Source organism: Eretmochelys imbricata, chromosome 4 (assembly GCF_965152235.1).
Source record: "Eretmochelys imbricata isolate rEreImb1 chromosome 4, rEreImb1.hap1, whole genome shotgun sequence".
Lineage (NCBI taxonomy): Eukaryota > Metazoa > Chordata > Testudines > Cheloniidae > Eretmochelys > Eretmochelys imbricata.
This window is the reverse complement of record NC_135575.1, coordinates 47,111,693-47,246,558: the sequence shown is the minus strand read 5'-3', so window position 1 is coordinate 47,246,558 and position 134,866 is coordinate 47,111,693. Positions and strand designations below refer to the sequence as shown.

General features: G+C 40.4%; 2 protein-coding genes across 3 annotated transcripts; both read right to left on the bottom strand.

Moving 5' to 3' along the window:
• Positions 1-8,884: 8,884 nt before the first annotated feature.
• On the bottom strand, positions 8,885-23,211 carry SLC25A31 (solute carrier family 25 member 31). The gene is made up of 6 exons (XM_077814433.1): positions 22,995-23,211; positions 19,302-19,429; positions 14,190-14,307; positions 11,539-11,693; positions 11,136-11,261; positions 8,885-9,085 (listed from the first exon to the last, which is right to left on the bottom strand). Exons 1-6 carry the CDS (start codon positions 23,209-23,211, stop codon positions 8,885-8,887), a joined length of 945 nt encoding a protein of 314 aa, XP_077670559.1.
• A 7,153-nt stretch (positions 23,212-30,364) lies between these two features.
• On the bottom strand, positions 30,365-131,268 carry INTU (inturned planar cell polarity protein). Of its 2 annotated transcripts, none has more exons than XM_077815202.1 (16): positions 131,082-131,268; positions 125,824-126,416; positions 102,316-102,401; positions 90,587-90,790; positions 84,492-84,610; positions 75,157-75,246; positions 73,561-73,638; positions 70,690-70,879; positions 51,742-51,795; positions 50,011-50,073; positions 48,217-48,438; positions 47,093-47,584; positions 45,691-45,788; positions 42,128-42,317; positions 33,282-33,439; positions 30,365-31,280 (listed from the first exon to the last, which is right to left on the bottom strand). In XM_077815202.1, exons 1-16 carry the CDS (start codon positions 131,210-131,212, stop codon positions 31,169-31,171), a joined length of 2,880 nt encoding a protein of 959 aa, XP_077671328.1. In that variant the 5' UTR covers positions 131,213-131,268; the 3' UTR covers positions 30,365-31,168. The 2 variants fall into 2 exon arrangements, with proteins under 2 accessions (XP_077671328.1, XP_077671329.1); XM_077815203.1 differs by having other exon boundaries at positions 47,162-47,584.
• Positions 131,269-134,866: the final 3,598 nt, after the last annotated feature.

Here is a 134,866-nt window from a genome sequence, read left to right as displayed (position 1 = left end):
TCATGATTGTCTTTTTAGTTGACTCATGATTTTTGAACACTTAGGGTTGGCCTATGTATTAATTGTTTAACATTATAATCTTATACACATGCTAGTCTAGGCTATTCTGTTATTATGTCTAATTTTATGCCCAGGATCCTCCAACTGACTGTGTGGGCACAAGCGTTGTTCATATGCCACAGTTGCAGAATTTATGTAAATATTTATGTATGCCAGAGAGTAAAACATAATTAAATTTAATGCTATGTTATAGTTAATAAAATAATGTATTGCAACATAATATATATAATTATAACAATCCAGTATAATTACTGTTAGATGAATAATGAAATATGATTAATAAAATTGTGTCATCATTATGATTAATATATAGGTTCACATTACATAGCTACCTTTTCATGTGAAGATCTCAAAGTGTATATCCAACGTCAATTCAGTTTCGATTCACAACACCTTTGCAAAGTATACAACTGCATTTGCTCCAACCCCTCAGACAGAGACAAACACCTACAAGATCTCTGTCAAGCTTTCTTACAACTACAATACCCACCTGCAGAAGTAAAGAAACAGATTGATAGAGCCAGAAGAGTTCCCAGAAGTTACCTACTACAGGACAGGCCTAACAAAGAAAATAACAGAACGCCACTAGCCGTCACCTTCAGCCCCCAACTAAAACCCCTCCAACGCATTATTAAGGATCTACAACCTATCCTAAAGGATGACCCAACACTCTCACAAATCTTGGGAGACAGGCCAGTCCTTGCCTACAGACAGCCCCGCAACCTGAAGCAAATACTCACCAACAACCACATACCACACAACAGAACCACTAACCCAGGAACTTATCCTTGCAACAAAGCCCGTTGCCAATTGTGCCCACATATCTATTCAGGGGACACCATCACAGGGCCTAATAACATCAGCCACACTATCAGAGGCTCGTTCACCTGCACATCCACCAATGTGATATATGCCATCATGTGCCAGCAATGCCCCTCTGTCATGTACATTGGTCAAACTGGACAGTCTCTACGTAAAAGAATAAATGGACACAAATCAGATGTCAAGAATTATAACATTCATAAACCAGTCGGAGAACACTTCAATCTCTCTGGTCACGCAATCACAGACATGAAGGTCGCTATCTTAAAACAAAAAAACTTCAAATCCAGACTCCAGCGAGAAACTGCTGAATTGGAATTCATTTGCAAATTGGATACTATTAATTTAGGCTTAAATAGAGACTGGGAGTGGCTAAGTCATTATGCAAGGTAGCCTATTTCCTCTTGTTTTCTCCTACCCCCCCCCCCCGATGTTCTGGTTTAACTTGGATTTAAACTTGGAGAGTGGTCAGTTTGGATGAGCTATTACCAGCAGGAGAGTGAGTTTGTGTGTGTATGGGGGTGGGTTTTTGGAGGGGGGTGAGGGAGTGAGAGAACCTGGATTTGTGCAGGAAATGGCCCAATTTGATTATCATGCACATTGTGTAAAGAGTTGTCACTTTGGATGGGCTATCACCAGCAGGAGAGTGAATTTGTGTGGGGGGGTGGAGGGTGAGAAAACCTGGATTTGTGCTGGAAATGGCCTAACCTGATGATCACTTTAGATAAGCTATTACCAGCAGGACAGTGGGGTGGGAGGAGGTATTGTTTCATATTCTCTGTGTATATATAAAGTCTGCTGCAGTTTCCACGGTATGCATCCGATGAAGTGAGCTGTAGCTCACGAAAGCTCATGCTCAAATAAATTAGTTAGTCTCTAAGGTGCCACAAGTACTCCTTTTCTTTTTGCAAATACAGACTAACACGGCTGTTACTCTGAAACCTACAGTAGGTATTCTACAGTAGGTATTTCATCACTACTTTACCAATTAGACACAGAGAGATTATGTGCCCAAACCTGTGCATCTCCTGTAAAATTTAGATCATTCTCATCTCCAACCAAAGACAATGAAACTTTAGGAATCTAAGCACATTTCACGATAGGGTGCTTTGGGATATAGCTCTCTCCGATTGAGAAAAGCACTTAAGCATGTCTGTAAATGTTTTGCTGAATCAGGGCCTAATTTCCGCTCACCTTACTCACATAAGTGACTCACTGTCTTTAGTTAATCTGTTTGTGAAAGAAAAGCAGGGAAGCCAACTTTAGCTCCAAGAGAGATAGGTATAAAAATAAAAGCAAAAATCTGAGCACTGTGCGGTCAGCAGCTGGAACCAATCTAAAATTCATATGCATTGGTTCATAGGTTGCATAAACCACCACTTCAGATAGCATATAGAAGCTCATCATGTATATGTGTATAACCATCATCACTGTATAGATATACATGTCCACTAATGTGCCTCAATGCTGTCTGCAGGAATTCTCATTCTCTAAGAGTGAGTGGGTTTCCATAAATATTTGTTTGGTTGTCCATTTTGTTGAGACTTCAAACAATTCACTCCATTTTAGTGATGGTTTTGTGATGCTGATAGCTGTGCCACTAAATCTTATGTTTGGCCACTAAATTTACTTGATCATTAAACTTGGTCCTATAACAATACATTTTGGTCACTGTGCGTGACAGTTATGGAAAGCTATTTGCAGTCTGGAAGCATTTCAATGCCAAAATTGTTATCTCCCTTCTTTGTTATTTGCCTTTTCTATATAGGGAGTGCGAGTCTGCATATCCATATAATGGGTACTCATTTATGTTTTTTCTGGGATTACTTCAATTGTGCAGGGCAATTCCACATCCTGCAAATTTTATTTATGGGATAGCAAAGTCCATAAATAGCTTTCAGGTCCTGAAAAATGTCACCTCATTCTGACATAAAAATATTATGATATTTTGACACAATGTGACACTATGATCCGTAAGTTTGTCCTACTGGAAAACCTCCAAATAAATGGAAACACAAGTTTGTGTCCCCATCAGTGATTTGATTATTCCCCCATCTTCCTCTGCTTTATATCCCATCAGTGTTCAGCACCACAACCTGCATCATCTTGGTCAAGAAGGACTGGATACCAATTCCTTTTGAACCCTTCAGTACCTCTCCATAAGCAATCAGACAACTCACTGTTAAGCAGTGACACCATACTAGTTTAAGCCCAAGTAAAACAAACTGCTGCTTTTGGTTAGCTTCAGCAATTCATGGCCCAATTTCCCTTTCTGACAACAGGATCAGACATCTCTAGCAGCTAGACTGAAAGGGGAGGCTATTCACACTTCAGTTTCTCCTTCTGACTGCTTTGGGCACCAGAAATCATAAGATTGGTCCTGAATGACTCAAGACACTGCTGCTGTGCATAAAACCTTTGCAGTACTCCCAGCTGGCTGCCTACACAAGGATTGGGAAGCTGAGGCCAGAATCAAACCCAAGTCTTCTGTGTAGCAATCCAGAGCCCCCTATTGGGCCAACTCCAGAAAGAACCGTGCAGCCTGGCAGAAGGGAGTCAGGCGTCACTGCAGAGGTGAAAGCACATCACACTTGCAGCTTCCTTTCTCCATGGATCCTCAGGGGAAAACTATCCCAATGTCTTCTGACCTGTCCAAAAACTACAGAGCACACTTTTGTTTCTCTCTCTCTCTATATATATATACACACACAAAATATTTAGATAATATAATTAATAACCTGACCCTCAACATGCCATCTAACACTGATGAAAGATGATCCTACTCGAGAGAAATTAGAAGGGTTTGGATAGACAATGAAAGTTGCTGTTTTTTAATTAATTAAACTTAATCGGCGGGCGCCCTCCGGCAGTCAAATCTGGAAGTAGGAGAGTTTCCAAAAAGCAAGAAAATGGAGCTATTGAGAAAAACCCAAGAACCCTGGAAAAGAGAAGACAAGCTCAATTGTCAGGCCCGCCCGCCCCTGGGCCTTGCGGCCCATCGGCTTGAGAGCGACTAACACTCAGGGAATCCTGAACCATGCAGGTCATAACCTCAGACAGGTAGTCAGCTGGTGAAAAGGAACATTTAGGAAAGTATATAATTACAGGAAAACTTAAATTACACCAATTTTGGGAGGAGTAGCTAAATCCGGGCTTATGAAACTGAGTCATTTCAACATACATGTGTACCTGGTTGGATGGTCTCTAAACTATGCTGTTTAAGACCCTCTTTCAAGACTTTCCAGGGCTTGGCCTTTATACCTGGGCAGAGGAAGAGTTCTGATCTTTGGTTGAAATAATCCTGGGAAATGTAGTTCCACAAGCAACTATAATAATTTTCATTTGCTGAATTGCAGCATTAAATCTGTGCTATTATCCTGAGCTACATTGTCTCCAACATTCTCTACTATAAAAAGATCCCACATTCCTTCTGCCTTTGAAATACATAATTAGGGCACTGACAAACACTTAGCATCAGATTTTCAAAAGACTAGAATATTGGGAGCTGGCAGGTAAGGCGAACTTTTGAAAGTCTGGCCACTTCACTAAAGCATCCAAATGGGAATTGAGATCTTGAAAATGTGGTAACAAGGGATCAATTTTGCTACAGCACTCACTTTTAGTATCTTATTAGTCAAGTTTCCCACTGAAATCAGGGGGATGACTCATGGAATGAAAGTAGTGCTCAGTGAAAGTAAAGGAGAGAGGAAGCCAGCCCTTAATGCACAGAATGTGCCTTTTCTAGTTTGGAGTTTATTTATTGTTCCAAGGCAGCACAATCTATGTAGAGAAAACAAACAAACAAACAAAAAAACCCCCACACACCACACAACCAAATTTGGGCTAGGCCAGGAGCTAAGTAAATTCAAATCTGAACAGTACAATGATTATATGACTTACCAGCAATATTTATCCCATCCAAAAAAGAAGTTTCAAGTGGGCAATCTTTGATTTCATTTTGTATGAAATTTGTTCCAAAGGACTTATGGAATATGGAAGTAAAGATTTTAAAATCAAATGCAACCTGGAGTGATTCTTCCCACCCCCTTAACCTTGTATCTGATATGGACATAGTAAATCACTTCATGTTAATTTGCTGCGGAAAGAATCCTTTCTGCAGATAGGGGTCTGGCAGCACACGTACTCACGCAATATAAAAGTGGCCAAGGACAGTCAGTCATTTACTGTTTGCCAAAGGTACTATCATCAGTGAGACTGACTTTGAAGGAAGAAGGAGCTGGATGTAGACTAAGGCTGAGATACAGTGGTTGACATGAGGTGTAGGAAAAGAGAGAGTGGACAAGGAAAACTACAAAAATATAGTTGTTTCAGACATGCTACAGTTAAAGTAATGTAAGAAAAAAGCATTGTAACAGGGTTTACTCACCACTCTGCACTTCCTCACAGCCAGGCATGGCATGACAGTGTCCTTGTCAGGTAGCAGCCCTTGTCAACAGTAACTCTGGGGCTGTGGTGGTTTCTTTCAGAGAACTCATATCCCTCCAGCCAGGGTACAGTCTTTAGCCCATTCCTTCCAGGGTCAGCTACCCAAACTAAAGTTCAAAACTATCTTAACAGAAATAAAAAGCTTCCATCCACTCCACAAATCTTCTTCAGCGAGGTCACATTCAGCCTGCAGCCCCCTCGCTAGGGTCAGCTATTTTTTTACACCACTTCCTTGGGGCTGGTAGGGGAATCCAGTCCCAACCTCAATTCTGGGTTACAGTCCAGGGCCCTGTACGCACAGCTAAATCAAATCCTCTACCCATAGTCCAGTTTTCTTTCATCCCACCCTTCCACAGCTGGGCCCACTCAGTAGTTAAACCTGGAATCACCTAATTTCTCTCAGGTGGGGCCCATTCTGTAATCAGGGTCGGCTTAGTCAGTCAATCACCCCACTAGATATAAAATTGTTCTTTTGTGAAAGGAGTTGTGCTGAAGGATTGCCATGTTGTCAGAAGTTCAGATGAATATATTGAATAGCACAAGTCCCAGTACAGATCCATGAGCGGACCCCACCATTTACTTCCGTCCACTGTGAAAAATGACCATTTATTCCTACCCTTTGTTTCGTATTTTTTAACCAGTAACTGATCCATGAGATCACCTTCCTTCTTATTTCATGACTGCTTACTTTGCTTTAAAGGCTTTGGTGAGGGACCTTGTCCAAGGCTTTCTGAAAATGCACACACACTATAGCCACTGGATCACTCTTGTCCACATGCTTGTTGACACTCTCAGAGAATTCTAATAGATTGGTAAGGCATGATTTCCCTTTACAAAATCCATCTTGACCCTTTCCCAACAGTATATGTTTGATTGGGTTATCCTTGTCATGTATTGAGGACTGACACTGAATTTATCTTTGTTGCTTGACTTGTGTTTTAAATTAGTGTTGAAAGCACGAAGTGCCTAGGATAAATGCCTTTTTACTTTTTTTGTACATCTAAATAAGTAAATAAAATAGATGACTATGCCACAAATTTTCAAGTTTCAGCATAAAAAAAGAGTACTTCTTAAAACTGTTGCTTTTCTCTTTTAGAAATGAGAAAAGCCATACAAAATCTTAGCAGATTGTAAGATTTGACTCTTGAAGTCTGAGATCTGAGTCTGTGTATGACCTATGAACCTTTTAAATGTATATTTTACAACAGCAGGATTTCAGCAGACACTCAGCTTTGTGTGAGATTATCATTATGTCAGTCTGGTTTATTTGATTTTGCCATTTCCAATAATTCACATGAGCAGTTTCTCGTCTTACTACTATGACAGTTCTTATTTCATCATCCCTGGATCAGTTTTCTTTGCCAGCAGCTCCACTAGTAAGAACTGGTTGTACCTTGTAATTCACAGCTATGGCATCATTTTACATATATTCTATTGTTTAAAATTCCAGTGGTATTTGGAACACGCCTTTTGTAACTATATTGCATCAAAAGCAAATCAACTTTGTCTGATTCACCTGTGCATAGGGTTCTGAAAGGAAAAGATAGAGGCAAAGCTCAGTAGAAAAGTGATGTGCTTGTGGCAACATTTGTCTGGGAGCAACCATGTTTTTCCAAAGACATTGCTGCAGTGATCACAGAAAGTAGAATAGTGCTGGTTTACTTACAAGCAACTGGAGTTTTCTGAATATATTATCTCCACAAATCCCCGCTTTCGGTCACATGCTGTATCATGTATATTCAAAACCACAAAAATTCATAAAACTTATTACTGGAGCAGATACAGTTCTACATATGTTTCCTTTCCTTTTAAAGAAAAAGTGGAATTCAGTGTAAAAAGCCATCTTGTTAATGCAGTGTTATAGATGAGTGAGATTCATCCCTACTGAGGCAGAAAGGTGCAATATAAGAGGACCTATAGTATTTCCAATAGACAAACTGAAGTCAATGGGATTATCCATCAACTTAAAGTTAGGCATGCACAGAAGTGCTTTGTGGCACCAGGCCATACAGTCAGACATTAATTATAATGCCATGCACAGTCGTACACAATAAAACCATGTGCAAGAGAGAGTTATAGTTGCAGAAATAATTATAACCTTCAATTTCTAGATTTCTTTGCATTCAAATTGTAAATCATAATATTGCATTCACATATTTTGCATTGACTCAGTTGTAGTGTGATCCTGCTGTTTCTTGCTGCTAAAGAAAGCCTAACAACTACATGGACATAATTCTTTTCATGAGCTGCAAAATAAACACTTTGGCCCAGATCACCTTCTGAAGATTCACATGCAGAGAGGTCATCTGGGTGAAACTTCCTCCTTTTCACATGGAAGAGGAGACTTCCCATTCCCTCCCTGGCCCTTCACAGACACTCCTACTCAGGAGCTCAAGGGATTTCTGGGGTCTGAGGGACTGGAGCAAGGGAGGAGGTGGTCTCCACAGCAAGCTCTATGCTCAGATTTCCATGTGGAAGTCACAGTCAGATTACCTATGAGATGAACCCCCTTCTCATTAGTCCTACATGAAGTTTCTATTGAGCAGCAATTGGACCTAGATCAATTGGAGATCTAGGCAATGGCAGAGTGGCTCCTGTTGGAGGAGGGAGCCAACAGAGCAGTAGCCATTTCTGCAGGACTTTTCCTGGTTCAGAGGAGAAAGAAGGATTTCTAATGGAAACATGGGGATGAGGAAAAGGAAAGTTTTCCCTCCCTGCCAGGTTTTCTGACAAGTATGGTTAGAGCGTTTTTGCTCAAATAACGTACTAGTTTATTTTTTCCTAATTTTTCTGATGTGATTATGCATAAAAAAGAGATTATTTTAAAAAAATTGAACAGTAAAAGAAATCCAACTTTTTAAAAAAGTTAATGGGCTCAATTTGTCCTCATCATCTCACAGATATCATTTGCATTCCCCTGCACCACTGGAGAAACGCACCCAGAAGAGAAGGGCAGATTTAAGAGCAACACTGCCCTTCACCAAGGGAGAGCAGATTTCAGTTCTTTCAGAAGCTGTACAAAAAGGTGCTGTAAACTGCCTAGGAGAATGAACAGACACATCTCCTGTATGTCTCTCCACAATCCATTCCAGACAGCCCTGCCCACTTTGTTAGCTGTGCCAGCCAGCTCTGACACACGGGAGAGTATCAGATATAGGGCTATTTGCACTGATGCAAACCCACTCCTCCCTTGGCAATCTTTCCTTTATTGGAGGCCTACAAGCTGAACCAGGGAGGCAACTAAGATCATTAAATGTAGCATTTAGTCTCAGTAATTATTCTTTGATGACAAAGGGGCATCCTGAAATATCTATATTTCATAGGTGATTATCTTTTTTGTGTATCATGCATGTTTTATTTCTCATTATAAAAATTGAAAGTTCAGTATTTTAAACAAAAGAGCACAATATGCACAATGATTTGGGGGAAAACAAATAACTCTTCAGTTTTTATTACAGCATTAACGGGACAATAGTGAACTACTAACATGTAATCCAAATGATGAGACTTGAATCATTATATATTATACAAGCAAAATAGATTCTTATCCATTAATTTAGTCAGATGATGAACTCTTCGAAACATCCAAATTGAAAAGTTCCTTAATTTTGTCATAAAGTACCAACACTAACGCACCTCCGGTTCCACGAAGGATATTGGAAAAGGCACCCCGAAAGAAAGCCTTAAGTCCCTCCTGTTTGTATATCTTGAAAAAGCAGTCAATGGTTCCTTTATATTGACGTTCAGCCTCTCCACTCTGCATGCAAATAATAAAAACAAAACATTCATGCAATACAGTGAGGAAAATGTTTATGCTTAGCACACTGCAAATGTGTTTTTTTCTTCCCTCAATAGTAATGAACGTTTAGGTATGATAGTTTGGGAACACCTTTTCCTCAGTTTGCTTCCTGTCAAATGCGAGAACTTGAATTACTAAATACTTCTTTGATGTAATGCTCATTTAGCTAGTTCTCCAAAGCTACATTTAGAAAGGCTGCAATCCTTCTTGTGATGCTTCATTTCAGGTTTAGTTGGCAAGTGGATAGTTTAGGAGTTAAATGAGCTCTCTCCTACCCTAAGGGTGCCTTGAACCACTCTGACACTATCAAAACTTCTGTATCACATCTTTTTTTCCTCCTTTAGTGCCACTGAATTCTTGTATAGCAAGAAGACCTCAATTCTCTATTAATTAACAGAGGTCATCCAGTGTATATATATTTACACAAAATTCCTTTAAAAGAGTGGTAAGGTTCTGACTCACATAAAAACCCAGAACCACAGGGTGGATGACGAGGAATGGAATCTCTGCTCCTGTGGCTCAGTCTGTCAAAAGGTGGAGGATTGAGTCAATATATGTTCATCCTCCAACCCTACAAAAATCCCTCTGCACAAACTCAGTATGAGCAGGCACCCATGAGTTTCAACGGGTGAGGGCATGGGTGGTGGAGCCAGAAAACAGCTGATTCAGTATCCCCTGAAAAGCCACAGGGATTTACTGGCCTAAGGGATAGACCCTATAGAGGGACAGTATTGGAAAAGTGTAATCTAAACATGAGTCATGCAGTACAGCTTCTTCTCTTCATAAAGGTGCTGTAACATATGAAAGTGAAGCAAAAAGGAAGACTTGTTAAAGGTTTGCAGAGGCCTCAGTACCACATTCATTGGGGATAGTTATAAGTGATTACAGCTGAAGGAGAAAGCCTCTGAGCAGTGAAAGATTACATAAATTTGTCCGACTGCTTGTCCACCTGTCAGTAGTGACAAGCATAACTCTCTCTGTATCTTCTCTAAGTGTCGTCATAATGGAAAATCATAGAAGTTTACTGATCAAGAAAGCATACCATGCAGATGTTGTGCTTCTCCATCTGATTGAAATGTTAATATAAGTTGTGGACTGGCTGCTATTGTAGACTTGTATATTGCAATATGCAATATAATAGATGTAGCAGGAGGCATAATAGAGTTGCAAACACTATTACCCTATCTGTACAGGATCTGAATCTACTTCAATATATTCAAAGGATACTGGTGGAGGATATTGATGTTGAGGTAAGAATTCTTCTCATTTTTAATAAAACAACTAACTTGCATTGGAAGCAGTAACAGTACAGTCCCCTAGTTACTCCAGGAAGTTGCCTTCAGAGCCAAATTTATTACTGGCTGGAGAAACAGAAAGTATTGTATCAAATGCTTGGCATTAGTGGGGTATTCTGAAGTGCCCGAGCAGGTTAGGTGCCTAACTCCCATTGACTTTTGATGCATCAAAATTTTCTTTGATGCTATGAGAAGAGCAAGTACTTTTTAAACTTTTTGGAACCGCCATCCTCTGTTCTAATACCAGATGGTCAAAGCCTCCCCAAAGATCTAGGGAAGGAGTTCCTGTTTTGTCAGGAGCATATTTAACATTTTTACTTTTTGGTTGAGGATAATTCCTGATAGTGAGGATTTGTTCTCGGAAGCATTCTTAAGAAGTTACTTCAATATCTTAAAATACCTGGGCTCCAAGGAGGAAAGAGAACGAAGTTCACTAGAAAAAATTTAAAACTATCTCGAATGATAATATATATTTGCCTGGATAATCACAAGTACTTTGAAGGAATCAATCACTACATATCAGGTAAGCTGTCAGTAAGAGGGAGTAGTCAGACTTTTTCTTCAGTTCTTTGGGAGCTGTCTCATTGACTGCAGCTGATGAGAGATTTTTTTACCTCAGATGAAGAGTGCGATAAAGTCATGTAATAGTGACATACCAGATTCTTTTAATCCAACATGATTTTCAAAAAAGAATAGCAAAATATATTGCTTACTTGCATCATCATACGCCTTCTGACAGTGTCAAAGGGATAAGACAGTATCCCAGAGAATGTAGTCACCGCTTGGGCAATGAGAAAGGACAATACGAATGGTGTTTGTTTTGGATTTGGCAATAGCCCCTATAAAGAAAGAGAAAACCAACAGATGACCATGTAATTTCTGATCATCTAAAGTTAATGTCAAAATCAGTAGGTGTAAAGTGTCATTTTCCTAGATTTCTTTTGTAATTACTGGAGAAAGATTATTTGAAATTTTATACATCCTTTGTAAATAAAAAATTAAATATAGTTTTGAGTATTTAAAATTAAAGACAAAGAAAAAAATTAACATTTTTATTAATTCCTGATGAATACTTAAAATATCTTATAAGCATGTGCTTTTATCCACAAGAGTTACCTTAATTGTGTCATAACATCCAAAATAGGAAGCTCGGTACACAATGATTCCCTGTACTGAAACACCAAACCCCTGGTACAGGCCAACAAGTCCGTCTGACTTTGCAATTTTAACAATACAGTCACCAAGGCCCTTGAACTGTCGCTCAGCAAGACCTAATATAAAATAAGTTTTCTATTAAACAACATGCATATTTGTGTCTTTGTCAGAACTGCTTTAAAAGAATAAAATTTTGCATCATTTTGGGCCAAAAGACATTGCTAGACAGGAGAATCCATTAAATTTCTCTTTCACACAGTAGAAAAACAGAGTGCTGACAGGGGAAGGAAAAAGTACTCCTCCTCTGCCGATATGCATTACTGTCCAGAAAATGGTACAATAATATCTTCAAATTATCCAAACTTCCCAATCATTAATTAAAGTTAGCTGATTCTAACTGTTTCTTCCACAAATTCAACATTTGATCAGGGCACACAGGAGAATGAAACACAGACCCAGGGATGGATTTAAAGCAGCAAGCAACAACTTTATTAACTTTTAAATTTAATGGAAAGAGGGCTATCCATCCTCTCCAAAAAAATCAGACATTGACTAGTGTACTGTGCAGTGTTAAATGGTCTTCATGCCAAATATCCAATATTCAAGGTTGGCCCCTTTCAAGCTAACCCTTGGATTCAGCCCACTCTGAATCCTCTTGCCCTTTCCCTGCAAAGGGGAATGAGGGTGTACCTGCAGGGTACCTCTCTTTGCAAAAACTTAAGGCTTCCTATTCTCCCTCCAGGCTAAAAGGGCCCAACAGTTATCTCCTGATAGTCATATTTATCCTCAGAGCTTATCCCTTTCAGCCTTTAGCCTGCACTGGGTTATTGGATGTAGGTGGTGACAAAATGACAAACTCCGCTTTTTAATTCCTTCCTTCCTCCTAAAACCAGGCTCCCAGAATTCTGTAGGGAAGGTGAAAAACCCACCAGACAGGCCCACCATTCTCTCCTTAAGGAGGAAATTCCTTCCTGATCCCCAAAAACTCTCAATCTGGTCAGACCAACAGCTTCCTGATAACATACCTCAACTATGGGCAGGGAGGGCACAGCAGCAATCGGGGCAAGATGGCTGCTGCATGCCCAAGAACCCAGCACACAGCACGGGGATGGGGAGGAGGGGCGGGGGGCACAAAAACCCAGGTTCCTCTGTCCTCCACAGCTTGGTCAATGGACAACAGAGAAACGTCTTTTCCTCTTATGTCCCCCAGACCAGACACAATTTCCATATATGTTATGAGCAGGGAGGGCCCCCTAGAGTGGCTGAGCCTGCTCTCTCTTTCTCTGGACGCCAGTACTTGCCTATTCCATGATGATACAATCAAACATTCCTCCCATTCACCCCACTGAGACATGGAGAGGCATTTTCAGCAAGTATAGAAACATGAAGCTATTTTACGATATAATATGCCTAGGCCCTTCTTTAACATAACTCTATTGTGTTTGTCAATCATTTTCCAGCCTTCAGGGTACCGAATCCTCAGACAATTAAAAATAGCAGTTTGGACATTACTGATGTTTATTCTTAGAAATCTTGTTCTTTTTCCAGCTTAAATGGGAGCTGCAACCATTTAGCTCTCCACCAAACTGTAACATTTCACACAGGCTGTCTACGCTGCCTTGCAGTTTGGACTCTATGGGGGTGTGAATAGCAGTGAACTCCCCCCTGTGGATGCGGCAGGTGTGAATTAAAAGATTCCTTGTTCACATTAAGGTAATACTCTTTAATGAGAATGAGGAACCTTTTAGTTCTCGCCCACAGAGTCCACACGGAGGAGTTACAACTGTGCAGCACTTTTGGTGCGCACTGCTACTCACACTCCTGTAGTCATAACTGTGGAGCTTGGTAGACAAGCACATGGTCAGAACACCACTGCAGTCAATGGAGTGATGCTGATTTACATAAATTGTGAATCTGACCCTCTGATTCTAAGGGAACATTCTTGGTATTCTGTTGACCGTAGCCACATTACTGAAGAAAAGTAGCAATTTGGGACATAGTGATATGGCACCCCAGTGTCAGTTGTCCACTTTTCTTCTGGAGAATAAAATCTAAAGGGGTATGTGAGTATACATCAGAGCAGAACTTAAACATCTTTAATTTAGTCTTTTGAGAGACTTCTAAGACACATATCTAGGGACACATGCTACCTTTAAAGGGAAGAGGGTACAAAATTCCCATTGATATTCTTTGTGTGGACCAGAGGTGCCCTGTGAAGTCTATGTCATTAGAGTTATAGGATTACAAAAATAAGATCCTACAATTGTTGACATTTATATCTGGCAAAATCCAGTGGAGTAGCTTAATGTGAATGTGAAAAATTAAGCAATATATAAAGGCAAAACTGTTGAAATTTAAGAATTATGCTCTGTAGTTGTCTCCAAAGATTTCCCCCTCCACACACTTTCTCTCCCTCATTTTCAATAAAGACCATACTACCCTTAAATATATTTTTATGACTTTTTAACTGTTTGGGGCATTTTTCTAAGTAATGCAAAAAACTGTAATGCACACAGCTGAATAATGATTTGGTTGTAATATACGGATATATATAAATAATCTGAAACACATCTAGGGAAGAATTAGAAGGGTAATTTAAGAGAATTCACTACCTTTCCCAATGTCAGCAGCTAATCGAGTTCGTGCAAAGTCTAGTGGATATACTACACACAAAGATGTTGCTCCAGCCGCTCCACCAGAAGCTAGGTTTGCAAAAAACCATTTCCAGAACTGAAATACAAAAATTACTGCATACAGTTATGAAAATATAGAATTACAACCCCAGCATAGTGATCTCCCCTATAGCTATTTAAAGAATTAATGAAAATTATTAGGGCTGTCTGTGATGTTGCACTCCATATGAAAATGGAAGCTTTATGAAAACATGCTTGTAATGTGAATATAATGTAACTGGAATATACTTTATGCAAAAGGTCTCTTGTAAGGTATCATTACAAATCTTATAATCTACTGAGTGTGTTCATCCTGTTTGTATGAATGTATCATTCTTGTATCTAAAACTAGAAATAAGAAGTGTTACTCTGAAGTCCTATTGTAATTATGCAAAGTGTGGGCCATTAATAGTGGTTTAGAATCTTGATGGCTCCCATTAACCAGGACAATTGGTTGTAAATGGCTCTGTTTACTTGTAAGCCTTCCTGTGTTCATGTGAGTCAGGCCAGAAAGAATGGAGGCTTAGGATCTCACAGGACATGTGACTGTGTCACTGGGTACTGGAATCCATCTCAAACCTGGTGCTTTTCCATTTAGAAGGAGGGGTGGGGACCCAGAGACAAAAGATTCCCGCCTTGTGTCAAAGCTATAAAAGGGGTTGGAACAGAACAAAGGGGGCTGCCTGTCATGAGAAATCCCCTAGTTACCACCTGAGCTGACACAAGGACTGTACCAGGGGAAAGGATTGGGCCCAGACTAAGAAGGAGTCTAGTCTGTGAAAGAAGCTTACTGGAACATCTCTGAGGGTGAGATTTACCTGTATTCAGTTTCTTAAATCTATTAGGCTTAGACTTACGTGCTTTGTTTTATTTTGCTTGGTAACTTACTTTGTCATGGGATAAGAGGGAAGATCCTTTCATGGATTGAGAACTGGTTAAAAGACAGGGAACAAAGGGTAGGAATAAATGGTAAATTTTCAGAATGGAGAGGGGTAACTAGTGGTGTTCCCCAAGGGTCAGTCCTAGGACCAGTCCTATTCAACTTATTCATAAATGATCTGGAGAAAGGGGTAAACAGTGAGGTGGCAAAGTTTGTAGATGATAGTAAACTGCTCAAGATAGTCAAGACCAAAGCAGACTGTGAAGAACTTCAAAAAGATCTCACAAAACTAACTGATTGGGCAACAAAATGGAAAATTAAATTTAATGTGGATAAATGTAAAGTAATGCACACTGGAAAAAATAACCCCAACTATACATACAATATGATGGGGGTTAATTTAGCTACAACTAATCAGGAGAAAGATGTTGGAGTCATCGTGGATAGGTCTCTGAAGATGTCCATGCAATGTGCAGCGGCAGTCAAAAAAGCAAACGGGATGTTAGGAATCATTAAAAAAAGGATAGAGAAAAAGATGGGGAATATCTTATTGCCCTTATATAAATCCATGGTACGCCCACATCTTGAATACTACGTACAGATGTGGTCCCCTCATCTCAAAAAAGATATAATGGCATTGGAAAAGGTTTAGAGAAGGGCAACTAAAAGGATTAGGGGTTTGGAATGGGTTCCATATGAGGAGAGATTAAAGAGGATAGGTCTTTTCAGCTTGGAAAAGAGGAGACTAAAGGGGGATATGATAGAGGTATATAAAATCAGGAATGGTGTGGAGAAAGTGAATAAGGAAAAGTTATTTACTTGTTCCCATAATATAAGAACTAGGGGGCCACCAAATGAAATTAATGGGTAGCAAGCAGGTTTAAAACAACTAAAAGGAAGTACTTCTTCACTCAGCGCACAGTCAACCTGTGGAACTCCTTGCCTGAGGAGGTTGTGAAGGCTAGGACTATAACAGGGTTTAAAAGAGAACTGGATAAATTCATGGAGGTTAAATCCATTAATGGCTATTAGCCAGGATGGGCAAGGAATGGTATCCCTAGCCTCTGTTTGTCAGAGGGTGGACATGGATGACAGGAGAAAGATCATTTGATCATTACCTGTTAGGTTCACTCCCTCTGAGGCACCTGGCATTGGCCACTGTCGGTAGACAGGATACTGGGCTGGATGGACCTTTGGTCTGACCCAGTATGGCCATTCTCATGTTCTTATGTTCTGTCTGTTATTACTTGAAACCACTTAAATCTTACTTTTTATACTTAATAAAATCACTTTTGTTTATTAATTAACCCAGAGTAAGTGATTAATACCTGGGGGAGCAAACAGCTGTGCATATCTCTATATCAGTGTTGTAGAGGGCAGACAACTCATGAGTTTACCCTGTATAAGCTTTATATGGCATAAAACAGATTTATTTGGGGTTTGGATCCCATTGAGAACTGGGTGTCTGGGTGGTGAAGATAGGTAACCCGCTGAGTGGTTTTTGGTTAAAGTCTTTAGTTTTGGGGGCGTCGGCCAAACCTGGGTCTGTGTTGCAGCAGGCTAGTATGCCTGGCTCAACAAGGCAGGGTTCTGGAGTCCCAAGATGGCAGGGAAAATGGGCTCAGAGGCAATTCCAGAACGTCAGGTGACAGTCCCAAGGGCATCTCTGTGACCAAACCCAGTTAATGAAAATTATTAGGGCTGTCAATTAATCACAGTTAACTCATGTGATTAACTCAAAAAAATTAATCGCAATTAAAAAAATTAACCATGATTAATCACACTTATAACAATAGAATACCAATTGAAATTTATTAAATATTTTTGGATGTTTTTCTACATTTTCAATATTGATTTCAATTACAACACAGAATACAAAGTGCACAGTGCTCACTTTATATTATGATATTTGATTACAAATATATGCACTGTAAAAATGATAAACAAAAGAAATAGTATTTTTTCAATTCACCTCATATAAGTACTGAAGTGCAATCTCTTTATCGTGAAAGTGTAACTTACAAATGCAGATCTTTTTTGGTTACATAACTGTTCTCAAAAACAAAACGGTGTAAAACTTTAGAGCCTACAAGTCCACTCAATCCTACTTCTTATTCTGCCAATCGCTAAGACAAACAAGTTTGTTTACACTGACGAGAGATACTGCTGCCTGCTTCTTATTTACCATGTCACCTGAAAGTGAAAACAGGCATTCACATGGCACTTTTTTGCAGCTGGCGTTGCAAGGTATTTACATGCCAGATATGCCAAACATTCGTATATCCCTTCCATGCTTCGGCCACCATTCCAGATGACATGCTTCCATGCTGATGATACTCGTTAAAAAATAATGCGTCAATTAAATTTGTGACACTACTATTAAATTTGGGGGGAGAATTGTATGTCTCTTGCTCTGTTTTACCTGAATTCTGCATATATTTCATGTTATAGCAGTCTCGGATAATGACCCAGCACATGTTGTTTGATTTAAGAACACTTTCACAGCAGATTTGACAAAACGCAAAGAAGGTACTGATGTGAGGTTTCTAAAAATAGTTACAGCACCTGACCCAAGGTTTAAAAATCTGAAGTCCCGTCCAAAATCTGAGAGGGATGAGGTGTGGAGAATGCTTTTAGAAGCTTTAAAAGAGCAACGCTCTGATGCGGAAACTACTGAACCCAAACCACCAAAAAAGAAAATGAACCTTCTGCTGGTGGCATCTGACTCAGATGATGAAAATGAAAATGCGTCAGTCCGCACTGATTTTGATCATTATCAAATAGAACCCATCATTAGCATGGAAGCCCTAAAAATTATCTAAAGAATCAGATAATGTTACAAATTAACATATAATAAATGTTCATGCAAGGCTCAGAGAGTATGTGTAGTAGTATTTCATCCGTATCAATTTGACAAGATTCCATTTCTGTCCTCCCATTCACTACAAAATATTTATCAGGTCTTCCCATGATTTATTTTTAAATTTTGAAGAGCTTTTGTAATTCTCAAGAGCAAGCAAAAAAACACTTTATAATATATTAGAATACAGTTCTGGTCAATGATTCTCCAAACCCACATTACTGCTGGCCTGATGAGACTTTCTGATGACGGTACAACTGTGCACCAACTCCACTGGTGCTCAGTTGGTACCACAACAGAAAAAAAATCCCTATATCTCATGGGCCAAATTGAAGTCAATGGACTTACATCAATTTGGTTCAGAAAGTTTAAGAGGTGCAAGGAAAAAACTAACAGGCGGGGAACAGATTAAAACATTTTGAGTCAGATTGGTGAAAATTGGCTTAATTCCATTGATTTCTATGGAGCTACAGCTAACGATCTAGCACTTTAATTCCCACAACCTCTTTTATTGCTTTCAATAGATATATACATATTTTAACAGGTTTTAGCTCGCAAGGGAACTATAGCTTTTAGTTCCTCTTTAGGTTTTCCCACAACACAAAACATATACAAGGGCATCCCAATGGACTGAGCTTCAAAAAAAGAACACACTGATTGTTTAAAAATGTGCTAATTTTTAGAGAACTGAATCCTGAGCATTGTTTCATTTATAGAAATGTTTGTAAAATTTGAGTCCCAAAAACATGAAAATGCATCCCAGCTGGGTACATTTTTATGAGAAGGAAAAGAGATTTAAAGAATTGTGAATTCAATGTAATTTACACCAAGCATAGCTCAGATTTTTTCCATTGTAAAAAAGTGAACTTGCAAATTGAAATTTCTTATATATTTATTCATTTTGAACAAAAGGGACCAGATTAAGCATTACCATGCAATACAAAGAGACGAATCAGAGAATAGTGCATGTCCAGAGTTCTTTCAGGTCAGTACCAACAGGAAAGCCTGAAGCTGGAATTGTTGCTGGCACTGAAGAAAAAGCTGCCAGGAAGAGAAGCAGAGAACACCATATTTTTTTGAAATTACAGAAACCCACTACAGAAATCCTAAAAAGATAATGTAAGACAGATACAGATAAAAGGGATGTTTGAGCTATTTTTTTCACATGAAACAAATTAGATAACTAATTTCCTGTCAAACATTTAGATTTAATCAAATCAGCATTTTCCATTGGAAAATTTTCAATCCACTCTAGGCCATACCAAAACAGGTTTACTTATTAAAGTGATCAAATCTGCTAGAGCACATTCACCTGTTTGTCTTTATCCACTCCAGATATGAAAATCTGTTTGTATTTGTCTTTAAAAGCAAAGTTTAGAGCCTGTGTTGGAAAATATCGGATAACATTTGCCAAATTGCCACGCCAGAAGCTCAAAAATCCTGTAGAAGAAAACAGATTATTAAATTACATTTACAAAGTTTGTATTATATCACCCTGAATAGATTATATTACATTACTGTTGTTTCTAGTTTATGATGAGTTGTAAAAGTGGCCAAAAAAATTCCGATGGCACTGGAAATCTGATTTTTTTTCTAACATTAACCAACAGATGTCTGTTTTAGTAGGCAACAATGAGAAATCTCAACTCTTGAGACCATAAGAGAAATGACAGTAACGCTCAGAAATGCTGAAGGTTCCTAACTTCCTTACCTCATAAATAAAATTTGGGATACATATTTTTAATGTATTTAAAAAAAATCTCATAACTCTTTACTGGGATATACATACCAATCATGTTCTTTATCTCATTTAAGTGTGGCTGCATGTGTATTTTAATCACCACAGAAGGAGCTCAGGCTCCATGTACATGGAATGGTGAAATGTTTATGAAACATAGTGGGAACTCAGCATGTACAATGACCTTTTATCATTAGATTCCTGAAAACATTAAAAAAATTATCCCTTTGGACAATATAATTAAGTTGTTAAGGAGACAGGCAAGTGTGTCAACTTACAGCACTACCAAGGTGCAAATCCTGTCGGATGTGTGTAATTCTATTTGACATGTGGAGAAATTTGCACGCAGTCCATTTGCACAACGAGTGCCTCTAACCAATGCTGTTAGTTTTCTCAGGGCAATGCTGCCAAAATGACCCCCACAATACCAAGATAGTGTCCAGCAGAATGAAGCTTAACGCTTTCCAGGAGGGATGGGGGAGGAGCGGGGAGCTGCGTGCTCAGGGGAGGAGGTGGAGAAGAGGCGGGGCAGGGGTGGGGATTTGGGGAAGGGGTTGGAATAGGGGCAGCTAGGGGACGGAGTTGGGGTGGGGACTTTGGGGAAGGGGTTGGAATGGGGGCAGGGGAAGGGGTGGAAAGAGGCTGGATGAGGTGGGGCCTCATGGAAGGGGTAGAGTGGGGGCGGGGCCGGGGGCAGCAGGGGCAGGTGGTGTCAGCGATGCGGCCCTCGGGCCAACGTACTAGTCCTCATGTGGCCCTCCTGGTGATTTGAGTTTGAGATCCCTGTTTTAAGTTTCTAACCTTCCAACGGTGAACTAAATGTCATTATTGTCTTGCTGGCAATCTGGATTACTCCTGACTGTTGCAGTTCCACAAAAAACTTTAGGGTGGAATGGGACAAGCCATCACAGTATTGCCAGCTTCAAGCATTCAAAAATCATGAGTCAGGACCCAAAATTTCATGAGATTGGCTTAAAAATCATGAGAATTTAAAAAATAGTAAGTTTGGGATTCTTTTTATTAGCCTTTTCAAGTCTTTAGATTTCATGCTTTTGTGCTTCTCTCTCCAACGAGCAGGGTCAGGGACTTCCTTTTCAAATGAAAGTTGAGACTCACATAATTACATGACTCCAGGAGACACGGTTTCAAGAAAAAAAACAACAACAACATGAGAGTTGATGATCAGTTGGTCTCAATATGAAGTCAAAGGGACTACATACATATTTAAAAGTTAATCGTGTTCTTAAGTATTTTGTTGGACTGGAGCAAGAGTGCTCAGCACAGAAATGAGCCATAAAATTGAAAGCAATATGGATATAGGGACTGACAAATTTATCAGAGATCTGCCTGCTAGAATCTGCTCGGAAATATGAGGAGGTTGTGAGAAGGCCACTAACAAGAATCAGGTAAAACCTTCAGTGCTTTAGCTGTTGCTCCTGGCTTTCTTAATCACCAGCTGAACAGTGAAACTGAGGCTACGTTTACAGTGCGCAATTTACAACAGCATGGTTGTGCCCCTCCAGGTCTCCTGGCAACAAAAAAATCCTACCCCCAATGAAGGGTGGTAGTTCGTCGATGGGACAGCAGCTCCCACAGCCAAAACGCTGTCCACTCCGGTGCTCTTTGTCATTAAAAATGTTCTCATTCAGGGGTGTGTATTTTTCACACCCCTGAATGACAAAAGTTTTAACGACGAAAGTGCAGTGTAGACAAAGTCTGACATGCATCAATTCAGACTTGCCTCACTCATCTAGGTTGGTTTGGGATGGGTATGAAAGTCCATTCACAAAGGGGAACCCTCAAAGCTTTAGGCTTCCCAAATCCCTTTTTTTAAACGTTGTTTTTATGGGTATTAAGATTAGCATGCCAAATAGTTGCAACTATTGATAAGGGAAGAATATTAAAAATACCACCCAAACCTAAGATGTCTTATGCAACCCATATTTACGAACACACACTTTTGCTATCACACCATGTAAAGATGTGTCTGTAGATTAAATGAAGTGTCACTTCTGATTTTTTTATTACTTTTTTGATTTATAAAATACACTCAATTAAAATTGCTGAGCGTATGTACCTAATGTTATTGAAACACAACAGTGTTTCCTCAGAAAAATACAATAACAGTGATCAATTGAAAAAGAAGAGTCAGTTAGGGAATCCTCAACTTCATTCCAGCAAGAAAAACAAAAGTTAGGGTAGGACACGGTGAACTGAGGCCTGGTGGACAAGGAAGTGGGAGGGGGCGGCAACAAAATGGGGGTGGGTTTGGTGAAGAAGTGCTTGGAGTGGGGGGATTGGTGGTGAAGTGGGTGAGGCGGACCCTGGAGCAGCAGGGAAGGACTGTCAGTGCTCTCTTCTTACCTTGTATTGTGGCTGCTGCCTGCTCCACTCCTGCTAGCTGCAAGCCAGCAGGGGAGCAGAGGGAGAGAAGGCAGCCTGCACACCAGGCGTCACATCATCATCTAGTGACAGGAGGCTGAGCTACAAGGGAAACCTTGCCAAATGTCTTCAACTATGCTGGATGCATGAAATGCCAGTAATAGCATGATATGAGTGATAAATGCAGGAGTGTAATGCAGAAATAATAGCATAATATGAGTGATAAAAGCAGGAGTGTAATGCGAGATGCATAACTCCTGCAAACCCTAGAACTGGAGGAGGGTGTGGATCGAACAAGATTGGGTGTGGGGAATCCAGACAGTGCTCCATGTAGAATCACACAAAGTAGAGCACTATGGGGGCAGAGGGGTGTACATACCCTGCTCATTGGGGAGGCGCACAAAACGGGGGGGGGAAGGGTTGCTGGGGGTCCATACCCCGCTCCTTGGGGATGCGCACGAAGCAGGGGGCAGGGGTTGCTGGGGGTCCATACCCAGCTCCTTGGGGATGCGCACGAAGCAGGGGGCAGGGGTTGCTGGGGGTCCATACCCCGCTCCTTGGGGATGCGCACGAAGCAGGGGGCAGGGGTTGCTGGGGGTCCATACCCCGCTCCTTGGGGATGCGCACGAAGCAGGGGGCAGGGGTTGCTGGGGGTCCATACCCTGCTCCTTGGGGATGCACACGAAGCAGGGGGCAGGGGTTGCTGGGGGTCCATACCCTGCTCCTTGGGGATGCGCACGAAGCAGGGGGCAGGGGTTGCTGGGGGTCCATACCCTGCTCCTTGGGGATGCACACGAAGCAGGGGGCAGGGGTTGCTGGGGGTCCATACCCCACTCCTTGGGGATGCGCACGAAGCAGGGGGCAGGGGTTGCTGGGGGTCCATACCCTGCTCCTTGGGGATGCGCACGAAGCAGTCTATCATGCCCTTGTACTGCTGGTCAGCGCGGATCTGCTTGGATGAGGCCTGCACCTGCAGCAGCAGCTTCACCCGCTCGATGGGCGCAACCGTGGTCTTCGAGACTGCGGCTGCGATGCCCCCAGCCATCAGGTCTGCCACGAAGGAGATGGGGTCGAAGAGCTGCTGGTTCTCCGAGGCCTGCATGGTGCAGAGAGGAGGGGGCAGCAGCACTGGCTGGGATGGGGCAGGAGCTCCAGACAGCAGGCTCCTCCCAGCAGGCCAAGGCCAACTGCCACAGCTCAGAACCCACCCCTGCAGGTCACATGAGCTAACCACACGGCAGCCAAGGGCTAGAGGCACAAAGGGAGGAGCCACGGAGAGGGGCTGGAGCTAGGTGGCTGGGCCTGAGACCTGGAGCCTGGAAGTGAGGAATTGGAGCTGGGTTGGCCACAGGCTGGACTAGGCAACAAGGACTGACTAAGGAACCAGGGTTGGGGAGCTCCTGAAATCATCATAGTCGTGCCGGGAAAACCTTTTCCTGCCCAGCAGAGAAAGCTTCAACCAATGATCAAAGGTTCCCTGGACAGCACAATGCTTCTCATGTGAAGCTGCAGGAGCCAGGCATCATGTTAACTTGGAGATTTACAAAGATCAAGCACCCAAGGAACCTTAACTCTGCTCCTGAATTCGTGTTTCTGTTTTAGTGCCTGATCCAATTCCCATTAAAATCAATGACTTTGACTTTACACTGCAGCAGTGTTTTTGTGGGGCACTCTGGAGCCTGCTGTGATAGTACAGTGACCTCACCAGTACCTAGATTAATAGAAAAACTCAGAAATAGATAGAGTGTAGGGAATTTGTCACCATTTTAAAAAGTTCTTAAATGCAGCAGAAGTGGAATGTGAAGCAGATTAAAGGGCAATTTGGGTGCCTATCTAGGCGCTCAAGTGGAAGTTGAACACACAGGAATTTTCAAAGCTGGTGTTTGTCTGCATCCATGTTGCCTGAGCAGAAGGGGCCAGATTTTTAAAGGTCCCTAAAGGTGCTGCTTTTGAAAACCCCATTAGGCACCTGTGTGCATTTTTAGGCACCTACATACCTTTTACAAATCTAGCCCCTTGTGCTCAGTGGGCGTTTCAGAAGCACCCATGCAAATTTCCTGGATGCTCTGAGCTGAGGAGCAATGCCAATTAAATGCATTTTAGCATAGGTAAAATAGCACTTTTCATATGCTAATTAGACGTAGGTGCCCCGTAGTGAAAGGTGTAAAAGCAGGATATATTCGGACACTATTGGGAGGTGAGCAAAGTCACCCTGTGAATATCAAGCATAACAATAATAATAATAATTGGCTGCTGTTGGAGCCAGGGTACTAGACAAGCTGGTCAGAATCCACGTTTGTATCACATGCTATTCTGAAAACTCAAGATCACTTTCTTAATGATCCCTAGGTTTTAGGCTTTTCAGATGTGATATTGTCACTATACCCACATGAAACCATAGTCCTTTTGTAGTGTTATAATTTTGCTCCTGAAAGGGCACCTATTTGTAAGGTACTTTCCTTGTGTTTCAAATGATAATTGGTTGGCTGCATTTTCATTGCAAGTCTCTGAATATAAGGGGCAGTTTGGGAGGCTTTATATAATTCCTGACGTGTATGATCAATTTCTATTTTGCTATCAGTTGGTTATAACTATGAAACTTCTTAGGCTTATGTGTACTATCATCATTTGCACAGCTTGTGTAATAGTAACTAAGCAACATTCTTAATGTTCTGAGGCTTTTCATGGAGGTATCCATAAGAGCTTTGAAGTTTATGACTGGATTAGAAAAATTCTAATTCTAATTCATCATACATCCTAATTCACTGATTAAAATTTGCATTAACTGGATCCACCCATGTTATGAATTGTCACTTTCCATAGCTTAGCATTGGCATACCACTATATTATTCAATGAGCTTTAATTAACTAAGCCTTATGTTCTTGCTTTCAACAGTCTCAAATAGCATTAACATATACTTAGATGCCTTCATATTTATACCTTTCAATAGCATATCCTTCATTAGTTCTATGAAATATTTCAGGTGCAGAACTGACACCAAATGATAGTCTGTGGGAGGAAAAAACGTAATCAAATGGTATTTTGAATGTGTAAATCTTGACCCTTTGATTATTGAGCTTCAACTGCTAAAGCCACACAATGTCTCTCTTTCAGAAGTAACAAGCACCTGCCATTCCATTCACGGGCAGTATGTCTACAGCATGGCATGCTTTACAGACAAAGAAGGCAGAGCTGTACCCCAAGCAATTTGCAGTCCAAAAGCAACTCCTGCAAGGAATCGAAATGTGGAAGTTGCACAGTAGTCAGTGAGAGTTCCTGTGTGGAAGCTTTGCAGAAGCAGGCATCCCATCAGACAGCAAGGACTACCTCAGTAAAAAACTCTTATGTGTCATGCTCCTGTTACTAATACACCTTGATATCTTGTGTGTGTTTAAATAATATGTGGTAGTCTGAAATGTTAATATGTTTGTAGAAGGATTAGAGTCCAGCAAGAGGGTGAGAATGGGAGACAGGGCAGCAATGGAAAGTGAGCCTTGTGGATGGTGGAGAGTGAGGTTATACGATACATAGGATGAGGATATGGTTAGTCCTGCACCTTAGGACCTTGGGTATGTACCTGAGCAGCTGTCATGGCTTCACTGCTATTGTTACTCACTCTAGCTTTGATCTAGCTAGATCAAAGATAGATCCGGTATGTCTATACAGGCTGCAATCACCCCCCTTGATTGCTGTGTAGACATACTCTATCTCTGCTCTTCTCCCTGCTGCTCCTATGTGCTGATAATGTGACAGAAGACAAAGAAAATGGGCTCTCTCTCCCATCATGCCTCTGACCTGCTTGAAGTGAGGGTGGGGATGTAAGTAAATCCATTTATTCATGTCTGAACATTGGTGACATTATAACAGAATTTAACACTTTGCCTCTGTTCTGCCATATTTCTCATGGGAGAAAAGTACAGAGGGTGGTTTCCCATTGCCTTCCTCCGGTTGGTGGCTGCTGTGCGTTAGATCCATTATTTAATTCTTTTGCCTTTTGATAGCATTTCCTCCATCAAGAGTTCCACTACCCTTCTCATCTGCCCAAAGCCATTGGCACTTCCTGAGGTTTGCTATGTTACTTGAACACCACGCAGTCAGTTGCAGGTGGTACTCTCTACTACCATTACGGTAGCAAGCTTCAATGTAGCCTACCCTGATATGGAGAAAGAGGATGCCAAATCCTCTGCTTGGTGGGAGAGAGAGAAGACAGGGACATACTACTGCATTTCCTCTCTCTCCTTCCTTGTAGTAGCACAAAAGGGTTGGCAGTGATGAGAGTAGAGGTAGATAGGCAGTCTTGGCAACAGGGTCAAGGGAACTAGAAAACCAGTACTTGGTGGCCCACTGATCTCTGCCGCAGATCTCTGCCCTATGAAGCATGAAAGAGAGACTGCAGTTGGGAACCTAAAGTTATAATTGAACAGGGAACAATGCAATGCTATGTGTATTGATCCACTAACAAATAATGCTGTGCTGAATAACGTGGAAGAAAGGCTGTTAAATCTCTCCCCCTATTCTTGGCTAGTCTATAATCATTTTAATCAGCAAGTGGACTTACCAGAAAGCAGGGAGTAACAGCCCAAAAAACGAATGTTGCTGTCTGAGCTGTTTCTCAGGTTCTTTCACAACAAGCTGCTCATATAAACATTGCTTCAATTATGTCTATTTCATTTACAAGCCAGACATATCTATTCCTCTTAGGTTTACTACTAGTAAAGCAAGATTTTTAAAAGTGATTTTTACTACCTTTTCCCCAAGTTCCTGAAACTATTCTGGCTGATGAAGGTATCAACCAAAGAGGAACCACCATGTTTTTTTTACAGTCAAACATTTTGCTTGTTTATGGATTTAAATACTATTTCTAAATGCTGACAATTTCTTTTCTACTTCCTATAATTTCTTGAAATCTAATCATTTAGACCCTGGCACTTCACCAAATATGTTGCATACCTGCTCCCCTGTAAAGTTTTCTATAAGAAATTGTATAAAGGCAATGAGGGAGGATCACATTTCTATTGTGGCATGAAACTTGAGTTCTGACTCCTTTAGTAGCTACTTTCCATTTCTTTTCCTTTTGTCATCAACTTCATGTACCCTGATTCATATCTATAAATTTCCCCAAAGTTACAAAAGACAAGAGCTGCACTGAACATATCTGATAAAGATCTTCCCTGCTGTGTTCTATATTATATCCTCCCCTCCTTTAGGGCCCTCCTTAAAACATGCTTCTAAAAAAATCTACAAAACCTAGTTCTGTACTTTGAGCAGTATTATCAAACAAGCAATAAAAACCCTCTAACAAAAATGGAGAATTTAACAAGTTCCATACTAATTTCAGCACTCAATCACATAATTGCTGTTGCTACTCACCCCCCTTGTCTACGCAAGGTCTGTTTAGATTGTGCAGTCTTTAGAGCAGAAACTTTGTCGGAGTCTTGTTGAACACCTAGCATGCCTTGGGTACTATGAAATTATAAACGCCATCCTTCATAAGGGAGAGATATGATTAAATATCAGCTACAATTCCCTTGTTTAACTGCCATTTTCAGCTTCTTCTGAGTGTGCGGATGACTGAAAATGCCTTTTGACTTGTGATTGTACACAGGATGCTGGTTTTAATTTGTCAGATTCTTCACTGGTCCTGGAATAGGTAGAGATTTACTATCTGGTTCCAGTATGTTACCTAGGTAACTATACTATTATCACCCTTACTTCTTTGCTGCAGAGACAAAGCTGAGTATTATCTACTGCAACATAGGAAGCACATCTATTCTTTAACTGGAATGTTGTAGCTAGGATTTATCCATACTATTTCTTTTTGAATTTGTCTAAATGAGGTTGTAGGAAATGCCTATAACTAACTGGTATTTTCAAGAGGATAGACATTTTACATCAACAGTTTACACCAACAGCTTAGGGGTATCATAGTGCAGTTAATTATTATGCAATTATTAACACAGTTCAGAGCTCCATATGGCTTTCACTTCCATCTCCAACAGATACCAAAAGGCAATACATACCCCAACTTAAGCAAATTTTAGTATTAAAGCATTAAAGTAAAGCATTAAGTATTAAAGCAAAGTAATTTCCAAAATGCATGGAATGTGAAAAGCATATGAGGTCACAGTTAACGTTTCGCATTACAGTGCTCGGTTGTTGACGCTGGGGTATCTACTGCCTAGAAGTATCTGTTGGGGATGGAAGTGAAAGCCTTATGGAACACTGGAGTTCGGTATTGACAGTGCTGTAGCTAATACGAAGGTGGAAGGAATGCAGTAGTCTTTCCCCTTAACTTCTTATTTCCATGCTTCTAAAGTATGGGTAGATGGGGTGTGTCCTGTTGAAGTCTTAACCTTAAATGTAGTTTTTGTTTGGTAATATGACATGGAACACACCACAAACGTGAACAGCAGTTTAAAAAGTTATTACACAGGCAGCCATCTAAAGGTAGCTCATTGTGTTGTTAAATGGAGATCAGATTGTGCTGTAAACCTGGCTCTCTGTGCCTGGGCTAGCAGGGATTAGAAAGCAGCATGGCTAGCCTGAGGGTTTTTTCAGGAGTGACTTGCTTCATTTGTACAACTCTAACTATTATCCAAGTAATGGATTCCAAAGAGCTTTATGTCTAGTCTATGGCTGGACTGGGGGGGGATCCCCATGACATGGGTGGGGCTGGGTATATGGGGGGAACATCCCACACAGTAACTAAAAGGATAAGGCAAATGGAAACTGAGCTAATAGTTAAAAGGAGACCTTTTCTGTTTACATAAGTTTTATATGCAGCTACTGTTTGCAATAATCAACCAGATACTGAAGACTAATAAACATTTTATGCACCTCTACAAAATGCTGAGATATGTATTATGAAGAATGTTTTATAGAAAAACACTGTTCCGTTTTCCAGCAGGACCCACAATATCAGCACATTTGAAAGAGTATGGATTATCATCATACCAGATGAAGAATTATATTTTAACTTTTATTTAGCTCAGGCACAGTCTTGTATACCAGCAAATAATTATGGAACTATTTGTCTTACTGAGCTAAAACTTGAATTTTCCCTCTGTTTCCGTAGAGAGTATGTTTAAATTTATTCAGTACAACAAATGCAGCCAGATTTTAAAATGTATTTAGGTGCCTTTCTCCCATTGGTTTGGGAGTTAGGCACCTAAATACCTTTAAAAATTTTATGGATGGTCATCAACTGGGCTTCTTCAGCTGGAAGTAGTGCAGTAAAGATTGTTTTCCTTTTTTCTAAGCTCCTTCTTCCATGTGCAAAACAATCCCTCCAGTTTAACACTAAGTAGTTTTAAAGTAGTGTTGAAGCATTTTGCCTTTCCAAAATGCTGTACACACATCAGTAATAGGACTATATGTACTTTATAAACAATAAAGTAGACCACAGATCACGTCTGTGGCTATCATCATTCTGCAAATGGGGAACACAAATGCAGAGAGATTAAGACCAACATTTTCAAGATGGCCACTTTCATAAGTATCACCTGACTCTAACAAAGACATGCTTCTGTTTGTATCCCTCCTTTTATTTCAGCATACAAGTGCCTTATCTTGCCTAATATGAATCCATTTAGTTAAATTGGTACAATTTTCTCACGCAGACAAGACCCAAGAAATATATTTGATAGTGATAGCCAACTGAAATTACCTTTGATTTCTTCAACATTTTTCTTCAGCTTGAGTTATCCAACTGTACTGCTTAAAATGCAACTTTAAGTTTAATCATACACTTTAATAGCTTGCATTCTCATGCTGGGCAAACCATGAAAAGCAACCAGCGATGACAGAACCAGAAAGAACAGTTCAACTGTTGACATGGAATGTGATGAGATGCTCCCCAAGAAGCCAGCACCAAGTGTTAGGGTTGGGGGGAAAAAAAAAAAAGAGAAAAGGGGACTAAAAATATACATTCTAAATAAAACCAGCTTTTAAGAAAGCTGTTGAAAATAGCAGGCCTGTGGATTACAAAACTTCCAACAGTTTGTAGGAAATATGGGCTTTGTAGAAGACATCTTGATTTTGCAAGAGTTTTGTTTCCATTTGCCTCATAGAAGCTTTTTTATAGGCTAGCCAATAGGTATATGAAGAAAAATATCCTACTGTAAACCATAACAAGGCTAACCAAACTAATATTGCCTAATGTGACAAACCAGAAAATGGATGAGTGTGTACAAGAAATATAGAAGGCACACTGTTTTCCCCCTACAAATATACAAATTTCTTTATTATAAAAGCATCAACATCATATAAAAATAGCTATGTTCGTGCCTAGCTTTCAGAAACAAAATTGCCAGTTAAAGCCTTTTTTCACATACTTTCGTACCTATTATACTTTCATAAGGATCAAAATTACTCTATAACAAATGTAGCACTTTGTTATTTACAATGCCATTCATGAAATCTATTAAAATATCAATATTATTATAGCCCTTGGCTGTATGAAAGATCACAATGGATAAAAAAGATAACATGCTAATTTTGTGTTTTGTAGTCCCTAATCCAGATGCTATTGGTTTCCCCTTCATTTTGATTAACAGAGGAGTACTAAAACCATCCAGCAATTGTTCATGCCATCAGAGCTTCATGTGCTTAATTACCAGGGAAAGTTATGTTTTTTCTACTGCTGACTGCCAAATATCTAGACAGTATATCAAGTGTAATATCTTGCAGTTGATATTAAACATTGGACATTACTGGAATGTACATGTTATGCTAATATTTTATGTAGTAAAGCTACACTCAGGATAAGTAATTCCATCTTTTTATTCATCATGATCCATTTGACTGTATCTAAAATTAATGTTTTTTGCTTCTCCCAAAAACATCGTCTCCCGTAGGTTGCTGCTGATGTAGTAAATCAGCAGTAACGTGTTACTTCAGTGTTTAACAGAGCTAGTCCACAAGGCAGATTTATTTTTTTAAAGCACTTCAAAAGAACACACAGAAGGACATCATGATTTACTCAGTTTCTGTTTATATTTAAGTGCTTTAGATGGATTCCAGCAACTGTTCAGGACTGCTGCTCAGTCAGGAAGCACATCTATGTAGCTAAGCCAAAGGACAGTTTAAAAGCCAGTTCAACAGCAACTTCTGTGACTGAATCATGAAAACAGACATAAAACTCCTGAGGTTTTGGATGTAGGAAGAGTCTCCTGGAGAAAAACAAAAATCCAGTGTCAGAGGGAGGTGGTCACTGTTCTAGAAATTCTATTTGTGTTTGACAAGGTTTCAATAGCAAGTTGAAAGTAATTGCAAACCAAGACTAATAGCAGATTTCCACAGTTCTCCTGGAAATCTTTTAGTTCCCATTTATTAGATATTTAAAACAATTTAAATTTCACCTCTACACAGTTTTCTTCGAGACTCTGTCGGGCAAAAGTTCTTCATGTTCTCAATATTCATTCCCACGATACTGGGTTCTCTGCAGTATTTCAAATCTCAGTGCTCTCCAGCTACACTCACAAGAGTGCTTGAGAAGAAAACTATAGTATTCACGTCCTTTTAAATTTAATATTGTTTTAATATTCCTACATGTCAGCTCTCTGGTTGCCTACCATGTGGGAACCAAAACCATGAAATTATTAATATGTGAGCACAGTAGTTTTCTCCACAAGTGGTACTGAGTTTCACTTGATGTCACACATTGAGCATGCTGAGACTGGAAAACTGAAGCTTTTCTTAACAGGGACAGCAACAGTTTAAACAGTACCCAGGATTTTAACCTGTTAAATCTTAATAGCATTACAGCTGCTCACACACTGTAGTTACATACACTTATTTGTCTTCAGTAGTATATAGGAGTTTTTCTTTTTTTTAAATATTTGAGTTGAAGGAAAATTGGCAGTACCATAAATTGACATACTTTGTAATAAAGATGAGAGTGGTTCAGGAGATATAAAGAATTTCTAAAATTATGATTCCAGACCAAATCCATTATTTATTAATTATTATTAATTATTATTATTTGGTTACATTCACCATAAATGCTTATAAACAAGAGTTTGTGCCACATACTGAAATGCGGTGTTGGGAAGATTATTCAATGGTAAGTTGGTTTGTGGTTGTCTTCTCCCAAGCTAGCTGGACAAAAGTCTTTACTATTGGCTTTATAGCTCCACAATTGAGGACACAAATTCAATGAGTCAATCAACTACAGTAAATAAACTCCAAGCCAGCCCCTTGCCCTTAATAATTAGCTGCTGGCATGCTGAAAGTATGGCTCAATGGGAACCTCAGTCTTCCTTCTTCTTCTTCTTCTTTTTCTATCCTTCTAACAAGGACACCAAAGAAAAAATGAAAGAGACAAAGAAGGAAAATTACTGTTGTTGATTAACAGATCGTGATCGTACTTTCTGAGTACTGAAGCTATAATGCTGACAAGTAAAGGCTGTGGCCTGCTAGGGTGGGAGAAGGAGGATATAGACAAGTGGTGGTTATAGAATATGGCCAAATGCCGAGGACCTAAACAATTATAAGATTTGCTATATTCATAACTCTTTCAAGTTACACTATAATTATCTTCCCACTATAAAGTAGGTTTGATGTTTAATATTTACTTCACAAACTCTAGCACTGTGTGGTGCCAGGCTATACAAATAAGCATGAGACAGTTGCGCAATAAGGACCATACCCACCAGAACTCAATTGGGGATCAATCTGAAAGATCACTTAAGAAAAAATAATTAACACTTAATATAACCAACAACAGAAAAGTAATTATAATCCATTTATAATGATAATGGCAGAGTTTAATTTCACGTGTTTGTATTTGAAAGCACATTGAAATAAAGACTGCTTTACAAAATGTTGCAAGTGGATTGGTAGTTTAATATCTCAAATATGTTCTCCCCAGTAATAGTTAAATTTGTTCACTTCTCTTTTCATCCCCTCTGAATTTTGTGCATTTCCATCGTTCGTTCCCCCACACCACTGAATAAGAGTTGTGTGCTGGAATAGGAGCACAGGTATGATTCACTTGCAAAGTGGGGACAGTGCACAGGTCTGAGAGGTTAGGAAGAGAACAAAGAAAACACAAGATAGAGCAAGATACCAGAATATCAATACATAGCTACAATGGTGGTGGCTGCCATAGAAAACTCTACTATAGATAGATACATCTGAATTTAAACCTGAGTAAGTTTCTTTCTACTTACCCTACAACCCAGTAAGTCATAGTTGGTGGTGGTTTCTTCTGGTCAGTCCAGTTATCAGGAGAACACTCAAACAAAACCCCATGTTCTCTCACTAGATTGAGGTCAGAACTTGCCTTTCTGGAATCTGAATTGCTCCCACTGTCTGCATTTTTCTTTTTCTGTAAAATAGCAGTTTAAATGTTAATATAGTGTGAAATATTTTTTCTGCATAAACAGAAGGATAATGAACTGCAGTGTGATTCATTTGGGAGGAACAGGTAAGTTGCTGGTTCTGTGTAGGATGATCTTGATATCACAATTACTATATCCTGTAAAACAAGATTTGGAAGGTAAAATTAATTTCCTAATGTGTAATTTTATTTTCTCCAAGTGGCTACACACAGTTCTGTTAGTTTGACAGTGATAGTCTTTCAGACTTTGTTTCACATAGTGAGAAGGAATACAAGCTCTGTTTTGTGATCGTTTTTCCTCTCAAAACTGAATGCTCACTCTCCCTGCTAGCGCATATGAGGTAATACAGCCACACTGAGAAGCAAGGCATGCTGCCAAAGCTAAGGAGAAGCAAGAATAACAACAAAAATGTGACAAAACAAATAATAAAACTAAACACTGCACCAGAAAAGGACATTTGAATGAACTTGCTTAGACAGGAGTTTCTTTTTTAAATAAACAATTGAAATAGGCAGCAGATTTAAAAGGCAGCAGGTTTAAAACAAACAGGAAGTATTTTTTCACACAATGCACAGTCAACCTGTGGAACTCCTTGCCAGAGGATGTTGTGAAGGCCAAGACTATAATAGGGTTAAAAAAAGAACTAGATAAATTCATGGAGGATAGGTCCATCAATGGCTATTAGCCAGGATGGGCAGGGATTGTGTCCCTAGCCTCTGTTTGCCGGAAGCTAGGAATGAGCGACAGGGGATGGATCACTTGACGATTACCTGTTCTGTTCATTCCCTGTGGGGCACCTGGCATTGGCCACTGTCAGAAGACAAGATACTGGGCTAGATGGATCTTTGGTCTGACCCAGTATGGCCATTCTTATGTTCTTAATACCTTGCTAAAAGCACTTTTTCTCTCTTGTTCCAAACATTCCATCAAAAAAGGGTATTCCTGTGCTCTGCCAAGTCAGTAAGGATAAGAAAACCTTTGTAGAAGTGCAGTATGTTTTCTCATTGAACAGCTGGCACCCACATGGAGAAGATAAAATTATATGCAAGGAAACTAATTTTCTCTTTCTCCTGAGAGAAAGTACCCATTGTCCTGTTATTCCAGTATAGATGATGGCTTCCCTCTCACAAAGGGGAGGCAAAACAGATCCCAGTGGGGATAAAACATTCAGGGTGGGAGTTTCAAAAGTGCTTAAAATGGCCTAACCCTGCTTCTGCTGAGGTTCCTGGGAGTTTTTAATAAGTAAAACTAGTGCTTAGTAAAGGAGTGCCCAAGGAGTGACTGAAGATCAAATTGTTACATGGCAGATCTCACTGTAAGATGCTCTGAGCTGCAATGCCCTTGAGGTAGACAAGAATCTGGTGAGTGGGCCCTTACTGTTGCAAAGAGTTTTAACTAGACCAGGAATAGGCAACCTATGGCACACATGCCAAAGGCGGCACGCGAGCTGATTTTCAGTGGCATTCACACTGCCTGGGTCCTGGCCACTGGTCCCAGGGGCCCCGCTGCTGTCCTGGGGTACCTGCTGCCAGCCCGCTGCCGGCCGCGGGTTCTGGCCACCGGTCTGGAGGGCTCTGCTGCCCGCCTGGGGTCCTGGCCACCGCCCCGGGGCTCTGCAGCTGCCCCCAGCTGTGGCCCACTGGCCCCAGCCTGGGGCAGTGAGGAGTGCAGACAGGGGCAAGAGGGGTCACAGCTCAGCACCCCCACCTTAAAAATTGTTCCAGCGCCACTGTACTGGGATATTTTTAAGTCCTGATTTGCTGCTTACATCACTATCACGCCACGTGGAACAGCGCACTGCGTATGACGTTGAGATTAGAAATGTACATGAAAGAACTGGAATCAGAATTTTCTGACAGATTTCAAGATTTCCAGTGATTTGGCCCAATGCTTCCTTTTCTAATTAAACCTGAAAAGTTAAACGAAAATGACTTGGATTTGTCTGTATTTCAGTGGATGGGTGTTGAAGATTTTGAAATGCAGCTCACTTAGTTAAAAAGCTCAGAATTGTGAACATCAAAGTTTGGAGATCTGCGGAGTGCACTTGAAGCTACCGAGAGAGATCATGGGGCCTCTATTCTGACCTGCTGGATGTGCCTGCCAGTGAAATTTAAGTGTGAAGAAAATTACGTTTGCAATGCTTTCAGCATTTGGATCCACATACCTGTGTGAACAGGTATTTTCACACATGAAATCTGTCCTCTGTCCCTCTCGGAGATCAGTTAACAACTGGGGATCAGTTAACAACTGATCACTCAGAAGCCTGTGTGCAGCATAAGTATCCAAATACTTGCCAGACATTGGAAAACTCAGCAAGGAAAAGCAAGGGTAAGGATCACACTAAACTGATAAGATCTGCACTTTAATTTAATTTTAAATGAAGCTTCTTAAACATTTTAAAAACCTTATTTACTTTACATACAACAATAGTTTAGTTATATATTATAGACTTATAGAAAGATACCCTCTAAAAATGTTAAAATGTATTACGGGCACTCAAAACCTTAAATTAGAGTGAACAAATGAAGACTTGGCACACCACTTCTGAAAGGTTGCCGACCCCTGAACTAGACAATCTGTAGGTCTTAAAATAAAAGTATAATGACATGAGGAGAAACTGAAGTGCATATTCCTCTGAACTGGGTTCTGCTTCAACAAGCAAGTAGTGTGGAGGAAATGCTAAGGTGGGGGGAATTCCCCAGTTCCCCTGGAATCTTGCAAAGACCCCTTCTCCTTCAGAGCTGTTGCTATGTTGAAGGCAGAGGAAAAGAGGCCTCCCTGGAAAGGAAAATATACAGAGGAAGCCCTGAGGAACTTCTGTTTATCTTAGGCAGAAATAGATGACAGGACTTTCAACTTGGCTGTAGTACTGCAAGTCTGCCAACAGGGGTGGAAGACATTTAACTTGCTGGGTGGGGCGGGGCTGGGGGGAAAAAGATTGCTGATGGAAAATATCAGAAGAGGAACCTCATATCTACCAGCAAAGGGAGGGACAAAGATGTAAAGTCCATCAGTACTGGATTAACAGAACAGTGGGTACCCATGTGGTCGAAAGGTTTTTAACTGCTCAAACTGTGCTGCTTTTCAAAGTTGATACAGTAAACTTCTGAAGCACTGCTCACTAATGCAATAGTGGAGAATGAAACAAAGAGTATGGGACGTCAGACGCAGCCCCTCCCTAGAGTGTCTACCATTACTGCAGAGAAGAGCTGCCTCTCACAGTCTGGTCATGCTGATGTGCCATGTCGAAGACCTAAGGTCACTAAACAAGCTATAAATATATGTCATCTAGCATTCCAAATGCTTCTCGCAAACAAAAATGTGTAGTTGTCTTATCCAATTTTCCTTTTGACATTTGTCCACCATCCATAATTTAGCATCATTTACACTACTCATTCAGAAACTAACAAGGACAGGAAGAGCAGGGAACTTGTAAATCAGGAATAAGGCGCACTGGCAGAGCTATGTAGGCTATTAGTCCTGTACTTTCATGAGCATTAAAATTCCTTCCCCTTCACATTTATACACAGATCAGAACTGTGACACGCTATACCTCAAAGTAACACCCTAGAACCCCCATATTCAACACTGTGATATGATTATGATATGTTTTGTACAAAGTATGCCTTGTGAACCATCATTTAAGAAGTCTTGATTTGCTGAACATTAATACCCTGTTGGATTGTATGTACCATCATTGTATGTGAAGTTATGAAGTGTTGCTATATGTATTACTGAAATATGTTGTGAGGTTGGAAAACACCCAGAGCTGGTCTTTCAATTGCAACAAAGGAGCAGCTATCACTGGCCAGACAGACATTAATGGCCCATCAAGAAGAATCCACTCTCCCAGAGGCTCCTTAGAGGGGGCACTTATGCAACAGAGACTGCCTGACCAATGGGGACTGCCTGACCCCCACATCACAGCAAGGATCTTTCTAGCAGCTGGAAGAAGGCATAAAGAGGGACAGTGACATCATCACCTGGCCTCTCTCCCCTCCCATCTCAACACCTGGAAGACTGACTCTAGAAGACAAAGATTTTGAGCTAGGGAGATTGGTCCAGGCGTAGAAAGGAGTCCAGTCTGTGTATTGAGGAACTGTGAGCTGCCTGTAATGTGTCTGTTAGGGTTAAGAGACTGCTTGATCCAAATCTTGCTTAGGGCAGGTCCACACTACAGCCTAAGTTGATATAACTTGCGTCGTTCAGGGGTGTGAAAAAGCTCCCCCCACAAAGCAATGCAAATTTCACACTGTCCACACCAGCGCTATGTTGGCGGGGGACACTCTCCTGACAACACAGCTTCCGCTTCTCACTGAGGTGGAGTAATTATGACGACAGGAGAGCACTCTCCCGTTGGCATAGCATGTCTTCACCAGACGTGCAACAGCGGCGCAGCCTGTGCCGCTGTAGTGTAGACTTGCCCTAAGTCTGTTGAAGTCAGAATTTAGACTGCATTTCTATTTTACTTCTTAGGTAACCAATTTTGATCACTATGCCTGCTGCTTATAATCACTTAAAATCTATCTTTCTGTAGTTAATAAATCTGTTTTATACTTTACCTAAAAGTGTGTTTTTAGTTGAAGTGCTTGTGGAATCTCAGCTCAGGTTAACAAGGGCTGTTTCACATCCATTACCCTTTCGTCAGAGTGGCAAACTAGTTAATGAGTTTGTATTGCACAAGGGAGTCTTGAGCAGTGTAAGACAGTATATTTCTGGGGTGCAAGGCTGGGGTGATTGACTGGTGCCTATCTCTCTATGATTCATGAATGGCTCAGGGAGCATTCATGCAATTTTGCTGGGTGTGAGACAGCCCAGGCTGGAGAGTTAAGGGAGCACAGCGGTCCCCCAGTTCCAGGTTGTACCCCAGGGATCCTGTACAAGAACACATTCATTTCAGATGCTGAAGAAAAACACCAGAATCTAAGTTGCCTGTCACCTACTGTACAGTATGTAGGGTTTCTAGTTTTCTGTGTTTATTTTTCCCCATTCCAGTGTTTATTTTGAATTTTTGCACACATTTAAAATAGTAAAAATCAGTGATTTTTCAGTGTTTAGAAAATGGCCCAAAATTCATTATTAATCAATTTTATTACCATCATTTTGGTCCAATATTGTGCATCTCTATAAAATTCCAAACACACAGCAATATTTTGTTGATCTAAAAATCATACAACGTGAATACATATTTCTGTGTATCTTAGTTATCCATTTATCATTCACTGTAAACTAAAAAGTCACAGCTTCCAAATGCCAAGCAGACAGCTACAGCGTATGTTGCTGGACCAAATGCACAAAAACTGTCTGTAAATTTTCTCACAGGAATAGTCCAGTCCCAAAATGTTATAAAACTGGGTTACACGTGTGCCTGATTCTCCTCAACAAGAAAATCTTTGTTCTCCATAGCATATTCATCAGTTCTTTTTGACCTACAGGGCGTTGGGAGCTCAGCTGGTGTCCACTGTAATGACATGTGGCTGAAACAGGCAGGAAGGGTGCATGCTGATGTGGCTGTGGCCATAACAGATGTTTTCACTTTCAGACGCGTGTATCCAATTTTTATTGGTTACACCTGGAAATGCCTACGCATGTGTCAGTGGTTTCTTTATCCAGGTATTTTTGGTGTAAACTAAAAATTGGAAACCTCATGTACTTGTTAGTTGTGACCAAAGGCAATCTGAACTTAAAAGAAAAGGTTTTTCAACTTGTGTTATTTTAACTACTTATATGCAAAACCAACATTCTCCTTTTTTCAGCTGCATTTTCTGCTTGCTTTTGGATTTCTGTACCTCCCTATAGAAGTGTCAAAGGTATAAACTAATTTGCAGCCAAGATTCCAGTCAACAGAGCATCAATTTATGTACAGTTGATGAAAAAATTCTCACTATTCAGGTATTTTTCTAAGTATTAAGCAATCCTAACAGATTTATGTCTGGGTAACAGTCCAATCTGAAAAGACCTCTTAAGTACACACACCTCACACCTCCAAACTACAAACAAACTTGAAGGAAGACTTCACTGCTGTTTGCAAACTGCATTCATTCACTCTGTACAAGTGCTTTCCATTCCTCACCATTTGTGAGAATTAAAGTACAGTTTTGCCTACAGGCAGCATGGTGAGGAAATGCCACCTGGTCAATAGCTTGGGATTACTTCTTTCTCACTAACTGCTCTGTCTGCTACTTCTAAGAGCTTAAAAAAATGGTACACAACATCCATGTATATTTATGTCAAAATGTAAAGTTTTTGCCCCCAAAGGAGCTGGAGAGTTCAAGGAATTAGTCGTGGATTATCAGCTATTTGGTTCAAATCAGTAATGACTGACAGTTGCTACAAACAAACCAGGACTGTAGAAAAAAATTGTACTGCACACACATCAGTGGATCTATTTATAATCCAAGTCTCTAAAGATGTGACATTCATTTATTTAGTTTTTTTGTGTGTGCATCGACTATTATCTTGCATCTAGGTGAATTATATACAAAGTAAAACTAGGACTGTCAAGCGACTAAAAATATTAATCATAATTGTGCGATTAATCTTATTAAAGAATAACAGAATACCATTTATTTTAAATATTTTTGGATGTTTACTATATTTTCAAATATATTAATTTCAATTAAAACACAAAATACAAAGTGTACAGTGCTCACTTTATATTTATTTATTACAAATATTTGCACTGTAAAAAACAAAAGAAATAGTATTTTTCAATTTACCTCATACAAGTACTGTATATCAGTCACAAATTTAATTAATGCATTATTTTTGTAACGAGCGTCATCAGCATGGAAGCATGTCCTCTGGAATGGTGGCCAAAGCATGAAGGGGCACACAAATGTTTAGTTTCAGAGTAACAGCCGTGTTAGTCTGTATTCGCAAAAAGAAAAGGAGTATTTGTGACACCTTAGAGACTAACCAATTTATTTGAGCATAAGCTTTTGTGAGCTACAGCTCACTTCATCGAATGCAACATGATGCATCCGATGAAGTGAGCTGTAGCTCACGAAAGCTTATGCTCAAATAAATTGGTTAGTCTGTAAGGTGTCACAAGTACTCCTTTTCTTTTTACAAATGTTTAGGATATCTGGCATGTAAATACCTTGCAATGCTGGCTAAAATAATGCCATGCAAACGCCTGTTCCCACTTTCAGGTGACATTGTAAATAAGATGCAGGCAGCAGTATGTCCCATAAATGTAAACAAACTTGTTTGTCTTAGCGATTGGCTGAAAAAGAAGTAGGACTGAGTGGACTTGTAGGCTCTAAAGTTTTACTCTGTTTTATTTTTTAATACAGTTATGTAATAAAAAAATCTACATTTGTAAGTTGCACTTTCACGATAAAGAGATTGCAGTTGAGTACTTGTATTAGGTGAACTGAAAAATACTATTTCTTTGTTTATCATGTTTACAGTGCAAATATTTGTAATAAAAATAATAATATAAAGTGAGCACTGTACCCTTTGTATGCTGTGTTGTAATTGAAATCAGTATATTTGAAATTTTAAAAAAATTCCACAAATATTTAATAAATTGCAATTGGTATTCTATTGTTTAACAGTGCAATTAGAAGTGCGATTAATCGATACATTTTTTTAATCACGATTAATTTTTTTGAGTTAATTGTGTGAGTTAACTGCAAATAATTGACAGCCCTAAGTAAAACAAATAATCTGGCACCAGATTCCACCCAGATAAAGCTTGCAGTGACTCAGATAATCACAACTGCCACGATTTCACAGGGCAGAGAGACAATGTCTCAAGTGGACGAGGCCCATATGCACACAATATGATCAATGACAGTTGGTGCAATGATATATAAATCTCTAGGAGTGTGTTAAAAAGTCTCATGAAGGGGAAAAAAAATCCTATTAGAGTCGTAATAAATGCTGCTTGCAAGAAATTGGAAGAGCGTACACCTTGTGTGTCTGTCTCACACCTAGAAGAGATTACTTGGCAACATGCCTGAAAGGAATTGGTAGCGGCAATGTGTTTTTTACTGGACAGATGTCCACATTAAAAACTCACCATAACAAACATTAGTGGCTGGCCAATTTGTTGGCAGTTTTAACAGGAAGGCCAAAGAGACTGAGAATGAGCTACCCTCTCACCTTCAGAGATAGTCTCTTCAGATGAGGGTTGAAACACAGTGGCGGGGGGGGGGGGGGGGGGGAGCGAGCTTAAACTGTCACTGCACATGCCATACACTTTCTGTGAAGAAACAGAGAACTTAAATCTCCCGTGTTGTCAAGCTAGCATCCTTCAAAAGCACTACATTAACAACAAAAAAACCTGTTTTTGTAGAAGGCAGGAGAGGGTAAATGATTTTAGTTCCTCTCTTGCCATTCTCTCCTAGAGGCCTTCTGTGAAACTCTTTGCTAAATTATGGACAGTACAGGGGTCATAACACCACATCCCACGGAGCAATCTAATTCTCTGATTCTCAGAGCACTGTCTTGCGGAGGTGAAGCCCTTTTGATATGTATGATTGGTTGGACAGTCTGCCCATATAAGTAAAACACTTAGTAAATTAAAAAGAAAGCTCACAAAGAATCTTCTACTGGGGGACTACTTAAATGCTGAAGTGATAGTAGTCTTGAAAATATTAAGTAGGAGATTAAGTAAAGAAAAAAGTAGAAGAAAACAATTCCGTTAGGAAGACAAAGTTTCTTACTTCTTTCATCATGGTCTGCTGGAAAATGGAGCGAATTGAAAGACAGCAACGATGAAAATTCTTGATTAGCTGAGGGTGGATGGAGCCACTAAGCTGTTGTACTTCTTTATGCGTTGGAGTAATAAAGATTCCTTGCATTGTTTCTAAAGAAATATAGTGGAAGAGGGTGTTCTCAGGACCAGACGTCAACCTTCAAAAATTAGAATAAGTGATTTTGAATTAAACCTTGTCTAGACAACACACTCTCTTACACTTGATTGCTTTCTGCTGGTGGTAACATGGTATGAGAATGGAAACAGACATTGTCAAGATTTTCCTATTTCTACACAAGATACGTTTCCTTCTAATTAAAACTGTTAACACTGATTATTTAAAAAAAACAGTGATCATGGAAGTAAACTGGGGGTTACTGCCCTACTCCAAAGAGGTAGTATTATCCAAAACAAAAAAGAAAGCATAAATAAGTAGCTCACTCAAAATAGAAAAGACGTTTAAGAAGGACATATTAGTCACAAAGTCACCTCTGTGCTGTGGGTTATAAAGAACAAAGCTGTTCTTTAAACCAAACTACTGTTCTTGTTCTGTTTTTAAAGCTTGAAGACAACTGCACTTCTAATGTTATTCTCTAATATCACTTCTAATGTTATTTTCCATTAAGTATTTTCCCCACTAATACCCTGGGCTAGCACCCATTTTATTTTCATATACAAGTTTCAGTTTTGGTAAGCGAGACCATAGTCATACTTTCCTTGTCATACTATATTGACTGAAAACAGTGAGTTACTAGTATATATCCAGCCATCTTAATTAAAAGAAATTGAGTGTGATATGTTTATATAAAATAATATTTATATATAAATGTGTACATTTGATGTTACAGTGATTTTTTTAGTCATACAGAATAAAGGAGATGAATAGAATGCTGCAAACAGCCAGGAGGTTTCCAAGAACAAGTGAAAATGAATGAGGGAGCTGGGTGGATAGGATGGTAACATTTGCAAATAATCTGTTGACAGCGGTTATATTAAGCCTGAGGTAACATGAGAGACTAACAGAATAGGAGTTAAGAAACAAGACAGTGGTTACAAAGGAAAAATGTAATAGTTCCTCTGTCAGTCAGAACTTCTAACTCCTCAAGAGAGTCATCAGGAAGTGCCTTAATGGAAAAAATAAAATAAGATAAAAAAACCCTCCAAAACCCGGAGGCTGAGGCTGGATTTCCAGACAGAAGGCCAGATCTTCAGTTGACATAAACTGATGTAAGTCCACTAACGTGAATAAGAGCTACATTGATTTATGCCAACAGGGAATATGATGCAGAGATTCAGTTATAGTTACATTGTTAATTAGTAAAAGTACACACACAATTTAAATTATTAAATACACTTGGTCAAATTCTCTAAGCACAGACACAAAATTGAAAATATTGTGTTAAACATACTGTTTCATATTTACATTAAAATTGAAGATTATTTTAGATGCAAAACATCACTTATGACTTTTTTGTTTTTTAAAGACTACATTTTCCTGATCTCCCCTTTTCACCAGGACACTCTTAGGCCAAAAGCATAGCACTAATGATATAGCATGGATTAAAAAATCATTGGAAGATGAGTAAATGGAATGTACACACTTCCTTGCAATTTTACAGTTTACTGATGGACCTTCTTAACTAGAGTGGCAGAAGAGAGACGCTACCTGCAGTTTGGAGTTTGGACTCACCTATGGGATGGAATAATCATCACAGGAGAAATTAGTCTCTATGGAAAAGGCCAGCACAAAGCCAGTGCACCACTTATGTTTTATTTTTGAGGGTGAGACTTAAGTGGGATACTGGCATTGTGCTTGGCCTCTGCACAGAGGTGAAATTCACTCTAACAAAGGCTAGTATTCAGACTGTAAAAAATTAATGTAAGAGGTGTGGCTAAATCCCCTGCACTGCTTTGAAAACTGGGGAGGGCTGTGATGAAATACACAAAAATTCAGAGATTCACAGAGTTTAAGGCCAGAGGGGACACTAGTCTGGTCTCCTGCATATCACAGGTCATTTAATTTAATCCAGTAACCCCTGCATTGAGCCCAGTAATTTGTGTGAACTCAGGCTTGTTTGTTCCACAGGCTTGATTTTTTTTGAGAAACTGTGCCAAACACTGGCATACAATAAGTAGCCCACTATTAATTTTGAAACATTCCTCTAGTGTGACAACTTGATTAGTTGACTCCAAAATCCCTCACAATAAGAATGCCCTCCTCACTTCTGCAGCTTCAGAGGTGGGGAGGCTTTGTCTGGGCCAGAAGGGAAAAGAAAACCTTGAGGTCTCTTTAAGGATTGTCCCCCTCTAGTGAGAACTCCGTTTCCTCATCAGTTTGAGGAGCAAGAGTGTGGAGGGAGAAGGGGAGCTTCCTAGCTCAGTGGCTGGAAAGAAGGGTGCAGCAGGATTAGGGGAGGTTATCACCTAAAGAAGGTAGGGAGCTGGGCTGCAGCGCCTAATGTCTGGTAGAGGCCAACACCTCTCCCCCCATACCCTTAACCCTCAGATGAGGCGAGGGAAGTGGGGTCACAGCAGTGGTGTTGGGACCAGTGTAAAGGTGTGGAAGGAAGTGGTTAGGGCAGCCTTCCCCCAGATGGCAGGAATTACAGAAGGAAGAACAACCAGCACTAGATAAGTTATTGCCAGGTAATTTCTCAGAAATGTTAATAAAGTTGCAGCCTAGTTAAAATACATTCCTAATGTCTTATCCCTCTATGTGTGGGGTTCAGAATAATGCATTATGGGAGAGGTAGTGTTCATCACTAAGCATATTTAGATATATTGTAGGAAGTAAGGAAAACTGGTTACACAGTAATGTAAAAAAACCCCCCAAACCTTGGCTCTTACTTCAACTGTTCTCCTGCTTGACCACAGTGACTGTGTGTCCTCTACGTCTACGAATATGTCACAGAGGTCGCGGAAGTCATGGATTCTGTGACTTTCTGCAATCTCCATGACATTGGGGCTCTGCAGCAGCCCGGCCGCCACAGCAGCAGAGGATCTCCATAGCTCCAAGCCACTGTGGTGCCCGCCACCCCCACCCCCCAGTTCCCAGCCCTGCAGGGCAGCGGGGGATCCCCGAGAGCTTCCCAGCTGGCAGCGGCAGCAGGGACCCTGCAGATCCCAGCCCTACTGGTGGCAGGAGATTCACAGTTCCCAGTCATTTCAGGTGGTGGGGGGACCCTTTCCCCAGCTCCCAGCCCTGCTAGGCGGCAGGGGATCCCTCGCAGGTCCTAGCCTTGCGGTCAGGGGTCCCTCTCAACTCCTGCCACTGCATGCAGTGGGGCAGGGTGCTGGACCCTCCTTTCTCTCCACTTTGTCAGGGATCTTTTCAGTAAAAGTTAGGGATAGGTCACGGCTTCTGTGAATTTTTGGTCATTGCCCATGACCTGTCCATGACTTTTACTAAAAATATCCATGACAAAATTGTAGCCTTACATAGAACCTTTGGTGATTTGCATATGTCTTTGGACAAAAATGGTGAATGTGGTCTGAAAAATAAAATATTTAATAAAACCAATAGTCTCTTACTTGACAGCATTATAGAGTTCCATATCTTTCTCTGAAAGATTCTTTTTCAGGTTTCCTAAATGAAAAGGATTTGGAAGGGTATGTTTCTTTTTAGTGACCTAAAAAAAAAAAAAAATGGCACAGTAAACTAACATAATAAGGACATCTAATCAAGGACCAAAATCCAGCCAATGATATCATTTATTTAAAATGGAAGTATTAAAAAAAATTAAATAGTTTCAGCAATTTGTAGAATGTACTTTATAGGGTAAAGTCTATTTCAGGCTAAAACCAATTGGTAGCATTTGTTCAATGTATAACAAGTTTCCTTGGTCAATATTGCTTATGCTTTTATAATCTTTGGAAAAATTCTCCAATTACTTTTGTAGTTTTCAACACAGCTGTGCCCAATTTAGTCATCAGAAGGCCAAATATTTAGAAGAGATGATGATCCAGATGAAAGAAACAGGTGCTAATTGTGGTCCTAATCCAAAGCTCACTGAAGTCAAGGAGAATCTTTCAACTGACTTCAGCATGCTTTGGATCAGGCCCTTACACCCCCAATTAAGCAAGCTGCTTAAGCGGCTGCCTAACTTTAAACATCTGAGTAGTCTCATTGATAATTTTAGTTCTAGTTTTAGTTAAGAACTGAAACTATCCTAATGAAACTCAGGAAAACCAACACTGACTTCTTAAGCACCAGGAGTTGCATTATATAAATCCAAAACAAATAAATACATAATTAGAGCACTAAACTAACTTTAAAGTAATCAAGCATAATTTATAAAAAAATATAAAGAATTATCCTGTTTCCATTTATACAGAAAAAATAATTCCCAGTGAATGAGTGAAATGCGTCAGTTTTTGTTCATTTTTTCATAGCTGTCTCCACGGTCACAGAATGCAACTAGAATCCGCAACCTTACCGTACATTTCTTAGGCTATTTCTACACTATGCACCTTTTAGTGACACAGCTCTGCCACTACAGCCATGCCGTTAAAAGGCACGCAGTGTAACTGCTGTTTGTCAGCAGGAGAGAGCTCTCCCACCTACAAAATACTTCCACCTCCAATGAGCGGCGGTAGCTTTGTCGGCAGGACAGCTCTCCTGCTGACAAAGCGCTGTTCACACTGGTGCTTTTAGTCGGCAAAACTTTTGTCATTCGGGGTGTGTGTGTGTATGTTTTTTTTCACACCCCTGAATGACAAAAGTTTTGTGATTCAGGTTCCAGTATAGAAAAAGCCTTATTAATAACTCTTTTTTCCTCGGTGAATATCAGTCCGCCTCACATTTATTAAAACATTTACCATAAGAGGCAAACATCCAGAATAGCATTGGTTAATTTCTGAACATTCCGTTGGCTGTACCTACCTTCAAAAGTTAAACAGTTTAATACATAACACATTGTAATAACAATAATACCTTGAACAAGCTACCACTTCCCTCAGACCCGCCAAAACCTTGGGATTCTTTTCGTTCGTGCTTTCGGACCTGATCTAGTGTAGCAAGTGGGTTAAGGCCTCCACCTTCTTCAGGACCTTCACTGCCATTGTCAGATCCTCCGCTGCTCCTTGAGGGACTGGGCTTACGTGTCCTTAAGGAGGAGTCAGTGAAGAGTGTTCTCTTGCTTGTTGTAGAGGTCGCGGATTTGGAAGTATTTTGCAGTTTACTAAGGATGGGTGGGGTTGTAAAGCTTTCCAGTTTGTCACGTGATGCAGGAAGGAACCAGTCAGCACAAGATAGACATGGAATGGAAGGAGATTCTAATCTTTCCTCTATGCTAGAATCTATGCCTTCCAACTGAAGTATAGTTGCTTTGATCTGATCAACGTATATACAATCTGGTCCTGGATTCCCAATGGCTTTGGAAGTGCAACCCCCTGTCTCCAGCAAAACACACAGCATAAAATGTCTCTGTAAAACAAATGGGTATAAAAAATTAATCTTTGATTTAAAATACTGCATACTGTAGAATCCATTCTATATTACACTCCTTATCAAATCTAATATGGTATCTCAGCAAATTACAAAGATTTGCAAAACTGGACAGGTCCCCTGCCCTCCAACAAGAGCCACTTTATGTCAAAATCATTCCTTAGGGCTTTTTTTCCCGCGCATTACAATCCTCATGCAAATGAATGTTTATTTAATCACAAGTTATGAAAATTAAATTACTGTGCATATGAGAAACTGCCTCTTAAATAGTTATTTGCTGGTTATTTTTAAAATAATTTCTGCTCAAAATGGATGAAGTATCTGAAAAAATCAGATTATAAAAGCAAAAATTTCAACTTAAGTGAACAAAAGAGCATCAAAACCATGACAATTTTATTTATGCTTAATTTTATAAGCTTTATGAATATTAATAATAATTGTATTCCCCAGCTGAAAAATTCTACATCAATTCACAGCTGCAATAAGGATGTTTTTTAAATGATGAAATCAGTGCATGCTTAGTACTGGAAATATGTAATAACATTTTACAATGTAAAGGCAACAGCAGAACAGACAATCAAACCATGGGTGCTCTGGAAATTGTAACTTACCAAACCAACTATTAGTAAAAAGTATCTTGCTTCAGGCTCTCTGTATGCTGTAACACCTGAAGCTTCACTTGGTTGGAGGTGATTGTGTGGAAATACTTCTCGCCATATCACTAACTGACCAATCCTCTGTTCTGCTGCCAAGGGTAACAGGCAATAGTGTCGACTATATAAAGCTATATCAATAAGATCCTCCTTTGGTAAGTGATTGCCAATCAAATAGCCCTTAATTAAATCACAAAAAAGAATACACATTCAATAAAAATAACAATACTTTTCACTATATAGTGTCTTTTAATCTAAAGATCTCAGTGTTTTACATATTAAAATCATGAGCTCTTTGGGGCAGGCAGTGGGGACTATCTTTTATATTGTGTGTGTATAGTACCTGGTCCATGACTGGGGTTTTTAGGTGCTATGATAAAACAAGAACAAACCAAAAAATAAGCAACACTCCTGTAAATTATTATTCCAGTTTTACACAGGTGTAAAATTGAGGCATACAGAAGTGAAGTGGCTTGCCAAACACCTAGTTGCAGAATCAGTAATGAACCAAAGAGTTTTAATTCCCAGTCCCCTGTGTAACTACCACAAAACACTAGCTCTTTGACTGAAATTAATATGTTTCCCAGACAAGGACAAGAACTGAATATTACCAAAACAAGGATTTAAAATATGACCCTCATAACTGTACATCATAAAAATTACATAGTATTAATTAAGTCCTGCTATATTTCCCTTTAGAACAACAGCTTAAAAGTATTGCTGCCTGAAGGCTTTATTCTGCTAGCTACTGAGCACTTCCTGCAAGGTACTATATCTCAACTCGTAGGTGCCTATCACCTCATAAGATTGGACTGGAGTTTGAATGGTCACTAGCTTTTCACCCAAAACAGAGTTGAGATTTGTTGGCAGGCGAAGTCTTCTGCTAACACTGCCCTTTCTGTACCTCTTTTGATTTTCCACATTACATTAAAAAACACGCACACAGGAGACCAGCTGCATGAGTTTTTCTAGAGCAGGTCTGCATGACATGATGGTAAAAATGCCAATGGATGGTCTGCACTAGAGTTTCCATTATTGCTAGCATTTTGCTGGTATTGCACGGTTACACCAGTCTCAGTGTAGACAGGCCTTAGCCTTGTACTTTAGTCATGCAAGTAGACCTAATCCATGGGACTACCTGCATAAGTAAGGATTGGATGACTGAGACCTTAGAACACAAGCTCTGTAGAGAAGGAGTTGTATATTACTTTTTGTTTTGTATGGTTCTGAATATACTGACAATGCTCAATAAATAACATGTTTACAAATACCAGAGGCCAAGCTGAAAGAAAGTTATTGATTCAGTTTCTCAAGTCTTATCTGTCTGGATAACAGTTACAACCAGAGGCCTTCAGTTAGTGACAGGGATGGGCAAAGAACAATGGTATCAGAATACCACACAGTTATTCTCTTATCAATTAATGTGGTAATTCATCACTGACTCCTGTACCTCTTCATTCATCTCTTCACACACACCACATTTTGCAAGATTGTTGTTACTGGTTTCATAAAGATATTTTAGTGCTACATATCATACAGTAAGAATTGTTTTAAGACTTTAAATATTTTATTTGCATCTGTGAAGTAAATGGTTTTGTTCTATTCTGTGAGTTCAATTATGTCTGTTAAACAGATAAAATGACCACACATTGTTCATATTTGTCAAGCTCAGGCAAGTGTCGATTCATGCTTGGCTTATGTTTCTGCTTGGTGCATTTTTCAAAACTCCATGCTGTACTCAAACGGTCTCACCTTATAGAAGAGACAAGATCCCAGAATCATATACAACCGTCTCATGTCATAGTAATCTTCAGACTGCAAACAAAAATATAGTACATTTATAACTCCTGATTGTTACATGACTGAGTGAAGGCAAGTGATACTAATTTCAATAAATAACAGTCAGTGTTATTTAATACTTCAATTTTTTGGAGTACCTTCTTTAAATATTAATTTATTAGCAGCTGAGCATCAGAGGGGTGAAGTTAGAACAAACAGCTAAATAAAATATGACACTTAGACTTTATTGTTGGTTTTCAAGTCACTGCAGAGTCATTTTTATAGTTATTTCCAGCACAGCATAACAGGTACTCAGATTTCCTACTCAGTTCTAATCTATCTGTAAAGCAGATGGCTTTTTTATAGGGTTCTCTAAGTTTCACAGATCATAACAGCCAGCTAGCTGTTGCATAGCTTTTGCCACCAGAGGGACCTCATATAGCAAATCTAGGAAGACATACCAGTCCTTTTTCACAGTACCTGGAAATATGTTACCCAACATTAACTCGTTCCATTCACATTTTAATTTAATTGACAAATGCTCTCACAATCACAACACAGATCTCAACTGGGCAGCTTTAATTTTAAATGTAGTGGATACATATAGCTCTGCTCATAAAACAGTATTTATAATTTTCAATAATCATTAGGAAATGATTTTATTTAAGAAACAAATGGCTTGGTTCCTATTAGACACAAACAGTAAAGTTTAACAAGAAGTGAGACTATAGACATCCATCTGCCTTGTATTTATAGTCCCGGACATTTTATTAGTTAAAAAAAAAAAAGACATAAACCCCAAAATGTTCAGTATTATATATATTCAATAATATTTTCTTTACATGTGCGCATAACAGATCCAGCTATGACTTCATTTTTAAAAAAGTTTCTTCTGAAGCAAGAATTTAAAGAGGGACTTTCATACTGAGGAGAAAACTTTCAAAAGTATAAACATATTTACCTCTCACCATTTGATATGTAGTAAAGGAAATATACAAAAAATGATGCTAGAATGACTTGCTTCTTTCAAGTTTGTTCCAAGATAAAACTTATTGAAAACTGTGAATGTGTATAATTGTACTGTGTAGAGAAAAGCAACCAATTCTGTACACACAGTCACACAATTTTATGCCAATGATATATTATATCATCATTCTCTAACAAGTATTAGGCTTACATCATTAAGTGTTAACACAAATGTGGTAAGAACAATGTCTTAAATTGCACCATATAGCTTTCTAGACTTTCTGTTACTGAGACTTTTAGTTGCTTTCTTATGATTGGTGAGTTTTGTTCTTAATGCTGTACAGCAATTTTAAGGACTATCCGTAACTACTTGAAAGAAAGAGAAAAAGGTGATTTTTACTATTAACTGAAAAAGAAAATATCCCTGTTACAGCAAAGAGTGGCTTTTTAGCTGAGCTAAGCATCAGTCAAGCTTGCAATTATATCAGATCTAGTTTTCACTCAGTGTCCCTATAGTTACTGGTGTAACTGCAAAAAGAAATTCATGAAAAAAGGAAAGTTCTTTAAACTTTTACTACAAATCAAGAAAAAATATGGATGACTGTTACACCATTGTGACATAGCTTTGCTTTGACTTTCAGTTGGTTAAGAAAACTTATGGGCTTTGATCTAAGATTTCTTCAAACTACTGAATGTGAACAGCACAAAGCGCCTGCCCTATAAAAACATGCTCCTTACCAGCTCTGCAAAATCAGCTGCCTCCAAATCACTCAGTGCTGTGTCAATTTCCATCTGAAATATTGAAATGGTGGATATGAACATATTTTTCCAAAACATATACTGACAATTACAATAACATATATGACATAGTACTAGTAGCCTCACAAGATTAAGAGTCATTATTCGTTACTTTATAGGGAAATGGTAAAAAATTGTACATACTTTTTGCATTAATAATATCAAACATCACGAACATCTGAATTCTCCAAAAGATTAAAGAAAAATCTTTTCCGATTTCTGCATATTTCCCTCACTTTGCTTGTCTGTCTCCTGAACCCACTGTTTTATATAAAGGAGATGTCAATCTTACTTTCTTCATGGACTAAAACTTGAAGGCAGGAGGCTCCCCTGAAAGCTGGCAAAGCTTTAGTATCCAACTGAGTTATTAGAAAAATCTTTTTCACTTTGGATTTACTTTTTGTCTCTATGGAAGTTTCCAAAACTTTCTCACACTTTACCTTTGTTCTACTCAAACAGCAATAAGCTTGCATATTTTTTAGTTTCAGGAGCTGTTGATTAATATAAGTTTTACTAAAAATACTTTTAATTAAAGAACATAATAGCAGCCACCCAAGTTCATGACAAATATGCTACTTAATGAAAAGAATTTTTAAAAGGCCATGGCACCCCTTTTGGGCTCTGTAAACAAGCTGCCTCTTACTGAGATATAGTAAATTTTTCAGATTTATAGAAATGTTAACCATGCTGTTGTCAACAAATAATCATGCCTCTCAAGTTCTCCCTTGGTTTAGAACTAAATTATACATCTATCCCACACAGAACTGATATTCTTATTTTTATTATTAAGGAGGATTGCCAGTCCTTCCCTAATTAAGGTTGAAACTAGCTTCCAAATATAAACCCAATTTTTAACCCACTCCCAACTTCACCAAAACCAATCCCCCAGAAATTTCAACTTGTTACACAGTATCACTTTTCTGAAAAATGTGGGCACAAAGAATTTCAGAAGCATGGGGGTTTAAAAATATCCTTATATACTTTTGAAAGATTTTCCTGCTACTTTCTTGGCTCTCTCTCTCCAGAACAGAGTCACATAGAAAGTTCATATTTCACTTCCCCAAGAGTGTCAAACTCACAGAAATGCCTTTCATATATTTTCTTCAGGGAGACAGATGTCAGAATTAGAGATTAACATGAGAATAAAAAAACCACAGCTATATATACAGTGCTTGAAAAGTCTGTGGTAAGTAGAAAGCTTTCCCAAGTAAGCGCCTTCATTTCTGCAGAATCCAAGCTTCTGTTTAAAAAACAAAACACAACAAAATAAAACCCCAACAAACTCAAATTTCTAGCCCTTACAGTTGCAAAGATAACCTTCCAAATATGAACTGAATGTAAGTACTGCTATCTTCCTTAATTTTCAGACAGAGAACTACACAATATGTCTGCTGCTAGTCAGAGGTTTCACAAGTTGCAGGAGAAAGAAAACTGACCAGTATATTGCCAGTTTTCACTACTGATAATGGGAACCCAACTGGTAGCAGTGAAATTGGGAAGAATCAGGTCAGGTAAATTTCATTCTGTTGCAACAGAGACCGGCACTGAGCTTTTCACAGTGGAGGAATGCTGTCATAAATATAAAGGGAAGGTGTCATAAATATAAAGGGAAGGGTAAACCCCTTTGAAATCCCTCCTGGCCAGGGGAAAGCTCCTCTCACCTGTAAAGGGTTAAGAAGCTAAAGGTAACCTCGCTGGCACCTGACCAAAATGACCAATGAGGAGACAAGATACTTTCAAAAGCTGGGAAGAGGGAGAGAAACAAAGGGTCTGTGTGTCTGTCTATAGTCTTCTTTGTCAGGGATAGACCAGGAATGGAGTCTTAGAACTTTTAGTAAGTAATCTAGCTAGGTATGTGTTAGATTATGATTTCTTTAAATGGCTGAGAAAAGAATTGTGCTGAATAGAATAACTATTTCTGTCTATCTTTTTTGTAACTTAAGGTTTTGCCTAGAGGGGTTCTCTATGTTTTTGAATCTAATTACCCTGTAAGATATCTACCATCCTGATTTTACAGGGGGGATTTCTTTATTTCTATTTACTTCTATTTTTATTAAAAGTCTTCTTGTAAGAAAACTGAATGCTTTTTCATTGTTCTCAGATCCAAGGGTTTGGGTCTGTGGTCACCTATGCAAATTGGTGAGGCTTTTTATCCAACATTTCCCAGGAAAGGGGGGGTGCAAGTGTTGGGAGGATTGTTCATTGTTCTTAAGATCCAAGGGTCTGGGTCTGTAGTCACCTAGGCAAATTGGTGAGGTTTTTACCAAACCTTGTCCAGGAAGTGGGGTGCAAGGTTTTGGGAAGTAGTTTGGGGGGAAGGACGCGTCCAAACAGCTCTTCCCCAGTAACCAGTATTAGTTTGGTGGTGGTAGCGGCCAGTCCAAGGACAACGGGTGGAATATTTTGTACCTTGGAGAAGTTTTGACCTAAGCTGGTAAAGATAAGCTTAGGAGGTTTTTCATGCAGGTCCCCACATCTGTACCCTAGAGTTCAGAGTGGGGGAGGAACCTTGACAGAAGGGTAAACACCTTTAAATCCCTCCTGGCCAGAGGCAAAACCCTTTCACCTGTAAAGGGTTAAGAAGCTAAGATAACCTCGCTAGCACCTGACCAAAATGACCAATGAGGAGACAAGATATTTTCAAAGCTGCGGGGGGGAACAAAGGGTTCTCTCTGTCTGTGTGATACTTTTGCTGGAACCAGAGCAGGAATGCAGGTCAGAACTCCTGTAAAAAGTCAGTAAGCAATCTAGGTAGATATGCGTTAGATTCTGTTTAAATGGCTGATAAAATAAGTTGTGCTGAATGGAATGTATATTCCTGTTTTTGTATCTTTTTGTAACTTAAGGTTTTGCCTAGAGGGATTCTCTATGTTTTGAATCTGATTACCCTGCAAGGTATTTACCATCCTGATTTTACAGAGGTGATTCTTTTACTTTTTCTTTAATTAAAATTCTTTTTAAGAACCTGATTGCTTTTCATTGTTCTTACGATCTAAGGGTTTGGGTCTGTGTTCACCTATGCAAATTGGTGAGGAATTTTTATCAAGCCTTCCCCAGGAAAGGGGGTGTAGTGCTTGGGGGGGATTTTGGAGGGGAGACATTTCCAAGTGGGCACTTACCCTGTTCTTTGTGTAACACTTTGGTGGTGGAAGCCTTTAACCTAAGCTGGTAAGAATAAGTTTAGGCGGTTTTCATGCAGGTCCCCACATCTGTACCCTAGAGTTCAGAGTGGGGAAGGAACAAATAGAGAGGCTGGGGGAGAGGTTGAATACTGGAGACACTCCTTCCAGGAGCCAGGAGAAAAGTAATAGAAATGCCCCCCACAACTGCAGCAGTCAGGACTAGCAGAAACATCCCACCCTGGCTGCAGCCAGAAGGCTCTTGTGGGGGAGGGAGGAGGCAAACAGAGATGTCTCCCTTTCAGAACCCATGGAGTCTTAGGTAGGAATTCCAGCAACTGGGAAGTGGTGGAGATTGGCTTTTTACTTAAATATTGCTCCTGGATGGTGGCTCTCCCTACTTTTTTATCAGTCTTAACTAGTAGGTTTAGTCCTCTGAGTTTTAGACGTCTGAAACATTTCCAACCCTTATGTATTTCTAAGGGGGTGGTTGAGAGAGTTGATGCAGGTGTGTGTTTGGGTTATGAGGATGGGAGGGAGAGAGAGAGAGAGACTGATGGGAGACATGAGGAAAGAAGAAAGGAAGAGAGATAAGATATAAGGGGATGCAGAGAACACAGTGAAGAGAAAGAAAAAAGAGTAAACAGGCCCTGAAAACAGCAGAAAAAATACATCTTTGTTTATTAGAGAGACGAAGTGGGTGAGGTCATATTTTTTAGGCTACGTCTACACTCGAGACCTTACAGCAGCCCATCTGCACCGATGCAGCTGTGGTCTATAAGGTCTCCTGTCTAGCTGCTCTATGCAGATGGGAGAGAGCTCTCTCGTCAGCATAATTAAACCATCTACAACGAGCAGCAACAGCTATGTCAGCGGGAAAGTGTCTCCCACTGACATGGCGCAATCCACACCGTTATGTCAGTCAGGGTGTATTTTATCGACAAAAGTGCTAGTAGTAAACACAGCCTTATTGACTAAACTTCTGTAAATGAAAGAGACAAGCTTTCAAGCTTCACAGAGTTGTTCTTCAGGTCTGGTAAATGTACTCAGAGTGTCACAGCTAAATAGTGGGTGGAACAGATAAGGAGTAACTATTCAAGGTGAAGTGGGCAGTTAACACCTATATAGTTATGGATCACTTAATTCACAGATCTAGTAACCACCCCAAACACATCAAGAAATCTGTTATCTACAGACAGGCACTCAGCCATCACAGAACATCCTCTGAGGAGAAAATCTGGGTTACACACCTTAACACACTTAAAGTTACCTTCACCAAACAAAGACACTCCACTGAAGATGGAGATTGCATATGCCAGGAATGGCCAAATTTACTGACCCTCCGACATGCATACAACAATCTTCAGAAGTTTGAGAGCTTGGGCACACTTGCCGGGACTCTGGCTTCAGCCCCGTGGGAGGCGCCTGACAGGGCTTGGGGCTTCATACCTGCTCCTGCTGAAGCCCCGATCCCCAGCAGGTGTGCCCCACAGAGCTGAAGCCCTGAGACCCCTCCCCACTCCACACTGGGCAGAAGCCCCAAGGCCCATGCTCCCCACTGAGCAGAAGCCCCTACCCGACCACCCTGGTGCATGGCAGAGGTCACAAGCTCTCTCCCTCCCATCAATCTGGTAGGTGGAGAATGGAGGGGGGGAGGTGTAGGGGGCTTCGCAAGCCGCACTTTAAAGGTAAAAGAGCTGCATGTGGCTCACAAGCCACAGTTTGGCCACCCCTGGCATATGCAATGGATCACCCAAATACTATGAGAGACCCTGCTTCAAAAAAGGGGGGAAAAAAAACCCCTAAGACCATACATACCCCTCATTGTCACCTACCACTCATGCTGGAACCCATATGTATTGTTAAACAGTTTCAACCATGCTCAGTGGAGACCACATCTTGCAAGAAGTCTTTCCTGAACCCCCTTTTCTGGTCTTCAAACAACCCCCCCCAACCTCTCTAAGCTCACTGTCAGAAGCAAGCTGCCCACAGACCAAGACACATCAACTCAAAGAGGCTCCAGCCCCTACCAGAACAACAGATGCAAAACCTGCAGACATATCTTCAGTGCTACAATGATCAATACGCGCCCCAACGTGCCCTTCAAGATCCATGGGTCCTACATATGCCTATCACAACATGGGGTGCACCTCACCGGTGCACTAAATGCCCCAATAACAACTATGTGGGTGAAACAGAACAATCACTACACTTTTGAATGAACTCTATACCAAAAAATGATAAAAGACAAAGACCACCATATCACACGTGGTTTTCATCTTGCAACATGTGTTAACATCTTATCAGTTCCACCCTTGTATTGTATCGGTTCCACCCTTGTGACACATTTGAGTGCCTTTCCCAGACCTGAACAAGAGCTTTGTGTAAGCTTGAATGATTGTGTCTTTTACCAACAGAAGCTAGTTCAATAAAAAGACATTACCTCACCCACCTTGTCTCTCCAATATCCTGAGACCAACAGGGCTACAACAACACTGCAAATAACCATTATTTATTACAGAAAAGAAAGAAAAAGTGGTGTGAAGCCCAGAAAGGAAAGATTATAAAAACAAAAGAGATTCAATAAATTACCTTTCAAAATGTGTATTAGGTCGCTGATTGACCATGTGCTAGAACTGAATATACTACACTGTCCAGCATATAACTGTTCTTTCCCTTTAAATTACAGGGGCATGGCTTTCGGAAGTGGGGTAGAGGGCAAAGGTGTGCAGCAGTACATGTATTTTTCATTCTGGTTAACACGTATAGTCCTTGGTGTAGAACATGTCAGATAAATTTTTCATGACCTGTATATATACACACTTCAAAAGATAACCCTGTATATATTATGTGAAGTGAAATGAACAAAAAAAGGGGGAGAAAATCAAATAGGTCCACTAAGCCTTACAGCTGTGCTTGGCTCATGGTATCAGACACTTCTTAAATCAAAATACAATGTAAAAATTATTACAGCATACCAAGTCCAGTAAAATGTGCACATTGATGAAGGTTATTTCAAGATTTTTTTCAATTGGAAATTGAACAGAGATATTTTTTCTACTAGCTGTAAAAAGACTGCTCCAAATTCGAGTTATTTTACTTAAAAATTGTGTCTGTCTTTTAAAAAAAACATTTATTTAATAGCCAGCTGCTTATGTGGCCATATTTTTGACTCCCTGGGTCTTGACATTCTTCCTACCAAAACAAAACCTTCAAGGTTTGCTTGTAAAAGTTAAGAATTTTTAAATAGGTGCTAAAAGAGGATGAGTGGGCTAGAAATATGCCCTGTTGTAAACATCAGAACAGGAGTTTTATTGAATTCACGCAATAAAGACCAAAAACAACGATCTTGATCTTTTAAAGTCAACATGCCATTTTCCAAGGTAGCAATCACCCTTCATTCTCCATTACAAAGGCTCTGTTTTGTCAATCTGATTCAGTGCAAGCTGCTGATTTCTTGTGGGCAGCTACAATGTTTAGGATACTACAGGGATTCAGTGTCTTTAGAGCTTCATTCTAGAACCACAGTAAATACTCACATTTAAGCCTTCAATTCATTTCCCTAACAACATTTTTGGAAATTGGTGTCCAGTTGTATAAACTGAAACCCCGCACTCCAAGTTCACATAAGATTGTGTACGTGCGGCTGGTACACATCTTATCTATGAGCAGATCTAATAGGTAAGTTCAAGTCATAATAAATTTTAAGGCCAGAAGGGATTATTATGAACAAATGCAGTATATAGTGGTAATAATATCTCCCTATTTCTACCTCATATTCCCCTGCTTATCCATCCATGGATCACATTTTTATTTGTTAGCCACTGCATCGTACAGGTAGTGCATATTTGGCTGGTTATTCATCATGACCCCTATGTCTCTGATTTCCAAAATACAGTCCCCATCCTATACGTGTGACCTGCATTCTTGGTTCCTGGATGAACAACCTTGCTGTTAGCTGTATTAAAGCAGATGTTGTTCCAATGAGCCTAGATCATGTGATCTAGAAAGATCACTCTGTAGAACAGATATGTCCTAATTAACTCTACCAATGTTAGTAGCACTGGCAAACTACCAGTAAGGATTTTTTATTTCCTTACGGATAACTGATAAAGATTTTGATATTGCATTTGTTCAAGAACAGATTCCTATAAAATCCCATCAGAAATGCCCCACAGTAATTTACAATTAGTTTGAGATCTATCAGTTAACTAAGTTGGACTTCATTTTATATGAAGTATACTGATTTTTTGCAGTGATAACTTTTTAATCAGAATTTTGTATGGTACTAAATCTTCTGAACAGCACAAGCTACAAGATACACCTTAAGATCAGCCTCTTTAGTCTATGTCCCAGGCAGTGATTCGTGGATCTGCTTCTTGACCCAGGTAGGGACTGACAACTCCTCTCTTCCTTCTCAACCAGGGAACTTAAGCACGCGTTCTGGTGGATGGGGATAAAAGACTGGCAGCTCTCAGCCTCATTTGTACACTGATCCCCTGACTCCAACAAAAAGCTGCCTTTAAATTTTGGCATAAGTTCCACTGCACATAAACAAGAAAGTGGTATATTAAAAATAATAAGGATATATCTCATTCAAATTTTCCCTACTACCTTTTCCTTTGTTTTCATAAGCCTATGGTTAAGTGGTAAAATAATATGCTTAATGGTTCCTGACATGTGTCTACTGCTGAATTAATTCCATGGTCCAAAATCTATCAACTAATCAGACTCTCCTTTAATCTAGGTTATTTTAGAAATGCTTATAATATATATGGTAGATAGTGGAAATAATTGTTGAATAAGACATCCTGGAAGCCATAATCAAGGGGTTTAATACTATAATTCCATTGATCTGACATCAGACTGGATTATAATTTTTTTTAAACTGAGTAGGATTTTCAAAATCAAAACAATTAAAAGTCATAGCAATAATAATGCTCGGCATGATCAAGAATAAAGCCATTGAATGTATGAGTGTGTTAGTAAAGCTACATGTCTGGTACAGTACTCCTGCAGCCCTCATTGTTCAATTAAATAGACATTTGTTCAGTTTAACATTTCAGATAAAAGGTTAAAATACTAAATTAGATGAAGTGCTTTTAAAAATTAATGAGTTTCCCTGCTGTCAGGGATACTGCTTTATAGGCTAGCAATGTTATAGATGACATATAGGAACTGAGATGCTTTAAGAGGTTATATGGTACAGTATGCAATTTTCACAGGTTTAAACAAGACTAAATTTATTGCTAAAAGTATCTCTATCATTTGGCATCATTATACTAAAAGAGAATCCGTATTACTTCATCCACCAAGCCATAAAATCCCCTACAGCACAGGTGGGCCGTAAGCATCCTTATCAGAAGTTAGGGGTTAATGACTTGTGTAGAGCAGGAATGTCTTTATGACACAGGATCATTTTAGACCATGTTCAATACAAGAAGTGTTCCTGTAGGTGGCAATGTACTGAAACACAAAAAAGATCTGCTTCTTCTCACTTGCATTCACGCTGTGATAACTGCTCCAAAATAGCCTGCTTTTCGTCATGTAATAAGAATCTTTTAAAGTGTTTGATTATGTATTTCTGTATAATGAGTTTCTTCATATTTTAAGGATATACAGTCTAAACTGGCATTATTTTGGAGATGCAAGTTATTTGACTGAAGATTTAGTAAATATTACATACACAAAAATCAGTGAAACAAGACATTTTAAACTAAAGTGGAGACAGTCTCTTCTGTAAAGTATATGTTTTGGTTTGGTTTTTAATACAATTAAATTGTATTAATTGTTTTTAATACTTTAGTTCATAGATAGTAGTGTGTGAAGGAGCGCAAAGGAAAGAGGCTATAGCCCGCAGAAGATATGCATGTCTTGCCATTACAGCACACCTATTTGATTGGATACAAAAGCGTTACATATTTAAAAATAAACATTTCCTACTTTACATATCTAGATATTCATTATTCAGGCTCTGAATTTGGTAGATATTTGTAGTTCATCTATACAATATTGGATTTTTTCTTCTTACAATTGGAATCTTTCCTTTGCATAACAGAATCTAAGAAAAGGTACAAAACATGAGAAAAAAGTGCAGCAGGCTGACGGGGGACAGAACATGACATATCTCTTCAGGGAGAGAGGCTGGGATTAGTGGCAGGGAAAATGCAGTGGCTGTGCCTGTTAACTATGTAGAACCCAGTGATTCAAGGGAAATCTTGTCACCAACCCCACAGATGCTGGGGCATTATATGCAGTGTGCTAGCTCCTTGCACATTGTCCGGATCTCCCTCTAGTCCTATGGTAGCATGACTGGCTCTATGGACAGGGTGACATTGGTTCTTTGTCTGCTGATACATGCTATCACCTATACCTTCTTGCTGGGAGTAGAAACCAGACACTGCAAATTCATGCTACAAGGAGCAGATTTAACTCAATGGGGACATAGATAGATTTCCAAGGGGAGCATGTGATCTCTAGAGTAACTGTTCCTCAGCTCTGCCAGGTCATCCCATCCCTGCCATTGAATCATGTATAATCTGGAATACCCTGTGGTCATACAGAGGAACTGCTGCCATTCGAGGAGGAAGGAGAAGAATGGCATATGGGTTTGTCTTTTCCATTATTGCTGCTCCATTGGCTTCTCTCCTCACTAGGAATGGGCAGTGGGTAGAGCCCCCCTTTGGGGAGGCTAGCCCCTGGCTCTACCCCTTCCACCCACGCCCTCCCCACAGCTGGAGCCCCGAGACCCCCTGCCGCCCCTCCAGCAGATCCACAAGCCTGCACTCCACCGGGAGTCCCCCCCTGAAGCACCCCCCCTTGGCTGGTGAAGCCAGGGCTAGCCACAGCCCAGAGCACCCCCTGCCCTGGCTGGCCGAAGTCCTGAGCTCCACCAGGAGGCCCGGGCTGGCCAAAGCCACGCCATGCCTCCCCTCCTCTCCCCAGACCCAACCCACCTTGGGGAAAAGCTTCTGTTACCTAAAAGACGCTTTTGATATGCCCCATGCAGGTTCCGGGATGGCCGAGGAAGCGGTATGTGCCTCCTAAACCACCCTGGAACTTGCATGGGGCATAATAAAACAAAAACTTCACCGCCAAACCCTGCAGCCGGAGGTCCGGGTGCCGCGGCTGCACCAGGGGAGGCAAAGCCTCCCCTGGCCTACTATACCCGCTGCCCATGTCACTAGTCATGAGAGGCCCCCTGTTTATTAGTAATATATTCTTTCTATTGGTGCCTTTTTCTCTACTTGTTAAATTTAACCCCGTCTCCTGCCCCACACCTGTAGAATCAACAAGGCGCAATAGTGAATGTCTTCCAGCAGAAGCACTGCACTCTGCATTGCATAGGTGCTAGAACTAGGGGTGCTACCGCACCCCCGGCTTGAAGTGGTTTATATCATGTACAGGGTTTAGTTTAGTTCAATGGCTCTCAGCACCTCCACTATACAAATTGTTCCAGCACCCCAGCTACATTGACTTGCTAAGGTAGCAGGGGGAAAAAATAGAAGAGAGCCATGATCTTGGGCCTCTGCTCCTAGCAGAAACTAACAAGAATTCCTGGAGTTAAGATTCTTAAAGCCACTGAGACTGATTCCCCAGCAGGGAGTACAACATAGCACGCATTTCGTGAAACTACATGGGTCTCTTACCATCAGCTTCTTTTGAGTGAATATATAAAAATACAGCCAAATCAAGCTTTACAACTCCATGAGGTAATTAGGTAGGTGAGCATGGATCTGTAATTAAATACCTTCACGGGGGCAGACTGATAAGGGACTTTTTTTTTCCAAATATGTAGTCAACATGTAGTCAAGCTCACTACTGTAGGGAAATGTGCTCTAGCATGGGAGAGCGTACAGGGTTGAAAGTCAGAATACCTGTGTTCCATACCCAGCTTTGCCACTTAGTTGCTATATAACCATTTGGCATTCATTTAACTGCTCTCTGCTTCCATGTTCCCATTTACAGATTGGGTATAATCATGCTTACCCATCTTTCAAAAACATTTTGAGGTCTGTGGAAGAAGAGAGGCATGTGCAAAATATTTTATTATTTATTATCTTCACAATGCTACCCCAAGCTGATTAGCAACACAACCATTTTATCCAGATTAATCTTAAACCATCTGTTTTAGGGCTTGCTGGCGAAGTGAATTAGAGGGTTGTGATTTGTAAAGTGCTCTAATTGGCCTGTGTAGACCCTCTTGGCACATTCTAAAATGTGTTAACAGGACAATCAGAGTGCAACATGTTAGGGTATGTTACAAATCACACCCCTCTGGCATGCTTTGCTGTGCCATGTAGACAAGGCAATAGAATCAAAAGCTCCAGGAATGCTGCTGTGCGAAAGAGGTGCAGATACTAAAAGAAACCTTTGAAGAAGGCAGAAAGAAGCAGCTATTGATCCAATAAAGTGAGGAAGCACCTTGCATTGAAGCTAAAAAATAATTAGAAAAAAACAATACAAACTCTAAAGGAAGGAAAAATTGGAAGCATTATTAAAAAACACCAAGCTAGCCTAAGAAGAAGGAAAAAAGACACCCACGGGCCATAGAATTAGGGCATTTTCTGTAACACCAGTAAGCCACATTTAGGGTATGTCTACACTGCAATGTAAGCCTGGGCTCAGAGTCAGGCTCCTTCTGTCTATACACAAATCTCTGACTCAGGCTTGCACTGAGAGTTCTAGGGCCTCACAGAGGTGGAGGGTCTGAGCTCAAGTCCAGCCAGTACCCCAAGTTCAAGCCCTATTGTTTTGCCGTGTGGATGCAGCCACATTGGACTCGGGCCCTGGGAGTCTACCAATGCTATCCCACAATCCCACAGGATGGTGTTATTTGTCCTCTCTATCCCACTTCCTATTCCAGGAAATGCAGACAACCTGCCTTTGCTCAAGAACAGCTCAGTGTTTAGGCACTTCCATTTTATTTTGGCAGCTGAGCTGCAAACATTTTGAGATCTGTGGAAGAAGAGAGGCATGTGCAAAACATTTTATTATTTATTATCCTCAGAATGCCTCTCTATGCCGATTAGCAACACAACCATTTTATCCAGATTAATCTTAAACTGACTGTTTTAGGGTTTGTTTGAACCTTTTCCTGAGTTTGCAATGGCCACTGACCAGAAGTCCTTTGCCAAGCATACAGATTCCTGGTTGAGGGAGCATAGTGCGATTTTGGTGACTCTCTGGTGTGAGGTGAGCAAAACATTTGATATTAGTAAGAGTGCCATGAATGGTTATGCCTAACAGCAAATAGAGAAGAAACTGGTAGCATTGGAAATTTACCAGACTAGTGACCAGTGCAGGGAGCAATTAAGTGGCTCAAGACAGAAAGCTGCAAAGCCAGGGACCAGAATTGCATTTCTGGGAACTCATCATCATCAAGCCAGTTTTACAAGGACTTTGGCAGTGCTGGGTACTGCACTTCACATGGAGCCAACAGTGATGTATGATGACCTAGTCAGCCAGGATGGTGACCTGCTGACCCCAGAATCTAACATGGGAAGAGATGGGATCCAGCAGCAAGAGCCGGATGAGGCCACCAAAGTGACTCTGGTAATGAAACTGGTCCCTGAGGAGGCTTTGCTGCAGGAACAGCTGCAGCACATCCTGGGCCATACTTGAAGGAACTTTCTGATGGCTCACTGGAAGAGCAGTGCACCGTGGAACTAGCAGCAGAAAAGGAAGAGGCAGAAGTTTCCCTGGATCTGGTAAGTTTTTGGCTCAGTTTTTGTGTTTATTCATATAGTTACAGTATGAACCAATGCAAAAAGTTATTACAAGCCCTAGGTAGCAGTGTGTATCTGCTAATGGCAGATTGCACACCAGCGCCTTGGTGTTCCCTCCCCGACCCACCAAATGGAATTCAAAATCGAAACACGCGAACAGTGAAATAAGCCTCTAAAAGTGAAGTTTTACTTGAAAAGCACAATTTTAGCAAGGAGATTCCAGTTTGTTAAAAATAAGAACCTTATATTGTCTTTCCTGTTAGCACGGTGCTCCGTACCTACTTAATGGTGTAATAACCCACCAGTGAACTGGGGGAGGGAGGTTGAAATGTAGTCCATTTATAACTGTACAGTAGTCCATTTCAGTTAACTGTAGTCCATGTGGTTGATGTGCGATGAAATCATTTGTCTGAAATACATCTGGGGGTTTGAATACAGTCCAGAAATGTGCCAGAAATGGGGGCTTGGGGATGGGGGGAGGAAGGGAGTTGCCAGCGGAGTTCTATATGTTTGCATGCAGTCATAAAAGTATATACCAGAAGCTGTGGAGAGGCACCAACCCACATGGATGCTAAAGCAACATCTTGTTGATTCCCTCATGAATTTTGCCCCAATCCCAGGTACTGATAGCTGCAAACTTTTCCTGTAGCGGAACCTCCAGATAAGTAGTCACATTTCAGGGAAGGGCATATTTTTCAGGGCCACCTCGGTAGCTGACCAGCTCTCTCCACTCATAGCAGTGCTGTTCACTCACCACATGTTTGAATGTTTCAGTGGCATACCTGGCTGTCTTCCTACTGGCAGATTTGAATAAAACCTCTTTTTGTCAATTGGGAACCCAAGAACTGTTACATCTTCCAAAATGTGGAATGCCTGAAATGATAGAGGAGGCTTATGTAGAACACCATGGCAACCGCTCTCCCCCAAATCCCAAATTGGACTGCAATTAAAAAAAAGAGAAAAAAAAGCAGCTGTGATTTTTAACTTACCATTATCTGTGCACGTCTTTCACTGCTATTAACTCGATAGTGTCCAGGGAACTTCTGTGGTTTGACGCGTAAGTCTAACCATATAAAGTACATTTTTACAAAAGTAACGTTCTGTGTCCTTGAAGTTTCAAAAGGAATTTTTCTGAGACAATAACCTTCTGTGTCTTGTCTGCTTCCAGGACCATTGACTTTTACAGACCATAGTACCCTGACAGCTTGCCCATGGGTGGGCCATGCAATCAAGCCCTAACAGCAGACAGATAGGCCAAATGTACCCCATGCAGTCCCACACACTGAACCCCTCCACCCTGCTGCCCTGGTGCCCAGAGTGCGGTAAATGTGTAAGGAAGGGAAAGGAGAATGAGAGGCCAGGGGACACGCAACAGTAGGGGATTTCCATCTTGGAAACTGTTTCACTGTTTGCTCTTGTTCATGCACTTTGTTTATGATTTTGTTAAAGTTTTGGTGTTATTGGTGTGTTTTGGTGTCCTAATAGCAGGTGACTTGCCTGGCAATGGTTTAATATTGTGGTTTTCTAATAAATGTTTGAAAACAAAGGTTTTTATTCTAATACAAAATGTTATTACCACCACAGCATCACTTCATATGTGTATTTCAAATAATAAAGACAAACACATGATAAGGGACAACTTGGAAGTTGTATGCAAACACTATTTATTTCTCAATACAGATATCTACATGAATCCGTAAGTGTAAATCCAAAGTTCTTCCCCTCTCCTGCCCCCATTTCATAAATGGTCATGTCTTTCAGAAGTACAATGTATGACAATCAACCCCCCACATCTTTTCTAATGCAAGCATTGCACAAAGCACATTCATAAACGTACTATTCTCCCTCTGCCATTGGCCCATGGATATCCATGATGTGGGAGCACAAAGCATCTGTAATTTGTGTTGCCTGGGTACTTTCTGGCTGAGTGTACCAGTTCAGCAGTCTATCACTATCACAGATTAATCTGGAGGAAAATGGCTCACCTTTGGCTTCATAAAGATTGTGAAGAGCAGAGCAAGCCATAGTAATGCGGACAGCATTGATGACACGGGAATCCAAACTGTCAGTAGGCAGTGCCAGCGGGATTTCAATCTGCCAAACACACATTCAGCCAGCATTCTACTCCCACTTAGAGTGTAATTAAACCTTCTTTTGTTTCTGAGATTATAAGCCAAGGGAAAAGGGAGTACATGAGGTCTCCAAAAACAACAGTGGGTGGGAACAGTAACTCCATTTATGAACAATGTGATTTGGTGGAAGACAGTCCCAGCCTGTCCATTAATATAGACTTCTGACTAGCAGAAAATCCTGGTATCATGAACTTCTACAGTGCAGCCTCTGTGGTCCTCTAGGGCCTGCATCACAATGGAGTAATACCCCTTGTAGTTTATATACTCACGTGCTCTTTGAGGAGGACAACCAATGGGCATGAATCCCATTGATGGCTCAGGCACAGTTTGGAAACCTCATTCTCTCAAAGCCAGCAATTACTTCAGGTACATCTTTTATGCCTGCCACCTTGGGGTAAATCGCACACCTGATTGCCTCAGAAGCTTCTGCCATTACTTTACCCACATATGATTTTACAGCACCAAACTGGTTGGCAATGGACCTGTATCAGTCTGCGGTAACCACTTCCTGATGGCTATAGTAACCTGCATGGCCACCCTCATGCGTGTCTTGTTGCTGCAGGGTCAGGACAAGCTGCTCACAAAGCTCTGGAAATGTAGCTTTCTTCATGCAAAAGTTCTGGACCCGCTGCTGGCCATTCCAGGTCTGCATGACTATATGGTCCCAGCAGTCTGTTCTTGTGGCCCTGCTCAAAAACCACCTGTCTATTCAGGGGGCATCAGCGGCTGGACTGTGTCATGAGCAGCACCAGCCAGTTTGAGTCTACCATGTCTGTGTCCTCCCCCATCATTAGTTCTGTCAGGTGTCATTGGTGGGTCAGCAAACACAGCTGGAACGTCTACCAGCGACTCATGGAAGCTTTGCCTGTTTCCTCAAACAAGAGTGAAAGTGCAAGCAAGGCAAGTTCTTCTACTCGCAATGCCTCCAGGTTGCTGGCTCCGGTTGCTTGGAGCATGCAGACCAAAATGACGGCTTGGCAGGATGTACTGGTGTGCTGCTCAAACTTCCTGTGACGCACGGGGATGGACAGTCAAGTTTTCCCACACTGTGCCATGAATAAAGGGCAGCAGCAGTCACATTTTGGGAGGGTGCTTGGAAGTCTGAGATATGATTGGTTGGACTTGGATGTGTATACTGTGGTGTGGATGTTGGTACCCGGCATTGAAAATTTCTCAACCTAGGGTCAGCAATCAGTGTAGACACTCAAGCCCTGGATTCTCAAACCCAAGGTTTGCTGATTTAAGTTGCTTTCATTGCAATGTGGATATACCCTTAGACTCTTGCTTTAGTGCTTTGTCAAAGAACTTCTTGTGGCTGCCCTTCATACCTTCAGGACAGGAACAGAGCAGTGTCTGGCCACAGCTACTGACGTTCATTTGACAGAATATGCCTTATCAGGACCTTGGGGTTGTAGGCCTGATAGATAGCAGCTATGACAGATGAAGTCCAACAGTCACAGTGCATATATATATACACATATAATCAATGGATATGTCAGTCAAGAAAATCAAAATTTACACAGGACATAAAGATCAAAACATATTGTAGTACTGCCTGTGATGGGATACTTAGACTTCTGTAATGCATTTGACTTAGTATTGCATAACATTTTGATTAACAAAAATAGAATGATATAAAATTAACAGGGCACACCTGAAATGGATTAAAAGCTGGCTAGCTGATAGGTCTCAACATGTAATTGCAAATGGGGAATCATCCTTGAGTTGAGTGTTTACTTGTGGATTCCTGCAGGAATCTATTCTTGGCCCTATGCTATTTACATTTTTATCAATGACCTGGAAGAAAACATAAAATCATCACTGATAAAGTTTGCAGATGACAACAAAAATTGGGGAATGGTAAATAATGAAGATGACAAGTTACTAATGCACAGCAATCTGGATTGCTTGCTAAACTGGGAACTAGCAAACAATATGTAGTTTATTATAGCTAAATGTAAATGTTTACATCTAGGAACAAAGATTGTAGGCCATATTTACAGGATGGGAGACTCTATCCTGGGAAACAATTTACCTAGGGTTGTGGTGGATTCTCTATCACTAACAATTTTTAAATCAAGATTGGATGTTTTTCTAAAAGATATTCTCTAGGAATTATTTTGGGGAAGTTCTATGGCCTGTGGTATACAGGAGATCAGACTAGATGATCACAATGTTCCCTTCTGGCCTTGGAATCTACAAAACCAAATAAAGATGAAGAAGAAAAAGATGGAAAGTGGTAGCCCAAATAAGAAACATTTGTTTTTGTTTTTAAAGATCCACTCTACTGTTTTCTTTTAACACATATTTTTATTTTATACCCTAATTAGTCAGACCCTTGCCTGCTTTTAGAGGCCTAAAGAAAGGTTGCGCATAACAAAGGAAATTGGTCTTTTACTTTTAGAGAGAAAATGTAATAAAATGTATACTGCCATCAAACAGGGGTTATTTCATTTGTATTTAGTGCTCAGATATAAAGTTGGGCTTCTTGACCTCTGTAAAATCAGATTAGAATGTTTCTCTCCTTCCTTAGTTACAGTTCCATAGTTAACAGCAGACGCAAGATGAGGTAAAACAGAAACAAATTAGTTAGTCTAATGTAAAACTATGAGCTAAGTTTATACAAAAACAAGTGTTTATTCAAAAAACAAAACAAGAGCTGACCTATATACACACAATATAAAGAAAAACATATGTCAGGAATATCTTTTCTCACCAAAACACAATTACTCATCTTTACCCTAAATGCGCTTCCATAAAATGTCTTCCCAAAACTCTCTCCAAATATTAGGTTCTTTCTACACTGCAAAATTTACTATGTTGGGGCAAGATTGTGTGCCAACTACATTACAGCACAGTTTTAACTTCATATGTGGGAAGAACCAAATCATGTTGGGACCATATTACAGAACCTGCGCACCCACAAAGGCGAGACAAAACGGTTGTGTTCCTGATGTATTATAACACATTGCTCCAACACAGTAAATTCTGCAGTGTAGACAGGAGGCAAGCTGTAGAAAAGGTGATGGTAGGGCTTATGGAAATAGATTAAAGTCTAGTAATTGGCTTTTGATTACAAAATTATTCTTGAAGTTCTTTTTCTTTATATAGTGATTTTCCTTCTGTTTTGGGGGAATTTCCAATATCCCCCACTTAAATCTTTCAGATCGTTTCAGGAAGAAGAGGTTCAGATGTAAGACTCCAAGCTCTCTACGCTATACAGAATATTTCACCTTTTCTCTTCTACCCTCCACCACCTTGCAGTTTAGTACAGAAAACCAAAAATCCTTTCTGTGTAGCTCTCGGCTCCTGCCTGAATCTGGGGGGAATTAGATACAGAAAAATGATGCATTGAAGCTGCACCAGTGTGTTGCACACAAATGTCATGTGGCCATCTCTTCAGATTCTACAGCAGCTGGCTGCAACTCTCCTGCAACACAAGCTGCTCAAATAAAAATATGACATTAAAGATTAGAAGACTGCCTACTGGAAAAATGTTTAAATGGTAGAACGAAACAAACACATGTACCATCAATTGTTTTTTCTACTATAATTGCTACATATTGCAGATGTTTTTGTTAAACAAGGCCTTAACTCCTTTTTAGTTCATCTTCTCTTCCTACCTGATTCTGGAGTGAAGACACTAAGCTGTATTTACAGCAGCATGCTGTTGATTATGAAAATGTATGTGGGGTTCCAAATTCAGCATTACTGCTCCATAGAAGGATCTGGTAGAAAGAAATGATGGCCTGGAACAGGGGAAGCCTTTGTTTAAATTACATCTTAGAAATAACAGCAAAAGCTACCTTGGAAAGGAACACAGAAAATGGTGTGTAAAGAAATTGCTTTTGTCAAATGTTTACCCTGTCACGTAAAAGTCCTTCTTAAGAGATTTGTAAAGGAGATTACCTTGATTTCTTGTGGCAGCGTTAACCAGCGTACCCCTGGGAGATTGTCTAAAAGCAATGCACTGCAGCCATCATAGTGCTGAGCACTGGGGCTGGCGTTCGAGTTGAGTCTGGCAGGCTGAATTGCTCGCTGGAAGAACAGGTTGAAAAAATGATCCAAGCGGGAAATGTTTTCCACCTGGCAAAAAGCACTGAACAAATATGAACTGGAAGTTAGAATAACATCGAGAGACTGGTACCTTGTTTGTATAATTGTCTATGTTATAGCAGATGCTTCAAAGCAGGATACTCCATTTGGATTAAAACAAAACAAACAAACAAAAACCACACAGTGTTAAACAACAAAAAACACAAGGTTGTTACCCAGAATAAAAATAGGTTTGCTTGGAAAACAACTGGTACTTCTTAATACCAATAGTTCTGCAGTTTACATCTTACAGCAAATTGCAGATTTTGAAATAAGGCTCTAAAATACATTCATCTCTTTGGTGACCTGGATGACTCTACCTGCTCCTTTTCTTTAGACATTTAATTATTTTTAGTGTACCTGCCATTGTTGACTATTGTTTAATTGATGTCAACCAAAACAATTTTAAATAAAAAAGATTATACTATAGCATGTTCTTCATATTACCTTCAGAAAATGAGAAAAAATTTCTACTATTCCAAATGTCTACTAAAGTTGTACAAAAATAAACTGATTTATCCATCATATTCAGTGTTTGATTCTTTTCGGAGATACATGTACATAGCTGCCAGTATATCTTTGAAAATTGCCAATGTATAAGAAGTGGTGTGTACATGCTTATTGGAGTAAACAGGAGACCCGATGTCATGTCAAATTATTCTGCCTAGAACACAACACATATATTTTTTTGCTATTTAACACAGGAATAGAAATAACTATTATGATTTTCACACTGAAATTAATACAGTTAATACTAACAGTTAATTAATACAGTTAATACTAACATCGGCCCTTGGCATTTTTATTGAAAACTGAAGTAGTATTCAAAATGTGCTAGGTGATTCTGAACACAGAGGAAGACAGTCCCTGCCTCAAATAAAGTTAAAAATTATGGACTGTACATTATAATAACAATCTAATAATGTGATCCACCTAAAAGTCTAGAAGAATAGGTCCCAGTGGCTTCAATGGACCTTCTGACATGTCTAAAGTTAAGCACACGTATAAGTCTTTGCATGATCGGGACCAAAGCTGTTTAAAAAAAAATACTGCTTATCAAAGAAGGTTAAAAGAATTGTACTAGTGTAAGGCTGAAACAAAAACAGACAACAACATACAGACATCAGGCTTCCAGTGCAATAGAATCCCCAGTGCAAAGCCATGTAAATACAAAAAGCAAAACACTTGGTATAAAAGCTTGCTCTGTCTGAGACCTCAGCTCTTGCCTCCTAATGCCTCTACTCTACTTGCGCTACATTGATGACACCTTCATCATCTGTACCCATGGAAAAGAAGCCCTTGAGGAATTCCACCATGATTTCAACAATTTCCATCCCACCATCAACCTCAGCCTGGACCAGCCCACACAAGAGATCCACTTCCTGGACACTATGGTGCTAATAAGCGATGGTCACATAAACACCACGCTATACCGGAAACCTACTGACCACTATACTTACCTACATGCCTCAGCTTTCATCCAGACCACACCACATGATCCATTGTCTACAGCCAAGCTCTACGATACAACCGCATTTGCTCCAACCCCTCAGACAGAGACAAACACCTACAAGATCTCTGTCAAGCATTCTTACAACTACAATACCCACCTGCTGAAGTGAAGAAACAGATTGACAGAGCCAGAAGAGTACCTAGAAGTCACCTACTACAGGACAGGCCTAACAAAGAAAATAACAGAACGCCACTAGTCGTCACCTTCAGCCCCCAACTAAAACCTCTCCAACACATTATCAAGGATCTACAACCTATCCTGAAGGACGACCCATCACTCTCACAAATCTTGGGAGACAGGCCAGTCCTTGCCTACAGACAGCCCCCCAACCTGAAGCAAATACTCACCAGCAACTACATACCACACAACAGAACCACTAACCCAGGAACCTATCCTTGCAACAAAGCCCGTTGCCAACTGTGCCCACATATCTATTCAGGGGACACCATCACAGGGCCTAATCACATCAGCCACACTATCAGAGGCTCGTTCACCTGCACATCTACCAATGTGATATATGCCATCATGTGCCAGCAATGCCCCTCTGCCCTGTACATTGGCCAAACCAGACAGTCTCTACATAAAAGAATAAATGGACACAAATCAGACATCAGGAATTATAACATTCAAAAACCAGTAGGAGAACACTTCAATCTCTCTGGTCACTTGATTACAGACCTAAAAGGTGCAATTCTTCAACAAAAAAACTTCAAAAACAGACTCCAGCGAGAGACTGCTGAATTGGAATTAATTTGCAAACTGGACACCATTACATTAGGCTTGAATAATGACTGGGAGTGGATGTGTCATTACACAAAGTAAAACTATTTCCCCATGTTTATTCCCCCCCTCCACTGTTCCTCACATGTTCTTGTCAACTGCTGGAAATGGCCTACCTTGATTATCACTACAGAAGGTTTTTCTCTCCTGCTGTTAATAGCTCACCTGATCACTCTGGTTACAGTGTGTGTGGTAACACCCACTGTTTCATGTTCTCTGTGTATATAAAATCTCCCCACTGTATTTTCCACTGTATGCATCCGATGAAGTGAGCTGTAGCTCATGAAAGCTTACGCTCAAATAAATTTGTCAGTCTCTAAGGTGCCACAAGTACTCCTTCTCTTTTAACCTCAAAATTAGTTATTAAAAATAAATCCTTTGGAAGCACTTACCTGTCCAAAGAACCATACATAAATTTTAAGGTTCTGACAACATCTGTAATCATGTTCCTTAGCTGAGAAAGAGGCACACTAGCAAAACAAAACAAAATAAAAAAACAGTTTAAACTGTGTTTACAATATGATGAAATGCATCACGGATAAAGAGAGGGTGAATTTCTTTTTTGCTGCTGGCCTCACTGATTCACAATTTCTAACCCGCACACAAAATAGAATAGCAGGGTCTGCTCTGGGAGCAGGGTCAGACCCACCTCCGGGAACCTCTCCTGGTTGTAGGAAGCTCTGCTGCTGTTGTCTGGGAGAGACCCCAATTATCATCCCCTTCCCAGCATATGGAGAGGCTGCGGCCCCAGCTGTCAGCCCAAAACCCAGGCGGAAAGGCTGCGACCCCAGCTGTCACACCCCCATTCTCCCAAGTGGAGAGGCTGCAGCCCCAGCTGTCAGCCCCCAGCCTGGGTGGAGAGGCTGCGGCCCAAATTGTCACCCCCTTCCCCTGCACAAAGAGACTACAGCTCACACTGTCACCCCTCCCTCCAATGCATAAAGGCTGCGGCTTGAGCTGTCACCCCTACCCCGCGTGGAAAGACTGTGGCTCGAGCTGTCACCCCACATTGCGGAGAGGCTGCGGGCCTAACTGTCAGTCCCGGACCCAGGTGGGAAGCTTCCAGGAAAACATGGACGTATGGTAACCCACCTTCCCATACCCTGAGACCTTCACTTCTGCACAGCTGCTGGTGGTGGCGCTGACTTTAAAGCTTGGTGCCCAGCCAGCAGCCACTGCTCTCTGGCTGCCCAGCTCTGAAGGCAGTGCCCTAGCCAGCAGCAGCGCAGAAGTAGGGATGGCAATCCCACAATCCCCCTACATAACCTTACAGCCCCCCAAAAACCCTCTTTTGGGTCAGGACCCCCATGATTACGACACTGTGAAATTTCAGATGTAAACATCTGAAACTGTGAAACGGACTATTTTAAAAATCCAATGACCATAAAATTGACCAAAATGGACTGTGAATTTGGTAGGGCCCTACACATACGCTACATACTTAAATAGTAATATACAGTAGTTTTCCTTTAAGTGGCTTACTCCTGGTCACACAAAGATCGGTGGTGGAGCTGGGAAAAAGAACTTGGGAGTTCCTGCCTCCCAGACAATGCACTCACTATTATTGTTATTTGTATAGCAGTAGCACCTAAAGACCCCAATCAGGATTGCAGCCCCGTTGTGCTAAACTCTGTATACTTAGATAAAGAATAGAATCCCTGCTGTAAAGAGATTGCAATCCAAATCGGATACATCACATTAACTATAATTTTTTTCCACACAAATAGCAGTTTTTGTTCAGGGGATTTCAAATATTCATAAAAGTCACAATTTTTTTCAGTGATAAACTAGTTCTGTCAAGTTCTTGGCAGTGATTTTCCATACACCGCAAGCTGAATAATTCCTACATAGGTGCAGAGTTACCAGCCATACAACTGAAAACATAGCTTTATACATATATTAAAGTGATATAAGAAAGTTACTATTCCCAGGTCTTTGCACATTTCAATAATCTTCTAAAAAATAAACATGCTATGTTTAAAACTCACCTTTCTGCAGGAAGGCCAATCACAAGCAACTTGTCAGATTCTTTCCAGTAAACCACCTGAACCAGTTTCCCACACAAAAACAGGGATGAGCTAGAAAAATAAAGCCAGAAAAAAATGTTTACTTAGGCTTTATGAAGGGTCATCATTTATTCTGAATGTTAATATATAAAGCTTTATGCTCACTTAAATACTGAGTATTCAGCTGGGTCACACAATTGCATTTATAATTATGGAATTTGAAGTGCACGCTCTACAAGTTATTTGTCAGGTAATCATCTACTGTTCAATAGATTTTTTAAACAAATTGATAGGGATAATGGGAAAACATAACAATAAGATCTATTTCTTAACATTTCCACAAACGGTTACCGAAAAAACTGCTAGATATCTTTCTTTTTTTTCTAAATACAGCAGAATACTGGAACACACTAAAGAAAAGGCAGCAAAAAAAATTTCTGGAGAGTGCAAACAAATTAGAAATATTGTCCAGTTTTAAATTAAGATGTATTTATACCAATGATTTTTGCAAAACACACCCAGATTAGTCCGGTGAGCACTGGGAACAGTGAAAATTCTCTACCACGTGGGAGCTCCAAAAGGCTCTGTCCCCTCTTAGGTTAGAAAAATGCATTCTTGAACTACAAGGAGAGCATCCACTGAACCACCCTTTAACAGCTTTCCTCCGGTCCTTGCCTCTTTATTGCCTTTTCCTGATTTCTTTGGAGTGGCTACTGATAAGAGGGATGCTAGCTTTGCACTGCCAAACTGGGCCAGGAATAGACCACCAGATCTGGCACCAAGAGTATAAATATCTGAAGAAAAATGTGTCACTGCACATTAAGATGTAGAGCATGCTGTTAATAGCAATGAGCTTACAGACAGCAGCACTTCACATCCAACATATCTTATAAACTTCCATATAAACCATAACTTTGTATGAGCTGTATGTACAGGGATTGGTTCTTCAACCACTGAAATACAGTCATTTGTATTTAATGGTACAAAGCAATACTACAGTACGTAAAAGAGTGTCAGATAAGAAATGCAGAATATTTTTTCCAGTGGAAACTACAGGGAGAATTTAGCCAGGCCAAGTATAATGTCCAAGACACCAGGGTGAAAGCCCCTATTGTTACAAAATTGGCCTTGAGACAAACTACCACAAAGGAGAGGACTTGCTTTATGTTCCAACCAAAAGACTCCTGAAGTAACTCCATGCCCCATGTGGGAACCAGGTACTATGTCACAGAGATGAATGCAATCATCTCTTTCTGAGCCATTAAGGTGTTCTTTAGAGGTCTTCCACTTAGCTTACAAAATTAACAGGATTTCAGCAGAAAGTGGTACGGCTATAGACTCTAGGCAACATTTTCAGTGGTCAAACCCTTGGTTATATTCTCATATAAGAGACCCCACAAGTGACTTTAGCTCCTCAGTCTCTTTTGAAAATAGGACTTCAGCACTTTCAAAATTTTTTAGCTGAAATAATGACAAAGGTAAGCCTGAACCATTACAGTATTCAGTGTATTAATCACAGAAATATATGGAGAATGTACATATTTTAAATGGAGAGTGAAGTGGGACAAAAAAAGAGGGTTGGAATCCAATAATCTAGCTACCAGACTATCTCAGATTAAATATAACACCAACAGATTGAGTTTGTTGGTTGCTGCTAAACTTCAAGATGTTTTAGAAGACTATAAATCTCTCTCCACCTAAATCGAAAAGACTGAGGACGGTGGTCTTTGTGATTAAAGTACTATTGTATTGGGACTCAAGAAGTCTGGGTTCAATTTCTGGCTCTGCCACAGACTTGCTGTGCAACTTTGAGCAAATTATTTAATCTCCCTCTGCCTCAGTTCCTGATCTGTAAAATTTGAGTAACAATATTTTCTAAATCATGCAATTGCTGTGACAATTAATTCATTAACGTTTATGAGATGCTGAAATACTACCCTAATGGGGGACATGAAGCCATAAACAGTGGGTATTAGTGGGTGTAACATCCTGCAGTCATAATGGTACTGAAGTTTTCACAGACCACAGTTTCCAAGTATTACTTTCCCCACCATTCCTATTATAGCCTTAGACATTTTAAATAGCAACTTAAGATATCACTGTATCAAAGTGAAATAAAGTTATAAAGAGTTCAGTTTAAAATTTAAAAAAGCAAATAATTTCAGTTTTCAAGCTCTCTTTCTATGATTAAATCACTCTATTTGGTTCCAATATTTATATTGTATAATAGTCAGTAATGAGTTATTATAGAATTAAAGATCATTGCCATTCACCAGCACAAGAGTGACCACCATAGTCTTCTCCAACTTAAGGTATTCTAATGTTCTTTACAAACAAAAAGTTAGACACTAGCAGTGAAGTAAATATATATAGAAAATAGAAAACACAGCAATTCATTATATACTCAGCAACGATTCATACATGAACAGAGATGAAAATCAAAAGCTACTTTTCTGACTGAGGAAACGTTGGACAGAATACTGGTATTTTCTATTACATTTTTCAAACAATATGTAACAGCCTCTAGAAGCCATAAGAAATGATTTTACACTTTAATTTTTCATCTAAATTTGGGAAATATAGTTCTTTACCAGCAAAAGTCAGTCTAAGTGTTCATGGATTTTGTAACCTTTTCTTGAGGGTACAAGAATAGAGAATGTGTAGGACATCTAGAAATAGGTTGCCTTGTTTTAAGGTATTTTTTAGACAGTTTGGAGCTGTCAGAAAATGCCTCTGTGGGAGAATCTCCATTCAGCATCCATAAGGATTTACAAGAAAATCATATAATTACTGGCTATGACGGATGAAGTGTGAGTCAAAGTACTGATACCTATATGGAATGTAAGAGGATGCAAGGGAGAACATATGTGCAAGTCCAAGAATTAGTGGGGGTAAGTATCTGGTGCCTAAAATATGCAGACTAGGTATATACTAATGGTTTGTGAATAAATGAAGCAAGAAAGCAGCGTACACTAGAAAAGAGAAGCTATAGTAAAGGGAGAAGCATTTTCACAGCTTTTATAGGCTAGACTGTTATATCATGGTTAAAGCAGGAGGCTGCAATTCCTCAACCCAACGGCAGAACACCCAGTTGCATCAAGGAAGCAAGATTGGAAATGAAAAAACCCAACAAATATTAAATCAATCAAAACTAGCAAATATTAACTGTTTTGTAAGCACGAAGTGCCAGAAGCACTTTCAACAACATAAGACAGGAGGAAAACTTAACCGAGATGTGCTGAGATTGCCTCAAAAAAGGAAAGAGGTTGTCATTATTCTTTATCGCTTGTATTGCGTTAGTGCTAGACACTGCACAAACACAGAACAAAAAGACCTTTCCTGCCCCAAAGAGCTTACACTGCAGGACATAATCTTCATGTTGCTTTAAAAAGCAAAAACAACTCTCCTCCTCCCTTAGCTCCAAACAAATTAACTTTAAAGAAACGCTGTTAAGTAAATTCAGATTTTAAGAGGAGGACTTAGTCTCAGTCTGGCACATGCTGCTGATGTTCAGCGTGAATAAACTATACTTCAATTGAATCAATAATTGCCAGAGCATTAGAATGCATTCACACAATGTAGGGAGACACAAAGAAGAGGCAGTGAAGATAAAGTAACATAAAAATATTAAAAACAATGCTAGCTGTTCTCCGCAGTTTAATGTTGTGATGCTTAAAAAAAAAAAAGCACTCTATAATGCTTAGAGCAAAATGGAAGGGTACAGTGCCCAATATCTTTACTATTTACACTACATCAATGACAAAGTGATGGCAAAGTGTAGTCAATGTATTTACATTTTGATATGTTTCAGAGTAGCAGCCGTGTTAGTCTGTACTCGCACAGACACACCCTTGGAATCCCGACCTGGGATATTCTGTCTACTACCCAAGAGCCATAAACCTGGAAATCCTGGGCGCCCCATCATCTCACGCATTGGCACCCTGAGAGCAGGATTGTCTGGTTATGTAGACTGCCTCCTCAGGCCCTACGCTATCAGCACTCCCAGCTATCTTCGAGACACCACTGACTTCCTGAGGAAACTAGAATCCGTCGGTGATCTTCCTGATAACACCATCCTGGCCACTATGGATGTAGAAGCCCTCTACACCAACATTCCACCCAAAGATGGACTACAAGCCGTCAAGAACACTATCCCCCATAATGTCACGGCAAACCTGGTGGCTGAACTTTGTGCCTTTGTCCTCACCCATAACTATTTCACATTTGGGGACAATGTATACCTTCAAATCAGCGGCACTGCTATGGGTACCCGCATGGCCGCACAGTATGCCAACATTTTTATGGCTGACTTAGAACAACCTTTCCTCAGCTCTCGTCCCCAAAGACCCTACTCTACTTGCGCTATATTGATGACATCTTCATCATCTGGACCCATGGAAAAGAAGCCCTTGAGGAATTCCACCATGATTTCAACAATTTCCATCCCACCATCAACCTCAGCCTGGACCAGTCCACACAAGAGATCCACTTCCTGGACACTATGGTGCTAATAAGCAATGGTCACATAAACACCACCCTATACCGGAAACCTACTGACCGCTATTCCTACCTACATGCCTCCAGCTTTCACCCAGACCACACCACACGATCCATTGTCTACAGTCAAGCTCTGCGATACAACCGCATTTGCTCCAACCCCTCAGACAGAGACAAACACCTACAAGAACTCTATCAAGCATTCTTACAACTACAGTACCCACCTGTTGAAGTGAAGAAACAGATTGACAGAGCCAGAAGAGTACCTAGAAGTCACCTACTACAGGACAGGCCTAACAAAGAAAATAACAGAACGCCACTAGTCGTCACCTTCAGCCCCCAACTAAAACCTCTCCAACACATTATCAAGGATCTACAACCTATCCTGAAGGACGACCCATCACTCTCACAAATCTTGGGAGACAGGCCAGTCCTTGCCTACAGACAGCCCCCCAACCTGAAGCAAATACTCACCAGCAACTACATACCACACAACAGAACCACTAACCCAGGAACCTATCCTTGCAACAAAGCCCGTTGCCAACTGTGCCCACATATCTATTCAGGGGACACCATCATAGGGCCTAATCACATCAGCCACACTATCAGAGGCTCGTTCACCTGCACATCTACCAATGTGATATATGCCATCATGTGCCAGCAATGCCCCTCTGCCATGTACATTGGTCAAACTGGACAGTCTCTACGTAAAAGAATAAATGGACAGAAATCAGATGTCAAGAATTATAACATTCATAAACCAGTCGGAGAACACTTCAATCTCTCTGGTCACGCAATTACAGACATGAAAGTTGCAATATTACAACAGAAAAACTTCAAAACCAGACTCCAGCGAGAGACTGCTGAATTGGAATTCATTTGCAAATTGGATACAATTAACTTAGGCTTGAATAGAGACTGGGAGTGGCTAAGTCATTATGCAAGGTAACCTATTTCCCCTTGTTTTTTCCTTCCCCCCTCCCCCCACTGTTCCTCAGACGTTCTTGTTAAACCCTGGATTTGTGCTGGAAATGGCCCACCTTGATTATCATACACATTGTAAGGAGAGTGATCACTTTAGATAAGCTATTACCAGCAGGAGAGTGGGGTGGGGTAGAGAAAACTTTTTGAAGTGATAAACACCCATTTTTTCATGGTCTGTGTGTACAAAACATCCTTACTGCATTTTCCACTTTATGCATCCGATGAAGTGAGCTGTAGCTCACGAAAGCTTATGCTCAAATAAATTGGTTAGTCTCTAAGGTGCCACAAGTACTCCTTTTCTTTTTATATGTGTATATAAACACAAATACAAAGCACCAGTAGTAGCTCCAAAGATAAGGCTCACAGCATAATTTACTTTCATATCTATTTTCTATGAAGAAGATTTTTGATATGAATAAGTTACTTATTTTAGTATCAGGTCAATACAGAAACTAATGCTTTCCACAATTTCTCTAACAATGACCCACGACAACCTGATAAAATAGAAACCAATATTTAAATAAAGTAAAAGGAAGAAGGGCAATTAGCATTATGTTAAATGCTCCATCTTAGGTACTGAAGTTCACGTCTCGTTGAAGAAGCAGAATTCAGACCTTTATTTCTATTTTTTTGGCAGGAGTCAGTTTTCTGTAAGACTTAACAAGGTATCAGCATATCTATTTTTAGGTAGCTGTGCCTAGTCTACTGAAAAAGGTAGAAACCTACATTTTTTATTAAATGAAATCTTAGAATTTTCAGAATGTAGTAAACACTTTGGAGTCCCTATGAAATCGCTAATTCTACCAGTTTTGTATTTAAACAACAACAAGACTTTCTCCTTTTGGTGCTAAGGGCAGGTGGCGTGTTATTGTTGTGATTTTTGAGCACTCCATTGTGGGTTTTCAGTTAGGCCTTTACAGTCTCCACCATGGAAGATGTTCCAGAAGTGACTTGAGACTAACAGCCCACTATCCGTGTCCAGCTCTCTGTGCTGGGATAGCTGTAGTCTGCATCTGTCAAACTGGGCAAGGGGATATATACTGCATAGTCAGAAATGAATTATTTTCAGACACTTCCACCTTCTTAAAAACAAAAATTACCCTTTAGTTTAGACCAAGCATAGAACATTTCAACCCAAAAGGAGAATTTTTCAGAATTCAGAGTGACCGCGGTCACAGAGGATGCTCCCTCACCCTGGATTTCTCTTTGCAAGTAGACTTCACACCCTCTTACCTAAGTTCACCACAATGTACTTTATTTACCATAAGGTTTTCCCCAAATTTCACTGTAGCTCTAGGCACAGGGGAAGAGGGTGGAGAGAGAGATCTCAACCTCTCTGAAATCCTAGGTTTCTTTGCCTTTCCTTCCAGCCTTCCCTTCTCCCTTCCTATCTTCCATTTAACAGTCCCCAGCTGACGAGCTGAATCTCTTTGTTAACTGGTTAATCACCCAGTCCTAATCAATTATCTCCCAGTTTGGCCCATGTGGGAGCTGTTACAAAGTGCAAAGAGTGATGAGCTAGCCCTAAGCTACCCCAACTCTGTCACACCCTCACTTAGGTACATCAGGCATCTGACATGGACATCCAATGTCAGGAAGGCCACTGTACATGATGCATACCTCTTAAACCTGGCTCTCTTTGGATTCCCTATGAAGCTGGTAGATGAGTTTAACTGCTAAGCATACAAACAATAAAAACAATATCCTAAACAACTAGATTATTTTATTCTAATTATGCTGTCTATACTAACTATATTACTTGTTAAACTAAGGCACTCAATATTTATTTTGAGAGAAGGATCCGGAGAGGTTCACATCCATGGGCTGCAGCAGATGGAAGGAACTAAGGTGGCAGAGGGCCCCATGCCCCCTTTAATAGCTTTGCCCTCATAATGTTTGGGAATGCTGAGGAAAGAGGTAAGTGGGATGCACCAGTGCTCTAATGGGCGCTGCTATGAGAAGGTTCCAACATCTGAACTGCACCAGCTGGTGCTTCCCTGGAGTGGGAATATGCAGAGGACACTCAAAGAAGTAATAATGAGTTGCATAAACTGGAAAAGGTCATAGCCTTTCCATCACACTTAAGTCTTATCTACATAGGAAAGATTTTTCTGTGTAACATCAGGTGTAAATTTCAATGAATGTAGTTACACTAGCATAACCATCCCCCACCCCAAGAAGATACATTTATTTTGGTACAACAGTGCCTTTTTTCAATTTAGCTTATGTTGCTTTGGAAGGGTTTTAACCTGAACTAGAAAAAGGCACTCACACCAGAATAAGAGTGTCCACACTGGGGATTATATGAGTATAACTATATACCTGTATAGCTGGTAAAACTTTCCAATGCTTCCTTAGAAAATGGCTGACAACAGCAGTTCTTGTGCTAAATGCTTTTTTTGTGCACATGTGGATGTATTCTACCATCCAGTACATATCCACGTTATAGACCAGGAACATCAGTCACTGAAGATTACCACATATCACCAGTTCACTGTGACAGGTTTGATACTTAGACACTTACGGACTGATGTGACTGGCACAGAACATATAAATCAGGGGTCAGGAGGGAGTAACATGAAGTAAAAATGGAACCTACTTCTAGTTTGTGAAGATGGCTGATCCTCATTATCCCTCCTTTTCCTTCACTGGCTTCCTATTCCCAAAGATTTCTTCTTCCCATTTTTATACAGCTTCATTAACTTCTCTCTACCTTACATATAACCAGGGCCCCATGTATTCTCTGGCCACATCTACATTTGGAGGTAGGGGCGTGATTCCCAGCTCATGTAGACATACTTTCAGTAGCTCTCATTGAACTAGCGGGATAACAGTAATAGTGCAGTCATGGTAGCATTGGCAGCAGTGGCATGAGCCAACCACCCTGAGTATGTACCCAAGAGGTCCAGGCTGATTTGTACTTAGGGTAGTTAGCTCATGCTGCTGCTTGCCATGGCCGGTGCTACCACGACTATACGACTATTTTTAGCTATGTAAGCTAGTGTGAGTATATCTATATGAGCCAGGAATCACACCCCCAGTTCCACGTGTAGACATACTCTCAGATTCTAAGGCTGTGGAATTTGCCAAGCAAATGTGTTCTACAGTTTAAGCTTTCATTTTTTAAAACTATTATGCCTCAGATTTTATGGCTGAGAAGAAAATCTTGAACTTGAAATGTGAACTAAGTTTAAAACTGTTGCAATCTCGTCTTCTTGAGTCTGCAAACAGACTTAAAATAATGGGTGAGATTCTGTGCTGCACCTCCAAAGATGATGTAGTTACGTGCTGACAATACAAAAATCTTTGACAAATCAAAAACACACAAAAATTTGGGAAATAAAATAAATTTAATATCAAAATTAATAAATAGGAGTTTATGTACCGACTATCACTCATTTTAATATGTAACTGAGTTAAAATCTTAGTTTTTTAATTTAAATTAAGCTGCTACAGAATGTCCAGTCTACCTTACTAAAATGATACAGAATCCAGGAATCTTGCTAAAGAATTTAGATCAAGCTTGACTGGGAGTTCATAAGACCAGATTCTGTGATACGTTACATAGTATACTAAATTTCTAGCCACCGAGACCGAAAGCAAAGAAACAGACCAGTATCACATAACCATTCACAGTACAGCCACATTAGGCAGACCAACTTCAAGCAGGCTATACCAAATAAAACAGTACTGATTAAAAGGTATTACTGATTCTTGTTTTGACTAGGCATAATAACAAAGCCTTATGTACAGATGTTTTCTTCAGTATAAATAAAAAGAAAGGGAAGTTAAAAAATAAATAAAAAGGTTTTGTATTAAATTGAAAATACTGTTACCTGATAATGTGGGCTCCAGTCACATTTTCCAGCATATCACAGAGAGTGAGAAATATTCCTCTCACACTTTTCAGCTTTTGGGATGCTTCTGATATGGGGTATTGGTAAAGAATTTCTTGCTGTCAGGATACCAAATTATTAGTCAGTTAAGCAAAGGAAAAGATTGCTAAAGAAAAAGTATATCCGCAACATCAGTTATTTTAGACCTGAAAAATTTTATCACATACCTTCCCAGTATATTATCTAGCACTGGTTTGTCAGGGCATTTCCAGACCTTGCTACAAACTTGCAAAGTTTTTAAGCATGTATGTTTGGAAAAAAGGTTTTTGTAAAACTTTACTATGAGGGAAAATATATTCAAAAATTAAAAACAACATTTTGCAGAATTTCACATCTTAAAAATATTTTTGTCATTTTAAAAGACGACAGTCCCGTGGAATCTGATTTGTTCGTGTTTGTACAGCAATCTGAACATGTAATCTATCCCCTAAATGGAAATCTGTGAACCCCTTACTCACAATGGCAAGCATTTACTCATACTAATAGAACCATGGTGTTCTTCATTTTTCAGTTATGAGTTGTGGGTTCACAGCCCCTCTAAAGATCAGGCCCTAAACTACAACATAAATACACAGCCTTTCTACACAAACATCACTGATGATATATTTACTTATAAACCAAGATATTAGTAGGTACATACTGAAAAAATTCATAGGTCATTAACTAATATGGTGTTGAGCATGCAATTGTTTACACATGGGTGCACAGGAACAGAAGTCTGCCTGAGGGCAAGAAATTGCAGAATCAGTAATTGTAGGGGTAATAAATCTTTAGGTAAATTATTTTACCTGATTCTTTCCACTCTTTTAAATTCCTAGGTTCTTTAAGGGAAATCCTGTAGTTACCTATTTTACATAACAGTTATATTAATTACTTCAGAAACCTTTAACTTAAAGCACTTTTGTGTGGGAATAATAAACTAAATAAAGGATAATGTCCACATACTTGGTGCAGTTTGTCAACCCATGAAATGTTCAGAGCTAATAACTGATACCTATAGAGATACGGCAACCTATACAGTGTTTTCAATCTTTACTAGATGGCCTGGAAATAATCTAATTGAAATAGCAAGTCTACCCAAGATAGAGAGGTCAGGAGATACTATTAAAAATTAAATTATCTTTCTTAACAAATAAAAGCAACAGTGAAGTCATTAACTTTTTTATTTCATATGACAAAGCACATCCAGACAGTGCCAAAAGTTTGTTGGGAAATTTTATTTTCAATCAGACTAAAAGAATTTCAAGTCTCACTGTTGAGAGAACTGGCAAGCTCTGCCACTCTCATTCAATTTAATTTGCTCTATTTTTAAATACTTATTTGTAACAAGGATTTTCTGCATCAACCTCTCATTAAGAAAAAAAGCCTTTTCTAATTACAGCATTGCAATGAGTTAGAAAAAAAGTCTTTTCTTTCCCAACGAACAGGGACCTTTACACTGTTCATTTGAGAAATAACTATACACTTTCCCAGGGAAAGAAAAGACAAACATAACAAAAGATCCAGCAGCACCATCTATATATTAATGAGTTAGTAAGGTTTAGTATCTATCACCACACAAGCAGATCAGTTGTCTTCCAAGCAAGTTGAAAAGTGTCATTTTGTCTAAATGGTGCAAAGGCCAAGGACAACTGAATTAATAAATTACAAAGTAGTTAATCTTAAAAGAATACAATATTTTGTGAACCGAACACTAAAATATTGCATGGAAATATTTTTTGTCAGTAAATCCCACCTCTTCTATTTCCAGTATCCTTACTTCTCATATAATGAACTGCAAAGAAACAGTTTGCTTTAATCAGAACAGTCTTGGCACCAAGAAAGATGGCTGAAAGGACTCCTGTCAAAATAGAGGTGACCACCTAAAAACCTCCCACAACCTTCCAACACAGGACACTGACAAAGGATGTTTTAAGTTGTTCTTACACCGCAGTGAAAGGAGACAACAGTCTTCTGCTTTGCTGTACACAAGAAGACTGTGAGCCCTGCAAGATTCATTCAAAAGCTATTAAAATAGGAACTATTACTGCCAAATTTACATGGTAAGTATTTGTAAAGGCCAACAGGGTCTCATTAGTTGCTCAATAATGCTTGCTTTACATAGAAACTAAACAAATTCTTCCAATACTGATATCAATCATTTAGAAAAGACATGAATAACATTATTCTCTTAAAACATGACGTCACTGGAAGACTGTCCAAGTACAGAAATCTGTTACAGTGGAATAAAATATTTACTCTGTTCTAAAAAGCCCAGCTGAGACCCAGCCTGCCAGCTGAATCCGTGATTACATGGAAGACTAATTTCCTTGTAGGGAGATGACTTTTACATTATGATACAACAGCCAGAGCTCTGTGAGGCTTAGGATTCTTTAATTCTGCTTTTGAGTGCCCAGGGCTCATAACTGGGAGAACCTAGTATAAATTGCCATTATTTACTAATGAGGCTAAGATGTGGTCTGCACACCAAACCAGCCACAAGATAGAGATGAAAAGCCCAGTAATGGATCACTTATAGAAGACAGATAGACAAGTTTCTTCAATTCTAATCCAAACTACTGTAAACTCTGGAGTCTGGAACACCATATCCTTATTCATTCATTGTTAATAGGATAACATTAAGGACAATTTTCTCCAAAAGGCATGGTGTTCTTTTGGTAAAGTTTGTGTTTTTATGAACTCAACTGTGCCATTTAAGCACAGGACGGCATTAGTGGCTGTTTACGATTGCACTGCCTCTGGGGTTGCTCAGAGAAGAATTTATCCCTGGAATGCAGGGGGAGCAGGCCAGCTGCAACCTCTTTTTCAAAGGTGTAGTGTACTACTCCTTACGCTGTGCCAATCCTGCATCACAGAAAAGTGTGGAGAAGGGATAGGACAATGGTGCCATGTGGGGTAGCGAGGGAGTGGCCCTCACATACCCAAGTGCAGGGACTGTAACTGTGCCACATCTAACAACCTCCTAATGAGGAAACTAGTAGCTCTGAAACGAGATAAGCCTTGGTTATCCTTGTATTTTTCACTATTTTAGTAATATTAAGTTTATGTTTTTCACCTAGACAATGCTGCCTCTTTCTTTATAAGACAACCGTCTCTAGCCTTATCATATTGGATGAACGGGGACAAGGAGCTGCAGCATAAGATTTTGAAAAGAAAAATTAACCATTTGCAACATGTTATAAGTGAACTTTGATTAAGCTTCTTATTTTTATTTCATTGCCAGTTGAGAGTACCTTATACATTCTTATTGTGGGAAAATACCAAAGTGAGAAATGTTCTGAAATTTTCTGTACATTAATGGGAGAAGTCTTAGGTTGCAAAAAACAGAAGAAAGTGAACTAGAGTGGTCCTGAGGATTTATAAAAGACATTTGTATAAACTACTTTGTACCATAGCCACCTCTGATAGTGAAAGTGTAGTCCCCTAAATGATATGATAGAGGCTTGAAAAGCAAAGCTTACAGCAGGGGCTCTCAAACTTCATTGCACCACGACCCCCCTTCTGACAATAAAGTTACGACATGACCTTGGGGCGGGGGGAGGGAGGGGAGGGTGCATCGGAGCTTGAGCTGTGCCGCTCCAGGTGGGGAGAAAGGAGGCCACAGGCCAAGCCCTGCTGCCCCTGGTGGGAGGAGAGGGGGCTGTAGCCTGAGACCCATTGCCCCAGGTAGGGATGGAGCTCAGGCTTCAGCTCCAGCCCTGGGTCCCAACAAGTCTAATGCTGGCCCTGGTGACCCCATTAAAATCCTGACCCACAGTTTGAGAACTGCTGGCTTACAGTATTATAATGTAGCCTTTATCCCAATGCGGGGTGGGAGGGTAAGAATGTGTGTGTTTTCAAAGAACATTACTAGGGTTGAAAAGTTAGGAAATGCCATATTTATAGTTGCCTGTGTCGCGTTAATTCTGCCCCCTGTCTGTCCATCCTGAACACTGACTGAAGCAGGAGTCCTGCAGAAAAAAATAATATGAGACAGTATCATAAGGCATACACACAAGGGGCTGAATTAAGTAGTTGTAAATCTGACATATCCTAACTTTCAAGAGTTTGATTTTGCAAACTAAACAATATTCTTTAATGTAGGAGGAAGGAACAGCGGTTAAAGTAATTTCTTAAGTTACCTTCCTCTCCCTCACAAAGAAAAAAGGTAAAAACAAATTCCTTTATGTGCACCTGTAACACTCTCCACTCCATAATGCATTATCAGAAGAGTTTGAACCCTAACCGTCATCATTGCAGTGAAGACAACTGCCACTTAAACTACAGGACAAATTGCATTAGTTGGCAACTGGAGAAAGTTGTTATCCCAGCAGAGGGATGGACCACTAGAGATTAGTCAGCAGCAGGAGAGGAAAAGAACATAGCCCGTCCCAGCTCTTTCTCTCACCTGCTACCCTGGGAGTTTGGAAAGCTCCTGCTCTATATAGTGCCCCAGAGTGAGTGAGGGGAAATAGGCTCCTTGGATCAAGTGTTGAGTCCAGGGGCAATTTAGGGTAGGGAGCCTGGTTGCTGCCCCATGTGATGCTCCTAAAGCAGCCCTGGAGTCATGTTGGGTCCAGGGCAGGGATAGAAGCCCAGCCCATCTCAACTATCTCTCCCTACCTGCTACAGCAGTTCTGATAATTCCCAGTCATTCCTCAGGCAGTGTGCGCTGCGGCTGCTTTGTTTACAGAATGAACCCAACCTTAGAATGTTCGTGTCTTCAGTTATACTTGCACTCTGAAAACATATTCCTGACAAACGTAAGTGAGAGAAAGGAAATAGCAATTCTCAACAGTTAATATTTCAGCAAAAACTGAATGGAATTTCATAGGACAAAGAAAGGGCATTTCTGGAGCATGAGGGTGTTGTCTGTGCCTAATATCAATGGTCTGCTACAAACAATGGAAATGTTAATGTTTCTCAAAGAAAAGGTCCCATTAATCCTTTATAATGGAAAGTGCTAGGCAACTTAAATATAGGGTTTGCTACCAGCTTCTCCCATAAAAAAAATTCTGATGAGTTGGGATGCTTTGTACTTGTATAGTGCTTTACATTTATAAAGTGATGTTCAAAGCAGCATGATAAGAATATGGCAGGTAACTGTTAAAACCTGAAGATAATCCTTCTCACTTTATTTCTGTGGGCCTATTTCTATTATTCTATGGTAATGTTCTTTATGGAGGGACTGTCAGCAGTGCTTCAAAATGCAATTAAAGATTGTAAGATGGACTCCTAACTTTTTCCTGGAATTTCAGGCCTGATTTCTATAATAGACATAATAATTTTGCAGACACTTTGACCATAAGAGGGAATCACTTACAAAAGTATTAGTAAACATGAGGTACCTTTATTTAAAGTCACAGCAATTGACATCATTATAATTAGACTCAGCAGAATCTAATTTTTAACTTTTTGCAATTTAGACTAATATCAATTTGTATTTTTAACTTTTTATTTTTTAAGTATTTTAATTTTTAGTTGCAGGAAATTAAGATGAGGTAGGGTAGGGGTTAGGGCAGCGCTGACAGTGGGTATGCAGCGGCTGTGCAAGGGGCTCTCTCAGCAAAGCAGAGACCCCTACCCAGGTCTACAAGGAGGGGAAGAGCCCCCACCTGGGGAGGCCACCTTGTTACTGTACATTTCCTGCACAGGACAGACCTTTTCAGAAGTGGAGTGGCCTCCCCTGCAACTGAGAGCTTGTCCTCCTCCTCCTTGCAGCCCTGGCCAGGGGTCTTCTGCTCTGCCACACCAGAACTGCAGCCTTCCCAGCACCTTGCACCCACATGGATCCAGCATCTTTGGCTCTGTGGCTGCACCCTCTGTGGCTCCACTGTCACGGCTCAGCTCACTCAATCCCATGACAGCAGAGCTGCAGAGGGCGTACTGCACTACTACAGGGCTGGTGACACCACATCCCTGCAGGTGCTGCACTGACTGTTATCGATGGGTTTTTTTAATCGATTTGAGTGTGTTATCTGAAATCAACATTTACTGACATCTATTGACTAAATTGAATCTTGCCTGTCTTTTGCTTCATTTGGTTGACCACATACCTCATCCTTAGATGTTTCAGAGTCCAATTTTAGTGTGAGGTACATAACAATATGAGGCATGCCTTGGATAGCCAGCTGAAGGTCCATATTATCTTCTCCCCATAGAAGCTTGACAAGATTGTTCATAGCTGACTGTGCCTGTTTATACCTTTGTTGAGATGTTCCTTCATTCTCAAAGACTGAAGTTTCAAATGTAAGTTTCACCTATTAAAATAATTAAATATATTATAAAAACGGTGCTGTTCTTAAAGTCATGTTTAATGTCAAATAAATAAAAATATATTTTGGCTTTAAGAAGAGCTGTAATCTCCTCTATCCTTTTTTATGGTTGAGAGAGTTCTCTAAAAAGAAATTTTTAAACACATATAAAAGACATAAGCATTGAAAAACCCCTGTGGTTTGAAGAAAGCCACTTATACATTCAACATTATATAACCATGTATTACCAATGACAAAGCCAGCTATTAAACGCTTTATAAAACGTGTGAACTAGGCATGTGGCCTGATATGTTTTCATACTTGATTTTTATGGTTTTAAAAACAGAAAAATACAGTTCCTGCTCTGGATTTATTTGAGCACCCAATCTAGCACCACCATTTTGAAACATTATTACATAACTTGTTTCAAAATGGCATCATTTACACATTTACATGTTCTTAAGGTTCTTTTTCAAAAGTATTTCCTTAACATTTTAAACTCATCAGTTTAGAAAGGTACATTAGTACAATGTAACCTACCTTGGTTGGACCATAAACCACCAACAACCTTTTAGTAAATTTTTAGAACTCAGTGGCCACTGAATTCTTCACCACAAACTAACTTGCCAGTACATTTTCATTGTTCCTTGCCATATCAATTTTTAAAAAAAATTAACCAGGAAAAGAAGTGCTGTGCTGATTTATGATTGGACGTTAACAACTGTCTTTTATAGACCATCAGTAGAAAGCACAAACATGTGTTGTGTTACCTGCTGTCCCAATTCTTCCAACAATCAAAGCACTACCAACTTGCTCTCGAGAGCATGTGACACTCATTTATAAAAAGACAAAATGATTAAATTCATTTTACAAAAAATTGTACAGTTGACAACTATTTTAGACTACTTTCTTTAAAAATAAGTATAATTTTTAGCTTTGGGTATATACACTGGAATTTTAAACAACATAAAATCCAAGCATAAGTTTGGTTTGGAACTGGATTCTTCATTTTTTCAAAATTTATTTTTAAATCTGCATCTTTATGTACAGTAGGCTTCTGAAAGTAATTTTAATTATTTTAAAAATGATGAAATTAATGAATAAAATTCTTACTTTTAATGACAACTGCACATTAAGTATGGGAGAGGGAAAACAAAGGAATTTTTATTTCTTGTCTGAGCCTAAAATTGTACCTTTCAGAAAGGGGAAATAAAATGTTTTACCTTCTTGGATGAAGACTTGTTTGCCCATTTGGAAATTAACTTCAAAATATCTGATCAGACAAATGTTCCAAAGGCCGTATACTACATGCTAAAATGCTGTCTCCATTTAAAGCCAATGGGAGCTTTGTCATTGACTTTACTGGAACCTTGATTCTGTCCAGTGAACTAGAGTAACTGATGTGAGAAAAAACGCTTATGCTTCCCCAATAGCAATTAAGCTTAAGAAGCCTGAACAAAAGCAAGTAGTGTGTGTGGAAAAAAAAAATTCAAAAGAAAATCTAGCAAGCGATATGGACAGTATACAATATTCATGCTTGTCAACAAAGAGCAGAAAAGAAGACTATCAGGTACTGCAACCATTTCTACATCTGACCCTCCACCTCCCCATCCCAGCTTACTCCCTTTCCACCTGATGAGCTTCTCTTCTCCCATTCCTGCCACTTCCAACCTCTTCCTCTTTCCCCTTGCCCTTTTCTCCTCTTTTGGGCAGCACTGCATCCAACTCTTCTTCTTCTCCCCCTCCATGCTGCTGTCAATTCCTACCCATCCAGTTCCTCCCCATCACTCTTCCTTTCTCTCTGATTTCAACTCGTGGCTCTCCCTCTTCCTCTCAATATCCCACTGATATCTTCAGTGGCTTCAAAGTTCCATTTTGATGACCCACCCACCCTCTAGTGACCCATCTTCTCACCCTGACTTCCTCATTTGACCTTCAGCCTTGGTTCAACTTACCCACTCACCAAATGGACATTCACTTGAATAATCTTCATCAAGCACTACTTTCATCTCTGATCCATCACTGAGTTCCCCCTCTCTGACCATCTGACCATCACCCATCTGCCCCCTCCCTCTCACAGACCCTTCAGTTACTTCTAGTACAGGAATGGTGATGACTTCTCTTCTGCTTTCTGTGTCTCTTCCCTTTCTCCCATTGATATGGTTGTTGATTCTCTCCACACTTAACTATCCTTCACCTTTGTCTCTTTAGCCCTCTGTTCTGTCACTGCCACCCACAGCTCTGGCTCACCCCTAACACCTGCTTCTTTCACTCCTGCTAAGTGTATCTTGTGGAAAACCTGTGCCCATGCTAACAACCTTCACTACATATATGTTCTCTCCTCTTTCAGTTCTGCCATTTTCCTAGCCAACGGATACTCCCACCCTACCTATCCTCTCTCAAACACTGAGATGTTGACTCTCCCCTCCACTCTGCCAGCGATGCCACCCTCCAGCAACCATTTGTTATATTTTCAAATAACACTGTGATTTCTCCAGTGCTGCCCCATATACATGTGAGCTCCGCATAAACATCCACAAAACCACCTCATTGTCCTCCTTCAAATCTCCCATTTAAAACTCCCCTTTGCTGTGAGGTCTACAAAAAACTTGATAACAGAGATGCAGCTGATGTGCTGTGACCACTGTTTATCATGCTCTCATTGTTTCTCTGGACTCCCCCATTTGTCTGTGTCTACCTCTCATCTCTTATCATACATAGAATGTACATTCTTTGGGGCATGGACAATTTTTTTGTTCAGCATCTAGCACAATGGGGCCCTCATTCATGACTGGGGTTCCTGGATGCTACAAGTAATACAAAAACAACATGGAGTCTGGGGACAGGACAAAATGATGCCACAAAGTTGGTGGTCGTGCATGATCTTCCCATCCTTCCATATGGGAAAGGGGAAAATCCTATAAGACACTCTTGGCCATTCCCTTTTCCAGCTCCAGTAGAGTTTCTGGTTAAAGAAGACACAGCTGTCATGAAAAAAATCATATTAAGAAAAGGATAAGCTGAATATCAAGAATGCCAAATATCCAAAAAGATGGCTTTTATTATGGGCAGAGATGGCAGTGTCACCTAGTTAAAGTTGCCTGACACCTCCCTGTTATAAAACCCTGTTTTCAGTAGCTTATAACTTGCCAAACTTTAACTGTTCAGGCTGAAATTTTCCATGCCAGGTGTCTGCCTCTGACTGAATATTTTTGGAAAGTTTCAACTAAAATGGTTCAGTGATTTCCAAGAATGCAGTTAGGGAAAAATATGTTGTTTTGCCCACTTTAAAAATTCTTACAACTATTTCATTGAGAAACTCTAGAATTTCTACGCTGTTGGAGCAGGGACTATGCCTTTTGCTTTTCTCATGAAAAGCCATCCAAATTTGGCCAAGTTATGAGACTCTGAAAATCACAGTATGCACAAAGTAGAAGTTTATTAGACGCTGGCAACATTCTCCAAAGAGTCCATCGTACTGAGCATGCACCACTCCAAGGATGCAGGCATTGAGTAGAACTTTCCCTATAATTGCTCCACCCAGTTGCCAGGGGCCGCTGTGATGCTGGGCAGCGGAACTGAGGGAGACAATCTTTTTTGGAAAAAAGAAAAGGAGTACTTGTGGCACCTTAGAGACTAACAAATTTATTTGTCTCTAAGGGGCCACAAGTACTCCTTTTCTTTTTGCAGATACAGACTAACATGGCTGCTACTCTGAAATCTTTTTTTGTGCTCTCAATGCTCCTGCTGCTGGTGTCCAGGCAGCATGCAGGAGGAGGATGAAGACCTCTAACTCAAATGCAGAGGGGTGAGATACAGAAATGGGGATAGGAGCACAAGCCAGACACAGCAGGTTAATGGGAGCAAAGGGGGCAGGGAGAGAAGGATTCATAATCACTCCAGCACCACTCTACTCCAGCACTGAACTCATGATTCCTAAGACTTAAGAAATATGAATTCATCCAGCTCATTCAGTGAGCACCATTCATCCTGTGCACTGAATGAGGCAAGAGTCCTGTGGAAAAATGGTATGTGATCAATTACAGCCTGTATCAAAATGCACAAGGGGACCACATTAAAGTTGCACAGGCAACCTGCATTATGGCCTTTCCTAACTTTTGAGCGCTTGACTTTGCAACCTAAATAATATTTTTTTCACATAGTTTATTTGTATGTAATATCTACATATGGTGATAATCACTTACTTTGAAATCATTCATATATACAGTACTCTAAGCAGCAGGTAGTACCATACATCCAAAATTCTGCATCATCAATTCTATATACCAGTTACAGGGACAAATTCACTGCTCGTGTACAACAGGTGTGTTGTATTCTTTTGTGAGAACATGGCTGTAAGCCTCAGGTCATGGCTAAATTCTGACATTCTGTCTACTTAAGATTTCTCTGTCATTTCAAATATTCTTCACTCTCTCCTGAGTGGAGGAAAGCTGCCACCTTTACCTTAGAAGTGGTTATCTTTCAGTGATACATGACATAAACTCCAGCCAGTGATACATGACATAATCTCCATGACACAATCTCCGGTGAAATGACTGGTGGACCCCTACCTCCACAAGCACAACTTCAAACTGGCCCTCCACTACACAAGCTGGAAGTGGCCTTCTTCCCATGTCTTGAACCACCTTTTGTCATCCACAATTACCCCTTTACCTTCAATCATTAGCTTTCCTCTGATCCTGTCATCTGGGAATGGGGAGCAGACTAGAAGTTTAGCTGCTCCTAACTCTGGGTTGTAAGGACAGAGGTAGTCCAAAAGCAGAGCTGGAACATGTGGGACTACAACATCAGTGCTCAGGGAATCATCCATTTAAAAAACGGACATTTTAATGGTCACCCATTTAAAAAACAACAATACTTTTTCTCACTTCTCCCACTTAAATCAGGGTGAAGGAAGCCCAAAGTCTGTATATATATTCTGTAAAGTTTGCCAAGTGCTTTGGGATCTTTGGCTGAAAGACACTCCAGAAATGTCAGTTACATTCACTTAACTGAATGTTTTCAAAGTATTTGGTTAAAATAGATCCTGGAGAAAGTAAGAGATTTTTTTCTTATTGTTACCCTTATGACTAGGGTATGGTAGAGCCTATGTGTCTTGCAATAATTTCATGGGACATGAAGAAACATAGTCAGCCAAGCTGAACTCAATTAAGTAAATCACTGTATTTACTTAAGCCTGTTCTAATATAGGGTCTGGTTTTCTTTTCTAAACAGTGGTAAAAGAAAAGAAACCTTGGGTCCAGACTCATCAATATTCTTATGAGCAAAGCTAAGCAGAAGTGGGTCAACACTAGCAGTGATCTGTGTCAAATTAAGTAGCAGCTGATTTGGTTACAGCAAGTTAAAATGTAGGTCCTGTATGGAACTAACAATGTAAATATTCAGGATTCTCTCAAATCCTTCTGAGGCTGGGATACTCTGTAGTCTCTAGATCATGTTCAAAGACTGCTATAAAACCTTCAGATATTCAATGATAATCTGGTTTGTTAAAATGAGGATATTTTTGTTTAGTTTTTTATTTACTTCTGCATCTCTCTACCTTTTTTATTATTTGCATTGTGATAGTACCCAAACGCTTCAGAATCAGGGCATGATTGTACTAGGTGTTGTGGAAGCAGACAGGTAGATGTGGTTCTTGCCTTGAAAAAATACAGTCTGATGTAGCAACTGTTTGTGGTGCTGGGTGGGCTTTTGTGGTGCTGGGTGGGTATATTTTACAAATATGCTAAACTGGGCGTTATCTATCCAAAAACTGATATTTGTGTAAGATAAGCACAATCCTAGAAGTATTGCTTGCAGGCAAGATAAACTATATTCACATTCACTGGGGCTAAGAGAAGTTATAGAATTTTTTTCTGAAAAGGCAGATAGCAAAAAGTTATGTATATTTTTTGTATGTATAAGTTATGTATACTCACAAAAGAGCAGTGGCAACTTATTATGGAAATAACTGACTTAGAACATTACAGTTTGTCTTAACGCAGCTGCAAACTTCTTATATCCAATGTCTTTTGCAATGCTTAGTGAATGATAATACTCTAACTACTCAGTTTGGGAACAAGCACTCTTTCTTACTAAAGCTTGCAAGCAACGAAACTTCTGTTTCTGCTGCGGCATGAACAGAATGTTTTCAATTGCAAAAAACCAGAACTATATGTTAAAATTCTCCAACGGTCTATTTAGGTAATCACTCTTCTGGCTTGATTTAAGCTGGTTCGGTTACTAGGGAATAATTGCACTTTAATAAAAGGTTTTGGAAAGCCAACATGAGAAACAGTTATACATTTCAAGCAATCACTGTCTGCTTGACAGATTAACCAACAAATGGGAATGTTAAGGCTGCATTAACATTAACTACTATAAAAAAGTATATATGGGATGTTTGAGCAACAATATATATGCTCTAATTGAACAAGGATACAGTTAATTAAGCAACATTTTCTGCTTTTCACATTCAGTAAACAATAGTAGCTACAGCAACTACCTATTTGGTCAAAGGCAGAATGCAACAGGATTCTTCTACAGTGGAGTTCTGCCAATACTTGACCACAACTTCACTAGTTTAGTCAAGCTCCATGGTGTCAGATATCTTGGAAACCTTCCTAAACTGACACACTAGCACTTAGACTTACTGCAACTGCAGATATACAACCCACAAACACTAGCACCAACTTTGCTGTAAATGGCAGTGTTGTTCATCTGAGTGTAATGACCTAGAAATCAAAAATTCTAGTTGCTGTTCACCTTCTGAATGGTAAACATATCTTCACTATTATTACTTATTTTTATATAGCATTAGAAGAAAACAGTCAGGTTCCCAATACACTAGAAAAGTTTATTTTATAGGAAATGTTTATCTGTAGGAGTTGGATTAAATCTTGAACTATTTGATCAGCATTAAGAATAGTGTACACACACTGGGACATATTCTGTGATGAGAAAAAAGTTTAGCTTTTAATTTCCATCTCTCATCTCACATTATAAATATGTACAATGTCCCTTTTGAGGTAGATTTAACAAAGTAACTTGAAATATTTAATTATCTGGAACATGGTAACATGAAAATTAATAATTTCTAAGATAAAATAATTGTTTTAATAGTATATACATTTGTATCGGCTCAGTGGCTCCTAGAAACATGGTCAATTTCAACAGTCTCAGAAGTAATGCATACTCTTGTTGTTTTGGGGAAAGCTATCTTTGTCAAAACAGCATGCATGGGTTCATCACACATTAGAGAATTACGGTGTGCACATGTAACTGGGGTGCTATTCACTGCTGTAAACCCTAACTAGCTATAGTGTGTCAGACAAGAGTTATAGTTTACAATTTGAACATAAACACTAATGTTAATGTTAAAAAATTAACCTTAAAATGAAAAAAATAAGGCTTGCAATATTGTTGTTAGAAAGATTTACAAAAACAAATAAATACAGATCAATGCATCCTGTGCACAACATTAAAAGGGAAATGCAAACTGCACTGTGACAATAGCACTTCACCACTGCGAGACCACAGCAAAATTTTGTTAGCTGTGGATAAAAGCCTCTGAAGGTATGTCTACCTTGTGAAAAACAAACAAAAACCCCACAGCAGTGAGTGTCAGAGACTGGGTCTACAGACTTGGGCTTGTGCTACAGTGTTAAAAACAGCCATGTAGATGTTCCAGCTCAGGCTGGTGCTCGGGCTCTGAAGCCTAGGGAGGCGGGTAGGCCAACTTTCTAATCGCACAAAACTGAACACCCTTGCCCCATCCCCTTCCCTGAGGCCCCACCTTATTCCGCCCCTTCTCCAAGGCCCCACCTCCCTCGCACTCCTTCCCCCCTCCTTCTGTCACTCACTCTCCCCCACCCTCACTCACTTTCGCCAGGATGGGGCAGGGGGTTGGGGTGCAGGAGGAGGTGATAGCTTTGGCTGGGAGTGCAGGCTCTGGGTGGGCCAGAAATGAGGGGTTCAGGGTGTGGAAGGGTGCTCTGAGCTGGGGCAGGGGGTTGGGGTGCGGGAGGGGGTGAGGGCTCCGGCTGTGGGAGCGGGCTGTGGGGTGAGGCTGGGGATGAGGGGGTTGAGGTGCAGGAAGGGGCTCCGGGCTGCAGTAGGGGTTAGGGTGTGGGAGGGGGTGCGGGCTCCGGCTGGGGGTGTGGGCTCTGAGGTGGGGCCGGATGAGGGGTTTGGGGTGTGGAAGAGGTGCAGGGTGCAGGCTCCGGGAGGGAGTTAGTTTGCGGGAGAGGGCTCCGACATGGGGCAGGGTGTTGGGGTGTAGGATGGGGTGAGGGATGTGGGCTTTGGGGGACACTTACACCTCAGGCGGCTCCCAGAAGCGGCCGCCATGTCCGGCTCCCAGGTGGAGGGGCGGCCAGGGGGATCTGCATGCTGCCCAAACCCATAGGTGCCACCCTCACAGCTCCCATTGGCTGCAGTTCCCAAATAATGGGAGCTGCGGAGCTGGTGCTCGGGTCGGGGGCGTGCAGAGCCCCTGTGGCCACCCCTGTGTCTAGGAGCCAGATATGCCAGCTGCTTCTGGGAGCTGCGTGGAGCCAGGGCAAGTAAGGAGTCTGCCTTAGCCCTGCTGTGCCACCAACCAGACTTTTAGCGTCTCAGTCAGCAGTGCTGAGCGAAGTCACCAGGGTCCCATTTCGACCAGGCGCTCCAGTCAAAAAACGGACGCCTGGCAACCCTAGTGGGCTTCCGAGCCTGAGCTCCAGCCTGAGCCAGAAGTCTACACGGCTATTTTTAATGTTGCAGTGTGAGCCCCACAAGCCCAAGTCTGTAGCACTAGGCTCTGAGACTCACTGCCATGTTTTTTTGTTTGTTTGTTTTGCAGTGTAGACATATCCTTAGCCTCAAACATAAGGCCAGATTCTCTGTGCTTTGTACCACACCACCTACACAGTCAGGCCTAAAACTGGCATAAGAAGCCCAAGGAAGATTACCCAGTACAAAAGGTAATCCCTGCTGACATAGAGCTGATGTAAGGGCTCTTATGCCACCTTCTCTCCCTGTTGCTGGTATAGTAGGGGAAAGGGGGCATGGCTGGGGTGCCCCTAAATCATTCTGATCCTTAGTTGTAATTTCATTCCCTTCGGGGGGAATCTGCAGAAAACATAAATTAAAGTAATCCTCGGAAAACTCTAATTCAATTCAAAGGGGATGGCATTGGGATCATGGAAATGCATATGTGAACTTTAAGCCACCTTTTTACCATTCCTGATTGTGCTGGTCTGTCACACTCCAGAAACTGGCCCCAAGTCCATATGAAGCCACTCACTTAACCACTGATTTAAAAATAGAGATACAGAGCACATGGAATCAAATGTTTGTATAGAGATTTTCCAGCAGCAAAACCGAGTGCCATAAGGGAATAGAAATAAACCATAATAGACCACATATGTAACATTACAGTATGTAAGCAAACTACAGAAATTTAACAGATATATATATAATAAATAACATTGGTACAGGAAAGGAATATCAGCAAAGTCTGAGAGGTTTTCCAGAGCTCTCACTGCCTCAATCTTGTCTAACTATTTACAGATACAGTAATTTTTATTTTCCTCAAACCTTAACTTCACTGAGTAAAGGAAGATGCTTTCAGATTGTTAGTTATGAACTCTTTTTTCTGCTTACCAGAGGAAAACAGACCCAGATTGAGATAGATATAATTGAACTGTTATGTCTATAGATCTCTGTTGTAGGCAGCATAGAGGCTGTATGTCAGAGGTCGAAAAGTCTACTTGCTGTTTTCCCAGTACCAGAATCTATAAACTTGTTATCTTGACTCCAGGATTCTTGTTCAGCTAGAAGAGCAAGTATGGGGGGGGAAGGATGACATCCTCCATCTTAATCAGGGGCAATAACTTTAATATATATTTTAAACAAAAAGTTGTTGGATTTGTCATTTGTGCCTTCTGGGAGTCCAAGATCTCAATTTGATTTCACAGAGATCTCAACAGCGTTACATCTAAATGCTCTTATGGTTAACAGGCAAGTTGTTTTTCCCCAGATGTGACTTTGTGGCCATCATTTAGATTGACAAAAATTATTTTAAGTCATCTATCTAGATAGTTACATGATTCCCATTACCACAATAAAGAGCATCTTGCCAAAACAGCCTATAATTAAAAAATCCTCTTCATCACTCTTCATCATATATATGCCCAATGTGGATTACAAACAAACAAACTCCCCATTATTCACCCACCACTTCTGATCAATAGTTTACTTGTCCATTATCGTTAGCAAGACAGTGATATTTTGCCTCATACCTAACATCTACAGACCAGACACCCAATCTTCCCCATCTCAACTAACCAGTATGATCAAGACACCACAACATTTCATATATTATCCTCTATTTACACAGATCATAGAGTTCAGAGTTGCAGTTTTCACAGCAACTATAACTTACTTCTTTGCATACAGGTTGTCAAGGTTCCTCCCCCACTCTGAACTCTAGGGTACAGATGTGGGGACCTGCATGAAAAACCTCCTAAGCTTATCTTTACCAGCTTAGGTCAAAAACTTCCCCAAGGTACAAAATATTCCCCCCCGTTGTCCTTGGACTGGCCGCTACCACCACCAAACTAATACTGGTTACTGGGGAAGAGCTGTTTGGACGCGTCCTTCCCCCCAAAATACTTCCCAAAACCTTGCACCCCACTTCCTGGACAAGGTTTGGTAAAAAGCCTCACCAATTTGCCTAGGTGACTACAGACCCAGACCCTTGGATCTTAAGAACAATGAACAATCCTCCCAACACTTGCACCCCCCCTTTCCTGGGAAATGTTGGATAAAAAGCCTCACCAATTTGCATAGGTGACCACAGACCCAAACCCTTGGATCTGAGAACAATGAAAAAGCATTCAGTTTTTTTACAAGAAGACTTTTAATAAAAAATAGAAGTAAATAGAAATAAAGAAATCCCCCCTGTAAAATCAGGATGGTAGATATCTTACAGGGTAATTAGATTCAAAAACATAGAGAACCCCTCTAGGCAAAACCTTAAGTTACAAAAAAGATACACAGACAGAAATAGTTATTCTATTCAGCACAATTCTTTTCTCAGCCATTTAAAGAAATCATAATCTAACACATACCTAGCTAGATTACTTACTAAAAGTTCTAAGACTCCATTCCTGGTCTAACCCTGGCAAAGACCAGCATACAGACAGACACAGACCCTTTGTTTCTCTCCCTCCTCCCAGCTTTTGAAAGTATCTTGTCTCCTCATTGGTCATTTTGGTCAGGTGCCAGCGAGGTTACCTTTAGCTTCTTAACCCTTTACAGGTGAGAGGAGCTTTCCCCTGGCCAGGAGGGATTTCAAAGGGGTTTACCCTTCCCTTTATATTTATGACACAGGTAATATTTATTTCTGTGATATTAATGGTTAAAAGTTAATGTGTTCCAATGATGAGTTAAGACCCTGTCATCATCAGGGAGAATAAAATTAATATTGATGGACAGTGGTAAATATATCAAAAACACAGTATACATTTCTTGCAAAAGTACTATACCTGCATAGGGCCTGGAATGCAAGACAAAACCCTTTCTATATTCTCAGTGTTCACATCAACATCATTTACAGCAACAAGGGCATCTCCTGGAAACAAAAACAAACAAATAAATACAGGGTGTATGCAAACACCATACAAAATTCAACAGTATGTTCTCTTCAAATTTAAAATATCATTCAGTACTCTCAGATGATTTTCCTTAAATATAAGTAGGCTCCTCTTAAATACATCATTTACACAAGCCTAAGAAAAGCCAAAGATCAATAGCCTGATCCTCTAAGCCTTTACTACTAAGCTAGGGTTTACTACTGCATATTGATGTCACTTTTTATAGACAACACTCAAAGCTCTTTCTCTTTATCCAGGCTTATATCATTGCATGTCTTTTGATGTCTCATCATGGATGTCCCATAGTTTCTTCAAATCAAACATGTCCAAAACTGAACTTTTTCCTGAACCATTTCTGCTCATCTTCAGCTCCCTCTCCACTAACAAATGCACACTACTCCTCTCTGCTATCCTCTTAGTCATGCAACCCTGCAACCTCAGACTCTTGGACTCCTTCCTCTTCTTAGACCAGACTCTTGCCAAATTGTGAGGCTGCTTTGACAAGGTCTTCAAAATTCACTTCTGTATACCTACTGCCAAAACTGAAGCCAATCGCCTCATTATCTGCAATCTCCTCCTGTCCAGTTTGCTGCCTCTCCACTCTCCAATCTATTCAATATGCTGCAACTAAAGGTATGTTTCTTGCTGCTGCTTCAGTCATATTATGCCCACCTCATTTCAGTCCCCACATTTGCTTTTAGTCTCATTCCACCTCAAGGTTTAACTCATCATTCTTTTTTCAAGGCCCTGCATAATGCTGTCTTGCCTACCTCACTTATTTCTTTCTACACTCCCCATCATGCGCTAATCTACTAACTCCTCCTACCTAACCACATGCTTTATTTCTTCCCACTTGTGACTTGCCTATTCCCACTCCTGGAACAGCCAAATATACCCTCAAGTTCCTAGTAAAGACTCTTTTTTTTATCCTTTAGTATATATGCTACAACATCTTTTCACTCTCTCCCCACATCCTCCTTTCAATAGATTCTTTCTGTAAATGGAAAATAAATTAGAATTACAAGTTCAGCTCCTAAAAAGGTTTTTGTTTTTTAAAAAGGAAGAAGCTGGAAATAACAAAAACCCTCACACTAGACAACTTTTCCAAATTAGTTGGACCAGTGTGTGCTGTCTGCCTGGAGCCAAGACATTATAGATAGTCTGCAGAGGCTCATTTGTCCCTCTGACCACTATTCCATGCTGCTCATCCACATGGGCACTAATGATATCGCCAGGTATGGCCCTGAGCAAATCAGCAGTGACTACAAAGGTTTGGGAGCAAGTGTCAAGGGCACAAATTATGAGTGGAATAGAGAAAGTAAATAAGGAAGTGTTATTTACTCCTTCTCATAATACAAGAACAAGGGGCCCCCAAATGAAATTAAAAGGTAGCAGGTTTAAAACAAATACAAGAAAGTATTTTTTCACGCAGTGCATTGTCAACCTCTGGAACTCTTTGCCAGAGGGTGTTGTGAAGGCCAATACTACAACAGGGTTCAAAAGGGAGCTAGATAGATTCTTGGAAGATAGATCCATCAATGGCTATTAGCCAGGATGCGCAGGAATGATGTCCCTAGCCTCTGTTTGCCAGAAGCTGGGATTGAGTGACAGGGCATGGATCACTTGATGATAACTTGTCTGTTCATTCCCTTTGGAGCACCTGCCATTGGCCACTGTCAGAGGACAGGACACTGGGCTTGATGGACCTTTGGTCTGACCCAATATGGCCATTCTTATGTAAATTGTCCTCTCATCTATTCTCCCATTGAGGATAAGGGCCCAGGCAGGGACATCCAACTCCTGGAGATGAATGCATGGCTGTGCTGATAGTGTCAAGAGGAGGGCTTTGGCTTCCTCGACCATGAGATCCTGTTCCAGGAAGAAGAACTGTTGGGAAGAGATAAGGCCTGCCTGACTAAGAAGGGGAAGAGCATCTTTGGGCACTGACTTGCCAACCTAGTGATGAAGGCTTTAAACTAGGTTCAAAGGGGGACAGGTGACAAAAGACTACAGGTAAGCATCAAATAACAGAGGGCTAGGTGGGGTGAGGGGAAGACATGGAAATTTACAATAGGGACATAGAAGCAACAACAAGAAAATCAGTGGAAGAATCTGCTCAATGTCTATATGGAACTGCAAGGAGTATGGGGAATAAACAGGAACAAATGGAAGTATTAGTACATAAGCTAAATTATGAATTCATGAGATAAGTTGCATGACTGGAATATTGGTACAGAGGATATAGCTTGTTCAGGAGGGACAGGCAGGGTAAATAGGGAGGAGGTGTTGCATTATACATCAAGAATATATACACTTGTTCTGAGTTCCAGAAGAAGATGTGAGTCCCTGGATAAAGATAAAAGGGGTAAAAATGGGGTTAATGTCATGGTAGGTATCTACTATAGACCACTAAATCAGGAAGAAGAGGTGGACGAGGCATTTCTAAAACAAATAACAGAAAAATCCAAAACACAAGACTTGGTAGTAATGGGGAACTTTAACTACCCAGATACATATTAGAAAAGCAATACAGCAAACAACAAAATTTCGAGAAAGTTCTTGGAATGTACTGGGTACAATTTTTTTGTTTCAGAAAGAGAAGGAAGTATCAAGGGGGACAGCTATTTTAGACTTGATTGTGTCTAATAGGGAGAAACTGGTGGCAAATATGAAGGTGGAAGGCAAGTTGGGTGAAAGTGATCATGAAATGATAGACTTTGTCATTTAAAGGAAAGGAGAGAGAGAGCAGCAAAATAAGGATAATGGACTTCGAAAAAGCAGACTTTAACAGACCCAGAGAACTGGTAGGTAAGGTCCCATGGGAAGAAAATCTAAGGGAAAAAATTTCAGGAGAGCTGGCAGTTTCCAAAGAGACAATATTAAAGGCAAAACTGTAAACTATCCTGAAGTGAAGGAAAGATTGGAAGACTAGTAAGAGGCCCATATGGCTCCATCAGGAGTGCTTTTAATTACCTGAAAATCAAAAAGGAATTCTAAAAAAAGTGGAAACATGAACTATTTGTTATGAAGGAGCACCAAAAAATAGCATAAGCATGTAGAAAAAAAATCAGAAAGGCTAACAAAATGAGTTAAACTTAGAATGGGACATAAAATGCAATGAGAAGAGGTTCTTCAAATAAATTAGGAGCAAAAAAAGATGAAGGAAAGCATAGATCCTTTACTAAGCATGGAAGCAGAGCTAATAACTGATGACATCACAAAGGCTGAGATGTTTAATACTTATTTTGCTTCGAACTTCTCTAAAAAGGTTAATGGTGACCAGATACTCAACACAGTTATTATTAACAACAAGCGGCAAGGAATTCAAGCTGAAATGGAGGAGAACAAGTTAAAGGATATTTACACAAGTTAAATGTATTCAAATCAGCAAGGTCTGATGAAATTCATCCTAGAATACTTAGGGAACTAGTTGAAGCAATCTCAGAACTATTAACAGTTATCGTCAAGAACTCATGGAGGATGGGTTACATCCCAGAGGACTGGAGAAGGGCCTATCTTTAAAAAGGGGAACAAAGAGGACCCAGGGAATTATAGACCAGTCAGCCTAACTTTGATACTTGGAAAGATACTGGAACAAATTAACAACCAATTAATTTTTAAGCACCTAGAGCAGTGGCTCCCAAACTGTAGGTCACAACCCCAAGGGCAGTCTCTCCATTAGCAGATGGGGTTGCAGAAATCCCATGTGTGCGAAGGATGCTATTTTACAAAATGACATCCTCCAGACAGCATGACTTCACATTCACTGCATGTGTGCAAGGTTATGCTGTGTGGAGGATGCCATTTTGTAAAGCAAAATAGCATCCTCCATGCAGCATGACCCTGCACATATGGTGCATGTGAGATCACGCTGCATAGACGATCCATTTTTCAAAGGTTGTCTGGGGTCACAGGAAGCAATATATCTAAAACTGGGGTCATGTATGGGAAATATTTGGGAACTGCTAACCTAGAGGATAATAGGGTTATAAGGAATAGCTGGCATGGATATGTCAAGACTAAATCATGGCAAATCAAATTAAATTTCCTTCTTTGACAGGGTCACTGGCTTAGTGGATGCGGGGAAGAAGTAGACATGATATAGCTTGATTTTACTAAGACTTTTGACACACGACAGTCTCATAAGCAAACTAGAGAAATGCAGTCTAAATGAAGTTACTATAAGTGGGTGCACAACTGGCTGAAAGACCATACTGAAAGAGTAGTTATCAATAGTTCACTGTCAAACTGAGAGGGTGTATCCACTAGTGGGGTCCCAGAATGGCCAGTCATGGGTCTGGTACTATTCCATATTTTTATGAATTACTTGGATATTGGAATAAAGATTATGCTTATTAAAATTTGCAGATGACACCAATCTTGGAGGGGTTGCAAGGACTTTGAAGGACATGATTAGAATTCAAAATAACCTTGAATTGGAGAACTGGTCTGAATTCAACAAGATGAAACTCAATAAAGAAAAGTGCAAAGTATTTCACATAGAAGGAAAAATCAAATGCACAACTACAAAATGGAAATAACTGGCTAGGTGGGAGTACTGCTGAAAAGGATCTGGGGGTTATGGTAGATCACAAATTGAATCTGAGTCAACCGTGTGATGCAATTGCAAAAATGGCTAATATTCTGGCGTGTTGTATGTAAGATACAGCAGGTAATTGTCTTGCTCTACCTGACATTGATGAGGCCTCAGCGGGAGTACTTTGTTCAACTCTGGGTGCCACAGTTTAGGAAATATGTGGACAAATTGGAGTGTTTTAGAAAATTGTAAAGATTTAGAAAATCTGATCTACGAGGAAAGATTAAAAAAACTGGGCATGCTTAGTCTTGAGCAAAGAAGACCTGATGGCAGTCTTCAAGAATGTTAAGGGCTGTAATAAAGAGGATGGTGATCAATTGTTCTCTATGTCCACCGAAAGTAGGACAAGAAATAATAGGACTCAATCTGAAGCAAGGTATATTTAAGTTAGAACATTTTTCGTAATATCTAACTATAAAGGTGGTTAAACTCTGGAACAGGTTTCCAAGGGAAGCCATGGAATCCCCATCACTGTAGGTTTTTAAGAACAGGTTGAATAAACACCTATCATAGATGTTCTAGGTTTACTTGGTTCTGCCACAGCGCAAGGAGCTGCACTTTTTTGCTTCTTGAGGTCCCTTTCTGCCTTACATTTCTATGATCCTATATCTTAGTATTTATGTTACCACCATGTTACCTTGGTATCAGTGTGCCCCCTAAGTATTCAAAAACAGAAAATAATAGATTCATATATTTTAAGACCAGACAAAAAAAGTATAATGAACTACAGCTAGATTTATAAAATAACTTGGGCATCTGAGTCCAATATTTAGGTGCCATTGAGATCCTCAAAATCACTACGGAGTTGCTGCCTAAGTCTGTGGGTGCTTAAGTTTCTATCAGTAACCCTGTACACTGCCATCTCAGTGTTGGCTGCCTGCCTCATACTTAAGCCCCAGGAGGATTCTCAATCCAGACATTCCCTCTCCTATCTTGCCTGCGGGGTGTGATCCAGAATGTGTGCTCAGAGCATGCTCAAACCCACACAAAATGGCCAGAGGAAGGGGTGATTATTCCCCATAACACCTTATCATTTTAGGGCACTGGTTAGAATGCTCACCAGGATGTGGAATACCTGGGTTCAATTCTCCCCTCCGCCTCATATGGAGAGGGGATTTGAACTCATGTCTCCTACCTTTCAGGTGAGTGCCCTAACCACTGGGCTATTCAGAAGCACATCTTTCATAAGCTCTCCTGTTGAAGTCATTCCATTGTAGAATGTGTATAAATGTATACAAATAATTAAATTAGACCACTCATTCGGGGCTAGAAATTAGATGGGTGGGTGGTACTGCCACCCACTTCCTCTTCTGTTTCTTGCCTAGGCACCTAACTCCAGAAGAGGGTTCACAACTGAGAATACCAAGCAGAGATAAGTGCCTAACTTCCTTTGAGGAGCAAGCTGTAGGCCACACCTCCCTTCCGGGCATTTCCTAATGGCTAGTTTAGGGCTTGTTTATACAAACACTTAGTTCATGGCAAGCTAGAATGTAAATTTACTGCCCTGCACAGTAGCTGTCTGTGTGGACCATGCTGCTGCACACTAAAAATTCCTTAGTGTGGTTTAATCTACCTCTATTTCAAAATGGGCTAGATCAAAGACCTGTTAGCTTACAACAGCAGAATTCATATGGTGTGGGATTTAAACTCATAGTTCCTACCTATCAGGAGAGTGCCCTAACCACTGGGCTATGAGGTATTCAGACACAGGGCTTTCTCAAACTCTCCTGTTGAAGTCATTCCATTGTGGAATGTGTATAAATGTATGGGACAGGGTAACATGGAGTGGATTTACACCCTGGTTTGCCTCAAACAAAGTGTTTGTATATACAAGTCCTTAGACAGCTCCCCACTCAGCTTGCTGGCTTTTGTGGATCCCATCCTTAGATGCCCTTCTCTCCACATACATTGTATAGGGAGTGTAAGCATGTATCTTGGGGCTGTAGATTGCACTGGGTGGCATGACCTCTAAAAGTTAGGCATTGCAACACCTAATTCTCTTTGCAGATTTAGTTCCTTGTCTGACCACTTCTATAATAGAGGCTACTGAACTGGATCAAGTAATGTCAGCATTGAACCCTGTAACTTGTGGCTGAACTAGATCTCTTTGGGGAAGATGTGCTTGATTTAAAATTATCTTCTCTATTTAAAGCCGTCAAGTGATGGGGAATCCTCTACAAGCTGTTCCACTGGCTAATTATCCTCCCTTAAAAAAATCTGTGCTTTATTTCCAGTTTCAGTTTTTCAGGCTATGGTTCTGATAACACTTTCTTTCAACAGACAGGAAAAATAGCTCAATTAGTTGATAATTTACATGGTTGTCTATGCTTTCTGTCTATAGAAAATGAAGGCAAACTAAGATGAAAAAATTAGTTTCTCATTTAATTTTCAAAGTGATTAGTTGCATGGCCATTCTTATTTCTTGTGGGAGTGAGTTGAAAATCCTAAATTCTGCACTTAATAATCACATTGAAAAGCAAGAGAAATTTCCTTGTGCCTTATATAGCACCTCTATGATGTATAAAGATTATCTCAAAAAAGTTCACACCTATCACCTGCAAAATGAACTAATGCCCAGCCAAAGTCAATGGAGAGAGCATGTCTATTATTGATCAGAATTGTTAATGTCTTTGAGACACTAAGTTGTCTAGCAAGAGATAATTATATCTTCTTTACAGAGAAGAACTGGTTTACAAATCTTCCAGTTTTAAACTAAGCATTTTCTTCTGAGCACATTTGAGGCAGATAAGCTCATGCTTAACAGGTCAAATCTTCTCATTAGCATTCTCAATTTTTGTTCTGTCTTTAATCTTCCCTTTTATTTATTTATTGAGAAGAATAGAGTAAATCAACGTCAATAACAGTGACAACTTCTACTTTTGAGGCTCTTTATCAGTAAACAAACTCTGTGATTCTCTAGAGTAGCTGCATTCTTCATTTTTTGGGAGGACCTTGGAGGACCTGGGCAAATTTTCATCTCAGGAGCTTCCTCAGTTTTCGGTCCTGGGGCCGGTTTTGTTCAATATCTTCATTAATGATATGGAAGATGGCATGGATTGCACCCTCAGCAAGTTTGCAGATGACACTAAACTGGGAGGAGTAGATATGCTGGAGGGTAGAGATAAGATACAGAGGTACCTAGACAAATTAGAGGATTGGGCCAAAAGATATCTGATGAGGTTCAACAAGGACAAGTGCAGAGTCCTGCACTTAGGACGGAAGAATTCCATGCACTGCTACTGTCATAAATATAAAGGGAAGGGTAAACACCTTTAAAACCCCTCCTGGCCAGAGGAAAAATCCTCTCACCTGTAAAGGGTTAAGAAGCTAAAGGTAACCTCGCTGGCACTTGACCAAAATGACCAATGAGGAGACAAGATACTTTCAAAAGCTGGGAGGAGGGAGAGAAACGAAGGGTCTGTGTCTGTCGGTATGCTGCTTTTGCCAGAGATAGACCAGGAATGGAGTCTTAGAACTTTAGTAAGTAATATAGCTAGGTATGTGTTAGATTATGATTTCTTTAAATGGCTGAGAAAAGAACTGTGCTGAATAGAATGACTATTCCTGTCTGTGTGTCCTTTTTGTAACTTAAGGTTTTGCCTAGAGGGATTCTCTATGTTTTGAATCTAATTACCCTGTAAGGTATCTACCCTCCTGATTTTACAGAGGTGATTTCTTTACTTCTATTAAAAGTCTTCTTGTAAGAAAACTGAATGCTTTTTCATTGTTCTCAGATCCAAGGGTTTGGGGCTGTGGCCACCTATGCAAATTGGTGAGGATTTTTACCAAACCTTCCCCAGGAAGTGGGGTGCAAGGGTTGGGAGGATTTTGGGGGGAAAGACGTGTCCAAACTATGTTTCCCAGTAAACCCAGTTAGAGTTTGGTGGTGGCAGTGGAGATCCAGGGACAAAGGATAAAATTACTTTGTACCTTGGGGAAGTTTTAACCTAAGCTGGTGAAAGTAAGCTTAGGAGGTTTTCATGCAGGTCCCCACATCTGTACCCTAGAGTTCAGAGTGGGGGAGGAACCTTGACAGCTACAGACTAGGGACAGAGTGGCTAGGTAGAATTTCTGTGGAAAAGGACATAGGGGTTACAGTGGACGAGAATATGAGTCAATAGTGTGCCCTTGTTGCCAAAAAGGCTAACAGTATTTTGGGCTGTATAAGTAGGAGCATTGCCAGCAGATCGAGGGACATGATTGTTCCTCTCTATTCGGCATTGGTGTGGCTTCATCTGGAGTACTGTGACCAGTTTTGGGCCCTACACTACAAGAAGGATGTGGAAAAATTGGAAAGAGTCCAGCAGAGGGCAACAAAAATGATTAGGGGGCTGGAGCACATAACTTATGAGGAGAGGCTGAGGGAACTGGGATTGTTTAGTCGGCAGAAGAGAAGAATGAGGGGGGATTTGATAGCTGCTTTCAACTACCTGAAAAGGGGTTCCAAAGAGGATGGATCTAGACTGTTCTGAGTGGTACCATATGACAGAACAAGGAGTAATGGTCTCAAGTTGCAATGGGGGAGGTTTAGGTTGGATATTAGGAAAAGCTTTTTCACTAGGAAGGTGGTGAAGCACTGGAATGGGTTACTTAGGGAGGTGGTGGAATCTCCTTCTTTAGAGGTTTTTAAGATCAGGCTTGACAAAGCCCTGGCTGGGATGATTTAGTTGGGGATTGGTCCTGCTTTGAGCAGGGGGTTGGACAAGATGACCTCCTGAGGTCCCTTCCAACCCTGAGATTCTATGATTCTAATAGGGTTCAGGCTTCAGAACCCTCCTATTAAGTGCACATGCAAACTGTCTAGGGAGATTGTGAGAGCTAGGCAACACCTCAAGATACTAACGATATTCAACTTTACTTCTCATTTCCACATAACCTAGATTCTGCTCTCTCTCTTTGTTCTCTCATTAGCTAACAGAGATAGCAGTTCTCCCATAATGCTGGGTTCATATGAGTCCAAAGAAGGCTGAAATAATTTTGGTAGGAAGTAGAATAAATTTGGAGAGGATTGTAAATGTTCCCACAGTGGTGGGGTATATTTCTACCCTTCAGTTCAGTGGTTTAAAGATCTTGGAATCTGATTGAAACCCTTCCCCTTTGACAGTGGCACGCTTATCATTTTTGGCTAGATGTTTATTTAAAGTAATTGAAAAGGAAACAGAAAGGGACTGAAGATTATATAAAAGATTGTCTTTATTCCATAGAACAGGGACCTCAAACTTTCTTAGTAACAGTTGATAGATTTTGAAGCACATTTTGAAGTATTCTAATTAATACCCCCCAAAAAGGAAGTGTGTTACAAACAACAGCACTGATAAAATCCCTTTTTATTATAATAGCTAAATGTCATGGGTTTCCTTAGGATAACATCCCATAGAAAACCCTTCCTTTCAAATAATGGTTTCTACCATTCTCTCTCCAGTCTGTATTTCTTTTGATTTACACCACAGAAAAGTCTTTGGCCTGTTCAGTCTTTGACATGAGCATCACTTCTTCCCAATGAACAAAAAATCTCTCCCCCACATTCAGGCTGCAACATATGGTCCCTTAGTTTTGTCCCCTTCTAACTCCAAAGGTTCATCTCACCTACCCATTTAATGCGATGCACATATGGACTTTTCTTTTATGGGATTTAGTGATTATACCAGCTGTGCACTATTGGACTCTGGTATGCAGAATTGGACTTTAGCCAATTACAGCTTAATTTTCCAGAGGTGTTGAGCACTTGCAGCTGCCCCTGAAGTCAATGGAACCTGTGGGTATTCAGCAGCTCCCTAAAACCCACCCAACAGTTTCTAGGGGTAGAAGTAATTACATTTATTTTATTTCACATTTTTAATGTTTTAAAGTTACATAAGATGTCCTCATCAGCCCCTCAGGTATTGTAGATATTACCCCTCTTTTAAAGATGGGGACATTGAGGCAGAGTTAAATGGCTTGCCCAAAGCGACCAAGGGGAATCCATACCAGCCAACAGAAATCTTGGGTTCCTGAATCTGGATGCAGTGTCCACACTATGATAGTACAGACAGACATCACCAACATTGTATGTTAAGAGGTTATGTTATCAAGAAATGTTTTTTTGTGTGAACATAGTTGGCAGAATAGAATTAGTGAAGTGCCATGCTATGCAATAATTTAGTACTAGATGTTTAAGACTATCATTTAGCAGGGGTTCTCAAACTGGGGGTTATGACCTCTGAGGGGGTTGTGAGGTTATTGCATGGGGGGCGGGGGACACAAGCTGTCAGCCTCCACCCCCCAAACCTCACTTTGCCTCCATCATTTATAATGGTGTTAAATATATAAATACATGTTTTTAATTTATAGGGGCGGGGGATCGCACTCGGAGGCTTGCTGTGTGAAAGGGGTCACCAGTACAAAAGTTTGAGAACCCCTGAATTACAGGCACTAGAGGAAATATAGAAACTTGTTCCAGATTACTGGCATTGCTTAATAAAACAAATTTGTTTACTAGGGAATTCAAAATTTTTAGACCACTGTCTCCACAACAGTAATCGTTTAATCCTCTGCCAAGTGAGAAAGTTCAAACCAGCTGCACACATTTTAGTGGGAAAGTAAACACCTTAATATTTTGAAGTGAAAGGAAGACTTTCATACTTCCCATGAGATGTTTAAATTTCCTGAAGCGGAAAATTTTCAACTGCCTTTTAAAAGCAATATTTACGCTTCATGTACTCAAAGTGTTTTATCATTTGATGCCTAACAGTTCATGTATTTAAAACTTCCATTCTTGCAGTAAATATTTATTCTATTCAATTTGTAAAAATGTAAGCATACACTATAAATAAGTGAGCTTTTCAGAGACTCCAAGCAGTCCTACAGGTGGTTCCCATTTTTCAAAAATGCCTTATCTTTATAGATCACTCATGGTATAGTTGAGAAAAGCTACATTTATCAGAGTGATCCTCCGAGGATATACGGAAAGCATAAGAGCAACCAAATGGATAGAGAACCTTAATCCAGTAAATGAAAATAATCATCATTGGGGGAGAAGAGGTTACTAAATCTGGTATGAACATGGACTTATTTAGTAAATATGATTACCATTTCTTAAAAGACAATGTCACTTTGAAATCTAGTCCATTTAAAAAATATGAATTAAGAATAGTGGATGGATATAAGACCTGCAAAAGTTCCCCTACCAATTTTTTTGTGGTTTTACAACCACATTTGCCTATTTAAGGTAATATCCCCTCCCCTTTGTTGCATAGGAAACACTCAAAAACAACAACAGAAATTGACTAACTAGTATAGGGTCTGAAATATAAGGTGGGCTGTATGTACTTCTCTAGCACCCCTAGGACCCGGAGTGTAGAAAATTGTGTCTGCTGCTGGTGCATATGTATTCTTGCTGCTCTAGATGCACAGAGATGGTGGAGTGCTGTGCTGAGGAAGGAGGGCACAAGAGACATAACAGGCAGGCAGGAGAAAAGGTGAGAGGGAATAACAGAAAGCAGCCGGAGCTGCAGGGAGAGAGAGGAGGAGGAGCCTCTTATGTACCTCTCTGACACCCCCAGGAGCCTGACTGATTAACAGCAGCTTCTCAGGGAGCTTCCTGCTGCTTCCCTGAACCCACTTGAGGAGAACAGGCAGCCAACTGAAGTCATAGGAGCCAGTTAGGCCCTTAAGATGCCAATATCTTCCTCACTTAGGCCCTGCTACCAGCCTGCTTATTTGTCCATTTCAACTGAGTGTTGAGAGCCACTATAGCTGGCACAGAACAGCAATCATGAGTGAAAGAAGAAAAAGCCCCTCTGGGGCAGCATTCAGAAAAAGAAAGCAAGCAAAGGAAGCTTTTATATCTAAGCAGGAAGCAGCTCTCCTGAGATACATAGACACAAATGTTCACAGTAAACCTTCTGGGCCCAGTGAGGATGTGAGTGGTGAGGAGATGCCTGATCTTCCAATTAGTCAGAGTGCAGGTAACCTGGCAGCTACTGCAGCATCCAAGTCTCCATCTCAAATGGATGTAACCATGCACTTTCCTGAAGAAAAGTTTAGATCAGAGAAGAGTGTGGTGGAGGTGCAAGAAACAGCTGCTGCTGAGTTTGGTTCCTTAAGTCTAGATGATCCAAGACTGTGGACCCACTTGAGCAGTAGCTTGAGGGACTTCCTTGTACTGCATGGGCCACAGCAAGTGAAAAACTTCCCCAAAGACAAAATAGAAGTTTCCATCCAACACATTACTGGCGTGAAATCCCCAATGGTGACAAAGTGGAGAGGCCATGGCTTATGTACTCAAAAACCCAGAATGCCGCATACTGTTTTTGTTGCAAACTCTTCCAGTCTAATGTTCCAACCACATTGGGTTCTACACGAACAAAGGACTGAAAAAATCTGGCTAGAAATCTGGCATGCCAAGAGAAGGCAGCAAATAAACAGAGAGCATTCCATAGGTGAAAAGAGCTTGAGATGAGACTAAGGTTAAAGGCCACCATAGATGATCAGCATCAAGAGAAGATTGCATCAGAGTCTCTTTACTGGCAAAATGTTCTGAAAAGCCTCATGGCCATTGTGAGACTGCTTGCTACTCAAAACCTAGCACTGTGGAGCACTTCAGATCAGCTGTATGTGCCAAGCAATGGAAACTTCCTTAAAATTGTGGAGCTTATGGCTAAGTTTGATGCTGTACTCCAGGAGATCTAAGAAGAGTCACCACCCAAGAAATGGAGGACTTGTGGCACCTTAAAGACAAGTCATTACATCTGATGAAGTGAGCTGTAGCTCAAGAAAGCTTATGCTCAAATAAATTTGTTAGTCTCTAAAGTGCCACAAGTCCTCCTTTTCTTTTTGCGGATACAGACTAACACTGCTGCTACTCTGACACCCAAGAAATGTACACACACCACTACCTTGGAAAAATAATTCAGAATAAGATCATACAGTTACTGTCAACAAAAGTCAAACAGAAGATTGTGGCAGATCTCAAGTCAGCAAGATATTACTCAATTATTCTGGACTGCACACCTGACATCAGCCATATGGAACAAATGACTTTAATGGTGTGTTTTGTAACAACAACAGAACCTAGTGAAAATGTCCCTGCAATGGTGATGGTCAGAGAGCATTTTCTAGAATTTATTGACACTGATGATACTACAGGAGCTAGTATGACAAATGTGCTTCTTAAAAAGCTGGAAGATTCAGGAATTGCGACAGCTGACATGAGTGGTCAGGGCTACGATAATGGTGCTAACATGAGAGGAAAGAACAGAGGAGTGCAGACACGGATCCGAGAGTTAAACCCTCGAGCTTTTTTTGTCCCATGCAGTTCTCACGCATTGAACTTGGTGGTCAGTAATGTAGCGTCAGCTTCTAGTGAGGCTACTGAATTTTTTAATGTAATTCAAAGCATCTATGTATTTTTCTCTGCATCAACTCATTGATGGCAAATTTTGAAGCAACATCTGGGAACATCCTCACTGACACTGAAACCCCTGAGTGCCACACAACGGCTAAGTCGAGTGGTGACGATAAAACCTATCAAACACCAAATTAGGAAGATAGATGATGTCGTAGTTGCCATTGTGGGGCATAATGCTATGGCAGGAACTGTTCAAGGGAGAACAGTGGCAGAGGGAAATGGAATCACCAGAAACACACATAACTTCAAATTTCTGCGTGGCTTAGTGTTGTGGCATGACATACTGTTTGAAATAAATGTTGTAAGCAAGAGACTCCAAGGTATTCACCTTGATATATCTGGAGCAATGGAACAACTGGACAAAGCAAAGTCATACCTACAGTCTTACCGGTCAGATGGGGGATTTCAAAATGTTCTGAAGAGTGCACATATGTTGGCAGAGGAACTTCACACTGAAGCTATTTTCCCACCCATTCAAGAATACAAGAGTCACCAAAGAAGAGGATGACATTTTGATTACGAGGCACAGGATAATCCCTTAAGAGACCCCAAAAACAATTCAAAGTTGAATGATTTAACCAGGTGCTAGATTGTGCAATATAATCAGTTGAAGAACGTTTCATGCAGCTCAAGGAACACAGCTGTATATTTGGGATGTTGTATGATATTCCAAAACTCCTCACTATACCTGAAGAAGACCTACACCAGCAATGCAGGGCACTAGAGGCAGTGTTGACACATGATGACATGCGCGATATTGATGCGAATGATTTAGGTGATGAACTGAAAGCCCTTTCAAGATACATTTCAGCAGGATCAACTCCAAAGGCTGTTCTGGAATATATGTGCACAAAGAAGATGACCACCCTCTTTCCAAATGCTTTTGTTACTCTGCGCATACTTCTAACACTTCCTGTAACAGCTGCTAGTGGAGAATGCGGCTTCTCCAAGCTGAAGTTAATAAAAACACATCTACACTCCACAATGACACAGAGGCTGGTCGACCTTGCAACCATCTCAGTAGAGCATGAGCTAGCCCAGACTGTGGACCTTCAGCAGCAAGCAGTTCAAATCTTTGCAACCAAGAACGCACAGAAAGCACCACTTTCATTATTCAAACAGATAAAAGTGCCAGTGTTTACTATGCAGACAAGAAAAGTTACATTTGCTCTTTAGGCATTTGAAAGTTAAGTGTTACTTAAAATTCTTGAACAAGGCATTTTCAGTTGTTAGTTCTCCTTTTTGGGGTAGGTAGTAGAGGAGTATTATGAGAGGAGTAGAACAGGAAGAAGGCAGAATTGAGACCTTTCAAAGTTTTGGCCCAAGCAAGGGAGCATGGGGGTGTCATTTGAGCTCCCCGCCTCAGGTGCCAAAATGTTGTGGGCCAGCCCTGAAGAGGAGACTGAAATATAAGCTGCATCTCAAACTCCATAATGAAAATTGAGACATGGCAATGCTTATGCAAATACCCTATCGCTAGCTCTGGCTTCTAAACTTTTTCTTGTTTACATAACCCTTTCACTGAGTACAATCTCGCTCTCTCTCGGGAAGAAAAAAATATCAGATCCCTTAAAGTACTTTGGAGCTCTCAAAGGAATTCTTTCATTGACAGGAATCCTAGCTGTGTGTTAGTTCCATTATGACAGACACAGATAGCTGCCTTGCAGGTACGTGCCTCTGAGTCACCTGTCTTTATGCAATGGTTACTGTTTCACAACTAGTGAAAGTTAGGCAGATTCCATGTTTGGTATTATCCTCAGGTATGGCCCTGTCTCTTTCAATAACTGTCCATACCCATGGATTGGTGAAGTTTTAGGATTGTATATTTATTTTTAAAATATTACACATAAAACTTGACATGAGGATCTCCACCAATGATGTTTTATGTTTTTGTTAGGGCTGTCAAATGATTAAAAAAATTAATCATGCGATTAAATAATCACAATTAATTGCACTGCAATTGTTAAATAAAACATTTCAATATTTTTGATGTTTTCTATATTTTCAAATATATTGATTTCAATTGGAACAGAATAAAGTGTACAGCCCTCTTATATTGTTATAACAAATTTTTGCACTGTAAAAAATAGTATTTTTCAATTTACCTCATACAAATTTTGTAGTGTAGTTTAATCTCTTTATCGTGAAAGTACAACTTCAAAATGTAGAATTTTATTTTTTTACACAACTGCACTCAAAATAAAACACTGTTAAGCTTTAGAGCCTACAGCTCCACTCTGTCTTACTACTTATTCAGCTAATTGCTAAGACAAACATGTTTGTTTACATTTATGAGAGATAATGCTGCCCACTTCTTATTTACAATGTCACCTGAAAGTGAGAACAGGCGTTCCCATGACACTGTTGTAGCCGGCATTGCAAGGTATTGACGTGCCAGATATGCTAAATATTTGTATGCCCCTTTGACCACCATTCCACTGTACACTTTGACATAAATATTTAAAAATCCAGAAAAACATCCACAAATATTTATAATAAATTTAAATTGGTAGTCTATTATTAACAGTGCAATTAAAATGGCAATTTTTTTTAATCGAGTTAATTTGTTGAGTTAACCATCAACTGCGATTAATTGACAGCCCTAGCTTTTATTGTTCAAATGCAGGAGGAAATTAATTGTTTCATAAGCATGATGGACCATATTTTCTCTACAATAGAAATTCTCTGTGCAAGGAAACCAACACCACCCTTCATTGGTTCTTGGGAGTGAGAGGCGGAAATAAGATGAAGTTTCCCTTCCTTAGAGGGCAAAACCTTAAAGATCAGTTTGCCATTAAAAGAGGACATAGGACTGTCTTCCAGCATAGCTTCTAGTGTTCATTCAGGCTTGGACAGGGACTGAGCATCTGCAATGTTACATGCAACTGATAATTATGACCCAGCTTTGCATTCTTTAGAATTACAGTAATCCTGAATGTACTTAGGCTATGTCTACACTACAGCCTTGCTGCTAAAAGGCATGCAGTGTAGCCATTGTTTGTCAGCAGGAGAGAGCTCTCCTGCCAACAAAATACTTCCACCCACAACGAGTAGTGTTTGCTTTGTCGGAAGGAGAGTGCTCCTGCTGACAAAGCACTGTTCATTCCAGAGCTTGTGATCAGCAAAACCTTTGTCTGTCCGGGGTGTGTTTTGTTTTTTTTTAAAAACACCCCGAAAGACAAAAGTTTTGCCATTCAGTTGCCAGTGTAGACTTAGCCTTAGTCTCTCTCAAGTTCTTATATCGTGTTAGGAGACAAAAGTACCTTGTGTTCTCTGAGGGAGTAAAGGAAGCCATAAACGGCAATCAGATACCATAGTGATGAGTGCAGTAACAGAACGAATGGAAGTCAATAGGTGGGTCAATATTGGAATGATTGTGTAGCTATAGCACAGAAAGCACTGTGTAGTACTAAGAAACTAGGATGCCACAGTGTTAACCTTTCAGTCTCTGCAAGGATTTCCCTCCCCATGCATGCTTCTTCTAACCTTTCGGCCATTGTGAGACTTCCAGTAGCATCACTTAAGTAACACCCTTCCCACAAGATAGGGACACAGTTCTCTACTCTCTCTAATCAACTCAATTTGAAGAGAAAGAACCAATGATACTGGCATCTCCTATCACAAGCCTCATCTGCCTTTAGAGGCCAGTTTTTTCTTCAACTTGTTTTGGTGGGCCTTTTAAAATCTGTATTAGCTCTTTTACCAGAACAGAAAAAACTGGAACAAGAAAAATTCAGCACTGGAGAAAAGAGAACGATGTACAGTTTTATAAAATTAAATGAATAATTAGACCACTTATCAGAAGATTTTATAAAATACTGAACATGTTCAAAGTTCCAAGTTTTGATCATCTTTACTAGAATTTTTGCAGGATCACCTCAATGTACAAAAGTCTACTTTAAAATGAGCTTTGTTTTGAAAGTTCAGATTTGCATCTTTGCACCTAATGGACCTGCTCAAAACAAAAAGCTGAGTGTATGAGGTTTCCTTTTGTATCTTGAGAAAAGTGAGAGATTGAGATTCAGTAACAAACAGATGTTTCAACCAGCATCTCCAGTAGAAAAGGAGACTCTTTACATTATAGCTCTACTTTCTTTACACATGCAACCAATAGGCATCCTAGACACAGAAATTAAGGCATGATGAGTCGGGCAGCAACTACTGAGTGTGTATGAAGAGTGCCATCAAACTCACTTACTCCATTACCCCCATCGAATACTAGAGAAGACCTAGACTCATATGTCTCAACAAAGATAGCAAAGAATAGGGAAATCTTAGAAAAAGAGTGACACTGAACAGATACTAAATGGAGAATATAGTTAATAGTTTCTTGGAATGACTGATAAAGCAGAAAAAGTAAAACAAGATTATTCATGATCCTTAAGAATGAAGCTGGGCACGCAAAAGTGGTTTTGCAAAAATATGAAAGGGCTTACATTTGCAAAGAGGATCTCAAATAAGAGCCATTACGAACACAATATACCTAGCTACTTTTTACTTTGAGCAGAAAAATAAAAAGTACATTCAGAGCAACAATGAAAAAAACCCACAACTTTTTTGGACCAATGAAGACCGGAGGGGTTTGTTTGTTTGAATTCTGTCTGGGATGGTGAACTATGACAGACCTCTGTGATGATTTGGGGATCTGTCTTTACAATTAGCGAATTCTGTGTGAGATTACGAACTTTGTATGTATCCTTATCAAGCTGCAAATTCCATTTTTAGTGTGGAAGCTAGTTGCTTTCTCTGTGCGCTTTGGTATTTCAGTCCAGCCTGGAGCAAAAGGGCAATCCAAAATGGGTTGTTGACTTGAGTGCTCGATCATTATAGAGTAACAGCTGTAGACAAGAGTGACTCCCCTGAGAGACCAATTCTCCTAGCTGGGAGAGGTGACCTGACAATGAAGTCACCAGATCGGACTCAGCAGTCAACTGTTGAGGCTGACTAGGAAATCATCTGATAAAGGAGAAAGGAAGGCTACAAAGGGCAGAAACTGCTCTATTCCTCTCTTTGGCCACTTCTCACCAACTTGAGAGAAGTTGCTGCAGGAGACGGATGAGACAGAGGGGTGGACCCTACGTATTTGAACACAGATTGTTCCCCCAAGACTGCTAAGGTGAGGGGAAATGCATGTAGTAGTAGTTTGTTTTTTTTAAAATGGATGGGTGTATTTCCTAGGTTATTAAAGAGCAAAGGATCACAGAACAAAAGTGTCTGTTATATGCTACACCTACCACATGCCTCTTGAGAGAATCTGCAGCCCAGAAAGATCAGACCTTTGCTGGGATTCTAGGAGAAGGGTTTATATAAGCTACTGGGGTATCCTGGGGGTGCTGGAAGTTGGGGCCTACACAAGTAGCTTGAAGGGCTTCATTTCTGTGAAGGAGTAAGAGAGTTAGTGCCCTGGAAATGTGCCAGACAGGGCACAAGGGAAGAAACAGTGCTGCAACCTGCTAAGACCCAGGAAGGCTTAAAACACTTGGAGATCCAGATGTGCTAAGTGGCCAGCTGAGGACTACTCCACTGGAGCTGTCACAATATACAGAAAGATTTAGTTTTAGAACATCTTTTAGTAAATAGCTTAACAGACTTGGATAAAGTATTTTTGTTTTGGAAAACACACAGGGCTATTAGACAGCAAATTTTTGGTGCCAAAAATGGTGTATTTCTTCTCAGAATAGAAAATGTAACCATGATTCTGACCATCTATATGGTTAAGTATTGCAAGAAAACTTATGACTTCCATATGCAACCTTTGATATTTTTAAATGTGTGGTGCACAAATAGACAAATGTTCAATCTTAAGTGTTAAGATATAGTGATTCAAATTTCAGAATGAACAGGACAAGATACCTTAAGGCACTATTTTAAGGAACTATGTAAAAAATGTCCATTAAAGTTAGTAAGTAACTGCCTTGTCCACCTTTTTTATTAGCCCATTTGGTTGTAAAACAAAGTGCTTAATTTGCAGTATTAATCTGCAATATTATTAAACATTGACAGCTATTGAAATAGCTACCATACTTCTCATTGAGAATGGAATCTCAGAGCTGTATGAGATTACTTTAAATCATCAGATATTCTGTCTGCCAGGGATACAAAACTAAAATCTACAGAGTTCTTATTTAGAAATCAAATTAGAAAATTAAATTAGATATGCCAAGTGTCCCAAGACTGTTACTAATATAGCCAAAGAACAGCACTTCAAAATGTTCATGTTCAGAGGGAAGAGTTGTTTAATGCCTGGTTCTCGAGGTTAAGACGACCAGCAAGATCACACCATGTTATACAGAGTAACAAATGCATATAGGCAAAGTAGTGTATTGTTCTGCAGGCCCTTATTGGTAAGAGATGAGAGAAGTAGAATTCTAGCAACATTGGTTAGCCTGAACCATACCATGTTGATTAGCTTAACAACTGATAAACTAGTAATTCTCGTGAGTATTTAGATCAACTTAAACTTGAAGTACATCTTAATAAAGAACTGCTCAATTCAGGACAGGATTCTTGAATCTCATCTTAAGCTTTTTCTTTTAAGTGATATTTTAGACCATAAGAAACTTGTATTTTTCTATTCTCTTCATATTAGTACCATCTATGTATCTAAAATTAAACTGCACTTCTGGTTTTAACCAGAGTTTGGGTGTACACTCAAAAGGCCTGGCTATCTTGCCATCTGATATACAATACAGCAACGCTAAACTAGAAGGGTTTGACTGGAACAAACTAAATTAAAAGTGGTTTACAAAAAAAATTTAAGTGTTTGGGTTTTTAACGGTACATCCCTTATGCCAACTGCATTAAAATCCAAGCATTTAGTTTATGCAAAATATCCCTGGTGCTAGATACCACATACAGATTTCAGAGTACCCAATGTTCACTGCACATATATAATTTAGAGTATTTTTATATGTAAATTATACTTTTTATGCCACTTGGCACAGGATGTAGCACATTTTCCCTGTTCAAAGCGGAATGATGGCAGTATGCTTTAACATATTGTTTCCAACATGTAAAAATAAGGTTACATTGGTTGATGGTAGCTCAGGACATGTAATAAACTACCAGCCTCTGAGGTTTAAGTAACTGTCCCCATTTAAAACAAAACAAAGATTTCATTTCTCCACACCCTCTTAACATACTATTGCCTCCTTAGCTCTGTTAAGGATAAATGCAATACTGCTATACCTGCCATGGAAACAGAAACAGTTAAAGAGTTAATCTAATCTCCTAAGCCTGCTGCTTGTCATAGTGATCTGCCTGTATGCCCATTCTTGTAGACAAAAATCAGGAGAGAAAAGAATACTACTTTAACTGAGGACTAGTGCGACCAGATGTCCCAATTTTATAGACAGTCCTGATATTCAGGGTTTGTGTCTCATATAGGCGGCTATTACCCATTACTGCCTGTCCCTCTTTTTCACACTTGCTCTCTGGTCACCTTAACTGTGACCCAAGAGAAGGAATTACGTTGTTAGTGTGGTGGTAGGCATTTACAAACTGTTTTGTTAACGAAATTTATGCATATAAACCAGGGCCTATCAAGCTGAAGATACAGCCAGAATCTCCCTTCAAACTTATTTATATATTAACCCTTTCCCCTTTTGTGGAACTTGAAGATTATTCATTTTTTACAAGGGAGTATTATTTAATACTCTTATCCAAAACATGCACTCGTGAGTCAATGTGTGATCTGTCTTTATGTATACAATGTGGAATTTTCAAGAGTGCTTATGTGATTTGACTTTCAAATAGGACTTGTGCTCCTAAATTATTCAGGAGTTTTTGAAAATCCCATCCAGAGCATACATCTTCACTCTCTTCTCTCCAGAGAACAATCTTAAGGCTAATATCACCAGTCCTTTACAGATAAGAGGCTTTGTGCAATATGTATCTGTTCTTAAAATACATTTAGACCTTTATACTTAGATTGTTTCCCCTTGAGCATTTAAGGTAATTGCAGAGTTTCTACCAAGACCCTGTAAAATGGTGGCCTAAGACTTTCATTTCCACACCTCCCCCTAATGCTTCCCTTACCCAATGTTTCCCTCCCACACTTTAATTTAGTTTCAGAATACACACATATATATACACATTTCAAAGCTTCATACTTTGGAGCACACAGTGATTGTCTTATTGGATTACCCCAAAATGGCCACAGGGATAACTGCATCTCTGATCCCTTTGTAGTCTCCTTGAGGGCACTCCTGCTCAGATCTTAGGCCCCTTTTTCAGAGTGGGAATTCATATCCTTCTCCCCTCCAGACTGTGGATTTACGCTGTAATTTCCTTGCAAGTTACAGTTAGGGTTGCCAGTCCTCCAGAACTGTCCTGGAGTCTCCAGGAATAAAAGATTAATCTTTAATTAAAGATGTCATGCGATGAAACCTCCAGGAATACATCCAACGAAAATTGGGAACCCTAATTACAGTGCTTCTCCAAGCAAGTCTCACTTTAGTCCAGCACCTGCAGTTCTACTATCTACCAGAAACTATGACAGGTTTACCAGTGACCAATCAATTTTCACAAACCACAGTACATTTATTTAGGACAAAAAGATTACACAGAAAAAACGTATTACAAAACCAAAAGTCGACATGCAGGCTAATTTTACCAGACACTACTTATCATCTGCATGGAATTCTCGTAGGCCCATACACTAGTTATCAGTTCTTTGTTCCACAGTACCTCACACTCTGAATCAGCTCAGGCTGACCCTTTACACAGTTTGGGGTCTTTGTTTGCTGCTCCTCTTGAACCTAGTCAAAACTAGTATATACAGGCCCACTCCTGCCCCCTCCAACCATGTTACGCCTACAGACTTCTTCAACTGCTTCGAGAGTTGCATTAACTTCCCCCAGTGATCCAAGACCCAACAGAAAACCACAGCAGCACGCCAGGAGCACAAAGATACATTCATTGCTTGTTGGTAATCTATGAATAGCCTATGTGCCTGTAGCTCAGTGTGGATAAAAATTTTAATAAAAACATTAGATTTTTTTTATTGAAATCCACATTTTTTTTCAAATTACAATGGTTTTCTTTTAGAAGATAGATCTGTTTAAAATGAAAGCTGAATTTAATATAAAATTTGTTGGGTCCTAAACTACTTATAAGATAGCTGTAAATGTGAATCATATTTTGATAAGAGAAGTTTATGTATCCAAAACATATGGCTGTTTTGTTTAATAAAAATAAGTTATATGCCGTTGTGTTCAACTAAATTCCAGTTACAGTTGAACCTCAGTTATGAGCTGACCAGCTCAAATATATTTAAAATCTCAGAAATATTTAAGTTATCCCTCTACTGAAAATGCTTGTTAGTCTAGGTTTTGCTACAGTTTGAAGAGTAAATTAGTATCTGTATTGGTTTTAATGGGAGTAAGCACATGTCAGTGTTCATTGGGTTACTTACCAATCAAGATTTGACCTGTTTTTATGGCTGAGCTGCCTGGGACCAAGCCATGAACTACAAGCTTCTCTTCATTGATCCCTTTGTTGCTTCTGTCTTGTTCTCCTTGCTTTTCAGCTCTTCTGCTGCTCCAGGAAGACTGATGAACAATCCCTACCAATGCCTCCAGAAGCTTGAGTTTTGCCCCGGCTCCAGCACTGGGTAGTCTTTTTGGATTTACATAGACACAAACATCTTTATACCGTTGCTGGACTATGACTCCCACCTTCTGAGTGGATTGGTGTTTCAGTATGGAGGTTGGGCCGGAAGGATGCCCATCACTACCACCAGTTCCTTTCTTACCAGAATGCTTTGGTAAAAGGCTTTTCTTTTTTAAAATTTTGGTGATTTTTTTCAGTCTGGGTTCATACTTTCTTTCTTTTCGTGATCCCTCTTGAATAACCTCAGCTTCATTTTCACGGAACCTGACATGATTCCCTGCAGGCACCTCCGAAGAGATGTCTTGAAGAAGAGTTTCTTCTTCACCTTCACTCAGTTCTAGATAAAATAATTCCCCATTTTTCTGCACACTGTCCAACCATTCAGGCTCAAGGTCACTGAGAGAGAGAAAGAGAGAGAATTAAATGCTAATGCAGACAAGGAAGACAGCAATACCAACTACATTTGTTTACTTCGGGGAGGGGGTGAGAAAAAGTCTGCCTCTTGAAATTCTATGGCTCTAGATGGTGCTCTAGATCATGTTGAATATAAAAATCCTTACAGGGAGAAAGGAATAAAAAAAAGCAGGCAGTGGGGGGCAGAAAACCACAACTGCCCTTCTAGAGTCTGAAGTAGCTTTTCATAGTGTCTTACTGTTCATCCATTGCAAAAGCATCATTCACAGAAGCCAATTTCATTGAATTGTTCCTTTCAAAGCCATGTCTGAATAAGTAACCATTATCCATCAGAGTGAGGGATTTTCTTTTAGTCAAACAAGAATGACATCCTGTCCATTCTCTCCCATGTTCATCCCTTAAGCCATCAGAAAGAACAGTTGTATTGATGGCATTTATGAACAGCATACAAATAAAAACTGAGTTAGTAAAGTGTACTTTAGCAATAAAATAACAGACTATTAATGCTTTGTTTATGGGTAGATTTCCACCTCCCTTCCCTATCCCAACTGGGTTTATTTTTAAGTGTCAATAAAATAAGCTTCCATTTAGAACTGATAACAGTACAATCTTAGTTCCACAGTCAGTCTAAATTAAGAGTACTCTTATGGTAATATAGGTTTCCATGGGTTTAGGTGAGTAAAGCACATTATATACAGTCAGTTATATAACTGAAGGTTTAAGGGACAATTGAGGTGACTCCATCTGGACAAATTTCCGATAGAATGCTTATGAAGGAACTCCATGATACTATTTTTCCTTCCTGAGACCCCATGAGAGCCCTTCTGAGGGAGATTCACAGTTTTGGTTACTTAGGGCTAGTCTACACTGGCAACGCTAAAGCACTGCCATGGCAGCGCTTTAACATGGCTTGTGTAGTCACAGCAGAGGGCTGGGAAAGAGAGAGAGCTCTCCCAGCAGTCTAAAAAACTCCCCTCCATGAGAGACTTAGCTCCCAGTGCTGGCGCACTGTTTACACTGGCACTTTACAGTGCTGAAATTTGCTGCGCTCAGGGCGGCGTTTTTTCACCCCCCGAGCAAGAAAGTTGCAGCGCTGTGAAGTGCCAGCGTAGACAAGCCCTTAGATTGTAACATCTTGGAAGCAGGGAATATATTTTTTCTGTGTTTGTACAGCCCCCTACCCTAATGGGGTCCTAGCCCATAGCTGGACTCCTAATTGCTAATATAAATAACTTGGTGGCAGAAGGAGTCATTCTGCACAGCATTCGCCATCTGTAGTCAAACAAACATCTGCACACAAGTTCATGCTGCTTGGGGGAAAAATTAACTGAGTCTCCAAGTCTTTCCCACCCTCATACCCCCAGCTTCCACAGGAACACTGCAACTGGGGAGGGAGTAGCAAGCAGAGCAGAAGCACAGAGGGATCAAATTTGTATAGGCCTGGGAGTTTCCTTCCCCATGAATCTGCAAGATGATGGGGCCACACGACCTACACAGCCTCACCCATCCACTAAGTCTCTTCCTTCCTGGGTAAAGATTTGAAAGAAACTGTATAAGCTGAACATAGGAAGTTATTCTTCCTCCCCCTCAATATAATATGGCCTCAAGAAATGAAATTTGTTAGAGAAGTAGGCATGAACATGAATGTCCTTGGTTCATTAGTAGGGATTTTGACACTGAAGTAGTTGGGACAATATACTGATTAGAGCAGGATATCAGTTTTCATACAAATTTACACTTTGAAACCTATGAATTACATCTAACTAGCATTGCTGTGCTTTCAGAGTCAGCTACAAAACGTCTGTCCAGGTATCTTGGTAAAAATATGAATAAAGATGTACTAGAATGGATGTATGTATAATCCGTGCTCTGATCTTACAGCCAAACAAAAAACTTTGAAAACAATAGAGGCAGACAGAAATAGGACTGCTTTTAAAAATAGTCTGTATTCTAAAATTACAAATTAAGAACATAGGTCAGCTATGCAACATACTGAAATACTTCAACCTCCAACCATTAGTCCACATGATATTGTGCAAAAACTAACTCTCTTCTCCCTCTGCTGAAACCAAATCTAGAACTATTATAGAAATATTTCCAATAATTGTCTAGCCACACACATATTTGTTACTTTCTAAACAAAAAGAAATCTATACTAACAGATTAAGGTTTTAACAGAATTTTACCCACACAATGACAAATGCGGAAAGGAGAACAGAGGTCCCAGAGGTTTCTAGTGCATATGAATCACAGCCAAAACATGGCAACTACAGCTGGTATGGAATTTCCTGATGAAACAGGTTTTTGGCAGAAAATGCCAATTTGTTGAAATGTTTTGTGGAAACGTGTTGTTTTTGATAAACTTCTTATGAAACAGGCAGGGTTTCCTCAGAACCCTGCCTGGTTTTCTGCCAGCTTGCCTGGTGGGCTGCTGGGGAGACCAGTACCCAGGGCTTTTAGGATCTATGCTGAAGAGCTGGGGAGCCCTGGCTCTGCAGCAGGGAGCCTGGAAGCTCCAAGAGCTCCAGCTTGAAAAAGGCTCTCAGTGCTTCCAGGCTGATTGCCGCCGAGCCATGAGGTCTGGCTCCCAAACTCTGATGTGGCCTGTCGCGGAGATGGATTAACTAAGCTGATGGGAGAGGCTCGCTCCTATTGGCTCAGAGCAGTGGTGGGCTGTGTGCAGGCCACAGGTTGCCCACCAGTGGCTTAAAGCATCTTCATTAAAGCGCTACAGGGGCACAACTACATCAGCGAAGCTGCACTGATGCAGCACTTTAAGCTTAGACCTGCCCTTAGTTACAAGATGATCATCTGCAGGGAACAGGATTTGCCTCCAGAAGAACCATACACTGCTTCTATGCATCTCATTAGAGTGTTAACTGTGAATCTTACTGATGTTTCTGGAAGAGAAGAAATCCTACACATACTTCCAGACCATACTGTAGTAGCAGAACTACTCTGAGGCTGCTACTCCAGCCTTAAGCTAAAATAGTCACTAAAACAGAGGCTGGAGTAGTATAATCAAAAGGAAGGTTAGACAACAGTAGCAAGGATATTTCAGTATTCTGATGCCAGGGAAAGGATCAGGACGCAGGTTAGCTGTGCAGAAGTAACAGGTTTCTGTAGATTTCAAGGTGTTTGCTACTTCTGTGGACTGAGGCCCTTACTCATTCCACCAAACATAGCAAGGAGTCACAGAAAACTCAAGCCACATTTACACTACGTAACTGTACAGGCACATCATGTCTACACTACAAATTTATGTTGACCTAACTTATGTCAGCATATAGCCATCACAGTTATTAAATCGCTTGTGTGCACGCACACGTGACTCCTTGTGTTCGTGGTGTGCATCCTCACCAGAAGTGCTTGTATCAACTGTATTGTCAGTGTGGGACATTATGAGGCTGCTCCTCAAAGCCAGTAACAGTCGATGTAAGCCATGAAGTGTCTACACTGACATTGCATTGACCATGACTGTATGTCACTCAGGAAGGTGAGGTTACTAAATCAGCACTCACTTACATCACCGGGAGTCAAATTAAGTGAAGACACTCTCACAGCTAGGTTGATGCAAGGCAGCTTAAATCGACCTAACCTTGTAGTGTACACTAGGCCACAGTCTACATCAAACAATAGTAGCTAAGTCAACAGAGGCATTTTTTCATCAATCTAGCTGCATCTACACTGGGGTTAGGTCAGCATGGCTACAGAGTTCAGGCATGTGGATTTTTCACATACCTGTGATGTAGCTACGTCGACCTAAATTTTAAGCGTAGACCAGGCTTTACCCTATCACCAGCATAAAATGAACAATGTTTTGGAAACAGAGTAAAAAATAAATAAATCAGTTTTCTGCCCAAAACTTGGGGAAGGGAGGAATCAACATGTTTTATGTTTTAGCTAGGGGAACGGACAACTGTGTAACACTAAAATAACAAAAGTTGTAGCCATCTGAAATTAACAGAAGCTCCTAGGAGCAAATTACACCACTTATCTAGGTATCTAAATATGGACTTAAGAGCCTAACTTTAGGTTTTCAGATCCCAGCTGCCACAATCTAAGGAAATGCATAATACTTGGCACATCCATATTTATGCATGAATAGTTATTTTAAACATAATATTTGTAACAGTTTTGTTATTACAGTGAAACAGCCAAGTCCCCTTCTGGGAGCTATTTAAACTATTAATAAGACTAACAGAAATTGACTAACTGAACCACCCTATATGGACTCAAATATAAGGGCTGAAACTGTCCTGAGACCATTTCCCCTTTTACAGTACCTTCCGCCCCAAAGTACTTTCTGACAGGACACCAGTGCAGGAGGTCCTTCCTATCCCTTTTCTACGGTGGAAAACAGAGGCACACAGAGTGAAGCTATTTGCCCGAGTTCTCACAACTGACGAGCGGAAAAGGGGAGCGTGAAATCCAAGGTCTCCTGAATGGAGCTGGGCGTCAGGAGCCTTAGGATGCCGAGGTGCGCTGTCTCACACCTGGCGCCCTGGACGCCAGCCACCCTGGCTGGCTGCAGCGCCTGACCCCAGGGGACGGCGCACGCTGGCCAGATCCGAGTCCTTCCCTCCCGAGGGCCAGAGAACACGGTCACTCTCTGCCCCAGGCCCACGGGGGTGGGGGCGCCCTTACTCAGAGCCCCCGGAGAACGATGCAGAGCAGGAGCCGGTCTCGCTGCTGTCGTCGCCGCCGCCCGCAGCTTCTTCCCCCTCCTGCCGCGGTGCCAGCTCCCGAGGCATCTCGAGGGACAGCGGCTCTTCCATGCCGGGGGGGCGGGGGGACGATAGCACCTCACCACTACGGAGCGCAGCAGCCCCCAGCCGCCATGATACCAACCCCCGGAAGCACGAGGGAGGCACGTGATGCCCGCTCCGCCCTTCTATTGGTGCCGCCGGCCGGGTGTCATGGAGACGGGAGAAGCCCTGTTGAGAGAGAGAGGCCGGTGGCTGCGAGGCAGCTCCTGCTGCAGCAGCGACCGGCTAGCGCCGGCGGGTTCGGACCCCTACCGGCCTGAGCGCCCCCCCCCCCACCACCCGGCCCCGCAGCAGGCGGCACAGGGTCCGGGACTGCGGAACAGCGCGGGGGGCTCCCCGCTAGGCGCGGGCTCCGACCCGGCCTCAGCCCGGGAGCGCTCCCGCCGGGCGCTGTGCGATCAGAAGAGGCGCGGGCAGCCGGGGCCGGAGCGACAGACACAACCCCTGTGCCCTAATGGCGCCTGTGGCCGCATGCCAGGGCGAGGGTACCGATTCCCATCTCCCCAGCCCACGGCTCAGCCTGACGAGCGGACTGCACCTTCGTTTGCGAGGGATCAGGCAGAAAAGCGTGGGATAGACCCCGGCATCAGCCGTGAAAAGACTCAGGGCTGAGGTGTATTTCACACCATACCAATAAGCCCTAGCTCTTATCCAAGGCTTTTCACCAGTCGATCTCTTTCCGCTTTGCAAAAGGAGTCAGTATTGTTATCCCCACTTTACTGGTAGGGAAACTGAGGCACAGTGATTTGCCTAAAGTCACCCAGCAGAACTGGTGATAGAGCCAAGAACAGAACCTAGGTGTTTTGAGTCTCTGCTCACTTTCTATCCACCAGGCCCCACTCCCTGCCCCAGAACTGAACTAAGGTAAGACTAAGGTAAGACAGAAGCTGAACATAACCTTCTGGGTTTATTTCCAGTAGTGATTCCCCATTACACCTGCTATCCCAAAAGCAAGCATGTGTTCAAATACAACCAATATTTGGGATTAACTGATGGCTTGCTTATTGCTAGAAGGCACATAATACATCAATATGGTTGACTCAGTAGAAGCAAATGTTTACATGGAATCAGCTTTAATTTTACAAATTGCTTCATGTGAAATTATAGTTTTCAAAAAACAAACAAACAAAATGAAAAGGGTCACTTTGGGATGTTCATGTGGCCTGTAACAGTTTTCAAACATTTTTGGGATCCAGCTCATTTTTAAGGAACTCTAAACCTTTCCCAAACCATAGATCTTGTTCCAGTAATAATAATAAAAAAAAAGCAGATGTTAAAACCCTGAAATTATTTTCAATTCAGATCTAATGCAATTACTAGTTAATAATGTACTTTAAAGCCCTATCCACACTACAGTTTTGAATTTTCTTTGTAACACATTACTGGTATGGGGAGTCCGGTGGCACCTTAAAGACAAACAGATTTATTTGGGCATGGGTTTTTTTACACACGAACTGAAGAAGTGGGGTTTTTACCCACGAAAGCTTATACCCAAATAAATCTGTTTGTCTTTAACGTGCCACCGGACTCCTTGTTGTTTTTGTGGATACAGACTAACATGGCTACCCCTCTGATTACTGGTATGGTTAGCTGTAAACACGGTTCAAGTCTACACACTACAAGGTTAAAGCTTATTGATTAGTTGCCACAGCAGCAGTTTAACCTTTGGCAGAGGCTTTGGCTGGTTCATGGTAGTTTTTCATTATGGCCTTATCTAGATTAGAATTTAAGAAGTGTAGACAAAACTACTGCCTTTAACCTGCTACATTGGCTGAATTGAAGCCTTGGGGAAATCCTAGGCTTTGAATTGACCAATTTAGCACCTGTTAAAAGCAGTGTGCCATTACAGTATACTTAAAATGTACTAGTTAGCTAGTTAGCATGTGAAAGTTAACATGTTAATATCACAACTTTAAATCCCAGTCCAGACGACGCATGAGGCCTTTTATTAGGAGGGGGAAAAAGGGTGTTTTTAACATGTTAGATAATTGTTGAAATTCCATTGCAGACAAGGCAAGTTGTAGTTTTAACATGTTATCTGGCTGAGTTTCAGTAATCTAAAATTCTCTGAACACATCAGTATAGTAGTGGATAAAGGAGAACTACATGACAATTTATTGAGAATTCCAAAAGGCCTTTGACAAGGTCCTGCACAAGAGGCTCCTAAAGAAGCTAAGTAGGCACTTGGTGAGAAGCAAAATCATCACCATATATCAAAAACTGGCTTGCAGACAGAAAGCGTGGGATTAAATAGACAGTTTCCACCATGGCAAAAAAAGGTTAACAGCAGAGTGCCTCAAGGTTTCATACATTTATTAAATGATCTGAAAGGCGGGTGAGTAGTGAGGTAGTAAGTTTGCAGATGACACAAAGTTCTTTAGGTTAGTCTGAACCACAGAGGAGTGAAGAACTTCAGAGACCTAAATGAGCAACACATTGTAAATGAAATTCAATGTCAACAAGTGCAGAGTAATACACATCAGAGGAAAAAAATTAAGGCATCCAACAGGGTTCTATCAACTCAAAAGCTGGGTGTCACAGTAGACAGTTCAATGAAAACCTATGCTGGATGCGCAGCTACAGTCAATAAATGCAACAGGATGTTAGGGTACATGCAGAATGGGATGGAAAATACTTGTTGGAACATTTCTAAAACTGTGGAATTGATCTGTGTTCTGAAGATCTAGACGTTACACTGCTGGAGCTTGTTGCAGTAGGTGTAAGATTCTAGTGTGAAACTTCCGTACTTGAGACAGTCTCAGAAAATGTTAACTAGCGAACAAAGGATTCTAAGTGAATTAACAGACAAAGGAGTGCTTTGGACACATGTCCTTAGCTACACAACTAACTTTTCAACTGGAACTGTTACAGAAATCTCAGACTAGAATTTTGTGGTCCCTCTGAAGTAGGCTCTAGGCAAGAGTAGTGCTTTTGCTCCTAAAAGTAAAAGCCTGTTATCTACTGAATGCAAGTATATGGCTTTAGTCATACAACTCCATCCACATATAGGGAAGGATACATGTATATATGCTTTTATGGAAGAAAATAAGAGAAAATTAAGAAAACATAGTACTACAAGTTTCAGAGTAACAGCCGTGTTAGTCTGTATTCGCAAAAAGAAAAGGAGTACTTGTGGCACCTTAGAGACTAACCAATTTATTTGAGCATAAGCTTTCGTGAGCTACAGCTCACTTCATTGGATGCATACTGTGGAAACTGCGGAAGACATTATATACACAGAGACCATGAAACAATACCTCCTCCCACCCCACTCTCCTGCTGGTGATAGCTTATCTAAAGTGATCACTCTCTTTACAATGTGTATGATAATCAAGGTGGGCCATTTCCAGCACAAATCCAGGTTCTCTAACCCCCCCCCCCCTTTTTCCAAAAACCACACACACAAACTCACTCTCCTGCTGGTAATAGCCCATCCAAAGTGACCACTCTCCTTACAATGTGTATGAAAATCAAGGTGGGCCATTTCCAGCACAAATCCAGGTTTTCTCCCCCCCCGCCCAAAACACACACACACAAACTCACTCTCCTGCTCGTAATAGCTTATCCAAAGTGACCACTCTCCCTACAATGTGCATGATAATCAAGGTGGGCCATTTCCAGCACAGATCCAAGTTTAACTAGAACGTCGGGGGGAAGGGGGTA

What these genes read in the sequence shown, in the direction of transcription:
- SLC25A31 (XM_077814433.1), bottom strand. Translation starts at nt 23,211, where the DNA reads ATGCAGGCCTCGGAGAACCAGCAGCTCTTCGACCCCATCTCCTTCGTG. An exon ending in GATGTTATGACACAATTAAG is followed by an intron (nt 11,262 to 11,538) that starts GTAACTCTTGTG and finishes CTTTCTTTATAG; the next exon opens with GGGCTATTGCCAAATCCAAA. An exon ending in GAAGGCGTATGATGATGCAA is followed by an intron (nt 9,086 to 11,135) that starts GTAAGCAATATA and finishes ATTTGCATGCAG; the next exon opens with AGTGGAGAGGCTGAACGTCA.
- INTU (XM_077815202.1), bottom strand. Translation starts at nt 131,212, where the DNA reads ATGGAAGAGCCGCTGTCCCTCGAGATGCCTCGGGAGCTGGCACCGCGG. An exon ending in AACAGGTCAAATCTTGATTG is followed by an intron (nt 102,402 to 125,823) that starts GTAAGTAACCCA and finishes TTTTGTTTCCAG; the next exon opens with GAGATGCCCTTGTTGCTGTA. An exon ending in GAACTCTATAATGCTGTCAA is followed by an intron (nt 42,318 to 45,690) that starts GTAAGAGACTAT and finishes TAATTTTTGAAG; the next exon opens with GTTGACGTCTGGTCCTGAGA.